Below are 144,179 nucleotides of genomic sequence, written 5' to 3' on the forward strand. Positions count from 1 at the left end.
CAGATAGTTGTGGGCACAGCTCAGCACATCACAGAAACCAGAATCCCCTCCATGAACTCCACTTACACTTCTCATTTCTTCAGTGAAACAACTAACATGATTAAGTACACCATCCACCATGGCCATTCCCACTTCCCTCTTATCCCATCAGGCAGGAGTTACAAAAATCTGAAATCACGTACCACCATGCTCAAGGACAGCCTCTATCTCCCTATTATAAGAATCTGAATCAGGCTTACATGACTTTCGCTGAGCAGGAGAGTGTATAGACAAAAACTCTAGGGTATGATGGTAGAATGAAAGGACATCCCTTTTGAACTGACATGAAGAAGAAGTACATGTGACCATAAATTTATTTCTTCAGGCGGGGATAGTGAATCTGTGGAATTTGTTGCCACACATATCTGTGGAGGTCAAGTCATTGGGCTTATTTAAAGCAGAGATATATGGGTTCTCCGTTGAGAAGGAGGTTAATAGTTACGTGGAGAAAGTGGAAGAATGTGGGAGTGAAAAAAATCAGCCATGATTGAATGTCAGTAAAGATTCAATGGTTCGAAGGACCTAATTCTGCTCCTATTTCTTATTGGTCTTATCTTAGGTATAAAAGGAGTAAGAGAATAGAAGGATAAATACAAGAGATTCTACAGCTGTTGGAAAATTCTTGAGCAATAGGTCAGGCAGGATATTGAAGCCCTCCATTGGTTGAGGTTAACCACGGACTTTGCCTCCCAGCTATCTACATGATACGCAAGCCACTACACAAGCCTTTGCAGTACTATATGGAGAGCAAGTTGTTGCCCACATAGAAGGCTTCCTCTCTCCAAGCAGCTGATGAATCCAAAGGAACGGCAGAGATTGATACAGTTTGGCATCAGCAGCATTACAGGAGTTTCTGGTCAGCATTGAACTCAATACTGACCAGCATTGGTCAGAAAAGAGTATTTTCAAAGCTTGCAAAGGGATCTGGACCAGCTGGAAAAATGGGCTGACAAATGGCAGATGGAGTTTAATGCAGTCAAGTGTGAGGTATTGCACTTTGGAAGGACAAACCAAGGTAGAACATACAAGGTAAATGGTAGGACACTGAGGAGTGCAGTAAAACAGAGGGATCTGAGAATACAGATACAAAATTCCCTAAAAGTGGTATCACAGGTAAAGAGGGTTGTGAAGAGAGTTTTTGTTACATTGGCCTTTATAAATCAAAGTATTGAGTATAAGAGTTGGAATGTTTTTTGGAGGTTGTATAAGGCATTGTTGAGGCCGAATTTGGAGTATTGTGTGCAGTTTTGGTCACCTAATTACTGGAAGGATATTAATAAGGCTGAAAGAGCGCAGAGAAGGTTTACAAGGATGTTGCCGGGACTTGAGAAACTGAGTTACAGAGAAAGGTTGAATAGGTTATGACTTTATTCCCTGGAGCGTAGAAGAATGAGGGGAGATTTGATAGAGGTATATAAGATTATGATGGGTATAGCTAGAGTGAATGCAAGCAGGCTTTTTCCACTAGGGGAGAAAAAAAAACAGAGGACATGGGTTTTGGGTGAAAAGAGAAAAATTTACAGGGAATATTGGGGGAGTTTCTTCACAAAGAGAGTAGTGGGAGTGTGGAATGAGCTGCCAGTTGAAGTGGTAAATGCAGGCTCACTTTTAACATTTAAGAAAAACTTGGACAGATATATGGATGAGAGGGGTATGGAGGGATATGGTCTAGGTGCAGGTCAGTGGGACTAGGCAGAAAAATGGTTCGGCACAGCCAAAAAGGGCCTAAAGGCCTGTTTCTGTGCTGTAATGTTCTATGGTTCTATGTTTCAATGTAGGACTGCCTTAAGTATTCCAGTTCCAGATTTTTTCTCAGGGTTTACTCCCGAAGCGTTCCCCATAAGTGGGTATAGCCACAAAGCTGAGGAGGTTTGAAATCAGAGATTTCCTTCTCCTAGGTGAGATGCCAAACATGGCTGCCAAACCTTTTTGCCTGAAGCAATTGATTTTAAGGTACTGGTAATCTGCCTTTACCCCTTCTACTATCAGTGGAAATAATTAGTAGTGAGACGCACGTAAAGGCCAGAAGCTGCACCTGATTGTCAGAGGCTATTTGAGACACACACCATTGGGAGCATTTAATCGGTAGTGGGAGTTTATGCCCACTACCACCCCTGGCTGTAACAACCTTAAGGAACCAGGCAACATCTATGTAAGGAAGTAAGCAATCGATAATCCAGATATTCCCTTCATCTGAAGAAAATTGTAACAGGGCTGGGATAATAAAGGGGAAGAGGGACATAACCCATGAACCTGGTATGGACTGATAGAGCCAACTTGCCTGTTCCTAAACTGAGAATCTACTTGAAATTTGGAACTATTAACAGAAAATGGCTAGGAATGCCAAAACAGAGGTTACAAATAACCAGACCATCAATCCTTGCCAAAACTAATCAAGCTGCTTCACATACAGGAGGTGAATCACATTTCTGGCACATTTGTTTCATATTCCACTGAGCCAGAACCATCATTCTGGGGATTGAACAATTAGCATTAATTAGGTGCAGATAATCTGCACACATTCCCCCATCCAGTCTTGGCCAGAGTCCTTATTTGAATCATTTCACTTAGCATATTGAAAGGTTGTTTCCCCATCATGTCTTTACTGGCTCTTTGAATGGTGTCCCCATTTAGTCCTTTGTATTGTTCCTATATTTATTGGTCTGATTGGGATTAATATTATTCCAACATTAAATCAGACATTGGATTCCCGAACTAGCTTCTTGCTTCTAATATACTTATAAAACGGATTCTCCTTAATCCAGTCCCAGAGGAGCTTTGTGTTCCTGCATAAACTTGCCTCCAACATTCACCCTCTGCTCCTCCCTCCTGTCTCCATTTTCCAGTTTCTTTTGTCTGCCTTCATCTGTCATCCACCTCTGTCACCTTACTCTGCCCTATTCTCTCACCCACCTACCTGCCTACATCTACCCATTTTCTTTCATCTCCACCAATTACCTCAGGCCCCTGTTACACTCCTCCCCTCTCACCTCTCCATACCAGCCATCTCCCCTCACCACTCTCAGTCCCAATGAAGGGTCTTGACCCAAAACATCGAACGTTCCTTCCCTCACTCAGGTGCTGCTCAACCCATTGAATTCCTCCACCAGATTATGTGTTGCTCCAAGATTCCAAAAGCTACAGTCCCTTGAGTCTCCATAGCTTTACTTAACTATGTTTACCAATGTCATATTATATCCTCGTTCTGTCTTCCCAATTTAAGCATTCTCCTACTTCTCTTGGAACTCACTCAAGACCAGGTGCTTATAGCTACTTCCTTCTCATTCCTGATCAAACCTTCCATTTCCTTTGTAAACCAAGGTTCCATAATCTTACCATCTTTGCTTCTTGCCATTACTAACTCTTAACACACCCAAACACACCCCCACCACTTCTAGGCTGTTTCTGATGTTACTTTTCTCTCTAGTAACTGCTTCCAATTGACATTAACCAGGTTGTGCCTTACACTGTTGAAATCAACCCACTTCCAATTTGAGACTTTAACTCTTGGACCACTCTTATCTTTCTCAATGACTACCTTGCAACTTACTATGTCACTGTTTCCACAGGGTTCCCTTGGGTAAGGTTACATGCAGGACCCCTCTCTAAAAAGACTCTTTTAACACCCCTGTAGAATGTCCTGTATTTTATGAATTCCACCCCATGTAAGCCCCTTATAGAAAGGCAATCCTAAAAGAGATAAGATGAGTTTATTGAATATGGAAATGGAATTGGAATTGGTTTACTATTGTCACACATACCCTGGCACTGAGGAAAGCTTCGTTTTTCAAGCTATCCAAAAAGATTATTTCAAAACATAAATACATTGATGTGGTACCAAAGAACAAAACAATAACAGAACAGAGTTACGGTTAGAGAGAAAGTGCAGTGCAGGTAACAATAAGGTGAGGTCAAGAGTCCATCTTATCATACTAGGGAACCAATCAAAATTCTTAATAGAGCAGAATAGAAGCTGTCCTTGAGCCTGGTGGTACATATTTCCAAGCTTTTGTATCTTCTGCCCAGTGGAAAGGGGGAGAAGAGAGAACGTACAAGATGCAAGGGATCCATGATTATGTTGGCTGCTTTTCCAAGGCAGTGGGAAGTGTAGATAATAGACAAAAGACAATAGATAGTAGGTGCAGGAGTAGGCCATTCGGCCCTTCTAGCCAGCACCGCCATGGAGTCCATGGATAGGAGTCTGATTTTTGTAATGCACTGAGCTGTGTCTACAGTTCTCTGCAATTTCATGCAGACTTTTGCCAATGATTATTGCCACAAGCACAAATAGAGATAGGTACAGATACAATGAAAAACTACATCACAGATATAGTACGTAGGTGCAGGCAACAGACAGAACATAAATCACAACATAAATTATAAATGAAATACTGAGAATATTAGAAGTCCCCACTACTATGCCTGTATTTTTACACTAACTCTGATATGCCTGCATATTTGCTCTTCTAATTCTCACTGATTATTGGGAGACAAAATATATAACCCCATCAAAATAATAATGTTTTTCTTCTTTCTAAGTCCCCATATCACCTCATCGGCTGACGCCTCCATGATATCCTCACCAAATATAGCTGTAAAGCTCTCGCAGTGTTAAACACCCACCATTTCTGAATCCCTCTCTGTTACCCAAGTTTCTTTTTGTAATCTTGTTTGGAACAAGGTGGCTGCTGCATGCCCAATAAGTATTGCACTGACTTAAAGTTGCCTTGCAAAGCTTCATGAGGCTTGAAAGGAACGAAGAAATGGCAGGTCTTTTTGAAGTAAAGCTTCTGTCCTGGGGTAGAGTTAACATCATGTGAGTTGCATAAAATTTAAAAAAGCATAGACAGAGTGAACAGCCAGATTTTTTTCTAGGGTAGCAACAGAGAACCAGAGAACATCCTTCAAGGTGAATGGAAAAAGTTTAGGGGAGATGTCAGAGGAAGTTTCCTGAAATGCATAGCCCAGGGTGGTAGTAGAAGCTGATACATTGCAAACATTTACTAGGCTCTTAGATAGGCACATGAATGTAAGACAAATGGAAGGTTAAAGGTTGCTTAGAAGGGAGAAGTTTAGAGTACATTTCTTTAGGTCAGCACAATATTGTGGGCCATAAGGCCCATACTGTTCTGTACTGTTCTATGAATCAAATACCCTTCCACCTAGACATTCCCTGTTCTCCCCCCTCCCTTTGCACTGAAGGTACAGAAGCAGAAGTCCATACCACCAGCCTCAAGACAGCTTCCGTCTTGCTGTTGGAAGACAATTGTGAGTGCAAGAGTCCACCTTATTGTTGATCTCTCAATCTACTTTGTTATGGACATGCACCTTATTGTCCATCTGCAATGCACTTTCTCTGCAACCGTACCATTTTATTGCGCACTCTGTCCATGTTTTCCCCTGTACTACCTCAATGTACTGTTGTAATGAAATTATCTGTATGGATAGAATCAAGTTAGTTAATTAACATAGAGAAGCAATCTTGTTTCACTCTGTTGGAACTAACATTGGTAATTGGTTTATTTTTGTTATGTGTACTAAGATATAGGAAAAAGCCTTTTGTCTGCATGTCATCCAATCAGATTATTCCATAGACAAATATATCAGAGTAAGTGCAGTGCAGGTAGATAAATAACATGCAAGGGACACAATGAAAGAGATTAACAGATCAAAAACTTATCTTTAGTGTCTAAGAAGTCCATAACTAAGAAGTGTTATAACAGAGGCATGGAGGCAGTCCTTGAGTCTGATAGTACATGTGTTCATGCTTTAGTATCTTTTGTTTGATAGGAGAGGGAGAAGAGAGAATGGTCAGTGTGGGGAGGGACTTACTATTCGATTGATAAATTGACCAATTGGTATAAAGATAAAAATTTGAAACGGACAATGGGGACATGTTAAATTTCTTCAGCCTCCTGAGGAGGTGGAGGCATTGGCCAGCTTTCTTGGCTGTGATGTCTTTGTGGCTGGACCGGGCTCGGCTTTTGCTTCCAGTTCATTCCTGGGAACTTAAGCTCACAACCTTCATGGATTAGGTGGCCTCTTTCTGTGCCATATGGAAATGTGTGTGAGATCTGAAGAAGCTGCTTGAATTGGAGTGGACTGGAAGGACTGCAGATCAGCAGACATTTGGCTTTGGACCTCAGTGCATAATTACAAACGTAGAGGACCAGACCAGGGTGCCCAGAGCATAGATCAACATTTGCAGCTGACGTTTGAGGAGCTGCCTTGTCAATATTTATTTCTCAAACAATAGTCATCTGGTTCATCTTTCATCGCTGTTACAAACTTCTTTCACTGGCAGCAGCTTCAACCCGCTTTTCTACATTTATTCATTGTTTAGGATCAGGGTAGCAATAGGATCAGCCAATAATTATTGCCCCTCTCAGACTGCTCAAAAAACTAAGGGTGAGCCCTTTCCTGAAAGCTGGAAGCATGGAGTGGAAGAATAGCAAATGAAGTATAATCCCGTCAAGTGCAAAGTGATGCCTCTTGGAAAGACTAACAAGGGTAGGATGCAGGCAGAAAATGTTAGGGCCTCGGGGAGTGTTGATGAACAGATGGAACATGGTGTATGTCATAGATTCAGTGCAGAAACAGGCCCTTCACTCCAGCTCATCCATCTTGACTCAGTTATTCCCAATTGCCTGTGTTTGGCCCATATCCCTCTAAACTTGCCCTGTCCACGCACCTCTCCAAATGTATTTAAAACATCGTTATATACCTACCTCTACCACTTCCTCTGGCAGCTCGTTCTATTTGTCCACTATAAGAAAAGATGCTCTTCAGGCCCATTTTAAATGCAAATGATTTCCCATTCACCTTAAATCTCAAGTTTCAGAGTCCCCTGCCCTGGGAAAAATGACTGCATCCATCCAGTTTATCTATGTTCTTTATTTTATAAACCTCCATAAGGTCACCCCCTCAACCTCTTACATTCTACAGTCACAGTCTATCTAGTCTCAAACAAGAGGAAATCTGCAGATGCTGGAAATCCAAGCAATACACACACACAAAATGCTGGAGGAACTCAGCAGGCCAGGCAGGATCTATGGAAAAGAGTACAATCAATGTTTCGGACAAGTCCCTTCTTCAGGACTGGAGAAAAACTGTGAAAATTTAGAGCGAGAAAGTGGGATGAGAGGAGGTTTAAATACAAGATGGTAGGTATTAGGTGAAACCAGGAGGGGGGAGGGGTGAAATAAAGAGCTGGGAAGTCAATTGGTGAAAGAGATAAAGGGCTGGAGAAGGGGGAAACTGATGGGAGAGGACAGAAGGCCGTGGAAGAAAGGGAAGGGGAAGGAGCACCAGAGGGAGGTGATGGGCAGGTCAGGAGATAAGGTGAGAGAGGGAAACAGGATTAGAATGAGTGACTTTGTGGGGTGGGGGAGGCCAATACTGGAAGTTCGAGAAACTGATATTCATGCCATCAGGTTGGAGGCTGCCCAGACAGAATATAAGGCGTTGCTCCTCCAGCCTGAGTGTGGCCTCATCGCAGCAGTAGCGAGGCCGTGGACTGACATGTCAGAGTAGGAATGGGAAGTGGAATTAAAATGGGTGGCCACTGGGAGATCCTGCCTTTTCTGGCAGATTGACCGTAGGTGCTCGGCGAGGCATTCTTCCAAGCGACATCGGGTCTCACTGATAGAGACCACGCCGGGAGCGCTGGACACAGTATATGACCCCAACAGACTCACAGTCTATCTAGTCTCTGCTCATAATGCAAGTGCTCCAGTCCCAACTCATTCCTAGTAAATCTTTTCTGCACACTTTCCAGCTTACTGCTGTCCTTCCCATGCCTGGGTGACCTGAGGTGCACACTATACTCCCAGGATAGTCTCAATTGGACAGTTGTAGAATGATGTCCCAATTCCTGTACTTAGAGCCCAGACTAATAAAAGCAAGCATGCAGAATTCCGTCTTCACCACCTTGCCTGAAGGTAACGGGACAGTGGATAATGTAGAGAGGAAGACGTGCTGTCTATTTGCCTTTGTCAGCCATGGCATAGAATATAAGAACTTTATAAGAACTCATGTTACAACTTTATTAAGTATTGCTTTGCCCATACTTCAAGTATTGGTTGAGTTCTGGTGACCATTCTTCCTTGAATGCAGTTGTGCTCAAGACAATATGGAGGAGATTCGTAAAGATAATGCGTAGATTGGAGCATTACGGTAATAATGAAAAATTGGATAGACTGGGTTTGTTTTGCCTGGAGCAAAAAAGGTTAAGGAATGGCCTGATATAAGCCCTCAAAATTCTGAGGGGGGATAGATACTGCAGGTAGTCAGAAGTTATGTTCTATGCGGTGGTGTCTGAGGCTAAAGGACATGCTGTAGGTTTAAGGTGAAAGATAGGAAGCTTATTTGAAACTGAGGGGGATTATTTCTCACAGAAGGTTATTGAACATGGGAATCTGCCATCTAAAGAGGTGATGGAGGCAGATACTCTCAGAATATTTAAGAAGACAAGCACTTGAATCATCAGGATATTAAAAAACTGCAATCTAGATTAATCTAAATAGATAAAATAGGTGATATGGACATGGTGGCTTAAAGGGCTGTTCCTGACCTATATGACACTAACATCTGCAATCTTTCTGCTTAACGTGCTCCCAGAGTGTTGGTGGAGAGGGGGTTCCAGGATTTGGGCATCTACTTCCTCAGAAGGCTAAAGAAGTGTGACATGCCACATTGGAACCTCACCAATCTTTTATCAATGCACCATAGGAAGTAACATTTTTGGATGTATCACTGCTCAGTATGGCAATTGCTCCACTTGTCACCGTAAGACAGGCAGAGAGTTGTGGACAGAGTTCAACACATCATGGAAACTGTCCTCCCTTCCATGCACCCGGTCAACACCCCTCATTGCCTTGGTAAAGCAGACAACATAATCAAAAACCCCTCCCTCTCTGGACATTCTCCTTGCTCCCACTTCCCATCGGAAATCAAAAACCTGAAAGCAGGTACTACCACGCTCAAAGATGTTTTCTACCCTGTTAGAAGACTATTGAATGGTTCCCTGCTATGATAAGATAGAACCTTGACCTCAAAATCCATCTTGTTTTGCCTTGCACCTTATTGTCCACCTGCACTGCACTTTCTCCATAGATGATACACTTCATTCTGCATTCTGCTGTTGTTTTCCCTTGTACCGTACCACCTCAAGGCACTATTGTAGTGAATTGAATTGCATGAACAGTATGTAAGACAAGTTTTTCACTATACCTCAATAATAATAAACTAATTTATCAGCTTAACATAGGTCCTTCTAGTTTGTAAACTTAGCCCTCTATATTATGACCTAAGTCTTTGTGTTCTACATCCTTTTCAAGTCTCACATGAGGGACTCGGCTTTTGTTGAATCACCTTTCATATATCTCCACGTGAAACTTCGTTAAAGTTTTGCATGTGCAGCTTGTTGAAGAAATATCCATCATTTATGTCAGTTAAGTGGTATTTACCAGCCTGAGAAGAACATCATTATAGGTGCATCATAATTGGCTACTTCACCATTTCTCTTGCTAATGGAATCATTTGCAAGAACTTAACTGCAGCAATTCACTATTTCAGTCGCAGTTTGTCTAAGGCCACAATATCAGGAAAGTTAACTCTTCAACCACTAGGAATGGTTCTATCCAATTATGGAATCATGGATTATTGCAATGAAGGAGGCCATTCGGCCCATATTTCGTGTGCCAGCCCAAGCAACCAACATAAGATCATATGAAATAAGATGAGAAATAAATGCCATGCCCAAGCTGTGGCGCGGCCAGTGTGAACAGTCATAGTATAATCTGTGTTCACAATGTGGTTTCCTCTGCACTGGAAAAACCAACTGCAGGTAGGGTGATTGGTTTGCAGCAAACCTGCATTCAGTCTTAACCTTAACCTTTGCATTGCAACATCAGTTCCCCATTTTACACCCACTCTGACCTATTGGTCTGTGGCCTCCTGTACTAGTCTACTGAACATGGAAGACAATGTCTGTGCTGCACACAATGCCAAATTAAACTAATCAATTCCGCCTGCAAGAGATCCATTTCCCTCCATACCTACCATACTGATGAGTCTATCGAAAAATCTCTTAAATGCCATTATTGTAACTGCTTCCACTATAAAACTGCCTGCAAGGATATTGGTCCTCCTCAAGTTCAGATGTAACCCGTCCTTTTTGTACAAGTCATATCTTCCCCAAAAGAGACCCTAACAATCAAGAAATTTGAAACTCTACCCTCTGCACCAAATCCTCTGCTAAGCATTCATCTGCAAAATCATCCTATTTGTATCCTTAATGACATGTGGCATAGGCAAGATTCCAGAAGGTCCCGCTTTTCAACTTTCTACCTGACTCCCTATATTTTGTCTTCAGGACCTCCAGCCTTTTCACACAGACAGACATACTTTATTGATCCTGAGGGAAACTGGGTTTCATTACAGCTGCATCAACCAAGAATAGTGAAGAAACATAGCAATATAAAACCATAAATAATTAAATAATAATAATTTAATCATGCCCAGTGGAAATAAGTCCAGGACCAGCCTATTGGCTCAGGGTGTCTGTGGTGAACTACAAATACCTGTCTGGACATGCCCCTCTGCTGACTACTCCTGTGGCTCCTCTCACAGACTCCTGTATAAAGGCAATTGGAGGCACTGCTCCTCCCTCAGTCTCCAGGATGTTGAGTGGTGGTCTCTTGCAGCTAATAAAAGCCTATCGTTCGCCTCCCATCTCCGAGAGTTATTGATGGTGCATCAGTGTCTGACACTCCGAGGAAGGAGTTGTAAAGTTTGATGGCCACAGTCAGGAATGACTTCCTATGACGCTTAGTGTTGCATCTCGGTCGAATGAGTCTCTGGCTGAATGTACTCCTGTGCCTAACCAGTACATTATGGAGTGGATGGGAGTCATTGTCCAAGATGCCATGCAACTTGGACAGCATCCTCTTTTCAGACACCACCGTCAGAGAGTCCAGTTCCACTCCCACAACATCACTGGCCTTATGAATGAGTTTGTTGATTCTGTTGGTGTCTGTTACCCTCAGCCTGCTGCCCCAGCACACAACAGCAAACATGATAGCACTGGCCACCACAGCCTCGTAGAACATCCTCAGCATCATCCGGCAGATGTTAAAGGACCTCAGTCTCCTCAGGAAATAGAGACGGCTTTGACCCTTCTTGTAGACAGCCTCAGTGTTCTTTGACCAGTCCAGTTTATTGTCCATTCGTATCCCCAGGTATTTGTAATCCTCCACTATGTCCACACTGATCCCTTGGATGGAAACAGGGGTCACCGGTGCCTTAGCCCTCCTCAGATCCACCACCAGCTCCTTAGTCTTTTTCACATTAAGCTGCAGATGATTCTGCTCGCACCATGTGACAAAGTTTCCCACCGTAGCCCTGTACTCAGCCTCATCTCCTTTGCTGATGCATCCAACTATGGCAGAGCCATCAGAAAACTTCAGAAAACCTATGGCATTGGTACCAATACATACTACAACTTACTCACACATCTCCTTTAACAATCACCCCACCTCACCCTAATGCTATGTCTTCTGGTATTTGACATTTCTACCCTAGGATAAAGACTCTATCTACCCTACTTATACCAATCAGCATTTTATAAACTTCTCTCAGGTGTCCCTTAACCCTCCAATTCTCCAAGGAAACAGGGCTGCTTACTCTCCCTTTTTAGAATGTTGTGGACCTGGTCTGAGAGATCTCTGACCCTGGCACCAAGGAGTCAACATCTCTTTCACAGAATCTCCTGTTTGCTACTCTAACTATGGAATCCCCTATCACTATTGCACCATTCTTTTCCTTTCCCTTCTGAGCCACAGAATCACACTTAATGCCAGAGACCTGCTCACTCTGGCTTCCTGCAGGAGGCCATTCTCCAAAAACACAACAGTATCTGAAGTGCTATGCTTATTATTAAGGGGAGAGGCCACATGGGTACTCTGCACTGGCCACCTATTCGCTTTCCCTCTCCTGACATTCACCCATTTACTTGCCTCTGACAACTTAGGGGTGACTACCTCCCCATAGCTCTTATCTATCTCCTCCTCATTCTCCCATACGAACCGAAGATCATCCAGCTGCAGCTCCAACTGCTTAACATTATGCTGCAGCACAATGCATTTCATGCAGGTGTCGTTATCAGGGAGACTGGAGGTCTCACAGAGTTCCCACATTTCACACGAAAAACCCTGGACCTATTCTCACAGCACTGGCTTTGTACTAATTGATAAAGGAAAGAGATTACTACCTGAAAGTCCATTTCAGGCATTGTGCAATGAACTTGCCTGAAACACATCTCCTTTAACAATCACCCCACCTCACCCTAATGCTATGTCTTCTGGTATTTGACATTTCTACCCTAGGATAAAGACTCTATCTACCCTACTTATACCAATCAGCATTTTATAAACTTCTCTCAGGTGTCCCTTCACCCTCCAATTCTCCAAGGAAACAGGGCAACACCTCCTCAACTGAGGAGAGTTCCTGGCCCATGACCACTCAGTAGAGAAGGAGCAATTAGGAAGGCACTGAGAGCTTCAGATCCACACAGAAACCCTTGAAGGAAGACAGCATCTCATAAACTGACCACCCTCCATCAAGCAACATCTATGTACTTCTTAGTGCCTTGGTAAAGCAACCAAAATAGTCGAAGATTCCACCCATCTTTTCCCCTCTGCCATCAGTCGGAAGATATAAATATCTGAAAGTACATACCGCCAGGCTCAAGCACAGCTTCTACTCCACTGTTATAAGGTTATTGAATTATTCCCTAGTAAGATAAGATTAGTTCTTGACCTACAATCTACCTGGTTATGATCCTGCACTTCACTGCCTACCAGCACTGCATACTGTCTGTAAATTTTCTTTTACTGTTTTACCTTGTTCTACATCAGTGCACTGTGTAATGGTTTGATCTGTGTGAACAATAAGCAATAAGCCTTTTACTGTACCTCAGGACATGTGACAATAATAAACTAATACTGATTCCGATTCCAAATTCAAACTGCTGCCTCATCTAGAGGATGTAGAAAGATTAGAAAGGGTGCAGAGGAGATTTACCAGAATGCTGCCTGGATTAGAAGTAAAGTCTTTATGAGGAAAGGCTGAGCAAGCTAGGGCTTTTCTTTTTGCAGCAAAGGAGGATGAAAAACAACTTGATACAGCTGTATAAGATTATAAGAAGAATAGACTGAGTAGACAGCCAGCACCTTTTTCCCAGAGCAGTAATGGCCAAAACCAGAGGACATGTGTTTCAGGTGAGTGAAGGAAAGTTTTGGGGAGATGTTGGGGTATGTTTTTTTTACACGGAGAGTGGTAAGTGTGTGAAGACACACTACTGGTAGAAGCTAATACGTTAGAGACATTTAAGAGAGTCAGACAGACAGATGGATGGAAGAACAATGGAGGGTTATGCAGGAGAGAAGCATTAGATTGATCATGGAGTAAGTTTAAAAGTTAACACAATATTGTGGGCCGAAAGGCTCCTATTGTGCTTATACTGTTCTATGTTCTATGTACAGTTCCTGCAGCACTCTCCCAACCCAAGGAACTGGAGAGGGAGCCAATCATCCTCCATCTCAAGCATCTGCCTCCAAAGAGATTGTCTGCAGAAAGGGAAGAGAGTTAGGGTGGGCAAAAAGTTTAACAACAGTGTGAAACTAGTAATTACAACTGTTATTTCAGTGGCATACACAAAACTCTGACAATAATTGGGCTGTAGAAAAGCAAGGTGCTGGTAATCAAGGGAATGATGTAAGCAAATTGCTTGATAATGCAGCTTGCTAGTCTAAATGGATTTCTCTGGGGATCAAACTGTCACCTTAACGTCTGGCATTCCGTCAGTAAAGATGAAGCATGCCATTTCATTAACTTAACTGCCTCCATTCACAATGTTAATAACATCCAGCTCACAGTGGCTTGCCACGAAGCTGCGCTTAACAAAGAAAAATATTCAGTAAGGGATTGTGAGCCTTTGGAATTCTCTCTCCCAGGAAGCTGAAAATGGTGGATCTAAAGGGGATTGAGACAATGTGCACAGGGAGTGGGGGTTGAGCTGAATGGTGGAGCAGGCTCACTAAACCATGTAGTCCTTATTGTTCTAAACCCCTTTCATCACAACCTCATGGATATGTCAGAAACATAGGTACTTTGTCAAATTAACTCAAATGCAACAGAAAATGCTGGGAAAGCTCAGCACGTCACAGGGAGCATCTGTCAGAAGAGAAGCTGTTAACACTTTGGACCAGAAAGCTTTCTCAAAATCTGGGTAAGTCTGAGGTGTCCACTTTGGGAGGATAAACGCAACCCCTTTCAATGCATCTATATCCCTATGACTTATGCAGGAGGGGCACCCCTCACGTCCACAGGACCCTGAAAAGTATTGAAGTACATATGAATCTTTCAGTGCAATTTTACAGCTTCCTGAAAGTGTCATCACCAGTGGTAAAGAAAGCATATGGCATGCTTACCTTCATCAGTCAGGACATTGAGTATAAAAGTCAGTAAGTAATCATGACAATCACAGGCACATAGCAAATGAGACACAAAATTCAACAAGAAAATACAAATAAAACATAAATTATACAAAATTATGCAGGAAAGAATGCAATCTGAACAAAAAGAGGTCATTGTCGTGTAAAATGTCATTAGTGTAGCTATCACAAACAAGGGAAGATCTGCAGATGCTGGAAATATGAGCAACTCACACAAAATGCTGGAGGAACTCAGTAGGCCAGGCAGCATCTATGGAAAAGAGTACAGTTGACGTTTCGGGCCAAGACGCTTCGGCAGGACTGCTATACTGAGTTAGTAATTAGGGTTTTGCCAGTCCTTGAACTAAATGATTGAAGGGAGGTAACTTCTTGAACCTAGCGCTATTTGGCTTCAGGCTTCTGTTCATCCTACCCAATGGTGGCTGCAAAAAGATGGCATGGCCCAGAAGGTGGGATTGGGGGAACCCCCTTCCTTAACAAAATCTATGTCAGTCTGTTTTCAAACTGCCGATTAACCTCCAAATTTAATAAATTTGAAGTGTTGTAGTATAAATTTTCACCAACACTTCTACTGATGTCTGGTAGTGTTTCCCAGGTTCAACATTTTGCTCTGCAAAATAAACAAGACCAGTTCCAAGAAGATAGACTCACGGATTTAATTTTAAACTTTGTGTTAATCAAATTTGCACCATTGATGTCTTGCGGCAATGCTGACAACCGTGTATTTAAATAGAAGCAGTGACATCCCAAGTCACGAAAAGGCGTACATGTCTGAATTGGTTCATCAAGACACAGAGTTCAGGAGTCAGAAGTTTTGCTACAGCTTTATAAAACTCTGGTTAGGTCAAATTTGCATTTAATTCTGGTTGCCGCATTATAACAAGAATGTCAAGGCTTAAGGGTGGTGAGATGGAGAAATACCAAAGGGGTTGTAAGGCACTCCTTCCCTCTGCTAGACTACAGGTCATCCTTAGACAAGGTGTCTTTCTCCCAGGATCAAAATGTCAAATGCTAGAAGGCATATATTTAAGGTGAGAGGGGCAAAGTTCAAAGGTGATGTGCAGGGCAAGTTATTTTACACAGAAATTGTAGGTACCTGGAACACACTGACTGAGGTGATGGTGGAGACAGATAGGATAGCAGTGCTTAAGAGGCTCTTAGGCAGGACCATGAATGTGCAGAGAATGGAGAGGTATGGATCCTGTAAAGGAAGAAGGGATTAATGTAATTAGACATTATTAGCTTAATTAGGTCAGCACCATTTCATTGGCTGAAGGACCTGTTCCTGTGCTGTATTATTTTATGTTGTATGTTACTGAGGTGAAAGGTAAAGTCAAAGTTCTGCACTTCTTTACTGGAATGTAAGAGATAAGCTCCTGCTCCCTGCTCCACTATTCTTCAAGGCAAGAGTGGCAGAACTGGTAGAGCCACTGCTTCACAGGTGCAGCGACCTGGCCTCAGCCCTGATCCAGGCTGTCCAGCTTCTTCCCCAGATGTCTGGGTTGCTGGATTCATGGCCCACAGTAGATCGCCCCTAGTGTGTGAGGGACTGGTAGAATCTGACGGCAATGTGGGGAGGCAAGCTTGGTAGCATGGAAGTGAGTGGTGACAGTCAGCACAGATTCGATGAGTTGAAGGATCTATGGCAATGTTCTATATCTTTGATTTTCATGCACACTGCCATCTCCTTTAGTTCCCTCAATGTCCAGAAGAGTCAGAGAATCAGAAAGTTATACAGCATAGAAACAGGCCCATCTGACTAACCCATGAAAACAAACGAGCCCATCTAATCTACTTTCATCTGCTGGTATTTGTCCCATATCCTTCTCCTTTCCTATCCCCGTACCTGTCCAAATAGCTTATAAATATTGTTATTCTGGGGTGTATGGGGTATGCAGGGAGGGGAAGCACCTCTGGTGAAGGGACTCGTCATGTCTGTTCCAGGACAGATCATTCATCTTTGGTCCCCTCCAGACTATCAGTTCTCACCTGTGGCTCCATGTAGCTGTTTGCATGAGACAGTGGCCACATCCCGGTACGCTGCTTCGACCTTTGGGCTAAACCAAGTGAAGGTTGCCAGTGGCCTCATACCCCAGTGAGATTGAGACATGCTTGTCCTAGCATGCAAAGTCAGCTCTGGCAGCCAGAGCAGATGAGATCTACAGTGCGAACCAACTGGTAGGGAGATGATGCTGCAACACTTCATGGAGAGCAAACGGTATGACTGGGCACAGAAGACGTCATGGTCATCCACAGTAACCAAGGAAGACCCCAGTTTGTGACGCTTCTCCGTACCACTGGATCCAGACTTCTAAGGTCAAGAGAACGGAACTGCCCCAGTGCAACACCTTTTTCACTTTAAAAACGATCCTGCACAGCCTTCCTGTCACTTTCAGATAGAATGGACAACCACAATAGTTATTATACCAGCCTCGACTACTCTCTCTAGCAGCTCACTCACATATATCACCACCACCCCCCAACATCCTCACCATCGGTAGTATCTACAGGAGCATTGACTCAAGAAGGCAATATCCATTATCAAAGACCCCACTATCCAGGCCATGGCATCTTCTTGCAGCTACCATTGGTTAGAAGGTACAGAAGCCTGAAGTCCCACACCACTAGGTTCAAGAACAGTTATTGCCATTTAACCATTCGATACTTGAATGAAATGCCAAAATCTTAACCACCACCATAGTTTAGCAACACTATGATCACTTAGGTCATTTTCCATGAAAATGGACTCTTTTTTGTTCTTAATGTGTTTTTTTTAGTAAAATTCATACATAATTCTTTTTCCTTGTGAATGCTGCTTATGTGATGCTATGTGCCTGTAATGCTGCTGCACACGTGCATCCATGCACTTGCACAAACAACAACTCAATGTTGAATTTATACCCACCACTCAAGTCATTTTGAAATCTTTCCCTTTTCACTTTAAACCTAGCCCTGTCGTTTTTGGTTCACTTCTCCTTGGAAAGAGAACTGAGTGCACTCACTCTACCAATGTCCCAAGTGATATTAAACACCCTCAGTCTCTTACCCTCCATGCCTGTCCTTGCCCTATAACTGAGTCCATTGTGTCCTACAAGCTTAGCTTTCTGTTTTCAATTAACTCAGTGACGGAGCTTCTTCGTCCTTCTGTGTGGAGAATTCTGAAGGTTGACATCCAGCGGAGTGAAGAAATCCCTCCTCTGATTTGTCCACTCCTTTATTCCCAAACTGTGCCCCTGACCCCAAATCAGCAGAAACAAACTCTCTGAGTGTAGCCTGCATATTCTGGTTTGTTGAGTACCATCATGAAAAATGTGCTTGCAATTCCAAAAAAATCGGGATTCTTTAAATATTTGTTGAAAACAGAAGCATTTTCTCTAAATTATTGTTGCTCTTTTAACACCATCCACAAAGCGAGATGTTTCTGGTTCCCTGGAGATTACACAGAAGCATTATCTAAATTAAAATATTTTGTTTTTATGACCTACTGCCTGTTTCCATATAATTTATTCCACCCAGTACATTATTCCCAGCTGTCTCCTCTTCATCTCCCTCTCAGGTGGCCACTCTAAATTTTGTAATTTTTTTTCCAAGACTCCGTGCATTGCCAAATGGTGAAAATCCTTTGCATTATCTCATATATTTGTATTTTTCTTTCACAATACAGACAGAGGCCATTTCGCCCATCGAGTCTTTGAGTGATATAGCATGGAAACATACCCTTAAGGCCCATTGAGTCTACACTGACAATCAGCCATCCATTTAGCTACACTAATCCCACATTCCCATCGACCAGCGGAGAGGGGTAAACACTGCGCAGTCCATTTCAGGCTCGTCACTTCCTTCCATCCAGTCCACCTTCAGCCTGCACTGTATCAGGAAGGTTAACAGAATCAGAATCAGATTTATTATTACTGACATGCAGTATGTGCTGAAATTTGTCGTTTTGCAGCAGTAATATGGTGCAAAGCATGAGACGTAATGACTAGGATGCTTGCCGCCCTGGTCATTTCCTTGCATCTTGAGCTTGATACTGGATTCAAGACCTTGAAAACCCAGATGACCAGACTCAAGAACAGTTTCTTTTCCACTGCTGTAAGACTCCTGAAGTAGGGGCAGAGGGGGTGGGGTGGCTCTGTTGGTGAGGAATGAAATTCAGTCCCCTGCGAGGGGTGACATATAATCAGGAGATATAGAGTCAGTATGGATAGAACTGAAAAATTGTAAGGGCAAAAAGACCCCAATAGGAGTTATCTACAGGCCCCCAAATAGTAGCCTGAATATAGGGTGCAAGTTGAATCAAGAGTTAAAGTTGGCATGTCGCAAAGGTAAATGCTATGGTTGTTATGGGGGATTTCAACATGCAGGTAGACTGGGAAAATCAGGTTGGTACTGGACCCCAAGAAAGGGAGTTTGTGGAGTGCCTCCGAGATGGATTCTTAGAACAGCTTGTACTGGAGCCAACCAGGGAGAAGGCAATTCTAGATTTAGTGTTGTGTAATGAACCAGATTTGATAAGGGAACTCGAGGTAAAGGAGCCATTAGGAGGTAGTGACCATAATATGACAAGTTTTAATCTACAATTTGAGAAGGAGAAGGGAAAATCGGAAGTGCCAGTATTACAGTAATACTACAGTATTACTAACAATGGGTCCTGACAAAGGATCTCAGCCCGAAACGTTGACAGTGCTTCTCCCTATAGATGCTGCCTGGCCTGTTGTGTTCCACCAGCATTTTGTGTGTGTTAACATCCTGGTAAATCTCCTCTGCACCCTCTTCATAGCTTCCACATTCTTCCTATAATGAGTTGACCAGAACTGAACACAATACTCTAAGTGCGGTCTCACCAGAGATTTGTAGAGTTGCAACATGACCTCTCTACTCTTGAACTCAACTCCCTTGTTAATGAAGCCTAACATCCCATATGCCTTTTTAACTACCTTATCAACCTGCGCAGCGACTTTGAGGGATATATGGATTTGAACCCCAAGGTCCCTATGTTCATCCACACTCTTAAGTAACTGACCACTATCCGCTGCGGAGTCTTGCGATCCGAGATGGTGCAATTTCCGGACCAGGCAGTGATGCAGCTGCTCAGGATGCTCTCAATACAACCCCTGTAGAATGTGATGAGGATGGAGGGTGGGAGATGGACTTTCCTCAGCCTTCGCAAAAAGTAGAGATGCTGCTGGGCTTTCTTTGCTATGGAGCTGGTGTTGAGGGACCAGGTGAAATTCTCCACCAGGTGAACACCAAGAAATTTGGTGCTCTTAACGATCTCTATGTGGGGCACTGAAATTCCTCCATCCATTACCACCTTTAGGAAGATATTCTCAAGTGTTATAGACAAAAGTAATCACAATATTGTTGCTTAAAACATGAAATAACCCCTGCTTACTCCATGAAAGCATCTTGCCCTTGTCCAAGTTTGGGAATCCGAAGTGCCATTGGTCAGGAGGTTTTTCCCACACAACCAGGTTCAAGAACAGCTACTTCTCTTCAACCATTCTCTTGAACTATCGTGCACAATCATAGTCTAGCAACACCATGACATGGCACCAAAATACATCTTTCTTTTCTAATTGTGTACTCTCTTGTAAAAAAAAGTTTATAATTAATTTTCCTTGTGAATGCAGCCTGTAAGATGCTATGTGCCAGTGATGCTGCTGCAAATAAGTTTTTCATTGTCCCTGTACACGTGTGAACTTGTGCATATCGTGCCTACTGAATATTGGAAGACTTAGGGAGTGGAAATGGTGAGAATGTTCCCAACAGTGGGAGAACTGAGGATCAGAGGCATATTCTCAGAATAAAAGGGTATCCCTTTAGGCCAGATATGATGAGAAAATACTTTAGCCAGAGGGTGAAGAATGTGTAGGATTCATAGCCACAAATGGCTGTGGAGGCCATGTTATTAGTATATTTAAGGTGGAGGTTGATAGGTTTTTGATTAGTAAGGTTGTGAAAGGTTACAGGGAGAGGGCTGGAGAATGGGGTTGAGAGGGATAATAAATCAGCCATGATAGAATGGTGGAGCACAGTTGATGGGCCGAATAGCCTAATTCTTCTCCTATGTCTTATGGCCTTCCAAAGAGTATCAGAATAATACCTATTACAAGTAAAGGTGGAAGATATTGCTTAGTCTTTCGAGATTAGCAAATACAGCACTAAAATACTTACGCACAGTTAATTCTTCTTATATCATAGCCATAAAGCCCACTGCTGCTGGAAGCAAAAGAATTGATTGACTGGAAATATACAGATTTGAATTCTCTAAGGATTATAACTAAAGTATGAATGTATAACATGCAGGAGAGATAGGCAAAGCGATTGCAGGATCCGCCTTTTTGGCTTATGAAATAATTGCTTCTATAAAGTGAAGACAGAAATAAAGATCATATAAACAAAATGCTGGCCAATTAAATGTTTGCCATCATATATAAAATTTGTGGGTATACACATTAACTTTTTAGTCAGTGTCCTAGGCTGCTCAGCTGTGATGACTACCCGGATTTATGGGGAAGAACACACGTTCTGGTCCAATGGGTTTCAACATAATTTACCACTGTTTACAAATTAAGACAACCAATGCAAAATTCTACTCAGGCAGCCAAATAGAGAACGTGATGTAGCTGCTACATTTTGCCACACTATGAGAATATTGGAAACACCAATGCCTCAGGTTCAGCATGCTCATACTTCTAATTTATGCCATTTTAATACTGTTTTATCGTGATTGGTCTTCAGTAAGTTATGGTCAGCACCCTTCTATTCCCATTCACTTTTTAGAATTCATATTGATATAATTATGTGTTGGTTGTCAGTCGTTTCCCGACGATAACGTGAACCTGTGCGGGAGGAGTATAACAGTGAAAAACATTTCGTACTGGGACAGTTCCATTCTCTCGGCCTCAAAAATCTTGGTCTAATGGTATGAAAGATCGTCATGGCTGGAGGCTTCCTCAGCTCCAGTTAATATCCATGACGCCTTCTGTGCCTTGTCATGCCCTTTGCTCTCTACAAAGTGTTGTAGCACCGTCTTCTTGACCGTTGAATCTTGTAGTTAATCTCATCAGCCCAGTCCACCAGAACTGGCTTCACATGCTGGAGTAGGCATATCCCTATCTCACCGGAGTCGGAGACCCCCAGCTACCCTCACCTCAGGTGTATGGGGTGTCCAGGGAGGGGTAGAACCTCTGGTGATGGGCTGGTCATGCTCTGCTCAGGGGCAGCTCGTCCACCTTTAGTCCCCACCTGCCACCCAGTTCTCACCTGTGGCTCCAAGTAACTGTTTGCTTGTGACAGTGGCCACACCCTGGTACACTGCTGCAATACAATGATAAAGGGAACACTTCAGCAGTAACTGTTTACTTGTGACAGTGGCCACACCCTGGTACACTGCTTCAATACAATGATAAAGGGAACACTTCAGCAGCCATGCCTCATCAGAAGTTTGAGGGAATTTTGTATGTCAAAGACTCTGGAAGATTTCTACAGATGTACCATGGAGAGCATTTTGACTGGTTGCATCACTCTCTGGTGATTTCATGCTATAGGAGAGGAAAGTGGACCACAGGAGAAAGGGAAGGAGGAGAGGCACCAGGGGGAGGCGAGAGGCAGGTGAGAAGAGATCAGAGGCCAGAGTGGGGAACAGAAGAAGAGGAGAGGGGGAGGGAAATTTTTTTTTGCTGAAGGAGAAATCAATATTCATCCCATCAGGTTGGGGGACAGATAAGGCTCTTCCACTCTGAGGATGGCCTCATCATGGCACAAGAGGAGGCCTTGGACCAACACGGCAGAACGGCACTAGACATCAAATTAAAATGTTTGACCACTGGAAAGTTCTGCTTTTGGCAGACAGAGAGGAGGTGTTCAATGAAGCAATCCCCCAATGTACGACAGGTCTCACCAATACAGAAGAGCAGCAGACACAATAGAAATCCCCAGGGATTTGCAGGTGGAGTGTTGCCTCACCTGCAAGGACTGTTGGGGGACCTGAATGGAGTTGAGGGGGGAGGTAAGTGGACAGTTGCAGCAGTTCAGCAACTTACTGGGATAAGTGCTGGGAAGGAGATTAGTGAGGAGAGATAAGGGAATCATGGTAAGTTATGGTCAGCACCCTTCTATTCCCATTCACTTTTTAGAATTCATATTGATATAATTATGTATTGGTTGTCTGTCGTTTTCTGATGAAAACGTGAGCCTGTGAAGGAGGTAGGGAGGAAGATGTGTTTGGTGGTAGGATCCCTTTGGAAATGGCAGAAGATGCAGAGAATAATGTGTTGAATGTGAAGGCTCATGGGGTGGTAGGTATGGAAATGAGGAACTCTATCTCTGTTCAGGCAGTGGAAAATGGGGTAAGCACAGATGCCCTGAAAATGAAGGGAAATGCATCAATGGTAGAAAATACAAAAACCTGGACGGACATATAACCAGGCTCAAGGGCAGTTTCTGTCCTGCTTTTATATGAAACAGAATCAGGTATATTATCATCATCTTATATGACAAAAAAAATCTGTTATTCTGCAACAGCAGTGGAGTGCAAAAACATAATATTACTATAAATTACCAAATAAATAAATAAATAGTGCAATAAAAAGGACTAATGAGGCAGTGTTCAAGGACTGTTCAGAAATCTGATGGCAGACGGGGAGAAACTACTTAACTGTAAAGTGTGATCCTTCAGGCTTCTGCTCCTCCTTCCCAATGGTAGTAATGAGAAGAGGGCATGCCCCAGCTGGAGAGGGTCCTTTTTGATGAATGCCACCTTCATTACACACCACCTCTTGAAGATGTCCTCGATGCTGGAGAGGGCAGTGCCCATGACGGAACTGGCTAAGTCTATGGCCTTCTGTGATCCTGTGCATATGAGCTTCCATACCAGGTTGTGATGTAACCAATCAGAATGTTCTCCACTGTACATGTATAGAAATTGGCAAGAGTCTTTGGTAATACTAAATGTCCTTGAATTCCTAATGAAGTAGAGCTGCAGGTGTAGCTTCTTTGTGATTGTATCTATCAGGAAGACCATTGAACAATTGAACTTGTCTTGCACTTATTGTCTAACTACACTGCAACTGGGACCCTTGTTGAGTGTGTGTCCTCAGGCACCAGTATCTCCTGCCACCTTCTTGAAGCACCAAGATGTCTTCAGTGGTGAAGAGGGGTGTGCCCGTGAGAAGGCTCCAACCCTCTGCGATCCTGTGCGTTGGAGTTTCCATATCAGGCAGTGGTGTAACCAGTCAGAATGTTCTCCACCATAAGTGTATAGAAATTGGCAAGAGTCTTGGGTAACATATGAAATTTCCTCGAGTCATAATGAAATAGAGCTACTGGCATGCCATCTTCTTCATTGCATCAATGTGATAGTGTCAATGGCTGGTGTTTTCGGGAATATTTCAGAAGATGCAGGATCTGTTCATCCTGAAGAAGAAGAAGAAGAAGAAGAAGAAGAAGCATTCTAAAGAGGATGGTGCAACAAAGGTATTCACAGATGGCATAAAAGCAAACAAGAGGGCATACGACATTGCAAAAATTAGTGGGAAGTTAAAGGATTGGGAAGATTTTAAAAAACTAACAGAAGTCAAGTAACAACCACTTTATTTGCTTCTATGACAATTCTAGATTAATGTGTGTTTCTTGATGACCTGCATGCTCTCCAACCCATGCTGTTCCCGTGAACCTTCAACTGGTTGTCCAGGCTTCAAACAACCAGAATTTGAGAGATTGGTTTCTCCTTGATTCACAAACTCAGTGAGACACACATAAAGAGGTAGAGGCTCATTTACATCAATGGTAAATTCTTTAGAAGCTAAGACTGCAAGATGACAGACAGAACGTCTATGTTAACGCTACAGTTTTGAAAAGCAGACCTACCACGTGACCCTCCTCATTAAAGGAATCGCTCTAAGAATGCACTCTGTCACCAGGAGAACAGAATCTTCTGTTTACAGATGCACTGCAAACATGACCACATTCAGAATCAGAATCAGGTTTAATATCACTGGAATATGTTGTGAAATTTAGTGTTTTGTGGCAACAATGCAATACATAATAAAAACTATAAATTATAATAAGAAATATATGTAACAGGGTGACCATCGAATGCTATTCATTATCATTAAGAGTGTACTTAGGCATTCATCCGGGTAATACTGTGCCTTTAAGTGGAGATGGTGATGTCATTACGCACACGCGGGATAATGGGGAGGCTATTTTGTTTTCTGCTGCCAAAGCTGTTGGGGTGTTGGAATCAAGTTCCGCCTGAGGTGCTAGGCATGGTGAGGAAAGATGCTTTAGATTTTCATGAGTAAAGAACTCAACACTGGATAGCGTGACTTGCAAAGTTCCTCACCAGCCAAGTAGAATTGCCACTACCGTATTAGTACCGTATTAGTACTGTATTAGTTTTATGCGGTTTTCTTTGTATTTTTATACTGCATACGCAATTGGTCAAGACACGAGTGTGTGGATTGAAGGTTAAGTGGAGATTGCAATAGCAGGACCTGATTGTAAAGTCGTTCATTTTGTTTTAAGTCCCTCTTCTGGCACTTAAACATCTAAAACAGATAAAGGAATTAAAACCCGAAAAAGTAGTTGCTATCCTGAGTGTGTACTTTTCCCTGGGCTACAACATACATATTTAAAAGAAAATTAAATTAATAAGTAATGCAAAAAGAGAGGAAAAATACTGCCATAGTGTTCATGGGTTCAACGTCCATTCGGAAATGTGATGGCGGAGGGGAAGAAGTTGTTCCTGAAATGTTGAGTGTGTGGCTCCTGTACCTCCACCTTGATGGTAGCAATGAGAAGTGGGCATGCTCTGTGTGATGGGGCTCCTTAATGATGGATGCTGCCTTTCAGAGGCATCACCTTTCGAAAGTGTCCTCAATGGTGGGATGGCTAGTGCCCATGATGGAGCTAACAGAGTATAAAACCTTCTGCAACTTATTAGGACCCTGTGCAGTGACCCCTTCATACCAGATGGTGATGCAACCAGTTAGATGTTCTCCATGGTACATTTGTTGAAATTTGTGAGGGCCTTTGGTGACATACTAAGTCTCCTCGAACTTTAATGAAATATAGGCACTGCTGTGTCTTCTTTGTAATTGCATCAATATGTTGGGCCCATGATAGAGATGTTGACATCCAGGAACCTAAAACTGCTCACCCTTTCTACTTCAGATTTCTCAATAAGGACTGGTGTGTTCTCCCTCGACTTCCCCTTCCTGTAGTCCACAATCAGTTCCTTGGTCTTACTGACATTGAATGTGAGGTTGTTGCCATAGGACCATTCAACCAGCTGATCTATCTTGCTCTTGTATGCCTCCTCATCACCATCTGAAATTCTGCCAGCAATAGTTATGTTGTCAGCAAATTTATAGACAACTTTTGAACTGTACCTGGCCAGACTACCATGGGTGTAGAAAGAGTAGAGCTGTGGGCTAAGCATTCAGCCTTGAGCTTCACCTGTGTTGGCTGTGAGTGATGAGGAGATGTTATCTCCAATTTGCACTGATTGTGATCTCCCAGTGAGGAAGTCAAAGATCCCATTAGAGGGAGGTACAGAGGCCCAGATTGTGGAGCTTGATGACTAAAACTGAGGGTATGATTGTGTGGAACACTGAGCGGTAGACAATAAACAGCAGCCTGACATAGGTATCTTAATTGTTGAGGTGATCCAAGGCTGAGTAAGAGCCAGTGAGATTGCATCAGCTGTAGACCTGTTGATGATGCCGGAGGCAATTCAGCCCACTGTGTTCTATGTTATCCCTTTCCGAATTCAGAATCAGAATCAGATTTATTATCACTAATGTACATCATGAAATTTGATGTTATGCAGCAGCAGCACAGTGCATAAAAATTTACTATAAGTTACAATAATTAATATATAAAAATTAATTAAGTAATGCAAAAAGAGAGCAAAATAGTGAGGTAGTGTTCATGGGTTCATGATGGAGGAGAAGAACATGTTCCTTAAACATTTAAAACTTTAAAGCATTTTCTAGTAGAAGTGTTTAAAATTATGAGTGGCATAGATAAAGTGGTTGCTAACAGTCTTTTCCCCAAGATAGGGGAGTCGAAAACTATCGTGCATAGGTTAAGAGTGAGAAAGGAGGGGATTTTAAAAGGACCTGAGGGACAACATTCTCACGCAGAGAGTGGTGAGTATATGGACTAGCTGCCTTAGGAAGTGGTTGAGGAAGGTACAGCTGTATCATTTAAGAAGCACTTGGATAGGCACATGGAGGGGGAGGGCTTGGAGGGATTTTGACCAATTGCAGGAAATTGGGACAGGTTGGGTGGGCTCTGGTTGGGCCATAGGGCCTGTATTGTTTTCTGACTCTGGTTAACAAAGAGCCTCCCAGCCTAATCCTACCTTCCAGCACCTGTTGAGTGGTCCTGCAGATCACTGCACTGCAAGAGATGGTGGCTTCTTAGATAGGGGTGTTTGCAGATCAGGCACCAAGTTCCAGACCCTCCATCCTCCAGATTTTCACCCCTCTCCCCCCAACATTCCACCAATTAAATCTATATCCTCTGGTATTTGACTACTCATTTAAAGGAAATAGGTCCTTCCTATTTATTCTATCTAAGGCGCTTGTTTCTCCCTCCTCCCTACTCTCATTGGGCAACTGAAACAAAAGACTGATAACACTTACCACTAAGCTGAAGGTAATCTTCTACCCTACTGTTGTAAGACTACTAAATGGCGCCCTAGTATAATAAGATAGACTCTTGACTTCACAGTCTATCTCATTATGATCTTGCAGCTTATTGTCTTCTGCATTGCACTTTCTCTGAGGTTGTTACACTTTATTCTGCAAGCTGTTATTATCTTCCCTTGTACTACCTCAATGCACTGTGTAATGATCCGATCTATATGCAAGACAAGCTTTTCACTGTAACACAGTAACAATAATAAACCAGTTCCAATTCCGATTCCATTTACGATATAGTGCACCTCAATTTACAACGGGCAATCAACCTACCAACCTGCACATCTTTGAGATGTGGGAGGAAGCCGAAGTACCTGGAGGAAAGTATACAAATCCACAGGGAACAGAGGTGCAGCTGATCAAACTATTGTCTCATATCTCCAGAAACCCGGGTTCCCTTCCGACCTCAGGTGCTGTCTGTGCGGAGTCTGCATGTTTTCCCTGTGACTGTGTGACTCTGGCTTCCTCCAGTGCCCAAAAGAAGTGCAATTAGGTAGGTTAATTGCCCCCGGGGCATATCTATGGAAAATAGCACCTATGGCAAGCACCGAAAGTGCGCTCCTGTCCAAACATCTGACACACATTTTTAGATAACTTTACCATAATATCAGCTCAAAAATACAAGTCAAGCTTGTTAATCTTTTAATTAACAAATTATGGCACTACATGAAAATTATAACTGCACCTTCCTTGCTTTCACTGATGCAAATTGGTCTATGATATGATCAAAGTCGGTTTTATCAGTTTCTTCTCTTTCTACACTCAGCAGAGCAAGATCACAGTCTGCCTTGACCCATGGAGGCTCTCAACTACGAAAGTATTAGTTTTAATTTGCTGAATGATCTGTCACAGCTGGCGATGGAAACTGCAATAGTTAGTATTATCTGAATAGCAATGCAAAGATTGGGGAAGATGCTTTCATCTCCATACTGAACAATAAATTCAAGCAGCTATTCAGGTCTTAATACTTTCATGTTGACCCGCCTTGATAGCAAGGTCTACAATCCAAAATTTCTTCATATAGCTGCTGTCCATCAACATCAGAGCTGTACAATTCGCCCAAATTTTCGTACTTCTTCTTTAGGTCATTACTGTCGGCACTGTAATACATCGAGAAGGAACCCATACTTGGTGTCAGTGTCATGCAAACGAGTGAACCTTTCATCCATTTCTCTGTAAATACAGTCGAGTGTTCCCTTCATGACTCTTTCCATTTCTTCCTTAGCTGTTAACCCAGTGTCTCTCGAGTTCTCATCAGCCATTCATTTCTTTCATCTCTGACGTCTTTCAACTTCAATATTCCATTCTTGACAGAGGTCGACTCCTTCTTTGAGTAACTCACTGACCAACACGTCTCTTTCATCATAAAAATGATCTCGGAGGGCTTTCAAATCCAGGGCAGCATTGTGGAAGTTCATGCTAGGATCCTGCAGCCTCTTTTGAATACAGTCAATGCGAATGGGTACTTTGTGCCAAAATCCTAGCAAAATCAGAAAATCGTAACTCAACATGCAGTTGTACAGCTGCCTTGCAAAACTTCTTGTTTCACTGATCTCGTTTTCATTGTCTATCATGTCCTGGAGAACTTGAAGTATCTCCTTTACGTACTTGTTGACAGGCTTCACTGCTTCTGTCCTTGCACTCCACCTGGTTTCGGACTCCAACTTAACAACCACAGGCACGGCATTTTTGAGTTTTTCCCAGTACTGTGTTGAACAAGAGAAAGATAGGTAGAGAGCTTTGATGGTTCCAAAAAACATGACCATCATTGTATCCTGCTTGGCTGCATGTACACCCACCAAGTTGAGTGAGTGTTTGTCGCATTCACAAATGCTGCCAGGTTGTTTTTCTCACTTATTCTTTGATGAACACCACTTCTGTGTCCAGCCATCACAGCAGTGTTGTCATAGCACTGTGACTGACAATCTTGTGGCTCAATTTTGTCCTTCTCTAGCTGTTTCAAGATGTCTTCAACCAAGCTCTCAGCATCCTTCTGGCTTATCTGGATAAAACCAAGGAAGGACTTTCTAATACAGACTGTTTTCCTCTCAAAATCAACTTCCACATACCTCACTACTTCTAACATCTGCTCACAGCGTGCCTGATCAGGAGTCGAGTCAAACATGAGACCATAGTACTTGGCTTTACAAATGCTTCTCAGTAAACTCTGGTGAACAGTGGATGCCATCATGTGGATGAATTCATTCTGGACACCCGGTGAAAGCTAAGACGTGGACCCAGGATGACTTTCCAAATGAATGAGGTGTTCTTTTATGACAGGGTCAAAGATGGCCAGTAGTTTCAGTAAGCCAAGGAAATTTCCCACTTTGGAGTCATCGTCTAGCTGAAGTGACTCCCTGTGTCCTCGCAAAGCCAGGTTCTGAATCGCAAGATATTTTATGCAGTGAAGGATTCTCATCAAGATATCATGCCACTTCTGCTTTTCTTTCTCAATCTGTGACTGAAATACTGTGTCAATAACTCCTCTGTTTCCAGCTAAATTTCTTTACATTTCTTTCCACTGTGTGAAGCACTCCCGATGATTCTTGGCATTTTCATGAACACTAGTCCTTTCAAGTGTTTTCCACTGGTTGAATCCACTTTCCTGCTCCATTGAGGATTGATGGTCTGATCGGGAATAGGGAAGACAACAGATACAAAATGCAGACTTTTTAGAAGGGGAATAGACCAGCCATGAGCGAGTCATTTCCTCACCATGACCATTTCCCAATTTCCTCTTGAACCAAGTTTTGTTCATTGAGCGGTTATTTGTTGGTAGGAAAGGCCCCTCACTGTTCTGGAAATACTTTGTTATTTATTATTTATTATTATTTCTGTTCTCAACTCATCAGGCAGAATTGCTTTTCCAGTATCCTTGTCAAACTTCAGAAGTCCAATGTCATGCTGTTCCATCACTTCTGGTCTGACAGTTCAACGCTCTTTGACATCATCCAGTTCACTAGGTTCAGTGTTGTCAGGTTCAATCTCATCAGGTAATAGCTTGTAAATAAACTCAACATCACCACCAGCACCGCTGTCTTCCCCTCCTGTCATGTCCACGTTCTCTGTGGCAGCCTCACTCTTAATCTCATCATACTCGGATTTATCTGACTTGACTTCCTCCTCGGCTTGTGACGTATTTGTACTTGATCCACCTTCAGATTCTAACAAACTTGTAGCAGGTGCAGATGACTCCATAGAACTTGTTGAACTACTTATTCCGGGCTTTACAAAGAAGGGCATGAAGAACTTGCTCAACTTCTTGGCTTCCTCCACCTCCAACTTTCGTCTCTTCTGTCCTTCAGCTCCACTTTCCTCCTCCTTGGTGAAGAAACGTTTCATGGTCTTCTTACACAATGCTCTGAATTAAGGCCATCCTTGTGCTGCTCACCATGATAATCAAAGACAGATCATACATCTGAAGAAAATTCTTTTTTCACTATCCGAGGATGGCTTGTCTAACTTTGATAGAAACTGCTCAGTGGCGCCCCCCCCCTCAACTGGTGCCCAGGGCACATGCCATACCTGCCATACCTTAGATACACCATTGATTTCCCCTAGTGTGTAGGTGAGGGGTAGAACCTGAGAGGGATGATGGGAATGTGAAGAAAATGAAATGGGATCAGTGTGAATGGATTATTGGTGGTCAAAATTCCTGTTACTGTACAATCATGTTCAATTCTAATTAGCCTTTCCTCAGTTTTCTTTATTTTTATGATAGTCGGTGTTTATCCATGTTTTACTCAAAACTAAATCGTTCTAGTCTTAGCAAATTTTATGATATTTCCTGCTTTAAGAAATATTGCTTTAGGAAACCTGAAACTATTTGATAATGAATACTTCTAAACCAGGCCAAAATTCATAAATCTTCCTGTCTGACTTGAGTGAACACTGACCAGCAATTAAAATCTCCCAATTCAGAATCGCATACGTTCCCCTGATATAAATGCAAGTTGGTCACTGGACTGAGAATTTGTCTTTACCTTATGGAACATTCTTCCCCAACAGAGATAACCAGTCAGATTGATTCTACTTTAGATAAGGCAGCAATCATGAGAGACGGATAGGATATTTCATCAATTAAAGCTCTGTCCCAGGAGTCTGCAACAGACAAAAGGGATTTGGCCAAATTAAAAATAAGTAATCAGTCATGTCCTTGACTTTCACTGCTGTGTGCACAAAAGCAAATCCACAGTCTTCAACAGAAATGGCAAACATTTTGTTGTCTGCACGAGATGGAATAGTATTGATAAATCATTTGACTTCAACCCAAAAGGGATCTCAAACTCTATCCCATCACTCAAAATGGCACTGGTGTGTCTGCCCTGTAGATGTTTCCTGCATTGAATATTGCAATGAATTAGGAAATTATGCAAGGTGTTCTAAAACTTTGAAAATTCCGAATACTGTTAAGACACAGAAGGAGGCAATTCTGCCCATCAAATCTATACTGGCTTCTTGACAAACAAGTGAGAATAAACAAATATTTGCTGCAGTTGCTAGAGATCTGAAATAAAAACAGAAATGAAACCACTATAGCATCTTAAATGGTTAAGGAGGTTCAATTTATCAATCAACACTAATAAACTTCTACAGATGTACTCTTGAATATATCGTGATTGGTTGCATTATGGTCTGAAACAGCAACTAAAGTGCATAAGAATGAAAGAAGCAGCAGAGAGTAATGGACTTTTCCCAATACATCATGGAAACATCTGAACCCCCTATTGGTATATGTACCAGAGGCAACATCCATCATCACAGATTCTCACCATCTTCCTGCAGCTACCTTCGGGCAAGGAAGAACAGAAGCCTGAAGGCTGCGACCTCCTGGTTCAAAAACAGCTACTTCCTTTCAACCATTAGGTTCTTGAACCAAATGGCACAACTCTAATCATTACCCAACACAGCAACACAATGAACACTTTGATTACTTTGCACTGGCGTGGACTCTTACATTCTAGTGGTGTTGTTTTTTATAAAAATATCGTGTATGATGTATGTTTAATTTATGTTTCTTGTGAATGCAGCCAATCTGATACAAAGTGCCTGTGACATTACTGTGTTTTTGATTGCACCTGTGCATACAAATACTTGTGCAGATGACTCAACTTTAGAAAATTCTAAAAATGCTCAGCAGGGCAGGATGAAACTGTGGGAAGAGAATCAGAATCAAGGTTTCAGGTTGAAACTCACTCTTCAGAGCTGAGAAGGAGACAAAAGAAGCTTGCTGAGTTATGGGGAAGGAGGAAGAGGGGATGTCTCTGAGATGATAAAATCAGTGTGGCCATGAGGATAACCTGTAGGAAAGGCTACCTGGTCAATGAGTGTACAGGAGAAGTTAGAAGGAAAGAACGTGGACAAAAGAATGCAGAAGCTGTGAAAAGCAGAGCAGGAGGATCTGCCTGGCAGGTCAGGTTGGGAACATTTGCTCCCAAAGAGAAGAAGAGGAAACAACAAGGAAACGGAGTCAACGTCACCAATGGATGTTTGTTACAGGCAGAGAAATATTCGAGTTGCTGGGACCTGGAGCATATGTTAACTACAAAGAGGTGCTTGTGAGTCAGTCCCTATGTGGTTTATAAGAGATGTAGGAGAATACTTATGGAAAAATTGGGAGGGAAAGCAGAGAGCATGAAATGATCTTGGCAAGCATGATTGTGGAGAACATGAACACAGGAGATTGCAAATGTTACAATCTGGGGCAGCAAAATCTGATCAAGCCACTCAGCAAGTCTGTCAGCATCTGTGGGACGGAAGGAATTTTTGATGTTTCAGGTCGAGAACCTGCATTAGGTGATCCTCCAGCAAGATCATGCCCCACAGAAATAGAATTACAGCTTAGCCCCATAGTCATGCTGATTTTATCCTATTGGAGACAAACACTCACTTGCAACTTAATAAGTTTTTTGTTTGTCTCTGGTTACTCACACCTCCTCCATTTGTTTCAAGTGACCTGCTTTCCACTTGTCCCTTTTTCCCCCCTTATCCACAAAGGTTATTTCACACACCCATCTTTCAACCAACTCCCACCCTCACCTTGGCCACTTTACCCAGTTTCCTTTTCCCTCCGCCCACCTGTTCCCATCTGCTCACCGTCCTGCCCTCTCATCTTCGTGGGGTTTTTTTTGGTATTGCCTCTGTGTTCTTTTAAAATGAAACTATCTCCCTGGATTGGATGCAGAACAAAGATTAATAGAACCAATTAATTAATAAAACCAATCTACAGGAGGCGATGCCTCAGGAAGGCAACATCAATGATCAAAGATACCCACCATCCAGTCACTATTACCATCTTGCAGAGGTTACAGAAGCCTGAGGTTCCACACTACCAGGTTCAAAAACAGCTGCTTCCCTTCAACCATTTGGTTCTTACCGAAATGAACAAAACTATGACCACTTTAACCTCTGTTTATTTGTTCTAATTGTGTTCTTATAAAAACTATGTATTTAATCTATGTTTTTCTTGTGAATACTACTTATAAAATGCGACATGTCAATTATATTGCTGTAACTTTTTCACTGCACCTTTGCATACATGTATTTGTGCATATGACAATACTCATCTTTGACCTTAACAATAACCATTTACATACTGTCCTGGTGAAAGGTCTCAGTCCAAAATGTCAACATTTCCCATAGATGCCGCCTGTCCTGCTGAGTTCCACCAACATTTATTGTGTGTTACTCCGGATTTTCAGCTTTTGCAGAATTACTTGCATTTTTGAAATGTAACACTTAGCAAGATTCCATAATTGGATTCTGGAATTAATGAGGTAAATAGACACGAAGCAGTTGAACTTCCAGTACATGCTTGAGTGCCAAACTCTCTCTGTAAATCCAAGTTGAAATCATGATTAATTCAAGCAAGAATATTTTCACAATATTAACACAAGTCACAGCTCTGCTTTGGAGATTCTGTTTCTGGGCACAAAACAAACAGTTTTATTGCTTCTTAAGTAAATACCAATTAATTTATAACTTGCAGGCTTTGGCAGCTTTGGAGAGGTTGCAGAAGAGATTTACCAGGGAGCTTCATGGATTAAAGGGCACTTATCATTAGGAGAGATTGGACAAATTTCAGTTGTTTTCTCTGGAGTGGCACACAGGCTGATGGAAGACCCAACAGAAGTTTATAAAATGAGAGACATAGATAGAATATAGAGTAGATATCTATTTTCAAGGGTTGAAACGTCTGATACCAGAGAGCATACATTTAATATGAGACAGAGGATGTTTAAAAGAGATGTGTGGGGAACGTTTTTCACACACAGAGTTGTGAGTGCCTGGAATGTGTTGCTGGGGTGAGAGGGCAGTGGTCGAGGTAAATACAATAGAGGCAGTACAATGTGGCTATCTAGAAGAAGTTCTTAAATAGGCATATGAATTATATCCTCAATATTGATCAACAAGCTCCTAATCTGGGCCTCTGTACTTCCCTCTGCTATTGGATCCCTAACTTCCTCATTGGGAGACCACAGTCAGTGCAAATTGGAAATAACATCTCTTCCTCACTAACAGTGACGGACCTCAAAGATGAGTGCTTAGCCCACTTCTCTACTCTCTCTGCACCCACAACTGTGTGGCTAGGCATATGTCAAACATCATCTATAAATTTGCCAATGACATAACAATAGTTGGCAAAATCTCAAGTAGTGTTCAGGAGGTGTATTCAATCAGCTGGTTGAGTGGTGTGGAAGCAATAACCTTGCACTCAACGTTGTGGACTTCAGGAAAGGGAAGACAAGGGAAAACACCAGTCATCATCGAGAGATCAGCAGTGGAAAGAATGAGCATTTTCAAGTTCCTAGGTGTCAAGATCTCTGAAGATTGATCCTGGGCCCAACACAATTACAAAGAAGGCACAGGAGCAGCTATATTTCACTAGGAGTTTGATATATCACCAAAAACACTCACAGATTTCTACAGGTGTACTGTGGAAAGCATTCTAACCAGTTGCATCACTGTCTAGGATGGAAAACCAACTATACAGGATCAGGAAAAACTGCAGAAAGTTGCAGAATGAGCTAGATCCATTATGGGGACTAGCCTCTAAAAATCTGAAGATACCTTGAAAGGCAATATCTCAAATAGGTGGCAACCATCATTAAGGACCCCATCAGCCAGGACATTCTGCTCCTACGTCTTATGTTTGATGAACACGACTGCTTCTCATTGCTTCTTCCCCATCACCATTCGATTTCAGAATGGAGCCCATGTACTAGATCTCACTACCTCACTATACATATTTTTCTATCTCTCATGTTGCACTACTGATTTAATTTATTTTTTTATATACAGTAGAGTCCAGTTAATTGGGACACATAATCAGGACCTGTATATTTTCGCCCAATTAAGCAGCTGCCCCAATTAGCCAAAGTTTCATTAAAATAGTTAAAAAGGTGTAAAAAAGACAAACTATCATTTAACCAAGTAACAAATTATGTATTTAAGTGTATTACAGAACAAATCAGAATATTACCAATGCTATTACAGTACTATAAACTGTGTATTAGTTCCTAACAGTTATAATAATTCCTAATAGTAATAGCAGCCAGAACAACAACATTTCACTCATGTCAGCAAGACCAAGGAGCTGATTATTGAATGAAGGAGGAGGAAACCAGAGGTCCATGAGCCAGTCCTCATCAGCGATCAGAGGTGGAATAGGTCCCCTTATATAATAGCTGGAATAGGGTTCCCCTTGTCCTCACCTACCACCCCACAGCCTCTGGGTCCAACGTATAATTCTCTGTAACTCTCGCCACCTCCAACGGGATCCCACTATTAAGCACATCTTTCCCTCCCCCCCTTTCTGCTTTCCATGGGGATCACTCCCCACGTGACTCCCTTGTCCATTCGTCGTCGTCCCCCATCCCTTCCCACCGATCTCCCTCCTGGCACTTATCCTTGTAAGTGGACCAAGTGCTACACCTGCCCTTACACTTCCTCCCTCACCACCATTCAGGGCCCCAGACAGTCCTTCCAGGTGAAGCGACACTTCTCCTGTGAGTCGGCTGGTGTGGTATACTACGTCTGGTGCTCCCAGTGTGGCCTTTTATATATTGGTGAGACCCGACGCAGACTGGGAGACCATTTCACTGAACACCTACACTCTGTCCGCCAGAGAAAGCAGGATCTCCCAGTGGCCACACATTTTAATTCCACGTCCCATTCCCATTCTGATATGTCTATCCATGGCCTCCTCTACTGTCGAGATGAATCCACACTCAGGTTGGAGGAACAATACCTTATATACCGGCTGGGTAGCCTCCAACCTGATGGCATGAACATTGACTTCTCTAACTTCCGTTAATGCCCCTCTTCCCCTTCTTACCCCATCCCTGACATATTTAGCTTTTTCCCCCCTCCTCTTTTTTTCTCTCTCTCTGCCCATCGCTCTGCTTGTTCTCCATCTTCCTCTGGTGCTCCCCTCCCCCTTTCTTTCTCCCTAGGCCTCCTGTCCCATGATCCTTTCCCTTCTCCAGCCCTGTATCCCTTTTGCCAATCACCTTTCCAGCTCTTAGCTCCACCCCACCCCCTCCAGTCTTCTCCTATCATTTCGCATTTCCCCCTCCCCCTCCTACTTTCAAATCTCTTACTATCTTTCCTTTCAGTTAGTCCTGACGAAGGGCCTCGGCCTGAAACGTCAACAGTGCTTCTTCCTATAGATGCTGCCTGGCCTGCTGTGTTCCACCAGCACTTTGTGTGTGTTGCTGGAATAGGTCTGCAACTTCACTTTCCTTGGAATTATTTCAGAAGATCTGTCCAGGATCCAGCACATAAGTGTTGTTACAAAGAAAGCAAGGCACCACCTCTACTTTCTTAGAAGTTTGTGACAGATCAGCAAGTCGTCTAGAACTTTGACAAACTTCTATAGATGTGTGGTGAAGAATATATTGCCTAGATGCATCACGGTCTGGTATGGAAACACCAATGCCCTTGATTGGAAAATCCTACAAAAAGCAGTGGAAACAGCCCAGTCCATCACAGCTAAAGCCCTCCCCACCATGCACACAGAGAGATATTGCAGGAAAGTAGCATCCAACATCAAGGATAACCACCATCCACATCATATTCTCTTCTCACTGCTGCCATCAGAAAGAAGGTACAGAAGCTTCAGGACCCACCTGCTTCAGGAACAATTATTTCTCCTCAACCATCAGACTCTTAAACCAGAGAAGATGACTTCATTCAACTTCATCCACTCTGTCACTGAATTGTTCTCACTGAAGTGGACTTGCTTTCAAGGACTTTGCATTTCATGTTCTCGATATTTATTTTATATATATATATATTTTTCTCTTTTTATATTTGCAATTTGGTCTTTTTTCGCACTTTGGTTGTTGTCCGTACTGTTGAGTAGGGTCTTTCAATGATTCTATTGTGTTTCTTGTATTAACTGATATTACCCCCAAGAAAATGAATGTCAGGGACATAGGTGAACTTTGATATAAATTTCCTTTGAACTTTGAACTAAATAGATATCAATGGAGGAACACAACCAGTGTACACTGCAGTATTTGGAGTGTGGAGGGAGGGGTCACACCCCTGATGAAGGGCTTATAGTGTCCAGTCTGGGCTAGTTCACTCAACTTTGGCCCCCACCGGACACTCAGCTCTCACCTGTGGCTCCAAGTCTCTGCATGCAACAGCTGCCGCATCCCAGTATACCACTTCCACAGGTGAGCTAAACCAGATGCAGGTAGCTGGCAGAACTCATACCCTGTACTAGCAAAATAGGGACATGTTGTACTACCATGTGAAGTCAGCTCCAGTGAACTGGGCGGATAAGATCAACAGTGAGATCCAACTGCCATGAAGGTGATTCTGTAACATTTCATGGAGAGCAAAGAGCATGACAAGGCACAGCAGATATCACAGTTGTCCATGGAATGCCAGGAAGACCCTGGCTTGAGACAACTAATCATGTTGTACCCGGAGGTCCAAGGTCGAGAGAGTGGAATGGCTTTTTCCGTTTTAAAAACTCTCCCGCAGGGGGCTCACTGTCATTGTCAGATAGGACAACCAACCAACATGCTGCCGTGTTCTTTTGACTGACTATAAATGAACAAAATCAGCACAGACACCTAATGCAGATAATAGACAACTTTCATACAATGCCATCAATGAATGCATCCTCCAAATCTTCATTTTCATTGTAACATTCAAGATAAATCAGAATCAGGTTAACATCACAGGCATATGTCGTGAAATCTGTTAACTTTATGGCAGCAGTACATGACATGCATGATAAATAAATATAGAGAAAAAAATTCAATTATATTAAATATATATATATATATATATATATATATATATATATATATATATACGCACTACCTATTTAACTTAACTATTTAATATATATCTCTATTAAATAGTTAAGTTAAAATAAGTAGTGCAAAAAAAAACAAATAAAAAAGTAGTGAGATACTATTCACGAGTTCAATGTCCACTTGGAAAATGGATGGTGGAGGGGAAGAAGCTGTTGCTGAATCACTGAGTGTGTGCCTTCAGGTTTCTGTACCTCCTACCTGATGGTAACAGTGAGAAGAGGGCATGCCCTGGGTGTTGGGGATCCTTAGCGATGGATGCTGCCTTTCTAATGCACTGCTCCTTGAAGACATCTTGGATACTATGGAGGCTAGAACCCATGATAGAGCTGACTAATTTTACAAGTTTCTGCAATATACTGCAGTATATTGTGATATTGTGCAGTAGCCCACCCCACCTCCCCCGTATCCCCCATATGGGTGATGCAGCCAGTCAGAATGCTCTGCACAGTACATTTGTAGAGGTTTTTAAGTGTTTTAGTTGACAAACCAAACCCCCTCAAATTCCTAATGAAATAGAGCCGCTGTCCTGCTTTCTTTATAGCTGCAACGATATATTGCATCCAGGTTAGGTCCTCAGAGATAGTGGCATGCAGGAACTTGAAATTGCTCACTCTTTCCAGTTCAGATACCTCTCTGAAAATTGGTTTGTGTTCCCCCGTCTTACACTTTCTGAAGTTCCACAGTCAGCTCTTTCGTCGTACTGACATTGAGTGCAAGGTTGTTGCTGTGGCACTTCTCAACTAACTGCTATATCTTGCTCCCATATGCCCTCTCGTCACCATCTGAAATTCTGCTAACAATGGTTGTATCATCAGCAAATCTATAGAGGACATTTGAGCTGTGCCTAGCCACGCAGTCATGGGTATAGAAAGAGTAGAGCAGTGGGCTAAACATTCATCCCTATGGTGTGCCAGTGTTGAGTGTCAGTGAGACGGTGATGTTAATTCCAATCTGTAAAGATTGTGATCTTCCCGTTAGGAAGTTGAGGATCCAATTGCATAGACTAAGATTCTGTAGCTTTTCAATCAGGACTGTAGGAATGATGGTATTAAACGCAGAGCTATAGTCAATAAACAGCATCCTGACGTAGATATAGTAATTGTATTGTTCGGGTGATCCAAGTCTGCATGGAAAGCCATTGAGATCATGTCTGTCTGTTGTAGACCTGTTGTGGTGATAAGCAATTGCAATGGGTCCAGGGCCTTCCTGAGACAGGTGTTGATTCTAGCCACGAACAATCTGTCAAAGCACTTCGTCTCCATAGATGTGAGCGCTACTGGTCAGTAGTTCTTAAGGCAGCTCACACTGCTCTTCTTGGGCACTGGTATAATTGTTGCCCTTCTGAAGCAGGTGGGAACTACCGACTGTAGCAATGAGAGATTGAAGATGTCCTTGAGTACCACCATCACACATGGGTTTTCTGAGCCTTACCAGGTACTCCATCAGACCCAGCCACCTTGCAAGGGTTTACCATCTTGAAAAACAGCCTGATGTCAGTATCTGAGACAGAGATCACAGTGTCTCTAGATGCTGCAGGGGTTCTCACAGCTGTGGTTTTATTCCCCTTTTCAAAGCAAACATAAAAGGCATTGAGCTTGTCTGGTAGTGCGACATCACTGTCATTTGTAACATTGCATTTTGCTTTATAGGCCTGCAAACCTTGCCAGATTTAACATGCATTCGATGTTGCCTCAAATCCCTCTCAGAATTGTTTTGAAATAGCCCTCCACAAGTCAAATCTGCTTTTCTTATACAGACCTGGGTTGTCTGACTTAAAAGCCACTGACCTAGCCCTCTTCAGAGTACACACCTCCTGGTTCATTCACAGCTTTTGGTTTTGGTTTGATTCTCAATACCTTCAAATTCTTTATAGTCCCTAACTTGTTGAAGTAATGAAATTGTTTCATTCTCACTTCCGGTCATTTCTGCCATCTCCAAGCCACAATGCTTGAAATTGCAGTGAGCAAAACAATTCTAAGATGTCTTACAGTTTATTCTTCACCAACTATCTGTGACAAAAATCATTGCTTTCTGAACACAAACTCACACAAGTTCACACAACTGATGCTAGTTAGAAACTGTTCAGCAAGTCTCCTCTCCTGGGTCCTAGTGTGAGGGACGATTCGCTGTTTATACCATTTAAGTGCCAGCCCGGTTAGAGGCAAGGGCTGATTTCACTTGCTCTCCGCGATCTTCACTCCTCTCTGCTGCGCACCAGAGCCTTTCACTGTTCCATTATTGGGTCAATTTAAATGCCAGCTTCAGGCAGACTGAAAAGACAGTGTGTTGGTCAGGATGAGAGCCAATTCGGTTCATTCTCCATGCTGGCCATCTCCATGGTGCTGAGGCTGTGTGCCCGCTAATACAACGAGCTGGTAAGCAAAGCTTTGGGCCAACTTCGGGCTGTTCAGCGTTCGGATCTGAGAACTCAATTTTGGTTTAGAATGCTGTTGTTTGCATGGACTTTTTCTCTTGTACATCGAATGTCGGGCTTTTATTCAATTGGGTTCTTTCAGGTTTCTTGCTTTGTGGCTACTTGTGAGCAAGTAAATCTCAAAGTCGTGTAATTTATACATTCTTTGATAATAAATGAATCTTGGATCTTGAAACTTGAAGCTTAACTAAGTGGCATAATGTCTCAAATAAATTAAGGGAATCCCAGCTACTATCTTAATTAGTTTTTGTTCTTTAAGAGTTGTCTTTAATAAGCAACTGCCCTGATTAACCTATAGACCAATTATCTGGAATCCAGAGTTTATATTTCTTATTGTAATTACAGTTGTTTTTTAAATTCTGTGTTGCAATGTACTGCTGCCACAAATCAACATATTTCACAACATATGCCAGTAATACTAAACCTGATTCTGATTCTGATTCGATGAATATGCTGAGAATCGAGGGATGTTGAACATCTGCAGGTAGAAGGGATTCGTTTAATTAGGTGTCATTTGCTTAAGTAGCTCAGCATAGCATTGTGAGCTGGAGGGTCTCTTCAAGTGCTGCACTTTTCTACATCGTATGTTCTTTCATCATCACTAGGGCTAAAACATGAAGTTCCCTATTCAGCAGTAATGTGGGAGCAAATTGGCCAGAAAAAATGCTCAACGATAATAAATTTTGGCCTTGACAGTGCTATTCTATCCCATAGCATGAAAAATTAAAAATATAATTTCAATATCACCTATTTAAACCATAGGCATTATTGTTTTCTGATTTGTTCAATGAAAAGATGAAAACTGATTGCTTCTATTGTGTATTTTATTGGAGCCTGTTATGTGGTTTTTCAACGAGAACTGCACAGGGATATTTAAATTGGACCTCCTCTCATTTCATTGATGTAGAGCTTGGCTCAATATATATCCATACAAGTCATTTCACGCATTGCTGAATCATCACAATGTTGTCAATAGTATTTATTAATGCTTTCCACGTTTCTGAAATGTCCTCATTGGCTAAAGCATAATTGACAAGAGTCAGTTAAGAGCTTACAGTCTAATTAAGAGTCCCCAAGAAATTCATGAACCTTTAGAAAACAGCAAAGTTATTCCAAGTAAAGTTAAAATAGGACTCACATTTTTGTCTGTGGGGTTTGCAGTCGGTATGTTCACTGGCTTTGTTCACTCCCTCATTTGTTTTTTTGAAGTTTGAGAGGTTACCAGATTAGTAACCCAGAGACCCATCAACAGTGTGGAGGCCTGATTTCAAACCCTACCATAGCAATGTAGAAATTAAACCAGTTAATAATCTAATTTCTTTTTCTCTTGAGAATTGTCATTTGTTTACTCATAATGGTCACATTGTGACCACTTCATGAATGTCCTTCCTGGAAGAAAATCTGCTGACCTTACCTAGTCTGACTTATAACAAAGCCAAATAGGGATCTGAAATGACAGGTGGGTAGTGTTTTGGGAGGAGAACACAACAAGACTGCAGAAGGAGATGGAGAGGTTAAGAGAGTGGGCAAGATGTTGGCAGAAGGAATATAATAAGGAATGGTAGAGTTGTTGGCATGGAAACAGGCCCCTCAGTCCAACACAAAGTACACTGCAGATGCTGTGGACAAATCAAGACGTACAAAAAAGCTGGTTGAACTCAGCAGGTCAGGCAGCATCAGTTAAAAGAAGCAGTCAACGTTTCGGGTCCTGACGAAGGGTCTCGACACGAAATGTTGTGTGCTTCTTTCAACGGATGCTGCCTGACCTGCTGAGTTCATCCAGCCTTTTTGTACCCCTCAGTCCAACATGTCTATGCCAAGATGTCAATCTGAGCTAGTCCCACTTGCCTGTGTTGGCCCATATCCCTCTGATCCCATTTATTGCTCTTGTCCCATTTGCCCATGTATGATTGGTTGATATTTATCTAAACCTTTTGTAAACATGTACCTGTCCAAAAGTATTTTAAAGTTTGTATATGTCCCCACCTCTACTACTTCCTCAGGCTGTTCGTTCCATATACCCACAACCCTGTGTGAAAAATTTGCAGCTCAGTACCTGCTTTAAATCTTTCCCCTCTCACCTTAAACTTACACCTTCTAGTTTCATGCCCTGAGATAAAGACCATGATCATCTACCCTAACTATGCCCCTCATGATTATATAAACATTACTCTGTAAGGTCACCCCTCAGCCTCAGATACTCCAGGGAGAAAAGCCCTAGCCTAATGTGGGAAGATGTGTAAGACCTCAAGACGAAGGAGCAGAATTGTGCCTTTCAGCCCAATGAGTCTGTTAAACCACTCAATCATGGCTGACATTTTTTCTCATGCCTTCTCCCCAACCCTTCAACCTTACCAATCAATAACCTATCAATCTCTACCTTAAATGACATGGCTCCACAGCCTCTGAGGCAATGAATTCCACAGATTCACCCCTCTTGAACTGAAGAAATTCCTCTTTATCTCTGTTCTAAAGGGAAGTCCCTATATTCTGAGATTGTACTTTCTGATCCTCGACCCTCCTACTAATGGAAGCACCCTCTCCATGTCCTTTCAGTATCCAAAAGATTTCAATGAGATGCCTTCATCCATTGAATACAGGCCCAGAGACATCAAAAGCTCCTGCATCTTATGGCATATGACTCACATTCACAAAATAGGCTTTCTGATCACTGTTTGTCTCGGGTGTCAGTTGTGATTCATTTACTGGCATCCTGATTCAGGTTGCTGGTATTTGTTACTCAACAGGCTATTCAGTCTGGTAGTAATGGAAGTACAGAGGTCCATCCATTGCCCCAGGGGACTTAAATTAACAATATTGGATTCATGATGCTGCACAGGCATTTCGGCCCACCTCGCCCAGGCCATCCTTTTGCCTATAGTCACTAATCCCAATTGCCCACATTAGGACCATAGCCTTCTGTGCCTTGCCTATTTAAGTATCTGTCAAAATACCTCATAGTGATCTGATCCAACCAGCACCTCTGGCTGTACTTTCAACAACTCTTTGTGTAAAAAACTTTTACAAATTCCTCCATCACCTTACGATTATATTTTGACTATCTACCCTGTCTATGTGCCTCATCATTTTATTTTATTTTATATTGATCTATTTATAGATTCAACATTGTAAAAGACCATTCTGGCATAATGAGCCTGAACCCTAAATACACCCATGTACCAACTAACCTCTGCACCTTTGGAATGTGGGAGGAAACTGGAGCTCCTGAAGAAAGCCCACACGACCACGGAGAGGACGTGCAGCAGAACTGAACCAGGGCCACTGGTGTTAAACTAACCATGCCACCTCTTCATTATATACCTCTATCCAGTATCCCCTCAGCCTCCTCCACTCCAGGAAAAAAGGCCCATCCTATCCAGTCTCTCCCCAGAACCAGTCCTTCAATCAAGGCAATGTAAGTTTCCTCTGCACTTCCTCCTGTAACATACAACACACCAACTCTGAAGTGGCATACTGTTCATACAGAACAATTCGATTTTACAGGGCATTAAGGTAGCATCAGGTTAAACAATAACAATGCAGAATAAAGTGCAGTGCAGGTAGATAATAAGGGGCAAGGTCATAATGAGGTAGATTGTGAGGTCCAGAACCCACCTTATCGTTCTGGGGAAACATTATAACACTGGGTCAAAGCTATCCTTGATTTCCATGCTATGTGTTTACATTCTTTGTTATTTCGCCCCTCCGGAAGAGGGGAGAAGAGAGAATGTCCAGGGTGCGTCAGATCTTTATTGAATGTTGTAAGGGTCTCTACCTTTGCCACCCCTCAGATAGAATGTTCCAGATTCCAGCCACCCATTGGGTAAAAAAAGAATCTTCCTGAAGTCTCCTGGAAACCTTTGACCTCTTACCCTAAATCTCTAATTTCAGACCTCTGCTCTGGGGGAAAGTTTCCTACTATCTACCCTGTCTAAGCCTCTCATGACTTTGCATATGTCTACATGGTCCCTCCTCAGACTCCTCCACTCCAAGTTCCTCCTTCTGCAGATGCTGCCTGACCTGGTGAGACTTTTTTCTTGTTTAAACATATCTTCTCTCCTGTGCTAGGTGTGAGACTGTACCTGAGCCAGACTTTGCAAAGGAACATAGAGCATAAGACATAGAACTGATCCTGTAGCAAACATAAAATTAAACAAATCTCTTCTGCCTGTACAAAATTTATATCCCTTCATCTGCTTGTATACCCATGTATGTGTCCATCTAACAGCCTCCAAAATGCCATTGTGGTATCTGCTTCCACCACCATCCCTAACAGCCCATTCCAGGCACCCTTGAAGATGTCCTGAGTACTTTGTAGGCTAGTACCCAAGGTGGAGCCAACTAAATTTACAACCCTCTGCAGCTTCTTTTGGTCCTGTGCAGTAGCCTCCCCCAAACCAGACAGTGATGCAGCCTGTCAGAATGCTCTCCCCAGTACAACTATAGAAGTTTTTGTCATAAGGGGACAGGAGGTTGGACCGAAGTGCAGGACACAGGCACTGAAGTACTAGGGGCAGGACAGGAACAACTAAATGAGAGACAAGACATGGAGACCATGGTGTGCATGAGGGACATGACATTCAAGGTGATGCTGGGGTTCCCAGAGAGCCTTAGAGTTCAGGCAAGGCAGGATCTTGGAGTTCATTGGATAAGTCACATAACTCCTAGGCAGGGCCCAGACATCACAGGCAGGAACACAGGGGCCTGAGCAGGTCACAGGGCACAACCCATCAGCAGTCAGGGATGGAAAGGGGCAGAGTCCCCCACCAGGTTTTCCCAACAGAGGCAAGGGACAGGAAGGGAACTAGATCCAGGGTGACTGCCAGACTTACTCAAAGAATTCCTCTTCGGTCAGAATAACCCCCAACTCCACTCAGTTTCAGAGCCCCCTATGTACACCACCAGCCAATGGGCATCAGGTGCAGCTCCTTGAGTCCAAACAAGGCACGATGATCCACAGGTGTGACTATTTGGCTCAAGGGTGAAAGGAGGGACGACTACAAGAGCCGGAGTCTGGAGTCCGCGGATCGGATCAAGAACCGGAATGGGGGCTCCAGACCGGACCATAACAGCTTTTGAGTGTTTTTGTTGACATACCAAATTTCTTCAAACTCCTAATGATATATAATCACTGTCTTCCCTTCTTTATAACTGCATCGATTTATTGGGACCAGATTATATCCTCTAAGATCCTGACACCCAGGAAACTGTTCATTCTCTCCAATTTTGATCCCTCTATGAGGATTGGTATGTGTTCCATTGTCTTACCCTTCCTGAAGTCCACAATCAGCTCTTCCGTCTTACTGACGTTGAGTTCCAGGTTGTTGCTGCGACACCACTCCACAAGTTGGCATATCTTGCTCCTGTATGCCCTCTTATATCCATCTGAGTTTCTACCAACAATCGTTGTACCGTCAGCAAATTTATAGACGGTATTTCAGCTATGCCTAGCCACACAGTCATGGGTATAGAGAGAGTAGAGCAGTGGGGTAAGCACACACCCCTGAGGTGCACCAGTGTTGATCATCAGTGAGGAGTAGATATTATCAACAATCCACACATTGTGGTCTTCCAGCTAGGAAGTCGAGGATTCAATTGCAGAGGGAGGTACAGAGGCCCAGGTTCTTTAACTTCTCAATCGGGATTGTGGTAATAATGGTATTAAACACTGAGCTATAGTCAATGACCAGCATCCTGACGTAGATGTTTGTGTTGTCCAGGTGGTCTAAGGCTGTGTGAAGAGCCATTGAGATTACATCTGCCGTTGACCTATTGTGGCGATAGGCAAATTGCAGTGGGTCCAGGTCCTTGCTGAAACAGGAGTTCAGTCTAGTCATGACCTCTCAGAGCATTTCATCACTGCAGATGTGAGTGCTACTGGGCGATAGTCATTTAGGCTGCTCACATTATTCTTCTTAGGCACTAGTATAGTTGTTGCCTTTTTGAAGCAAGTGGGAACTTCCACCCGTAGCAGTGAGAGGTTGGAAATGTCCTTGAATACTCCACTAGTTGGTTGGCACAGGTTTTCAGAACCTTACCAGGTACTTCATCAGGACCTCTGTCTTGCGAGGGTTCACTCTCTTTAAAGACAGCCTAATATTGCCCTCTGAAACAGAGATCACCAGGTCACAGGGTTACCGGATAAATGTCCCCATCACCTTAAAAGCACGTCTCTAGTATTTGACTTTTCTACTCTTGGATAAAGACTGACTATCTACCCTATGTATGTATCTTTTGATTTTATAAACTCCTATCTGGCTTCCCCTCAGCCTCCAGCCCTCCAGAGAAGATAACTCAAGACTGTCCAACGTCTCCTTTTATGTCATTCCCTCTGAACCAGGCAACATCATGTGAACCTCTTCTGTACTCTCTCCAAAGCCTTCACATACTTCCTGTGTTTGACTGGAATTGTACATAAAAATACAAGTGCAGTCTAACCAAAGCTTTATAAAATTGCAACATGTCTTCCTACCTGCTATACTTAGTTCACGTGCCAATAAGGGCAAGCTTGTCTTAAACTTTCTTTACCATCCTGGTAAAATACTGGTTTCACTTGTGCCAGTATTTAAATAGAGGAAATTTCTCCGTATTTAATATCCACTCTCCACCAAGCTAAGAATAAATACATGTTTTTTTTCTTTGACATTGTTATTTCCTTTCAGTAAGTTTCAGTCCCAATTCCCCTTGAAAATGCATTGATGTTAACAACATAGACAGGTACAAATCTCCATTGGGAATTATTAATTTATTGCAATATTAAGGCAGATGATACGCTATTACTTTTATCCTAGTAAGTATTCACAAGCTCACATTTCATCAGTGAACTTGAAGACATTGCAACCAAAAGACTTAAACTGGGGTGCAAAACCTTTATTAAGGCATTCCCTCAGAATTCACAGCAAAGTAATTACCATACTTAATCTATAATCTGTTTACTTCCACAAATGAAAAAGTCACCAACAGCAATATCTATTGAAATTAATTTTAATGTTCCAACAAATAAAATAAATCGTTCATGCTGGAATATTTTTGTTGGTTTCTACATTCTGTGTTTGGACACTGAGCCAAGTATTCACCACAGCATCATAGTAAATTCCTGCAGACAACTCCAAAGAAAGGTTGTGGCTCTGCTACAAGTACTGTAACTAATTTGCACAATATTTACAAGCTCCACAGTGCTAGTCCTAACCTCATCAACATGTTTGGGTGAGATGTTCCTATTAACCAATTTTAGTTCAGCACATCACATCAAAAATGTGCAATAATCAAAATTCACCTCCAACAATATGGCCTGGTGGAGGCGATGGTGAATCATCATATAGAAGGGAGATTGAAAATCTGGCTGAATAGTCCCACAACAAAAATCTCTCACCCAACGTTAGCAAAACCAAACAGCTGATTATTGACTAGAAATGGAGGAAACTGGAGGTCCATGAGGCAGTCTTCATCAGGAATCAAAGACGGAGAGGATCAATGACTTTAACTTCCTCGTCATTATCATTTCAGGGGATCTGTCCTGGGTCCAGCAGGTAAGTACCATTATAAAGAAGGCCCAGCAGCGCCTTTACTTTTGGAATATCATTTAAAAGTCTGATAACTTCTATAGATGCATGGTGGAAAACATACTGATTGGTTGCATCTTGGCCTGGTATGGAGATGCCCTTGAATGGAAAAGCCTACAGAAAGTCATGGATACATCCTGTTCCATCACGGGTAAAGCTCTCTGTTCACTGCTGCCATCAGAAAGGAGGTTCAGGAGCCTCAGGACTCACACAACCAGGTTCAGCAATAGTTATTGCCCTTCCTGTACGAGAATGGATAATCAAAACACTAAACTGATTCTACAATCTATGGACTCACTTTCAAGTATTCTACAACCCATGTTCCCAATATTTATTACTTACTTATTTATTTTATTATTTTGATTTTTTTTGTATTTGCACTATTTGTTGTCTTACACATTGGTTGTTGGTCCCTCTGTGTCTATGTGCAGTTATTGATTGACCCTATTGTGTTTCTTTGTATTTACCGTGAATCTCCACAAGGTAATGAATCGCTGAGTAGCAAATGGTTGCACACATAAAATGCTGGAGGAACTCTGTAGGTCAGGCAGTATCTACGGAAATAAGTAAACAATCAACATTTCAAGCTGAGACCCTTCTTCAGGACCAGAAAGGAAGGGAGAAGATGCCAAAATAAGAAGAAGGGATCCATTAAAGTAATACAAGCTTTAAGATGAATAGGTGAGACCAGGTGGGTGGGGGAGGGATGATGAAGTAAGAAGCTGGGAGGTGATTGGTAGAAAAGGTAAAGGGCTGGAGAAGAAAGAATATGATAGGAGAGAAGAGTGGATCATGGGAGAAAGGGAAGGAGGAGGGGCACCAGGGGAGGTGATAGGCAGATGAGAAGAGAAGAGGTATGAGGGGGCTAGAGAAGGGAACTGAAGTAGAGGGGGAAAATTACAAGAAGTTGGAGAAATCGATGCTTATGCTAGCAAGTTGGAGGCTACCCAGACTGAATATGAGTTGTTGCTCCTCAAGCCTGAGAGTGGGTTCATTGTGGCACAAGAGGAGGCATGGACTGACATGTTGCAATGCTAATGATCACTGGGAAATCCTGCTTTTTACACATGGAGCGAAGCTGTTTAACCAAGCGGTCCCTCCACTCTACATTGGATCTCACCGCTGCAGTGGTGGCCACATCAGGAGCACCAGATACGGTAGACAACCCCAACAGATTCAGGTGAAGTGTTGCCTTATCTAGAAGAACTATTTGGGGTCCTGAATGAAGGTGAGGGAGGAGGTGAATGGACAGGTGCAGCACTTCTTCCACTTGCAGCTATAAGTGACAGGAGAGAGATTAGTGAGGAGAGGTGAATTATCAAGAGAATCATGGGGGGAACAATCCCTGTGGAAAGTGGAGAGTAGGGGTGGGAAGTAAAGATGTGATTGGTGGTAGATCTCATTGAAGATGGCAGAAGTTAAGGAGAATAATGTGCTGAAAGCAGAGGCTCATCAAGTGGTAGGTGAGGACAAGAGGAACTTGATCACTGTTAAGGCAGTGAGATCTCCAGGTAATGGAGATGCAAGTGAGAGCAGCGTCAATGACTCCCTCGCAAGTCATTCTCTCTTCTCCCCCTTCCCACCAGGCACAAGATATAAAAGATAGAGAACACATATCACTGAGATCACAGACAACTTCAGTCCTGCTGGTATTAGATTCTTGAATGGACCTCTCATACACAAATGGTGAAGTCTTGATCTCTCAATCAACTTAATTGTGGCCCTTGAACTTTAATCTCTAGCTGCACTACACTTTCTCTATGACTGCAACACTATACTATATTCTGTATTCTGCTTTTCTTTTGCTACCTCAATGTGCTTACATATGGAATGATCTATTTGGATGGCACGCAAACAGAACCTTTGCATTGTATCTCAATACATGTGACAATAATAAACCAATTCCAATGTATTTCCAACAAGACCAAACTTCTTCATAGCCCAGAGGTCTGAGTGTTGGCATTGGAAACACAAGACACTGGAATATGAAACAAGAAAAAGATGCTGGAAGAACTCAATGTGTCCAGCAACATCTGTGGAGGCAAATGGACAGTTGATAGCATAAGTCAAGATGGATGAAAGTTAGAGGGGAGATGATCAGTATCAAGAGGAGAGGGAAAGGAGTGAAGCAAGAGCTGTCAGGTGATGGATACATCCCAGGTCAGAAGGGTAATAGACTACTTCCATAAATTTCCTACTGCCAACAGCCTCCAGATTGGTGAGGTAGATTGAGATATCAAGAGAGCATCTTTGACATATGAGAATTCCAGTCAAGTTTGACAGCAGTGGGATAGAAGCTGTCCTTGAGCCTGGTAGGAGAAGCTTTCAGGATTTTATATCTTCTGGATGATATTGCTTGCAAGGAGCTTTTAGATACGGCGAATAGGGCTGTAGGAATCATTTGTTTTTTCCCCTCATACTTGGAGAAAACAATAGAGTCCCTTCACTGAACTGGAAGCCCATCGAATGTCCACTCATAGAATGGACCTACATAACACAGGAGTGCTTCTTGATAAATGGAACCTGTACCAGGGCTTTTAAAAAGAAACCCATCCATTTCCCAGCTCCTTCTAGTACTGAAGTCCACAAAGCTTCACCTAGACCAAACACCACAGACCTTCCTTAACTTCTGGGTTCTGTTCCAGAGATCAGCTTGTCATACCTGAATTTTTCATGAGTTGGAAATGAACAACAGTGTGTGGAAAGGGGTTACAGAAGCAATGGTAATCAGAGAGCTAGCTGGCACGGGATGAGCAGCTGCCAACCTGCCTCACTAACTCCATGAGTGAGTCTGCTCAATGTTTCCAACTCTACTCAGTTCCACCCAGATCCTGATTATTGTGGCTCATTTATATATACACGGGATGTCCATAACTCAGGCGTCCTTAACCAGTGGATGGCCAATAGAAGGACTTTTCTTCATCTTATCCAAGGTACTTGTATGATCAAACTTTCAGCCATTAGATTCACTGTGTAAGTGTGAGGTATTGTACTTATCAAATGTAAGGGTAAAGTACACAGCTCACCTCACAGTATAAGGGTCAGGAAGTCATGGTACAGCGGTGTAGAGCTTTGCTTGGCTGCACTTGCAGTATTACGTGTCGGTGTGGCCATCCCATTAGAGGAAGTATGTGGAAACTTTAGAGAAGATTCAGAAAAGGTTTACCAGGAAGCTTCTTGAATTAGAGGGCATGTGCTATAAGGAGAAATTGGATTATTTTCTCTGGAGTGTAGGAGGCGTATAGAAGTTTATAAAAGTATGGGGGTGGCTGTTGATTTGCTTATCCAATATATCCTGGTGGGCCGGACTGCCTTATTCCCCAGGTAGAAGTGTCACACACCACAGGACATCCTTGAAGGTAGAGGGAGACTGGGGGGGTGGGGGGGAAGGCTTTTTACACTGGGAGTAGTGGCTGCCTGGAATTGATTGCCAAGGATAGTAGTGGAAAGAGGCAATTTGAGGGAGCTTCAGAGGCTTTTAGCTAGACACAGTAGCAGAGTGGTTGGCACAGTACTTTACAGTACCAGAGACCCAGGTTCAATTCCTGCTGCTCCCTGGAGGAGTTTACACATTCTCTCCGTGACCACCTGGTTTCCCTCCAGGTGCTACAGTTTCCTCACACGGTCCTCACAGTTGGTAGGTCAATTGGTCATTGTAGGCTGTCCAGTGATTAGGCTAGAGTTAAATCAGGGGTTGCTGGGCAGCACGGCTCGAAGTGCCAGAGAGCCTCTTCTGTGTGGTGCCTCATTAGATAAATCAATATGAAGGGAATGGAGTGATATGGATTGTGGGACACAAGAGGGGACATTCAGTATAACTTGGCTTCAAGATGGGCCGAGTGCTGTACTATTCTGTTCTCACTCAGGGAGGTTACTGAGGGGAGATTTATTGGAGCTCTTTAATAAGATGGACAGAATATTCAAGAAGAAACTACTTCCATTGGCAGAAAGGACAGTAATCAGGATTCGCAAATTTAAATTATGGAGAAATGTTTAATCCACAGATTGTTAAAGGGTCCAGAATTTGTTGCTTGTCGAGGTGACGAAGGCAAAAACCTTACGTACAAAATAAAGATTGACAACCTCAAGTCCACAGAACAAACCAGGGTAGGACCTACACAGCCAGGTCTAATTTGGACAATTGTGTGCAGTTCTGATCACCTCCCTCAAGAAAGATATCAAAAACATTGAAAGAGCGCAGAGAAAGTTTACAAGGAAATTGCCAGAACCTGAGGACCTGAATTATAGAGAAAGGTTGAATAGATTAAGACTTTATTCCCTAGAGCATTAAAGAATGAGGGGCAATTTGATAGAGGTATACAAAATTATGAGGGGTATAGAAAGACTAAGTACAGGCAAGCGTTCTCCACTGGGATTGGGTGAGAGAAGAACTGGAGATCATGGGCTAAAGGTGAAAGGTGAAATGTTTAAGGGGAACATGAGGGGGAACTTCACTCAGAGGGTGGTGAGAGTGTAGAACAAGCTACCAGTAGAAGAGGTGGATGCAGGTTCAATTTCAACATTTAAGAGAAATTTGGATGGGCGGGGCATGGGAGGCTATGGTCCAGGTACAGGTCGATAGCTCGAGCCAGATTAATAGTTCGGCACTGACTAGCCAAGTCGATGGGCTGGTTTCTGTGCAGCAGTATTCTATAACTCTATGATTCTACAGATCAAAAACTGGGATGTGGGATTAACCACTACAGTCTTTGTGCCTTTTGCTGTTTTGGGCTTGTCATTGTATTTATTGTTATACTCATTATTACCACATGTGCTATTTACTCTGTGACTTTCATACGAGCAAGGAATTTCTTTGCATACTGGCATATATAACAATAGAAACTAAACTAGTTTAATAAATTAATCTCATCTGACTAAATCTGTTTTTTGATAGAAGCTATTTGACCATCTTTGAAAGAACACACTTAATAGTCCCACACAAGCAGTCCTGATCAAAAAGTCTTACTCTAAAATGTTGACTGTTTATTCCTCTCCATAGATGCTGCCTGATGTGCAGAGTTTTTCCAGCATTTTGTGTGTGTTTTTCAAGATTTTTAGACTGCAGAATTTCTAGTGTTTACACTAAATAATCTCACTTCATTGCTCTCTCATTGAAATCCTGTAAACTTTTTTCCCTTTGAAATATCCATCCTGTTTCCTTTTGAAAGCTCTTACCAAATCAGCTTGCACTAGTCTTCTGCATTCCACATCACAACCAGCTGTGTGTATTCTTTGTCCTTTGTACTCTTTGTGTGGGTGGAGAGAGGAATTGTGACCTGCTTTAGGTCAGGAGTACAGCTTAACAGTTTTTCAAGGCGAGTGACCCTGTTAAAAGAAACTTGCACCATCAGCTCATTAAAACGGTCTCTCCACAGAAACTAAGTTTGAAATAAAAGCAGCGGTAAATATTTGCACAAATATGATTGGTTTATGAAAAGTATCTGCAGTCTTGATGTGAAAGCTGGCAGAGAGCTGATAACAAACAGTAAGCCCAACCTTCATATTCAAATAACAGCAGGATGTTACACTTGAGTAAGAAAATTTCTATTTAATGGAAGAAAATCTAAAAATGTGATTTCAGTTCAACTTTGCAAGTGCACAGTGCAGATTATAGATTTAATAAGCTAAACACAAGAGATTCTCATATGCTGGAAATCTTAGTAACATACACAAAATGCTTAAGGTACTCCACCGTGGTCAGGGTCAACACCACCATGGACGGATCCAAGACTGACCGTGAAAGGCAGGGAGTTGGGCATGAGGTTAGCAACCCTATCCCATAAAATCCCAGAGCTACGGAAACACCCACAGAAGCTCCAAAGACCTCATCCCTGGGAGAAGGAGGATATTTGAAAATGGGCTACACCTGGGGACAGCTTGAAAGACTGGTCCAGGACAGAGGACTCCAGCGAGCTGCTGTCAGTGCCCTATGCCCCAGTAGGGGTGGTGGGCTGAGAAGAACAAGACTCAGCATCTATGGAGGGGAATAAACAGTTGACTATTTGGGCCAAGTCCTGGTGAAAGATTATAAAATATGCTTTTGATGGTAAGCAACCAGAGGAGTGAAATCTGGGAAATCATAGAACACAAGCACTGAAATGCACTGCACGACTGTACATGATCTGTATCACTCCATTCTCTGTCTATTCATGAGTCCGTCTAAATGACTACAATTTTGCCTTGCATCTGCTTACACCTCTGGCAATAGTTTGCTGACACCCATGACTCCTTGTGTAAAAAAGTTTACTTTGCAAATTGCCTCCAGTTCAAAGTTTGAAGTAAATTTATTATCAAAGTATGTATGTGTCATTATATACTACCCTGAGATTCATTTTCTTGCGGGCATTTAGAGTAAATACAAAGAAACACAACAAGGACAGGCAAACAATCAATGTGCAAATGGCAAAGATTGTGCAAATACAATGAGAAAAAGAAGTAAGAAATATCAAGAATGTGAGTTGTAAAGTCCTGGAAAGTGAGCCCCTAGGCTGGAGAATCAGTTCAGTGTTGGGGGTGAGTGAAGCTGAGTGAAGTTATCCCTTCAGTTCAAGAGTCTGATGACTGAGGACTAATAACTGAATCAGGTGGCGTGAGTCCTGACGGCAGCAATGAGAAGGCATGCCCAGCATGGTGGGGTTTCCTGATGATGAAAGCTGTTTTCCTGCAACAGCACTTCTTGTAGATGTGTCTAATGGTCGGGAATGCTTTAGACATGATGGATTGGGTCCCAAGTATTACATGTTGTAGGCTTTTTCATTCAATGTTTCCATACCAGGCGTGACACAACCAGTCAATATACTCTCCACCACCATGTATCTAGAGAAGTTTGTCAAAGTTTTAGATAACAAGACAAATCTTCACAAACTTATAAGAAAGTAGGGGTTCTGCCATATCTTCTTTGTAATGGGTAACACTATAACAGCACAGGCAATTGGGTGCAATTCCTGCTGCTGTCTGTAAGGAATTTGAACGTTCTCCCTATGATCATGTTGGTTTCCTCCTGCACTCCAAAGCCATACCGGTTAGGAGGCTAATTGATCACATGGGTGTAATTAGTCTGCACAGGCTTGTTGAGCCAGAAATGCCTGTTACTGCGCTGTATCACTAAATAAATAAATAAACTGACAACGGTGCACGTTCTCGGTAGCTGCTGTATAATCAGCATTCTGATTTTCTCTTTACTCCCTATGTGTGCTTATGTATGGAATGATTTAATTGAACAAACAACAAATTTCACAACGTACCCTGGAGACGTTAAACCTGATCCTGAATGGCATGCAACAAAAAAATTTTCAGAAAAAACTTTCTGACACACCGCTCCCTAAAGATGTCCTGGATACTTTGTAGGCTTGTGCCCAAGATGGAGCTGACAAGATTTACAACCCTCTACAGCTTTTTTCAGTCCAGTACTATAGCCTCCCCATACCAGACAGTGATGCAGCCTGTGATGCTCTCCATGGTACAACTACAAAAGTTTTTGAGTGCATTTGTTGACATGCCAAATCTCCTCAAACTCCTAGTAAAGTATAGCTAAAGTATAGCTAGTATTGCCTTCTTTATAACTGTATCAATATGCAGAGACACCTAGGAACTTAAAACTGTTCACTCTCTCCACTTCTGACCCCTCCATGAGGATTGGTATGTGTTCCTCCCTCTTACTGATGTTGAGTGCCACGTTGCTGCTGCAGCACCACTCCACTAGTTGGTATATCTCACTCTTGTACGCCCTCTTGTCACCACCTGAGATTCTACTAACAATGGTTCTATCATCAGCAAATTTATAGATGGTATTTGAACTATGCCTAGCCACACAGTCATGTGTATATAAAGAGTAGGACAGTGGGCTAAGCACACGCTGCTGAGGTGCGCCAGTGTTGATCGTCAGCAAAGAGGGTACATTATCACCAATCTGCACAGACTGTGGTCTTCCGGTTAGGAAGTCAAAGATCCAATTGCAGAGGGAGGTACAGAGGCCCAGGTTCTGCAACTTCTCAATCAGGATTGTGGGAATGATGGTATAAAATGTTGAGCTATAGTCAATGAACAGCATCCTGACATAAATGTTTGTATCGGCCAGGTGGTCTAAAGCCGTTTGGAGAGCCATTGAGACTGCATCTGCATTGACCTATTGTGGCGATAGGCAAATTGCAATGAGTCCAGGTCCTTGATGAGGCAGGAGTTCAGTCTAGTTGTGACCAACCTCTCAAAGCATTTCATCACTGTTGATGTGACTGCTACCGGGCAATAGTCATTAAGGCAGCTCACATCATTCTTATTAGGCACTGGTATAATTGTTACCTTTTTGAAGCAAGTGGGAACTTCCACCTATTGCAGTGAGAGGTTGGAAATGTCCTTGAATACTCCGGCCAGTTGGTTGGCACAGGTTTTCAGAGCTTTTCCAGGTACTCCATCAGGACCTTCTGCCTTGTGAGGGTTCACGCTCTTTAAAGACAGCCCAACATCAGCCTCTGAGACAGAGATCACAGGGTCACCAGGTGCAGCAGGGATTTTCACAGCTGTAGTTGTGTTCTCCCTTTCAAAGTGTGCATAGAAGGCATTGAGTTTATTTGGTAGTGAAGCATCGCTGCCGTTCATGCTATTGAGTTTTGCTTTGTAGGAAGTAATGTCTTGCAGACCCTGCTAGAGCACCTGTCTGGATACAAAATGGTTTGCTAAGGCATCAGCTCTGCATGTGGCTGCAAGAAACTGCAGAGTTGTGGACACAGATCAGTACATCATTGAAACCAGCCTCTTCTCCATGCTCCCTGTCCATATCAAGGTCTCTGAATCTCAGGGTTGTATATGGTGACATACATGTATTTTGATAATAAATTTGCTTTGAACTTTGAACTTTGTCTATGCTTCTCACTGACTCAGTGAAGCAGCCAGTGTGATCAAAAATCCACTCAGGCTGGATGTTCTCTCTTCTCACTTCCCTCATCAGACAAAAGATAAAAAAGCCTGGAGACAGGTACCATCAGGCTCAGCGACAGACTCTTTAACAAATCTTTGAATGATAAAATGGACTCTTAGCCTCACAAGCTAACTCATTATGATCCTGTGTTTTATTGTTTACCTCCACTGCACTTTTTCAGCAGCTTTTACACTCGATTCTGCATCATTTTTGCTATTCTAGCTCAATGCACTATGCAATACACACAAAATGCTGAAGGAACTCAGCAGATCAGACAGCATCTATGGAAAAGAGTAAACAGTCAACGTTTCTCGGCCTGAAGTGTCAGCTGTTTACTCTTTTCCACAAATGCTGCCTGACCTGTTGATTTTGTCCAGCATTTCGTGTGTGTTGCTTTGGATTTCCAGCATTTGTAGATTGTCTTGTGTTTGTGGCACTGTGTAATGAGTTGATCTCTATAAGTATTATGCAAGACAGGATTTTCTGTGTATCTTGGTACATGTGACAATAATAAACCAAAACCAAATATTGGCTAGGACAGAGGCATGACTCATCTTTGTTTTAGTATCACTGGATTGCATAAACCCACATTAGCTCACAGATATGGAAACGTTCCATGACCATTGTAACATTTGAGAAAGGTTGATGCCCAAGCTGTTGCCCTGCTAGGGGTGAAAAATAAGTACAGCTCACTGACATTGCATACCCTGGTCTCCGTTCAATCAGAAACCACCTCCCACAGATGTTCTTTGCCTCTTCTTCTTGGAAATAAAGAAATTCTTAGGCTCTTCTTTCTAGTTCATTCATACTGACCAATTTGCCTTTCTGAGCTCAGCCCATTTGCCCATGTTCCTCAAAACCTTACCTGCCAGATACCTGTCAAAGTGTTTTTTTAAATGTTGTAATTGTACTGGCCTCAACCATTTCCTCTGGTAGCTCATTCCACATAATCGTGTTCCTCTGGTTTAAGAATTTGCCCCTCACGTCTACCAAAAGTCAAAGTAGAGTTTAATGCCGAGGACACAAAGTACATGTATGCACAGGTGCAATGAAAATCTTCCTTGCAACAGCATCATGGGCACATAGCATCATATAAGCAGTATTCACAAGAAATGCATAAATTATGCACAATTTCAGCAAGAAAGGATACAATTAGAGTAAGAGAAAAATGAAGTCCATCATGGTGAAAGTGACAAAAGGAATGCCATACTGAAATAGTGATTAGGGTTGTTCCGCTGGTTCAAGAAACAAGTTATTGATGGGAAGTAGCTGCTCTTGAAACTGGTTGTATGGGGCGTCAGGCTTCTGTACTTCCTGCCCAATCACAGCTGTAAGAAGATGGTGGTATGACCCAGATGTAGGGATCTTTGATAATAGATGTTGCCTTCCTGAAGCAGCTCCTCCTGTAGGTACCACAAACAGTGGGAAGGGATGTGCACAATATGTATTGGGCAGAGTCCGTTACTCTATGACCCTCATTCTGGATTCAACTAGGAAAACACTGCTACTGTCAACCTTATCTATGCCTCTCATAATTCGAAATATTTCTTTCAATCACCCCTCATTCTCCTATGTTCCAAGAAATTAAAGTCCTAGCCTGCCCAATTTCTGTCTATAACTCAGCCCCTCTGGACTTGGTCACATCCTCTTAAATCTTTACTGTACTCTTTTCAATTTAACCACATCTTTCCTATAACAAGGTAACCAAAACTGTAGACAGTACTCCAAGTGCAGCTTTACTAATGACATACACAACTGCAACATTATGTCCCAATTCCTATCCTCACTGTCCTGATTGATGAAAACCAATATGCTAAATGCATTTTTCACCACCACCTTCAGAAAACTACACTTGTGCTTCCAATACACTGTTCCATTACACTTCCTAGTGCATTACAATTCATTGTGTAAGTCATAGACTAGATTGATTTTCAAAATGTATCACCTCACATGTATAGGTTCCCACTCATCCTGTAGATCAGCTCCATACCTATTGGGAATGTGTTGGAGATGAGGTGCAGTATTATGGCCAGAAAGAGTGAAGAGGGGGCTAGTTCAAAAACATATCAACTGCTATCTTTTTCACCTTGAATCTACAAACCTGCATCTTTCCCATCCTCTGCCTTCCACTTCTCTTCATCCATCATGCACTACCTGCAAGCTACCCTCCAATTCACAGACAATCCTGACTTGGAAGTATAGCACTGTTCCTTCACCATCACTGGGTCTCCCTCCGGAACAGCTCTGTGGATACTCCCACATCTCAAGGACTGCAGCAGTTCAAGAAGCAACTCACTACCAACTTCTCAAGGACATCTAGGGGAGAGCAATAAAATGCTGACTCAGGCTGGGAAGCCCACAGCCTTTGAATAAATAAAGTCACAAGAAATGACACATTTCTCGTCTCTCAACCAGGATCTCTGTTAAAGATGGTGGCACAACGCAGCTTGCAGCAGTCACTCCGGAGCTGATATGTTATTTGTTAAGCAGGGGTGCCGTGCGCAATCCTAATCTGATGAAAAATGGATGTGGGAGCACAGAGGAACACCTGGAAATCTCCAGGAAGGCCCCCTTCATTGCTGCTGCTGCTGTGAGGTCCGGGTCTCTGCTGAGAAGAACAGGCCCCCAGTCCTCGGGGTCGCGTTGCCAGTGGCTGTTGGCGGGGGCGTCTTAATACGCTCGGCAGAGGATGGTGCTCAGAGAAGCTGTGCCGGAGGGGATGGTCGGAGGCTCGGAGGTTCAACAGATCCGGAGTCCGCTGCAGTCAGGTCACTCTTGGTGTGCGCTGCGTCTGCGAGGCTGGGCTCGACGGAGTTTTCATTGTGTGCTGTGTCTGCGAGGCTGGGCTCAACGGAGTTTTCATTGTGTGCTGTGTCTGCGAGGCTGGGCTCAACGGAGTTTTCATTGTGTGCTGCGTCTGCGAGGCTGGGTTCGACGAAGTTTTCATTGTGTGCTGTGTCTGCGAGGCTGGGCTCGACGGAGTTTTCATTGTGTGCTGTGTCTGCGAGGCTGGGCTCGACGGTGCTTTCATTGTGTGCTGTGTCTGCGAGGCTGGGCTCGACGGAGTTTTCATTGTGTGCTGTGTCTGCGAGGCTGGGCTCGACGGAGTTTTCATTGTGTGCTGCGTCTGCGAGGCTGGGTTCGACGAAGTTTTCATTGTGTGCTGTGTCTGCGAGGCTGGGCTCGACGGTGCTTTCATTGTGTGCTGCGTCTGCGAGGCTGGGTTCGACGAAGTTTTCATTGTGTGCTGTGTCTGCGAGGCTGGGCTCGACGGAGCTTTCGGTGTGTGCTGTGTCTGCGAGGCTGGGCTCGACGGAGCTTTCGGTGTGTACTGCATCTGCGAGGCTGGGCTCGACGGTGCTTTCATTGTGTGCTGTGACTGCGAGGCTGGGTTCGACAGAGTTTTCATTGTGTGCTGTGTCTGTGAGGCTGGGCTCGACCAAGTTTTCATTGTGTGCTGCATCTGCGAGGCTGGGTTCGACGGAGCTTTCACTGTGTGTGCTGTGTCTGCGAGGCTGGGCTCGACGGTGCTTTCATTGTGTGCTGCGTCTGCGAGGCTGGGCTCGACGGTGCTTTCATTGTGTGCTGCGTCTGCGAGGCTGGGCTCGACGGTGCTTTCATTGTGTGCTGCGTCTGCGAGGCTGGGCTCAACTGAGCTTTCGGTGTGTGCTGCGTCTGTGAGGCTCGGCTCGACGGAGTTTTCATTGTGTGCTGCGTCTGCGAGGCTGAGTCGGGTGGCACAGCGGAAGTCCTGAGCAGGGGTACTCCCTTCTGCCATCGGCGTGGGATGACGAGTCTATCGGGACCCTGAGGACCTGTGGAAACTGTGTGGTGGTTCCTTTTGAACTTATAGTCTTTTAGCATCTTTGGACTATTTTTACTGTGCCCATGGTCTGTTTTTTATCAAATTATGGTATTGTTTGCACTGTTGTAACTATATGTTGTAATTATGTGGTTTTGTGCAGGTCTTGTAGCTTTAGTTTTTGGTTTTGTTTTGTCTGGTGGATGTGGAGCTCCTTTCCGGGGAACGCACTAAGACGGTAGCGCGATATTAATACGCAGCAGCTTCTCCAGACTCTGGATTGGGGATTGCCAAACGTTATGTGGATTTCCTGGTGTAGTCTATTTTGTCATGTGTTTTGTTGATATCATTCTGGAGGAACGTTGTCTCATTTTTTAACTGCATTGCATTTGTGGTTTTTAAATGAGAATAAACTGAATCTGAATCTGAATCATTAGCACGGAGATGAAGCGGAATTGCTTTTCCCAGAGACTAGTGAATAGAACCATAGAACATTACAGCACAGAAACAGGCCTTTTGGCCCTTCTTGGCTGTGCCGAACCATTTTTCTGCCTAGTCCCACTGACCTGCACCTGGCCCATATCACTCCATACAACTCTCATCCACGTACCTGTCCAAGTTATTCTTAAATGTTAAAAATGAGCCCACATTTACCACTTCATCTGGCAGCTCATTCCACACTCCCACCACTCTCTGTGTGAAGAAGCCCCCCCCCCCAATGTTCCCTTTAAACTCTTCCCCCTTCACCCTTAACCCATGTCCTCTGGTTTATTTTCTCTTCTAACCTCAGTGGAAAAAGCCTGCTTGCATCCACTCTATCTACACCCATCCTAATTTTTTATACCTCTATCAAATCTCCCCTCATTCTTCTACGCTCCAGGGAATAAAGTCCTAACCTATTCAACCTTTCTCTGTAACTCAGTTTCTCAAGTCCCAGCAACATCCTTGTAAACCTTCTCTGCACTCTTTCAACCTTATTAAAATCCTTCTTATAATTCGGTGACCAAAACTGCACACAATACTCCAAATTCAGCCTCATCAATGCCTTATACAACCTCACCATAACATTCCAACTCTTATACTCAATACTTTGATTTAAAAAGGCCAATGTGCCCAAAGCTCTCTTTACTACCCTATCTACCTGTGATGCCGCTTTTAGGGAATTTTGTATCTGTATTCCTAGATTCCTCTGTTCTACTGCACTCCTCAGTGCCCTACCAAATTACCTTGTAAGTTCTACCTTGGTTTTCCTTCCAAAGTGCAATACCTCACCCTTGTCTGTATTAAACTCCATCTGCCATTTTTCAGCCCATTTTTCCAGCTGGTCCAAATCCCTCTGCTAGCTTTGAAAACCTTCCTCACTGTCCACTACACCTCCAATCTTTACATTATCAGCAAATTTGCTGATCCAATTGGCCACATTATCATCCAGATCATTTATATAGATGACAAATAACAATGGACCCAGCACTGATCCCTGTGGCACACCACTAGTCACAGACGTCCATTCGGAGAAGCAATCCTCCACTACCACTCTCTGACTTCTCCCATTGAGCCAATGCCTAATCCAATTTACTACCTCTCCATGTATACCTAGTGACTGAATCTTCCTAACTAACCTCCCATGTGGGACCTTGTCAAAGGCCTTACTGAAGTCCATATAGACAACATCCACTGCCTTCCCTTCATCCACTTTCCTAGTGACCTTCTCAAAAAACTCTAATAGATTGGTTAAACATGTATCTGTGAAGCAGAGTATGTGTATTTCAAACACTGTTAGATTGATGATTGTATAGCAGTGGAATTAAGAGTTGTGGAGAAAATGCACGTCGATGGAGCTGAGTCCACAGCTAGATCAGCCAACTACGATCTGTTTGAGTGGTGGAGCAGGCTCGATGGCCAGATGGCCTTTTCCTGCTCCTAGTTCCAATTTTTTTTAAATCAGCGTATTTGAATTAGATCACTTTCAAATCACACATACATTCTCCTTTCTGTTCTCTTTCTCTTTTCATACTTTTTTCTCTTTGTTACTCTTTTCCTTTCAAGTTTCTCTTTTTAATTTTTCTTTCAATCTCTCCTCTTTCCCCTTATTCTTTTCATTCTTCCTTCCTTCCTTTCATTCCTTCCCTTTGTCTCCTTCATTCTATTTCGCATTCATCCTCCTTCACACCTCCCCCCTCTCAGTACAGACAAGTAGCCGTGCTCATACACAGCTCCAGCTTTCGACTGACTGAATTCCCAGGGAACATACATCAGAGATGACCTTGTATGGACTGTCAGATGCCCTCATACCTGATAACAGAACCCACAAAGAATTCAGCTGTGTACTCTACAGAGATGCATGAGAAAACCAAACTATATTTACACAAAGTTTCTAGACGATAACACACAGGAATGTCAAGGTTAGCAATCCATTGTAATGTGTTGGCAATAGTCAGCTAACAATGCATTGAGAAAACACCATTCAATTCGAAAAGTGGACGAAATTTATTTCCGTTGACATAGCATGATTCAATAAAACACATTCACTTTAATCTCTTCTTTGGTCTAATCTTGAGTAAACCTAGGTGGGAAGTCCTGCTGACTGTGCCTTGGATAACAAAGGACTGATTGAAACTTCAGGGGACTTTATTCGTTCAGGCACTGTGCCTTGTGAGAATGTTTGAAGCAGCATTTCGCACCCCATCACTGGGATTGTAACTGCAAGAGCGAAGGAGGAATTCCAACAAAGAAAAAAAATTGCTCAGGCAATCCAGAGAACCTTGCTGGTTTGAGTACAAAAGAAAAAGCAGAGAACAGAATGTTGGAGGAGGGATCAAAAGACCTTGAGATTCCACTTGTGTACTTACTCTCTCTAAACTGCAGATGGCTATGTATCTATACACCGCCAATTTATCCATGTCTGTATCTGTCTCAGTCTCTAAATCTTCCTGATACAGATATTCTAAGCTATTGAAGCATACAAAAGAACTGGGAACTCTGTTTCCCCGGAGATCGTTAGCTCAGAGCTAGGTTTGCAGCTTTGATCTTTCAACACTTATACACTTTAACAGTGCTGGAGAGGTGTCATAGAGTCACACAGTTATACAGCGCAGGAACAGGCCCTTTGGTCCAACTCATCTACCCCAGCCAAGCTGACCATCTAAGCTGGTCCTACTTCCCAGAATTCTCCGAATCATAAAACTATGGGCATAAGAGTAGAATTAGGCTTTTAGGCCCATCGAGTCTCTTCCACCATTCTGTCATGGCTGATTTATTTTCTCTCTCAGCCCCATTCTCCTGCCTTCTACCTGCAACTGTCAACACTCTTACTAATCAAAAGCCTATCAGCCTCCCCAATGACTTAACCATCTGTATCAATGAATTCCATAGACTCACCACTCTCTAGCTAAAGAAGTTTCTCCTTATCCAGAATCATGTTTATTATCACTGATATATATGATGTGAAATTTGTTTTGCGGTAGCAGAACAGTGCGAGATGTAAAATTACTGTAAGTGACAAAATAAATACACAGAGCAAAAGACTATAGACTTTCTTTAACAGTCTTAGAGAACTTTATATTCTGTGCTTTTCACCCAATCCTTCTCATTTGCAGGAGACAGGGATTTGGGGGTAGACATGCCTGTTCCATTTTTGTTCTTTTTCGTAAAGGGGAGGAGTGATTTGAGGATTGATTATCATGCTGCTGTTCTTTTCTTTCTTGGTCTTGTGGCTATCTGGAGTAGAAAAATTTCAGAGTTGTATACTTAAATAGTAAACATGGAGAAGAGGAATAGTATAGTAGTCTTCAAAGGATCATGGACAATTCAGAAATCTGGTGGTGGAGGGGAAGAAACGCTTCATACAAAGCTTCTTCATGCTCCTATACCTCCTCCCTGATGGAAGTAACGAGAAGAGGGCATGTCCTGGATGGTGAGGGTCTTTGATGATGGATGCTGCCTAATTAAAGCAGCACCACCTGCCCCTTTACAAATCATGTTCTCAAAATATTCTTCTTTTACTTGCACATTTGTCTTGTTTTGAACTTTGGCTGATAAGCAGTCTTTGATTCGGTATAGTTTTGGTTGTAAATTCTAATGGGTTTCCATATTTTCCTGTAACTGTCTGCAAGAAAATGAATCTCAAGGTAATATATGGTAACAAATATGTACTTTGATAATAATTTTTACTTTGACTTTGTATGAGTGGGTCATGGAATGGCAAATGGATCTTAATTTGGATAAGTGCGAGTATTTGCATCTTGGAAAGTCAAATTCAGGTAGGACTTACAATCTGAGTAATGGAGCCCTGGGCAGTGTTGTAGAAAAGAGGGATCTTGAAGGAAAAGTACACGGTTCACTGAAAATGGTGTCACAGGTAGGCAGGGTATTTGTCACATTGGCAATCTTAAGTCAGTGAGTTGAGTATAAACGTTGGGAGATCATAGTACACATTCCATGGCACATTTGTATTATTGCATTCAGTTTAGGTTGCCCTGCCATAGGAAAGATGTTATTAAACCGGGAAAAGTGCAGAAATGATTTACAAGCATGCTGTCAGTACCTGAGGGACTGCTATAGGAAAATGCTGGACAGATAGACTCGTAGTCCTTAGGGGACTGAGAGATTCATAAAATCATGAGGTGCATAGATGGGATGAATTCATTTAGTCTTTTACTCAGGGCTGGGGAAACAAGAACCAGAGGGCACAGTTTTAAGGTGAAGGGGAAAGATTTAATAGGAACTTGAGGGGCAATGTTTTTACTTAAAGGGTGGTATCTATGTGGAAGGAGCTGAGCTGCCAGATGAAGTGGTTCAGGCAGGTACATTAACAACTTTCAAAAGAAAGTTGGACAGGTAGAGACATTGGAAAGGTTTGGAAGATTATCAGCTAAATGCTGGCAAATAAGACCATAAAACCTTAAGTCATAGGAGCAGAATTAATCCATTTCACCCATCAAATATGGTCCACCATTCCATCATGGCTGATTTATAATCCCTCTCAACCACATTCTCCTGCCTTCTCCACATAACCTCTGTCACCCTGGCTGATCCAGAAACTAGCAAATTACATCTTAAGTGTACTCAATGATTTGTCCACCAGCCTTTATGGCGATAAATTCTACAGTTTCTGGCGAAAGAAATTCCTCCTCATCTCCATTCTTAATGGACACCCCTCTATCCTAAATTCTCCCATTATTGGAAACACCTTCTCCACATCCACTCTCTCAAGGCCTTTCAATAGTTGATAGGTTTCAATGAGATCTCCAGTCATTCTCCTAAGCTCCAGTGGTACAGGTACTGAAACATCAAACATTCCTCATACATTAACAGTTAAATTCCTGGAATCGTTTTTGTGAACCTCTTTTGAATCCCTCTAATGATGGCACATCTTTTGTTAGGTATGGGGCCCAAAACTGCTCACAATACTCGTGTTGTCTGACCAATGCCTTATAAAGGCTTACCATTACATCCTTGCTCTTATATTCTAGTCCACTCGAAATGAATGCTCATATTGCATTTGCCTTCAGTACCACCAGCTTAACTTGAGTAACTGGTGCAGGGGGCAGATCCTCAGATTTCTGGATCATTGGGATTTCTGCTGGGGCAGGTATGACCTGCACAATATGGATGGGTTACACCTGAACACAAGGGAGACCAACATCCTTGTGGGCAGGTTTGGGGAGGGATTAAACAAACCTGGCAGCAGTATGAGATTGGGCTGAGGAAGGGGTAGTTGGTATATAACTGGATGCAGTGTGCACTGAGACAGTCAGGAAGGACAGGGAGGGAGGCAAAAGAGGTGGGGCATAGCACTGTTGATCAGGGATAGTACCATAGCTCCAGAAAAGGAGGAAGTCATGGAGGGGTTGTCTACGGAGCCTCTGTGGGCGGAAGTTAGGAACAGGAAGAGGTCAATAACCCTACTGGGTGTTTTTTATACATCACCCAATAGTAACAGGGACATAGAGGAGCAGATAGGGAGACAGATTCTGCAAAGGTGTAATAATAACAGGGTTGTTGTGGTGGGAGATTTTAATTTCCCAAATATTGATTGGCATCTCCCTAGAATAAGGGGTTTAGATGGGGTAGAGTTTGTTAGGTGTTCTGGAAGGTTTCTTGATGCAGTATGTCGATAAGCCTACAAGAGGAGAGGCTGTACTTGATCTGGTATTGGGAAATGAAACTGGTCAGGTGTCAGGTCTCTCAGTGAAAGAGCATTTTGGATATAGTGAACAAGATTCTATCTCTATTACCATAGCATTGGAGAGGGATAGGAACATACAAGTTAGGAAAGCATTTAATTGGAGTAAGGGGAAATATGAGGCTATCAGGCAGGAACTTAGAAATATAAATTGGGAACAGATGTTCTCAGGAAAATGTATGGAAGAAATGTGGCAAATGTTCAGGGGATACTTGCGTGGAGTTCTGCATATGTACGTTCCAATGAGACAGGGAAAGGATGGTAGGGTACAGGAAACATGGCATACAAAGGCTGTTGTAAATCTAGTCAAGAAGGAAAAAAGAGCTTATGAAAGGTTCAAAAAATTAGGAAATGATAGAGATCTAGATGATTATAAGGCTAGCAGGAAGGAGCTTAAGAATGAAATCAAGAGAGCCAGAAGGGGCCATGAGAAGGCCTTGGCAGGCAGGATTAAGGAAAACCCCAAGGTATTCTACAAGTATGTGAAGAGCAAGAGGATAAGACGTGAAAGAATAGGACCAATCAAGTGTGACAGTGGAAAAGTGTGTATGGAACCGGAGGAGATACTTAATGAGTACTTCGCTTCAGTATTCACTATGGAAAAGATTTTGGCGATTGTAGAGATGACTGAGAAGGTTGAGCATGTAGGTATTAAGAAAGAGGATATGCTGGAGCTTTTGGAAAACATCAAGTTGAATAAGTCACCAGGATCAGACGGTATGTACACCAGGCTACTGTGAGAAGCGAGGGAGGGGATTGCTGAGCCTCTGTCGATGATCTAGAAAATTATAAGGCTAACAGGACAACATCCACTGACTCTCCTTTGTCTATCCTCCCTGTTATTTCATCAAAGAATTCCTTCAGAATTGTCAGACTGACTTTGGCCTACTATATCATATGCCTCCACGTATCTCAATACCTCAGCATTCATAATGGACTCCAACATCTTCCCAGCCAGTGAAGTGAGGTTAACTGGCCTATAATTTCCTATCTTCTGCCCCACTCCTTCCCTTCTTAAAGAGTGGGACGACATTTGCAATTTTCCAGTCCTCTGGAACCATTACAGAATCCAATGATCCTTGATAGATTACTATTAATGCCTCCACAAACTTTTTAGCTACCTCTTTAAAAGCTTTGGGGTGTAGTCTCTCTGGTCTAGGTGATTTCTTTACTTTCAAACCTTTCAGCTTCCCAACCACCTTCTCCCTAGCAATAGCAATTGCACGCACTTCTGCCCTCTGTTAATCCAGCATTCTTCTAGTGTATTCCACAGTGAAGACTGACACAAAATTCTTAAGTTCATCTGAAATTTCTTTGTCCCCCCTTTCTACCACTCCAGCATAATTTTTCAGTAGTCCAATATTCTCTCTCGTCTCTCTTTTACTCTTCATATATTTGAACAATCTTTTAGTATCCTCTTTGATATTATTGGCCAGCTTACCTTCATATTTCTTCTTTTCTCTCCTTATAGCTTTTTTGTTGTCTTCTATTAGATATTAAAAGCTTTTCAATCCACTAACCACACTAATTTTTGCTCTATTATATGCCATCTCTTTCATTTATGCTGTCTTTAATTTCCCTTGTCAGCTACAGTTGCTTCATCCTCCTGTTAAATAGCTTCTTTGTCTTTGGGATGCATCTATTCTGCTTATTCCAAATGCCCTGAGAAACTCCAGCCATTGCTCTTCTACCATCATCCGTAATAGTGTCCCTTTCTAATCAGCTTTGGCCAGCTCGTCTCTCATGTCTCTCTAATTTCTTTTACTCCACTGTAATACTGATCCATCTGACTTTATCTTCTCCCTCTAAAACTGCAAGGTGAATTCTATCATATTTTGATCACTGTCTCCCTCGGGCTTCTTTACCTTAAGTTCCTTCATCAAATCTGGTTCATTTCACAACATCCAATCGAAAATAGCCTTACCCCTCAACAACACGCTGCTCTGAAAAGCCATCTCTAACGCATCCTTGGAATCCTGCAACAACCTGATTTTCCCAATCTATCTGCATATTGAAATCCCCCATGATTATTACAACATTGCTCTTATTGCATGCCTTTTCTAACTCCCTTTGTAATTTATATCTCACATCTGGGCTACTATTTGGAGGCCTCTATATAACTCATATAACTCCCATACTAGTTCTATAACTAGTATATAACTCCCATGATGGTCTTTTTACCCTTTCAGTTTAACTCCACCCACAAGGTTTCTTCATCTTTCGATGCTATGTCACCTCTTTCTAAGGATTTGACTTTATTTTTTTAACAACAGAGCCACCCCACCCTTCTGCCTTTTGCCTGTCCTTCTAATACACTGTGTATCCTTCAATGTTAAGCTCCAACTGTGATCTTAATTCAACCACAACTCAGTGATGCCCATGTCATACCTATATTCAAATATACCAAATATATATACATATACCAAATGCCCCATCCTGAGCCCTTTCACTCCAGTTCTGCCCCCCCCCCCCCACAGTAGTTTGGATGGGCCATTCTACTCAGTGATGGAGGAATGTAGAATCTCCCAAATGAGGCACTCGGCTGTAAAATCAAGTTTATTGCCATGTGCACAAGTATGATAAGGTACAGGTACAATGAGCATCTGGCTTGCGTTTGCATCATAGACACGTAGATTCGAGAATACACAGAATATAAAATAAATGTTGTAAGTCTACACTGCCATTTCTGCAGCATTCCATTGTTTTGAGCTCATTGCTGAATTTATTATTAGCTTATGTAATGTTACTCTGAGATCTTCATGCATGCAAGGATTTTCATTGCACCTCACTGTACGTAGATGATAATAAACTGATCTGATCTGTAGAATCTGGTAGGTATTAATGGAAGCATGTAGAGAATTAAACCAGTATTAGTGTAAGTGGGTGCTTGATGGTGGGCACATACAGAATATGGTTTTCCATTCTACCTAAGTGTACAGCTTTCACAGTCCTTGCTTCTCTCGACCAAGCCTGGAAGTGAAACTTCTCATTCCTGGAAGTGTTTGAAAACCTTTCCTGCACCTTCGAGTCAAAATCAAAGTTATTATCATTTGCACAAGTACACAGCTGCAATGAAAAGTTTCCCTGCATCAATCTCACGGGCACAGAGTATCATTTCAGAAGCATTCTCATGAAAAATATAACTTCAACGTACATTATATTGACAATAAAAACACAATTAGAACAAATTAACAAATTCTATTGTAGTGCAAATTGGTGATAGTGTTGCTATACTAAGGTCACGATTAGGGTTCAGATGAATAGTTCAGGAACTAAATGGTTGAAGAGAAATAGCTGTTCTTGAACCTGGTGGTGTGGGGCTTCTGATTTCTATGCCTCCTGCCCAATGAGGGTTGCAAGACTATGACATGGCCCAGACGGTGGGTATTCCTTGGCAGTTAGTGTTGCCTTCTTGAGGCAGCACCTTGTCTAGATACTTCCAGAGGTGAGGAGAGATGTGCCTGGGCTGTATGACCTTCACATCCCGAGCAACACATGCTTCAATAGTTGACAGACCAATAAAGATTAATAGGTTTGTTGCTTTCGAGCATGCTTGGAATAAGGTCACAATCCTTGAAGTAAAGCCAGAAGTCAAACTTAAGATGATATCAGCACAATATTGCAGAGCAAAGTTAGTTCATTCACAGCTCGAAACTGGAGGACATTCCATCAAAAACACAAGTTGCTACCCTGCACAGCAAAACTGTAGATAATATTCAAGCAGATAATTATAAAACCCAAGCATATAAAAACAAATTTAATAGCCTAGTTGTATCAAGGTATAAAGAACCATATAAATCACTTGACCTTCTCAGACAACATATCTAAATGTTGGACACAGAAGAGCCAACAGCTCTGTAAAATAGCACATTTTACCATTTGCACTGGATTTATATCATCAATAACAAGGAATAATAATTTGCAATCTGGGTCTGCAGCTTGCATGGCAGTTTATGCTTCCAGCTCCTGTCTATATATCACTTCTAAATACCACATTAGGGGATGTACTGCAGCATCACTTCTTGCTCCATATGAACTATTATTCCTGTTTTCACTGATTTGCGCTTAGAGAGAAGAAAGCTAAGATAGATTATTTGGGGATGTGTGAGCAGAGGCAATGTACTGTATGTTCTATTTTTTCAGTACTTGGGTGTAACTGGTAAACCCAGCATTTATTGTCCTTTTCTAAATGGCCTTTTAGCCACATCTGAACCTCTGCATTCTGTTTGAGACCCCCACAGTGTGCTCTCGTAGAGAGTTCCAGGAACTAGACCTAGCCCCGGTGAAAGAATTCAAAGATTCAAAGTACATTTATTATCAAAGAATGTATAAATTGTACAACCTTGAGAGCTTTTTGCTTACAAGCAGCTGCAAAACAAGGAGACCAAAATAACCCAACTTAAAAAAAAGACCAACCCCCACCCCTCTCTGCATACCGAGAAAGTAAGATAAAAACACAAATCATGCAGAAAAATAGAAGCTAGCATCAACAGCGGCATTCCGAACCAAAAGGCGTCCTCAGATCCAAATTCTCAGAGCAGCTCAGAGAAGGCCCAAAAGTCTCGGTATTCAATTCTTCATATTAGCAGGTCAAAGTTCGCAGCACAAAGGACAGCAGCCAGGGGCAGTCTCACAGCCTTAACACTGCAGAGAGAGGAGTCTGTAGACTATCTGGGTCAGCGTTTAAATTGACCAAACAGTGGATCAAACCTCACATTAGGGCCCGGTCTCCTCCACGGTGAACCTCTCCTGGCCTAGAACATGCTGCCCAGTGATTTGCTTTGGGCCTAGATCTCACTGCCAAAGAAGCAGTTCTCAACTTCTCCAAATTGGTTCAGCACCCAGAGAAATCCAACCTTGCCTGACTCTGAACACCCTGCCTTTCCGGTTTTTCTAGGCCAGCATTTAAATTGTCCAAACAATTTAAATTGTCATGCCTCGTATTAGGATCCGGGCTCCGCCACAGTGAATCGCTCCAGACCTAGAACGCACCGCCCAGCAATTAGCTTTGGACCTAGATTTTACTGCTGAAGAAGCAGTTCTCAACCTCTCCAAACTGGCTCGCCACTTACAGTGAACCACCCCACTCTCGCACCTAGGTTAGTTGGATGGGCTTCAGAACTCCTCTGCCTCATCTTCTCCTCTCCCAATCATTCACTCCAACTGGCATGGCTCCACCTCAAATTGCATGGATTTTGCAGTGAACCAGTAGGGCACGTCTCTCAGATTTGCTCTGCCTTCACCCACCTCGTCATTGTTTGCAGTGATAGTTTACCACTGCAAACTTCAATAAAAATGTTATTAGTAATGTTTTTAATTGAATTCCTTTGCTTTCGAACTACCAGTAAGCTGTTACATGTATTTGGTAGCACCATTGTAAACTGGTTTAGGTGACTGAATGCAAAGATATTTCCAAGTCAGCTAAGAAGGATTTTTGATAAATGATGAATCCCTGAAATTAACACAGAACATAGAACGATACAGAATAGGACAGACCATTTGACCCACAATTATGTCGTGATTTTGATGTAATTTATAACCATCATATTCTTGTGTATCACCCATCTCCCTGTACAGTATACCTTTTATATTCATATATCTAAAAGACTCTTAAACTCCATCAAACTGCCTGTTTCCACAACATCCCCTGGTTATCCATTCCAAGTGCCTACTCTCTCATCATAAAATAAACATTGCCCCATATATCGCTTTTAAACATTTTCTGCGCCGCCCCTCCACCCGTAAATGCATGTTTTCTGGTGTTTGATATTTCTAGCCTAGAAGAATGATTCTGATGTCCACCATATCTATGCCTCTCATAACTTAAAAACACTCCATCTGATCTCATCTCAGTCTCTGGCACTCCAGCAAAAACAACAAACTTCTCCAACCAGCTCATACTCTCTAATCAAGGCAGCATCCTGGTAAGTGTATCCACTCCAGTCTCCACATCCTTCCCATAATGGGGTGAGAAGAACTGCACAGAATACCCCAAGTGCAGTTTGTCTTAAATTTTATATAATTCTTAACTTTGAGGATTGTGGCAACTGGATCACAGTCAAAGTCAAAGTTGAGTTTGTAGTCATAAGCACAAGTACTTGTATGCACAGGTGCAAAGAAAAACATACTTACAGCAGCATCACAAGCACATAGCAGCAGATAAGCAGCATTCACAAGAAATATATAAACTAGACATAAGTTTTACAATTAGAACAAAAAAAAGGTTCATTTGAGTACAAAGGGATCGAAGTGGTCACAGTGTTGCTAAACTGTAGAGATTAGGGTTTTGCCAGTTGCTTCAAGAACCAAATGAGTGAAGGGACGAAGCTGTTACTGAACCTGGGAACTCGGGCTCCTTTACCTCCAGATGGTACCTGCAAGAAGATGGAATGGTTCAGATTGTGGAAATCTTTGATGGTGGATGCTGTTACCTTGAGGCAGCACCTCCTATAGATACTACTGATAGTGAGGAAGGATGTGCCCGTGATCTATTGGATAGAGTCTCCGCAGCTCCTTAGATTCCAGAACTTACAGATTCCTGTACCACACCATGTTGGAGAGTATATTGACTGGCTGCATCACAGCCTGGTATGGAAACATCAATGCCCTTGAATGGAAAGTCCTACAAGAAGTAGTGAATACAGCACAGTCTATCAAAGGTAAATCCCTCCACACCTCTGAGCATCTCTACATGAAATACTGTCACAGGAAAACAAGCATCCATGCCCCACAGGACATGCTCTCTTCACACTGCTGCCATCAGGTCGAAGGTACAGGAGCTCACACTATCAGATTTAGAGAGAGTTACTACCCCTCAACCATGAGGCTCTTGAACTGAAGGGATAACTTCACACAACTTCATGCCCCATCATTGAAATGTTTCCACAATCAGTGGAGTCACTTTCAAGGACTCTTTATCTCATGTTCTGGATATTTAATTCTTATTTATTTATTTATATTATTGTGTCTTCTTTCTGCACTTGCCCAGCTTGTTGACTTCAGCATTCTGGTTGAACATCCTAGTTGAGCAGACTTCCATTGATTCTGTTATAGTTATTATTCTATAGATTTGTTGAGTATATCCACAAGAAAATGAATTTCAGGGTTGTATATTTGATAATAAAATTTAGTTCGAACTTTGGACTTTGGTGCAACCAGTCTGGACACTAACAACAGTATATATGTGGAAGTTTGTCGGAGTGATCAGTAACAAGGCAAACCTCCATAATGTCCTAAGGAAGTAAAAACAAGGAATGGTTTAATTAAACTATTCATCCCATTCCTTTTCCTTACAGTGTAAACCCGCTTTCCCTATCCTGATTTCACTGCAGCCCTGCAACAGAATCTCAGGAGATGCATTGTGCCAGTGATAAGTAACTTGACTCTGCTTCCGATTCTGATTCTCCCCTTTCTTTCAGATTAGTTTGCCAATTATATACAAGTGTTGTAATTTCCAGCACTTTTGGGATATGGAAGGATAGAGAAGGAAGCTACATAGTCATATGCAAAACCCCAGGTATGGTCAATGCCTGAGGTCAGGATCGAACCTGGGCCACTGGAGCTGTGAGACAGCAGCTCTACCCATGGAAGTGGAAAGGTGGGTTAGTAACTTTGCAGGTGACATGAAGGTTGGGGGTGTTATGGGTCGTGTGGAAAGCTGTCATAAGATACAATGGATACAAATGATAGGATGCAGAGCTGGGCTGAGAAGAGTCAGCACATTTTCCAACACACATCCATAGAAGTTTGCCAAGGCTTCTAATGACATGCCGAACCTCCACAGGCTCCTGCGGAAGTAGAGTCGTTGCTGTACTTTTCTTCAGAATTAATACTTATATGATGGGTTCAGGACAGGTCTTCTGAGATAGTGCCACCCAGGAATTTAAAGTTACCGACCCTCTCCACCTCTAATCCTCCGATGATTACTGGCTCATGGACCTCTGGCTTCCCTCTTCTGAAGTCTACAATCAGTTCCTTGGCCTTATTGACTTTGTGAGAGGTTGTTGTTATGACACCACTCAGCCAAGTTTTCAATCTCCCTCCTGTACGCTGATCACCCCCTTTGATACAGCCCATAACAGTGGTGTCATCAGCAAACTTGTATATGGTGTTGGATCTGTACTCAGCCATACAGTCATAAATGTAAAGTGAGTAGATCAGGGGGTTAAGCACACACCTGTGTGGTGCTCCTATGCTGATGGAAATTGTGGAAGAGATATTTTGCCAATCCGGATTGACTGGGCTCCACAGGAAAGGAAATTCAGGATCCAATTGCACAAGGGGTTCTTGCAGCCCAGGTCTTGGAGTTTACTGATTAGTTTTGAGTGGATGATGGTATTAAATGCTGAGCTATAATCAATGAAAAGCATCCCATTGTGTGTATCTTTTCTGTCCAGATGTTCCAGGGCTCCACCACCTAACACAGGAAACCATCACCAGGCACACCTTCCCCTCCCCTCCCCTCTCTACTTTCTGTAAGGATATGCCCTCTGTGACTCCCTTGTCCACTCATCTCACCCACAACCCCACTACCTTCCCTCCCCAGGCACTCATTCCAGTGTAGCATTGTGGAGAGAGAAGCAGAATTACTCTTCGGGTTGACAACTTTTCAACAAAACTGAAAATATTTAAAGATGAGAATTTTGAAATACAGAGACTGAGTGGTGGGGGGGAGGTTGGACGGAAGCAAAGGTATGTGACACAGTGGAAGCTGAGAGAAAGTATGTGGTAAAAGACATGAGAAGGAAGATTACAGGGTGTGGACCAGTAAGGGCAGTTCCAGAACAGTTATGGTCATGCTATTAGTCAGAGTGCCCTCACAGGCCCCTCCCAAGACCTTACCACCCAGGACATTCCCTCTCCTCCCACAATCAGGCCAAAGATACAAAACACACACCAGCAGGCTTAGGGACAGCTTCTACCCCTACCATTAAATAGTTCCCAAGTAAGTTATGTTGGACTCAACCTCACATTGTTACCGTCAGGAAGGAGAAGGAGGTACAGAAGCCTGAGGGATACACTCAGCAATTCAGCAAAGCAGCTTCTTTCCCTTTGCATTGGACATTGAATCCATGAACACTACCTCACTTTTTATTTCTGCTTTTGCACTACTATTCTTAATTTAACTACTTAACATACATATATATATATTAACTGTAATTCATTTTCTTCTGTATTTATCATGTATTGCGTTGCACTACTGAAATCACTAAGTTAACAAATTTCACAACATGTGCTGGAGATATTAAACCTGATTCTAATTCTGACATTCTAACTCGCTATAATCTTGCTCTTTATTGTCTGTCTGGACTGAACTTACTCTGAAATTGCAACACTTTATTCTGCATTGGTATTGTTTCCCCTGTTCTACCTCAATGCACCATATAATCTATGTAATGTTAAGTAATGATGAGTCTGAGTACAGAGAGGAAATTAAGAACCTGGTGGCATGGTGCGAGGACAATAACCTATCCCTCAACATCAGCAAGGTGAAGGAATTGGTTGTTGACTTCAAAAGGAGTTGTGGACCGCACGACCCCATCTACATCGGTGGTGCGCAGGTGGAACAGCTCAAAAGCTTTAAGTTCCTCAGGATAAATATCTCAAATGACCTGACTTGGTCTAACCAAGCAGAGTCCACTGCCAAGAAGGCCCACCAGTGCCTTTACTTCCTAAGAAAGCTGAAGAATTTTGGCCTGTCCCCTAAAACCCTCACTAATTTTTATAGCTGTACTGTAGAAAGCATTCTTCTAGGGTGCATCACAACCTGGTATGGAAGTTGTCCTGTCCAAGACCGAAAGAACCTGCAGAAGATCGTGAACATAGCCCAGCAGATCACACACACCAATCTTCCATCCTTGGACTCACTTTACACCGCACGCTGTCAGAGCAGTTCTACCAGGATAATCAAGGACACGACCCACCACCCAACACACTTTTTGTCCTTCTTCCCTCTGGGAGAAGGTTCAGGAGCTTGAAGATTCATACGGCCAGATTTGGGAACAGCTTCTTTCCAACTGTGATAAGACTGCTGAATGGATCCTGACCCGGATCGGGGCCGTACCTTCCAAATATCCAGACCTGACCTGCACTACCTTACTTTCCCTTTTCTATTTTCTAATTATGATTTATAATTTAAATTTTTATTATATTTACTTTGAATTGTACTTCAGGGAGCACGAAGCACAGAATTAAATATCGCTGTGATGATTGTACGCTCTAGTATCAATTGTTTGGTGACAATAAAAAAGTAAAGTATGAACAGTTTGCAAGACAGGCTTTACACTGGATCAATGTGACAATTATAAACCAATACATCAATGTCATTGACTATAAGAATAACAAGGTCATGTTGCAACTATATCAAACTTTGGTTTCTGTGGAATTTACATGCTCTCCCTGTGACTGAGTGGGTTTCCTCTCTTAAGACAGTCAATTGTTCCTTGTGTGTACAAGAGTTGCAACTATATAAAACATTAGCTTGTGTGGAACTTGCATGCACTCGCTGAGATAGTGGGGGCTTCCTCTCTTAAGACGTGGGAAGACGGTAGTTTGCCCCTTGCATTTATTGTGCGGGAGTGGTGTAATTTAAAGGAGTTGATGAGAATGTGGGGGAGAATAAAATGAGATTTACGAAAATGAGCGCTTGGTGATCAGTGCCTTTTTCTGTATTGTATAGTCTTCAGAGTTTGCTTTTCTTTAAACTAGCTTCATTTGACTAAATACTTTAATTGTTTAAATGTGTTAGAATTATAGAGTCGGAGAGAGATACAGCACAGAAAGGCCCTTCGGGCTACCAAGACCATGCCAACCAGCAACCACCCATTTATACCAATCCTCCTTTACTCCCATCAGCTCTGTCCAATCCTACCTTCCTCCAACACACCAGGGGCAACTTAGAGTGGCCAATTAATCCACCAAAACGCACATATTTGGGGTGTGGCAGAAAGCCTCGCAGCTAGGAGAAGCCTTCACAGGCACAGGGGGAACACACAAACTCTGCACAGACAGATTCCAGGTTCAGAATTGAACCCAGATTTCAGGTGCTCTGAAGCAGTGGCTCTACCCACTATGTTCTTAAGTGCTTTAGATGTATCGGGGTTTGCTTGTTTTTAATAAATTAACATACTTTAATGTTTAATTATTTGAGATTATAATCTTTAATTCTTTCTAAACATGTAAGAGATTTTCAGAAATAATTGGGGCCAAGATTGGAGGCATAGTGGACAGTGAAGGAGATTTTCAAAACTTGCAGTAGGATGTGGACCATCTAGAAAATTGAGCCAAAAAATGGCAGATGGAATAGGACGTAGACAAGTGTGAGTTGCTGCACTTTGGGAGGACAAACAAGGAGAGGATCAATAGGACAGGGGGATCTGGGAATACAGATCTGTAATTCTTTGAAAGTGGTGACACAGGTAGACAAGTTTGTAAAGAACAATTTGGGCAGATCAGCTTTCATAAATCAATTGAGTACAAGAATTGGGATATCATGTTGAAGTTGTATAAGATGATGGTGACTCCCAGTTCAAAGTATTTTGTGAAGTTCTGGTTACTTATCTACAGGAAAGATATCAATAAGTTTGAAAGAGTACAGAGAAAATTTACAAGGTTGTTGCCAGTACTTGACCTGAGTTGTAGGGAAAGGTTAAATAGGTTAGGACTTTATTCCCCAGAGTGTGGGAGAATGAGGGGGGAGTTAGTAGAGGTATACAAAATTATGAGGGGCTTTGATAGGGTTAATGCAAGCAAGCTTTATGCATAGAGGTTGGGTGAGACTAGAACTAGTCATAGGTTAAGGGTGAAAGGTGAAATGTAAGGGGAATCTGGGGGATCATCTTCTCTCAGAGGGTGGTAAGGGTGTACATGTTCTCTCAGAGGGTGTTCACGGGTTTGATTTCTTCACTTAAGAGAAACTTGGATAAGTAGCTGGATGGGTGGGGTATGAAGGGCTATGGTTCAGATGCATGTTAATGGGACTATGCAGAATAATAGTTCGGCTCAGACTAGATGAGCTGCTTCTGGAGGGCCTGTTTCTGTGGTGTGGTGCTCTCTCTATGTAAGTTCAACAGATTTGAAAGCTAGCCAAGTTATTTGGCTGCCAATGATCTGTGTTATCAGCTGCCTCAACCCCCATTTCCATGCACACCTCATGCCATTATGATACTAATCAGGACACAGTAGTTTGGTTATTTGGACCCAATCTTCCACATTACTCCTGCCATCACCATCTACAAACTGCACTGTGACTAATTCTCAGAGCTTCTCTGACAGCTTCTCATAACACGCAGGCCACTTCCGCCAAGAAAGACAAGGGCAGCAAGTACAGGGCAGCATCAGCATCTGCAGGATCCCTTCCAAGTCACCTGTCGTTTGGATTCAGAAATGCAGCACCATTTATTCATCACCAATGGTCCAGGCCCTCGGATTCCTTTCAGCATCACCATGGGAACATCTTCACCAGAAGCACTGCAGTGGTTCAAAAGCTGGCATAATAGCACGTTTACAAGGACAGTCATGGCTAGTCTTGCCTGTGATGTTCATTCCCCTTGAGAGATCATAAATAAACTCAGCATTTGTGTCATCTTCCATTTATATTTTCAGAGTTCCAGCATCTGCAGCATTTTGCTTTCTGTCCTTGGAGTCGTGCTTGCTAATGTAAAATAATTCCCCTTCAGAGAGGATTACACTATCTTATGCCGTTTTGATAATAAATGTAATTTTGTTTTGATTTCTTCTGGGAAAGTGATAAAATAAGTTGGAAATAAACCTGTGATCACTCCACTGCACAGATTCATTGTCCATTTTAATTATACAGCAATTAGTTTGCTCACTGCTACCCTTGTATTGCCTTGCCAGTAATCTAAATGATTTGTAGTATCTCATTCTGTAGGAAGCTGTGAATGAGATGGAAATGTGACGAGATCTCTGAGAATTCTCAGAAACACACTCTTGGCTCCTTCTGTATCAGACTCTGTGATCCTATGGTTGTCAGTATCTGTATCCAGCGGAAAAAGCTAGCCTGGTCAGTTGGCCAGAAAAATGACAAGTGAAGTTGGTAAATTAGTAAATTAGTTTACTACTTTCACAAGTACTGAGGCATAATGAAGTATTTTATTTTGCATGCCATCCATACAGATCACCACCACATTTGTACATTGAGGTAGTACAATGAAAAAGCAATTACAGTAAGAGTGCAGAATAAAGTGTTACAGTTACAGGGTAAGTGCAGTGCAGGTAGACAACAATGTACAAGGTCATAATGAGGTAAATTGTGAGCTCAAGAATTCATCTCATCATATTAGGGGAGCATTCAATAGTCTTATACCAGTGAAACAGACATTGTCCTTCAGCTTGTGGTGATACCTGATTTTGTACCTTCTGTCCGATGGTGGGGGGTGGGAGAAGAGAGAATGCTCAGAGTGGGTTGGGGCCTTCGCTATGTTGGCTGCTTTACTGAGGCAGCAAGAGGTGTAAGTAGGGTTGGATTCAATGGTATGCTGACCAGTGTCCACAGCTCTCTGCAGTTTCCTGTGGTCACATGCAGGCCCTGATGTGTCCTGATGAAGGGTCTTGGCCTGCAACGTTAACTCTATACGTTTTTTTCCTAGCTGCCGCCAGGCCTGCTGAGATCCCCCAGTGTTTCGTGTGTGTTGCTTGGATTTCCAGCATCTGCAGATTTTCTCTTGTTTGTGAAGAACTCAGCAGGTCCGGCAGCTTCTGTTGAGGGAAATGGACAGTTCACGCTTCAGGTCTCAACATAGGGCTGGAGGAACACTTTGCTGAGTTCCTCCAGCAGCTTGTATTTTGCTACAGATTCTGGCAACTGCCGCCTCTTGTGTTCTCACTTTATGGCTCCACTCCAAAGTCTCTTTGCAGTATGTACATTTTGAAAAGGTTCCCTCATTCCACCATACCCCATCTCTTTGACAGGAGTTCTGCAACTCCCTCTCTTACTGCTCCCTTCTCTTCAATGACATTCTCACCCACATTGAGGGTCCTCAACCCAAAGCATCAGCTGTCCATTTCCCTCCATAGATGCTGCCTGACCTGATGAGCTCCCCATCAGCTTGGTTGCTCTGTTTTTTTCATTCGTCTTGTACATTGGGATCATCTGTGATCCTTGCATTGTGGCCAAATAGATGTTGGCTCATTCACACTTTACCTCAGGGCACTGAGAAGAAAATCTGGGCTGAATCTCTCAGTATAGAATTCATTTAATCATTTTCAGGTTTCACTATCAGGAAGAGCACTTACTGCCCATCCCTGACTGCCCTCGAACTGAATAGCTTGCTGGGTCATTCTGATGTCAAACACACAGGGTGGTCTGGAGAAGATATGTGGTTTTCACCCTTGAAGGAAACTGAGTGAACCTAAGAATAAACAAGAGTCCAATGGTTTTCTGGTCATCTCTGCTGACAACCAGTCGTTATTGTAATTGCAGATAGTAAGCTGAATTTAAATTCCACTGAACCCCCCATGGGGCCGACCTCAAGGTTCCCAGTCTGGCCAATTAACCACTACAGCACCATGCTGTACGGAGCTGAGTGCAATGGTGTCACTGCTGAGCAGGTACCCGCAGGTTAATTCCCTTCTTGGGAGTTAACTTGGAGAAGGGAAACGGTTTTAAGCTTTCTTTGTCATCGTAATTATCTCAGCTAGCTGGTCAGTTAGTCACTTAACTCTTTGCCAATTGTGAGATCTTGCTCTGCATGATTTGAAGGCCATGTTTCTCTCCACATCTAGAACCCTTAATGCTTCAGAAGTACCTCTGAGGCCTTAGGACCTACACTAACCCATGGAGTGTTTGGACATTAAAGACACCTATGTCAGTATTGTGTATTGACTGCAGTTCTGCCTTCAATAAAGAATAAAGATCAACTTTATTCATCGCTTGTACATTGGAACAACAAAGCATAGAGTAAATTCTTCATTTCCATCAGTGATCAACAGAGTCCAAATAGGTGCTGGGGGGCGCAGGAAACTTGCAAGTGTCACCATGATTTTGGCACCAATGTTGCATGCCCTCAGCTGACTAACCCTGACCTGTACATGTTTTAGAATGTGGATGGAAACCGGAGCAGCGAATGGAAACCCATGCAGTCACCCGGAGAACATACAACTTCCTTACAGGCAGTGACCTGCTATGCTGCAATGCCCCCCATATTATTATCATAAGCATCTCCAGACCCTGGGAGTCAATGCAACTGGGCCTTCTTGACCAATGGACCATAGTCAGTAACAATAGGCAGCCACACCTTTGCTAAGATTATTCTAAACATTGGTGTTCCACAAGGTTGTTTCCTCAGGCCCCTACTTCACTCAATACTGTGTTGCCAGATTCTCTTCTAACTTCATCGATAAATTTGCAGATGATAGCTGGAAGGAGGTAGAAAGCTTAGTGCCATGACAACAATCCTGCCCTCAATGTCAACAGAACAAAAGAGCAGGTCAGTGATGACAGAAAGGTGGGCAGTGCACATGCTCCTGTCTACGTCAATGCTGTTGAGGTTGACAGGTTTGAGCACTTCAAGTTCCTAGGAATGAACATCACCAGTAGCCTGTTATAGCCAAAACATGATGATGTCACGACCAACAGCCCTACCTCCGCAAGAGCTAATGAAACTTGGCCTTTCCCATCGATCGTTGTCAGTTTTTATATCAATGCACTGCAGAAAGCATTATATCTGGACACAAAGCAGCTTGGTGTGGCAATTGTTTTTCATGCGACCACGGGGAAACTGCAGAAAGTTACACACACAGCTCAGCACATCGCTGGAGCCAGCCTCCCTCCGTGGAGTCTGTCCACACTCTCACTGCCTCAGTAGAGCAGTCATCATAATCAAAGACCCCACCCATCCTGAGCACCTTCCCTTCATCAGGCAGGAGATATAAAAGCCTGAAAACACATACCATCAGGCTCAAGGACAGCTTCTACCCCATTGTTAGCAGATTCTTGAATGGATTTCTTGTACAATAACTTGTACACTTGACCTCATAATCTACATCATTATGACCTTGCACTTCACCTGCACTGCACCTTTTTGGTAGCTCTTACACTTCACTCTGCATTGTTATTGTTTTACTTCATTCTATCTAAATGCACTGTTTAATGATCTAATCTGATCTGTATAAACAGTGTATAAGAACAAGCTTTATCTTGGCACATGTGACAGTAATAAACCTATATCAATATTTCAACTGGGCGAATCAAGGATTCTTGCTGTACCATAGTGTATCCATTGAAAGATCATAACCAGAACCAGAATCAGAATCAGGTTTATTATCACTGGCATGTGACGTGAAATTTGTTAATTTAGCAGCAGCAGTTCAATGCAATACATAATCTAGCAGAGAAAAATAACAGTAATAATAAATAAATAAATATAATAATAATAAATAAACAAGTAAATCAATTACAGTATACATATATTGAATAGATTTCTAAAAAACATGCAAAAAACTGAAATACTGTATATTAAAAAAAGTGAGGGAGTGTCCAAGGATACAATGTCCATTTAGGAATCAGATGGCAGAGGGGAAGAAGCTGTTCCTGAATCACTGAGTGTGTGCCTTCAGGCTTCTGTACCTCCTACCTGATGGTAACAGTGAGGAAAGGGCATGCCCTGGGTGCTGGAGGTCCTTAATAATGGATGCTGCCTTCCTGAGACACCACTCCTTGGGGATGTCCTGAGTACTTTGTAGGCTTGTACCCAAGATGGAGCTGACTAGATTTACAACCCTCTACAGTTTCTTTCGGTCCTGTGCAGTAGCCCCCTCCATACCAGAGAGTGATGCAGCCTCTCAGAATGCTCTTCACAGTACAACTATAGAAGATTTTGAGTGTATTTGTTGACATGCTAAATCACTTCAAATTTTTAATGAAGTATAGCCGCTGCCTTGCCTTTTTTATAACTACATCGATATGTTGGGACTAGGTAGATCCTCAGAGATCTTGACACCCAGAAACTTGAAGCTGCTCACTCTCTCCACTTCTGATCCCTCTATGAGGCTTGGTATGTGTTCCTTCATCTTACCTTTCCTGAAGTCCATAATCAGCTCTTTCGTCTTACTGACGTTGAGAGCCAGGTTGTTACTGTGGCACCACTCCACTAGTTGGCATATCTCATTTCTATACGCCCTCTCTTCACCACCTGAGATTCTACCAACAATGGTTGTATCATCAGCAAATTTATAGATGGTATTTGAGCTATGCCTAGCCACACAGATATGGGTATAGAGAGAGTAGAGCAGTGGGCTAAGCACACACTCAGGAGGTGTACCAGTGATGATAATCAGTGAGGAGGATGCGTTATCACTAATACACATAGATTGTGGTCTTCCAGTTAGGAAGTCGAGGATCCAATTGCAGAGGGAGGCCCAGGTTCTGCAAATTCTCAATGAGGATTGTGGGAATGATGATATTAAATGCTGAGCTATAGTTAGAAACATAGAAAATAGGTGCAGGAGTAGGCCATTCGGCCCTTTGAGCCTGCACCACCATTCAGTATGATCATGGCTGATCATCCAACTCAGAACCCTGTACCTGCTTTCTCTCCATACCCCCGGTCCCTTTAGCTACAAGGGCTATATCTAACTTCCTCTTAAATATAGCCAGTGAACCCGTCTCAACTGTTTCCTGTGGCAGAGAGTTCCACAGATTCACCACTCTCTGTGTGAAGAAGTTTTTCCTCATCCCGGTCCTAAAAGGCTTCCCCTTTATCCTTAAACTGTGACCCCTTGTTCTAGACTTCCCCAACATTGGAAACAATCTTCCTGCATCTAGTCTGTCCAATCCCTTTAGAATTTTATACGTTTCAATAAGATCCCCCCTCAATCTTCTAAATTCCAGTGAGTATAAGCCTAGTCGATCCAGCCTTTCTTCATATGAAAGTCCTGTCATCCCAGGAATCAATCTGGTGAACCTTCTCTGCACTCCCTCTATGGCAAGAATGTCTTTCCTCAGATTAGGGGACCAAAGCTGCACACAATGTTCTAGATGCAGTCTCACTAAGGCCTTGTACAACTGTAGTAGAACCTCCCTGCTCCTGTACTCAAATCCTTTTGCTATGAATGCCAGCATACCATTTGCTTTTTCCACCTCCCGCTGTACCTGCATGCCCACCTTCAATGACTGGTGTACAATGACACCCAGGTCTCATTGCATCTCCCCTTTTCCTAATCAGCCAATGTTCAGATAATAATCTGTTTTCCTGTTCTTGCAACCAAAGTGGATAACCTCACATTTATCCACATTAAATTGCATCTGCCATGAATTTGCCCACTCACCTAACCTATCCAAGTCACCCTGCATCCTCTTAGCATCCTCCTCACAGATAACACCGCCGCCCAGCTTGGAGATGCTGCATTTAATTCCCTCGTCTAAATCATTAATATATATTGTAAACAACTGGGGTCCCAGCACTGAGCCTTGCGGTACCCCACTAGTCACTGCCTGCCATTCTGAAAAGGTCCCATTTACTCCCACTCTTTGCTTCCTGTCTACCAACTAATTCTCTATCCACATCAATGCCATACCCCCAATACCATGTGCTTTAAGTTTGCATACTAATCTCCTGTGTGGGACCTTGTCAAAAGCCTTTTGAAAATCTAAATATACCACATCCACTGGCTCTCCCCATTCCACTCTACTAGTTACATCTTCAAAAAATTCTACAAGATTCGTCAGACATGATTTGCCTTTCACAAATCCATGCTGACTTTGTCCGATGATTTCACCTCTTTCCAAATGTACTGTTATCACATCTTTGATAACCGACTTTAGAATTTTCCCCACCACCGATGTCAGACTAACCGGTCTATAATTCCCCGGTTTCCCTCTCCCTCCTTTTTTAAAAAGTGGGGTTACATTAGCCATCCTCCAATCCTCAGGAACTAATCCAGAATCTAAGGAGTTTTGAAAAATTATCACTAGTGCATCCACTATTTCTTGGGCTACTTCCTTAAGGACTCTGGGATGCAGACCATCTGGCCTGGGGATTTATCTGCCTTTAATCCCTTCAATTTACCTAACACCACTTCTCTACTAACATGTATTTCCCTCAGTTCCTCCATCTCACTAGACCCTCGGTCCCTTACTATTTCCAGAAGATTATTTATGTCCTCCTTAGTGAAGACAGAACCAAAGTAGTTATTCAATTGGTCTGCCATGTCTTCGTTCCCTATGATCAATTCACCTGTTTCTGACTGTAAAGGACCTACATTTGTCTTTGTCTTGACCTATTTGACCAACCTTTTTCTTTTCACGTATCTATAAAAGCTTTTACAATCAATTTTTATGTTCCCTGCCAGCTTTCTCGCATAGTCTTTTTTCCCTTTCCTAATTAAGCCCTTTGTCCTCCTCTGCTGGTCTCTGAATTTCTCCCAGTCCTCAGGTGTGCCGCTTTTTTTTTGCTAATATATATGTTTCTTCTTTGGACTTGATACTATCCCTAATTTCCCTTGTCAGCCACGGGTGCACTACCTTCCCTGGTTTATTCTTTTGCCAAACTGGGATGAACAATTGTTGTAGTTCATCCAGGCGATTTGCCAGTCTATCTTAGCTAATTCACGTCTCATACCTTCAAAGTTACCCTTCTTTAAGTTCAGAACCTTCGTTTCTGAATTAACTGTGTCACTCTCCATCTTAATGAAGAATTCCACCATATTATGGTCACTCTTACCCAAGGGGCCTCGCAACAAAGGGCGAACTAACCCTTCCTCATTGCTCAATACCCAGTCTAGAACAGACTGCTCTCTAGTTGGTTCCTCGACATGTTGGTTCAGAAAACCATCCCGCATACATTCCAAGAAATCCTCTTCCTCATCACCCTTACCAATTTGGTTCACCCAATCTATATGTAGATTGAAGTCACCCATTATAACTACTGTTCCTTTATTGCACACATTTCTAATTTCCTGTTTAATGCCATCCCCAACCTCACTACTACTGTTTGGTGGCCTGTACACAACTCCCACCAGCATCTTCTGCCCCTTAGTGTTATGCAGCTCTACCCATATCGATTCCACATCCTCCAGGCTAATGTCCTTCCTTTCTATTGTGTTAATCTCCTCTCTAACCAGCAATGCTACCCCACCTCCTTGTCTTTCCTGTCTATCCCTCCTGAATATTAAATATCCCTGGATGTTGAGCTCCCATCCTTGGTCACCCTGGAGCCATGTCTCTGTGATCCCAACTATATCATATTCATTAATAACTATCTGCACATTCAATTCATCTACCTTGTTATGAATGCGAATGCTCCTCACATTGACACACAAAGCCTTCAGGCTTGTTTTTACAACATGCTTAGCCCTTATACAATTATGTTGAAAAGTGGCTCTTTTTGCTTTTTGCCCTGGATTTGCCTGATGATGTCAGGACGCTGTTGATGAACAGCATCCTGACATAGGTGTTTGTGTTGCCCAGGTGGTCTAAAGCCATGTGAAGAGCCATTGAGATTGCATCTGCCATTGACCTATTGTGGCAATAGGCAAATTGCAATGGGTGCAGGTCCTTGCTGAGGCAGAAGTTCAGTCTAGTCATGACCAACCTCTCAAAGCAGTTCATCACTGTTGATGTCAGTGCTGCTTGGCAATAATCAGCAGGGATCTTCACAGCTGTAGTTGTGTTCTCCCTTTCAAAGCGGGCATAGAAGGCAAACACAAGAAAATCTGCAGATGCTGGGAATTCAAGCAACACACACAAAATGCTGGTGGAATGTAGCAGGCCAGGCAGCATCTATAGGGAGAAGCACTGTCGATGTTTCGGGCCAAGACCCTTCGTCAGGACTTGGCCCGAAACATCGACAGTGCTTCTCCCTATAGATGCTGCCTGGCCTGCTGCGTTCCACCAGCATTTTGTGTGTGGGTCATAGAAGGCATTGAGTTCATCTGGTGTGAAGCATCGCTGCCATTCATGCTATTGGGTTTCTCTTTGTAGAAAGTAATGTCTTGCAGAAGCTGCCAGCATTGCCATGCATCCAATGTCACCTCCAACCTCGTTCCAAATTGTCTCTTCACCCTTGAAACAGCCCTCTGCAAATCACACCTGGTTTTCTGATACAGGCCTGGGTCGCCAGACTTGAATGGCACAGATCTAGCCTTCAGCAGACCACGTACCTCCTGGTACATCCACGGCTTTTGGTTTGGGAATGTACAGCAAGTCTTCGTAGGCCCACACTCATCCACACAGGTTTTAATGAAGTTGGTAACAACTACAGCATACTCATCCAGGTTCGCAGACAAATCCCTGAATACAGTCTAATCTACCGATTCAGAGTATTCCTGTTGATGTTCCTGTGCTTCCCTTGTCCATACCTTTTTGGTCCTCACTACTGGTGCTGCAGTCTTCAGTCTCCGCTTACACAGGGAGTAGAAGTACAGCCAGGTGATCAGACTTTCCAATGTGAGGGCGTGGAATAGCATGATAGGCATTCTTGATGGTAGTGTAACAATGGTCCAGTGTGTTGTTTCCTCTGGTATTGCAAACGATCTGTTGATGGTAGTTGCTTAGTGATTTTTTCAGACTGGCCTGGTTAAAGTCTCCCAAAACAATGGTGAACCTGTTAGGGTGAACCACCTGGTTCCTCTGCAAGTTAAGAACCATGAGAGATTGGAAATATACCACTGGTCCTTTATTATCACTGGATATAAATCCTAGAACACCCTCCCCAACAGCCCTGTGGACGCCTTCACCAGAAGGACTGCAGTGGTCACCCCCGCAAATTTCCTCAAAGGCCATTGCAGTTAAGGAAATAAATACTTGCTTTGTCAACATCATCCACATGCAGAAAATGAATTAGAATTGAAAACTCATAATGGACAACTTGCATGGGTAAATAAAACTCCAACACACTCACAAAGCTCAGCATTACCCAGAGCAAAGTTTCTATTCAAAACCAGGGGAGTTCATTTTAAAGGCATAAGAGATCAAAATCAGTCAGTTTTATCATCACTGACATCTGTCATGATTTTTTTTGCTACTGCCGGAGGAACTCAGTGGGTTAAGCAACATCTTTAGGGGTAAGAACCATGAGTGTTTCAGATCAAGACATGATCAGTCAGAACTCTGAGTACGGAAGTTAGGATGTTATGCTGCAGTGGTACAGATGTTGGTGTGGTTGTACTTGGAATATTGTGTAAGTTTTGGTCATCCTGTTATGGGAAAGCTATTATTAAGCTGGAAAGAGTGCAGAGGAGATTTGCAAGGCTGATGTCAGGACTCAAGGAACTAAGTTATAGAGTGAAGGAATGCAGGCCTGGATTTTATTCAGTGCTATGTAGCAAACTGAAGGGTGATTTTATGCAAAATCATGAACACCATAGATAGGATCAATGAGCACAGTCCTTTTGCCCAGGGTTGTGGTTTCAGGGGAGAGGAGAGAAGTTAATCTGAGCAGCAATTTTCATCTAAAGGGTGTTCATATATGGAATGAACTGCCAGAGGCAGGTACATTGGAAGCATTTAAACAACCCTTGGACAGATACAGGATGAGAAAAGTTTTAAGGGCTATGAGTCAAATGTCAGTTTAGATATGCATCTTGGTTGGTATGAACCAATTGGGACAAAGAGTCTAATTCTCTGCTGTTTAACTCTGTGACCTTGCATCAGGGGTTGATTCTATTACCCAACACTACTTCTCCATTAACCACCAAATTATCTGCTCATTATCACGTTGCCTTTGCTTTTGCCAAGGATGAATTTCCGGAAGTCCCAGGTCAGCCTTCTGTTGGTTTTTAAATGCTTCCCAAATCTCTACCTTCCCACCATTTTTTGCAAAGTCATATTCCCTCTCCCTGCTTTTATGCTGTCTTTGAATCCCTTTGTCAGTCACAGTTGCCTCATACTCCCTTTAGAATACATTTTCTTCTTTGAATGTATCTTATCTGGAAACACCAGACATTGTTGTTCAGCTGTCATCCTTGCTAGTGTCCCCTTCTAAAAAACTTTAGCCAGCTCCTTTCTCAAGCCTCTGTAATTCCCTTTACTCCACTATAATTTTGATTTGTCTGATTTTAACTTTTCTTTCTCAAACTTTCTGTTTTATTATGATCACTCATATTCATAAAGAAACAAAGGGTTCCTTTACCTTAAGCTCCTTAATGAAATGTGGATCATGACAAAACAGCAAATCCAGAATTGCCATTCCCCTTGTGGGCTCAGCCACAAACTGCTCTAGAAAGCCATGTCATAGGTATCCACAAGTTCCCTCTCTTGGCACAAACCTGTTTTTCCTAATCTAATGGCACATTTCTCTTTTTACATCCCTTTCTACCTCTTGTAATTTGTAGCCCACATTTTGGCCTGTATATGATTCCCGTCAGAGTCTTTTTAATCTTGTGGTTTCTTAATTCTACCAACAAGAATGCTTCATCTTCCAATCCTATGTCACCTCTCTCTGAGGATTTGATTTCATGTTTTATCAACAGAGCCTCCCCACTTTTGAAACAATGTGTATCCTTGGACGGTAAGCTCCCAGCTATGAACTTCTTACAGCCACGACTCAGATGTCCAGAACATCATACCTGCCAATCTCTAGCTACGCTATGAGATCATCTACCTTATTCCATATACTGCATACATTCAAATATAACACCTTCAGTCCTGTATTTATTGCCCTTTTTTGATTTTGACTTCCTATTACGCTTTAACTCATCTCACTACACACTGCATATAGTTTTATACCAACTCAATATGGCAGATATTAACTTAAACAAGAACCAAGATTCAGTTAACAACACACACACACACAAAATGCTGGTGGAACACAGCAGACCAGGCAGCAACTATAGGGAGAAGCACTGTCGACGTTTTGGGCCGAGACCCTTTGTCAGGACTAATCGAAAGGAAAGATAGTAAGAGATTTGAAAGTAGTGGGAGGGGGGGAAATGCAAATTGATAGGAGAAGACCGGAGGGGGTGGGATGAAGCTAAGAGCAGGAAAGGTGATTGGCGAAAGTGATACAGAGCTGGAGAAGGGAAAGGATCATGGGACGGGAGGCCTAGGGAGAAAGAAAGGGGGGTGGGGACACCAGAGGGAGATGGAGAACAAGCAAACAACTAAATATGTCAGGGATGGGGTAAGAAGGGGAGGAGGGGCATTAACGGAAGTTAGAGAAGTCAATGTTCATGCCATCAGGTTGGAGGCTACCCAGCCGGTATATAAGGTGTTGTTCCTCCAACCTGAGTTTGGATTCATTTTGACAGTAGAGGAGGCCATGGATAGACATATCAGAATCAAGATACCAAGATCATACCAAGATTCAGTTCTTATATTAAACATAAGTTCAGGAAGCTTCCTGCTTAAAATGTTGTAGATAGACATTAATGAATATTAGATAGTGTAGATGTAGGTAAAGATAAGAACATTATAGGTTAATAACTGGGAAAGGGATCCAAAGTTTTGTTTCCCCAATTAATCAGATCCTCCTTAAAGTCTGGCCTCCCTGGAACAGATTATTGTCCAGATTATGTTAGGTTATATTCTGGAGGTAGAGAATAGAGCAAATATTAATTCAAACAAAAACCAGTCAACAGTTCTTATTGTAAATATAAATAAGTCAGGAATCTTGCAATTAGTCTTCAGTTTTTATTGTAAATTGCAAGCAATAAAATTAAGGTAAAATTGCACAGAGTAAAAGATACGGTTAGCAAAATGATGACCGTGAGATGTATATACAGGAGTCAAATGTTATGACAATGTTTCTTGGAAAAATGAAGAAGGTGCAGGACATGTGTATTCCAAAACTGAAGAAATGCTCAAATGGTAAAACAGCACAACCATGACTGACAAGGGAAGTCAAAGCCAAAGAAAGGGCACACAACAAAGCAAAAATTAGTGGGAAGATAGAGTCTGAGGAAGTATTTAAAACCTACAGAGAGCAACTAAAAAAATCATTAGAAGGGAGAAGATGAAATATAAAATCAAGCCAGCAAATAATATCAAAGTGGATATTAAAATTTTTTTCAAGTATGGTAAAAGTAAAAGAAAAATGGGAGTGAATATAGGACCATTGGAAAATGAGGCAGGGAAAATAATAACGGGGGACACAGAGATGGCCGTTGAAGTAAATGGGTATTTTGTGTCAGTCTTCGCTGTGGAAGACACTCGCAGTGTGCCTGATGTTGTAGTGTGTGTAGGAAGAGAACGGTGAGTGCAGTTACTGTTACAAGAGAGAAAGTGTTCAAAAATCTGAAAGGCCTAAAGGTACATAAGTCACCCATACCAGAGGAATTGCACCTTAGGGTTCTGAAAGAAATAGCATTAGAGATTGTGGTGGCATTAAAAATGATCTTTCAAAAATCATTGGATTCTGACATGGTTCCAGAGGACTGGAAAATTGCAAACGTTACTCCACTCTTTAAAAAAGGAGGAAGACAGCAGAAAGGAAATTATAGACTAGTTAGCCTGACCTCAGTAGTTGGGAAGATGTTAGAGTCAATTGTTAAGGATGAGGTGATGATGAAGCACTTGGTGACACAGGATAAGATGGTACAAAGTCAGCCTGGTTTCCTTCAGGGAAAATCCTGCCTGACAAACCTGTTGGAATTCTTTGAGGAGATTACAAGTAGGATAGATAAAGGGGATGCAGTGGATGTTGTATATTTGGACTTTAGAAGGCCTTTGACAAGGTGCCACACATGAAGCTGCTTACCAACTTAAGAGCCCATGGTATTATAGGAAAGTTACTAACATGGTTAGAGCATTGGCTGATTGCTAAGAGGCAGCAAGTGGGAATAAAAGGATCCTTTTCTGTTTGGCTGCCAGTGACTAGTGATGTTCTGCAGGGGTAGGCGTTGGGACCACTTCTTTTTATGCTGTAAATAAATGATTTAGATGATGGAGTAGGTGGCCTTTTTGCTAAGTTTGCAAATGATACGAAGATTGGTGGAGGGGCAGGTGATGTTGAGGAAACAGATAAGCTGCAGAAGGACTTACACAGATTAGGAGAATGGGCAAGAGAGTGGCAAATGAAATACGTTGTAGGAAAATGCATGGTCATGCACTTTGGTAGTAGAAATAGATGTGCGGACTATTTTCTAAACAGGGAGAAAATCCAGGAATCTGAGATGCAGAGGGACTTGGGAGTCCTTGTGCAAAACACTCTAAAAGGTTTTGTCTAAAAGGTTGAGTCAGTGGTGAGGAAGGTCAATGCCATGTTAGCATTAATTTCAAGAGGTCCAGAATACAAAAGCAAGGATGTGATGTTGAGGCTTTATAAGGCACTGGTGAGGCCTCACCTTGAGTATTGTGAACAGTTTTGGGCCCCTCATCTTAGAAGAGATGGGCTGGCAACAGACAGCATCCAGAGGAGGTTCACAAGGATGATTCCAGGAATGAAATGATTATCATACGAGGAACATTTGATGACTCTGGGTCTGTACTCACTGGAACTTAGAATGATGAGAGGGGATCTCATTGAAACCTTTGAATGTTGAAAGGCCTAGACAGAATAAATGTGGAAAGGATGTTTCCCGTGGTGGGAGAGTCTAGGACAAGAAGGCACAGCCTCAGGATAGAGGGAGTGCCCTTTCAAAACAGAGATGCAGAGAAATTTCTTTAACTAAAGAATGGTGAATTTGTGGAATTTGTTGCCACATGAAGCCATGGAGGCCAAGTCATTGGGTGTATTTAAGGGAGAGATTGATAAATTCTTGATTGGACATGACATCAAAGGTTACGGTGAGAAGGCTGGGAACCGGGGTTGAAAAAAAAGGATCAGCCATGATTGAAAGGTGGAGCAGACTTGATGGGCCAGATGGCCTAATTCTGCTCCTTTGTCTTATGGTTTAATGTTGTTGTATTCATTGGCCTGTACCAAAATAGCCAGCATGAACTCTTTATTTGTACCATTGTGACTGAGGCAAGCTAGCAGACCAGATGGATGTTGTCACTTAGCGTATCAAACATGGTTACAGGTATAGGCAATCAATAGTTTTTGTGTACTTATGATACTTGCGTACTCCGAGATAGCTCTGACAACATTAATTTTGGGTGTCTGGAATTTCTATCCCCAGAAACTTTTTTATCACAAAGGTGTTTGAACATTCAGAGAGGTCTGTCACTGTGGATATGTAATTCAAAGAAAGAACTGGCAACCCAAAATATTGAAGGAAGTAATGTCATTGTAACTATTGAAATTGTTTTGTATCAGTTATTGCTACTTCTGATCTTAACTATATAAAATTGTGATGTACCTTTGGAGTTGTGAGCCTCCCCCCAAGGGATGTCTCTGCTTGTTGTGGCAAATACAGACTTCTATATCACCAGCTTTAATCAGAGTATTGTGGGCAGTTTTGGGCTTTTTATCTAAAAGATGAGCAAACGTTGAATAGGCTCCGGAGAAGGTTCAGAAGAACCATACTGGGAATGAAAGAGTTAACATACAAGGAGCTTTTGGATGGCTCTGAGGCTGTATTCGCTCATGTTTAGAGCAAATGGGGGAGGGGGAATCTCATTGAAATTCTATTGAATATTGAAAGGTCTAGATAGAGTAGATGTTACCTATGATCAGGGAGTCCAGGGTCAGAGGCACAGTCTCAGAATAGTGAGGCATCCCTTTAGAACACAGACAATCTCTTTAGCCAGAGGGCAGTGAATCTGTGGAATTCATTGCCACAAATGGCAGTGGAGGCCAAGTCATTGGGTATATTTAAAGCGGAGGTTGAAGTTTTCATGATTAGTAAGGGTGTCAAAAATTATGGGTAGAAAGCGGGCAAATGAAGTTGAGAGAAATAAAAAATCAGTCATGATGGAATGGGAGAGCAGACTCAATGGGCCGAATGACCTAATTCTTCTTAAGGTCTTATACATGGGATTAATAAATAAATCTAAATCTATTTCACACATTACAAAACAGAATCCAATCTAACACTTAAGGCTCATCGGAGCATCATAGGGCAATGAAAGGGGCAATCTTTCCTTTAGTTGCTCTGCCAATGCACTCATACCCCTGCACTCAGCATTTCTTTTGGCAATGGCCATGAACTCAGCTACAGTCACTCACCCTGACATATCACCACAAATTAAACACAAACATGAACAAAGCAACCCTCGTACAGATTCCTTAGCACATCACAAGCCATCAGGGAATATGAATCTGTCATTTATTAAAGCTTTGCTTGTCAGTTTTACTGCAACCAGTTGTTTATATTTAACCAGTTTCAGCCATTGATTCACACTGGTAAGTGACCAGATCGTTCCAAATCCAACATAAAGCCTTGAAGGCGATTGATATGTCACTGTCATGTTGATATAACATCTCTAGAATGATAAGATGGACTCTTGACCTCACAATCTACTTGTTATGATCTTGCACCTTATTGTTTACATGCACTACACTTTTTCTGTAGATGTTACACTTCATTCTGTATTTCCATTGTTTTATCTTGTTCTACCTCAGAGCTCTGTGCAATGATTTGATCTGTATGCACAGTAAGCAAGACAAGGTTTTCACTCTATCTCGGTACACATGACAATTACAATTCCACTTGAAGAGATGGAGGATAATAAGGTTATTTTCTGCAGTAAACACTGGCGAGGCTCAACAGGGACATACTGCATTCCCTAAGCCTTCTGAGGGTGTAGAGTTGTTGGTGCTTTCTTGGCCATTGCATCTATGTGGTTGAACCAGTGGGGAGGATCAAGCTGCTGGAAGAACTCAGAGGGCCAAGCAGCATCTGTAGAGGCAAAAGCATGGTCAAAGTTTCGGGTTGAGACCCTTCATGAGGATGACCAGTCGTGTCTTGACTCAGAACATTGACACCTCTTTGCTTCCGCAGATGTTGCCTGACCATCTGTGGAGGTTTGAACGTACAAGGGGCAGAGTAGAGTAATGATGGCGCTAAACAGTGACTCCTTTGCTTGCAAACAGCTCTATTTCCATCTTTAATATCTTTATTTTTCCCTTTCAGGGTTCTTTCGAAGACCTTGACTTGGAGTTACATGCTGACCTTGGTTCTTTGTGGGAATGGAACCCGCTCTCAGGGTTTCACAACCAGCCATTGTTTGGCACGGAAGCCTAGGGTCAAGGGGCTCTGGTGCGGGAGGGGGATTGCTGCTTGCTGCCACTTACGCGCGGGAGGGAGGGAAGCTGGAGGTGACTTTGGGGTTCTAACATTTAACTGCTGTTCATTCTTTGAGGCACTCCTCTGTTTTTGTGGATGGTGCGAAGAAAAAGTATTTCAGGATGTATATTAAATTGGACCTTTGAACCTTTGAACCTACAAGACTGAAAGGAGATTTAACAGAGGTATACAAAAATGATGAGAGGTATAGATAGAGTAAATGTAAGCAGGCTTTTTCCACTGAAGTTGGGTGGGACTACGACCAGAGGTCATGGGTTAAGGGTGAAAGGCGAGAAATTTAAGCCGAACATGAGAGGAAGCTTCATTTACTCCGATGGTCATGAGAGTGTGGGATGAGCTGCCAGCACAAGTGGCCTATGCAAGCTTGATTTCAACACTTAACACACATGGATGGGTACATGGATAGTAGGGATATGGTCCCAGTGCAGGTCAATGGGAGTAGGCATTTTAAAAGGTTTTAACAAGGACTAGGTGGGGCCTGTTTCTGTGCTGTACTTCTCTATGATTCAATGGCCAGTTCCGTTCCTCTGGCACAAGAAATACTGTAATACTGGAAATCGGAGCAACTTGCAGAAAATATGGGAGGAACTTAGCAGATCAGACAGCATTTATGGAGGTAAACAAACAATCGCCATTTCAGCTAGACCTCTCGCCAGGATTGGAAGCAAAAGTGGCAGATACCAGAATAAGCAGGTGTGGAGCAGGGCAAAGGAGTACAAGCAGGCAGGTGATAGGTGAGACCAGGTGAGGGGAAAGCTGGATGCATGGGTAAGAGAGGTGGCAGAGGTAAAGACTGAAGAAGAAGGAATCTTGTTGGAGAGGAGAGAGGACCATGGAATAAAGGGAAGGAGGTGGGGAACCAGAGAAAGGTGACAGGCAGGTCATGAGGCTGGGGAAGAGGAAGAGACAGAGTGAGAGAGCCAACAAAATGGGTGAAAACAAAAAAGGGGTCAATGGAAACAGGGGAGAGGTTAGCAGAAGTTAGAGAAATCAATGTTCAGGCCATCAGGTTGGAGACTTCTCAGAGACGGAATATGAGATTCTGCTCCTCCAGCCTGCACTGCTCTTTGTCTGTAACTGTGACCGTATAAGAAACACAGGCAGGACTCGCAGTGGTGTTTCCTGTAAGTTCCATTCAAAAGCCTTTTATGTAGGACAGGAAATGGCATATTTGCAGGTCCTGACAGGCTGTGTCATTGGCCAAATCTGTGAATTTATTTTTACCTCGATGTGGTTATTACTGTCAGTGTATTCACGGGAAGTGCTGGAAATATCATTTGGAGTTAAGAGGTTCACAATGGTTCCGTGTGCAAACTTATGCAAGTTGCAGAGTTCAGCTCATGCCCAGTATTCATCCCAAAGTTTGTGTCAATAAAACAGCAATTCCTTGCATTTATGTAGCACCTTCAACATGGCAAGCATCCAGGAAGAATCAGAACAATATTACCAAACAGATGTTGATATTGGATCACCTTTCAGGGTTTGGAAGAAGGCTGTTAGTTTCATTAGATTTACATTTATTCCTAGTGCAGTAATCCCATCTGTTCCATTCCCCCGTCTCCTAATTCCCCTTCATCCATGCAACTTACTCCTTCTCTCTTCACATGGTCCTCAGTTCTCATTTAACTATTTACCCACACTAAAGGATCATTTACAGCAGCTTTGTCTTTGAGAGAAAACCGGAGCACCTAGCACTCTTGACCTCACTATATATTTCATTATGACTTTATTGTCTGCCTGCACTGCTCTTCCTCTGTAGCTTTTACACTTTATTCTGCATTTTTTTTAAATCTTATTCTAGCCCAAATGCACTGTGTAATGATTTGGTTTGTATGCAAGCTTCTTACTATACCTTTATACAAGAGACAATAATAAACGAATACCAGTAACAAAAGGAGAAGCAATATCACAATGCAGATGTGTGGTATGTGTTCTTAAGCCTGGGTGGGGTGATGGGGCAAGGAAAGAATGACCTCATGGCTACATCATGGCCTGGTATGGAAACATCAGTGCACAGCAGCGGATGAGTCTACAGAAAATGGTGGATACAGTCCAGTCCATCGCAAACTAAACCCTCCTCACCACTGAGCACATTTTCATGGAGTGCTGCCACATGAAAGCAGCATCCATCATCCAAGCCATGCCTCCTTCTCTCTACTACCATTGTGCAGGAGGTACAAAAGCCTTCGATACCCAAACCAAACGCCATGGAAGAACCAGCAAATTCGTAGTGTGCTGAGAGCTACATCAGTTGCATTCAAGACCGGTGATCCAGAACTATACAAGAAGTCCAGGTACAACCTACAAAAGGCTATTTTAAAGGCAAAGAAATAATTCCAATCAAAGTTCTAAGAAAGGGGCTTCCCTTCCTCCACCATCAACGCTGCCTTCATCTGCACCTCTTCCGTTCTGCGTGTCTGCTCTTACCCCATCCTCCCACCATCCCACCAGGGATAGGATTCCTCCGGTCCTCACCTACCACCTCACCAGCCTCTGCATCCAGCGCATAATTCTTCGTAACTTCTGCCATCTCCAATGGGATCCCACCACCAAGCACATCATTCCCTGCCCCCGCCCCCCACTTTCTGCTTTCTGCAGGGGTTGTTCCCTACGTGACTCCCTTGTCCATTTGTCCCTCCCTACTGATCTCCCTCCTGGCACTTGTCCTACTTGTCCTTGCAAGCGGAACAAGTGCTACACCTGTCCCTACACCTGCTCAATCAATACCTCAAACAGTCCTTCCAGGTGAGGCAACTCTTCACCTATGAGTCTGTTGAAGTCATCTACTAAATCAGGTACTGCTGTATATCAGTGAGACCCAACGTAGATTGGGAGACCATTTCAACGAGTACATACACTCCATCCAATAGAAAAAGCACCATCTCCCAGTGGCCACCCATTTTAATTCCAATTCCGACGTGTGAGTCCATGACCTCCTCTACTGCCATGATGATGTCACACTCAGGTTGGAGGAGCAACACCTTACATTCTTTCTGAGTAGCCTTCAACCTAATGGCATGAATATCAATTTCTTAGACTTCCTTTAATGCCCCTCACACCCACCTTCTTTACCTTTCCCCCTTCCCATTTCCCTCACTCACCTTATCTCATTAGCTCCTCACCACCTTCCTTGGGTGCTCCTGCCCGTTTTCTTTCTCCTGTCCTCTCCTATCAGATTCCCCTTCTCTAGCCCTGTATCTCTTTCAGTAATCAACTTCTCGGCTCTTTACTTCACCCCTCCCCACCCCACCTCCAGTTTCATCTAGTGCTTCTTCTTTCTCTCCCTCACCTTCTTACTCTGACTGTTCATCTTTATTTTCCCCAGTTCAGCTGAAGGGTCACACCCTGAAACATCGACTCTTTACTCTTTTCCACAGATGCTGCCTGGCCAGCTGAGTTCCTCCAGCATTTTGTGTGTGTTGCTCAGATTTCCAACGTCTGTAGACTTTCTCTTACTTGTGACTGAAGTTGGAGACTGAATCAGATGCACATTAGCTCTGGCAGGTTTTGCAGGCTATCACTTCCTACAAGGCAAAACCTAACATCATGAATGGCTGTTCATTCCTAGATGAACTCAACACTTTTTATGCACACTTTGAAAGAGAGATAAAACTACACCCGTCTGCAGCACCTGGTGACCCTGTGATCTCTGCCTTGGAGGTCAACATCAGAACGTCTTTCAAGAGGGTGATCATTCACAAGGCATCAGACCCTGATGGTGTTCCTGGTAGGGCACTGAAAACCTGTATCAACCAACTGGTGGGAAGGTTCAAAGACATCTTCAATCACTCACTGCTGCAGTCAGAGGTTCAAAACTGCTTCTAAAATGCAACAATTATACCAGTGCCCAAAAAGAGCAGGGTGAACTGTCTTAACAACTATCACAAAGCTGCACTCTCATCTACCGTGATGAAGTACTTTGAGCTGTTGGTATTGGCCAGATCAAATCTTGCCTAAGGAAGAACCTGGATCCATTGCATTTAGCCTATTGCAGCAATAGATCTGCAGCAGATGAAACCTCACTGCCTCTCCATTCAGTCTTGGATCACCTGGACAACAACAATACCTCGTCAGGCTGCTGTTTGTTGATTGCAGCTCAGCGTTCAACACCATCATACCCTCAGTTCTAAACAACAGACTCCGAAACCTGAGGTTCCGTACCTCCCTCTGCAACTGGGTCCTTGTCTTCCTCACTGGGAGACCACAGTCTGTGCAGATCAGAAGTAACATCTCCTCCTCACTGACAATCAGCACTAGTGTACCTCACAGATCCATGCTTAGCCCACTTCTCTACTCTCTCTACACTGACAACTCAGTAGCTAGGCACAGCTCAAAAGCCACCTATAAATTTGCAGATAACACAACTATTGTTGAAAGATTTCAGATGGTGATGAGGAGGCATCCAGGAGCAAGAACAACAATCTTGCACTCAACGTCAGTAAGGTCAAGGAATTTATTGTGGATTTCAGGAAGGGGAAGTCGGGGGAACACACACTGGATCTCATCGAGAGATCAGCAGTGGAAAGGGTGAACAGTTTCAAGTTCCTGGGTGTCAACATCTCTAAAGATCTACCCAGGGCCCAACATTTTGATACAATTGCATAGAAGGCATGACAGGGGTTCCATTTCATTAGGAGTTTGAGGAGGCTTGGAATGTCACAGATTTCTACAGATGTACCACGAGAGCATTCTAACTGGTTACATCACTGGATTCTGATTCTCACATCACTAGGTTCAGGAACAGTTATTACCCAACACTAACAGGCTTCCAAACCTGTGTACATAACTTCTCTGAAATCACCACTTCTCCGAAATTATTTTACAACCTACAGGCTCTCTTTCGAGGACTCTTTACAACTCATGTAAAGCAGGCCCCCTATCTTAGAAAGGATGTGCTGATGTTGGAGAGAGTTCAGAGAAGATTCACGAGGATGATTCCTGGAATGCAGGGACTAACATATGAGCAGCGTTTATTGGCTCTTGGATTGTATTCATTAGAGTATAGAAGAATGAGAGGGGATCTCATAGAAACATTTCAAATGTTGAAAGGGTTGGACAGAGTAGATGTGGAAAGGCTGTTTCCCTTGGTGGGTGAGTCCAGGAGAAGAGGTCACAGTCTTAGAATTAGAGGGTACCCATTTAAAACAGTGATGAAGAGAAATTTTTTTAGCCAGAGGGTCATGGATTTATGGAATTTGTTGTCACATACAGTTGTGGAGACCCAATCATTGAGGGGTTTTAAGGAAGAGATTGACAGGTGTCTAATCAGTTAGGGTATCAAGGGATATCAGAAAAAAGCCAGAAATTGGAACTAGACAGGAGAATAGTTTAGCTCATGGAGAAGTGGTGTAGCAGACTTGATGGGCCAAATGGCCTACTTCTGCTCCTTTGTCTTGTGTGTGTGTGTGTGTGTGTATGTATGTTCTCAATTTTTTTTGTACAATTTGTCTTCTTTTGCACATTGATTGTTTGTCAGTCCATGTTTATGTATAGCTTTTCATAAATGCTATTTTCCCTGTAAATGCCTGCAAGAAAATGAATCTCAAAATTGGACATGTTAATAACAATTGATAATAAATTAATTTTGAATTTTAAACTTTGAACCTATGTTGCCACCTTCGCAGATATTTGCACCGGGGACCCCAGTTCTTCAGTTCTTCCAAGGGAACAGCATGCCATGGATTAGTGAGGAAATTTTTGGGATAACAAATTCAAAGCTGAAAATCCATTTTATGTGGGAGGACAACTGCCAGACAGGCTTAATTAGCAGAAGAGTCCTTGCTATAAATCTTTAGCAATCTTATTGGAGGAATCTGCTGTGATTTAAACTCTGCAGAAGTTAAGCTCATGATGACATTGCAGCTTCTTAATAGGAGATTCCACACTGTGAGAACTACTGCAAAGAGCCTGTTGAAAAAGGTCTGATTAACAATAGTGACTGCACACTTTATCTCAGTTACATTTCCACCTAATCTTGTTCCAAGAACTCTGATTATTGTCAGTTATTTGCTCACAGGATGTGGATGTTCCCGACAGTTCGTATTCATTACTCATGTATAATCACCCTTGCAGTGAGCAGTCATTTCAGAGGGCTAGTGAAAACTTACCGGAGAAATAAAATGCAGCAGATGCTGGAAATATGAAATAAAGACAGGAGTGAAATTCCACAGATGTTGGAAACCCGGTTTAAGATGGAACTAATGAACTTCAGCGATTTCTGGCAGATGGCGAACAAAACAACCAAATACTTTTTCTGACAAATGATCATCACAAGTAATTTTCTGCAACTTCCCTTTGGACCTGAATGCAATTCAACATAACAGAACCAGGCCTGCAGCTGAGAGCAAAGAGGACCCTAGGTTCAATGGCATGCTGAAGGCCGAATCGGAGCAGCAAGGTTCAGGCGCCAGAGTGTACCGATCCAATAGAACTCGATGTCTGGAAGGTGCCTTGCCGAATAGGAAAGGTCAGTTAGAGGACGAATTGAGGTGGTGGTCAGCTTCTTTCCCTTTGTTATAGGAGTATTGAATGGTTACCAGAACCATAAGATAGACACTTAACTTCACAATCTACTTCAGCAAGGTTTAGCACCTTACTGTCTACCTGAATTATACTTCCTCTGCAACTCCAACAGTATGTTCTACATTCTGTTTTTTGCTTTACTGCCTCAATCTACTTACAAGTGATCTGTCTGGATAGCATGCTAAACTAGGTTCTGCACTGCATCTTGATACATGAGACAATAGTAAACCAATAATAAGACCACTTTGTTCCTTTGCTCCCCTCTTATCTACATGCCTTGAAAAGTCATGATCTTCTCCAACACTATCAAATCTCTCAGCCTTGCTTAAGATCATAAAGTTATACTGCAGGGAAAGCGGTCCTTCAGCCCAACTGGTCTATACCAACTATGTGCCCAGCAAGTTAATCCCATTTACCCATGTTTGATCCATAGCCCTCTAAACCCCTCCTATCCATTCAGTTATCTAGATTACCTTTAAATGTTGCTGTTGTGCCTGCCTTGATCATTATTTCTGTCAACTCATTCCAAATACACATCGCATTTTGTGTGAAGGAGAATTCCCTGATATCCATTTTAAATCTCTCACCTCCCATCTTAAATCTAAACCCCCTTGATTTTAGCACCCCCTTCCTGGAATAAACACTAGATGTTTTCACCGTGTCTAGGCTCCTCGTAATCTTATATATCTCTATTATATAACCATTCAATCACCTACACTCCAGGGAATAAAGTCCTAGTCTATGCGAACTCTCCTTGTAACTTAAGTCCAAGCAACATCCTGGTAAATCTTTTCTTCATTCTTTCTAGTTTAATAAAGTCTTTTCTACAAGAGGGTGACAAAAACTGTACAGTTCCTGTTCCAATAGATTTCACACTGCAATTCAATTGCTTCATGTATAAAAATAACTCAAGACACAATTGAAATTCTGGACCATTAAGACAAAAAAAATGTCCATAGGGTACACAAGACAATGAATGGAGCCATGAAATGTGGTTACACTTTAATCATTAGATTTAGAAGAGACATGAAAATAATTGAAAGGAACAAGGTTTCCTACCACTGCATTCTCAATCAGCTTGCTGTTATTAATGCTAATATGCTTTAGGACTAATATTGTTATCTCTGAAGATATGAATTCTAACATATGATCCCTTCAATCAGCCAGGTCAATTAAACAGTGTAAATCCAGTTGTAGGGATGACGATTGGATCCTGTAGCGAACCTTGATATGTGCAAGTAGGCTCAATTTGCAATGTTTATCACAGCAGACAGGAGCCAGATCGCCGTAATTGTTTTCTGACAATTCAACTTTTTGTTGGCACAGTAAGCTAAAGTTAAAAATGTAATCCGCTCCCATGTTACAAGTCACAAGAGTCGGCATCTTCCAATAATTGTGTTATAGTTCTTGGAAACTGCTCAGTTAAATGCAATGATGTGTGCAAAATTAGGAGAGAAACAGGCAGTTGACATTTTCCCCATAGATCAGTTGATAAAGGTGTCAATAACAAACTCTCACCTATGTTTTCAAATAGAGATGTAGATTCATAGTGTTGAAACAGGTCCCTCAGCCCAACTCATCCGTCCAGACCACCAAGGTACTTTTGCCATGTTTGGCCATATCCATTCATTCACTCCATCCCACCCATTCACCTCAGTAACCAGGATCATCATTCACCCAGTCTTGTCTTCAGCTCCTCCTCACGTGTCCTTGACTCCCTCCTTATAGACCATCTCGCTCACCCCACCTCCTACTCCAATAACCCCTCCAGCCAAAAGTACAATCTAGGCAGTGAATCAGAATCATGTTTATTATCACTGACATCTGGTGTAAAATTTGTTGTTTTGTGGCAGCAAGACAAAAAATTACAAAAGTTCAAAGTGAAATTTATCATCAGAGTACATACATATCACCACATACAACCCTGAGGTTCTTTTTCCTATAGGCATACTTAGCAAATCTATCAAAAAGTAACAAACAGGATCAATGAACAATGAACTGTGCAAATGCAAATATAAATAAATCTCTATAAATAACAAGAGCATGAAATAACAAGATAAAGAGTCATTAAAGTGAGACGTCAGTTGTGGGAACACCAGAAATAGAATGAGTGTAGCTATCTCCTTTTGTTCAAAATCCTGATGGTTGAGAAGTAATAGCTGTTCTTGAACCTTGAGGCTTGGGTCCTGGGGCATGTACTTTCTACCTGATGGCAGCTGTGAGAAAAAGGCATGGCCCGGTGGTGAGGATCTTTAATGATGGATCCTGTGCCTTGGAGCCTACACACCAAACTGTGGTGGATCCAATCAAAAGGCTGCCTGTTCTTGGATGAAAACCGTTAACTTTTTTTTTATTTAGAGATGCAGCATGGAACTGGCCCTTCCAGCCCAACAAGCCACACTGCCCAGCGACTCACTTATTTAACCTCGACTAATCACAGGACAATTTACGATGACCAATTAACCTACTACCCAGTACATCCATGGAATGTGGGAGAAAACCACGCACCCCAAAGAAACCCACATGTTCATGGGGTGGAACCCTTAGAGATGGCATCAGAACTGAACCCAAGACTTCCCAAGCTGTAATAGCGTTGCACTAACCACTGTGCTACCATGGTGCCCCAAGTTCAAATGACATATTGACATTTGTCTCCGAGGTTTTTGTCTTTGGAGCTATGAAGCAGCAGCTTTACCATCTGTGCCACCATACTGCCCATTGATTTCAACAGCTGGAGCTGCTACATCATGGTTTCAGTGACCCGAGTTCATTCCTAACCCCAGGTGCTGTCTGTGTGGAGTTTTCATGTTCTCCCATGTCCATGGGCATTTCCCCCAGGTGCTTTAAATAGTTTGAATGACCCAGCCACCACTGATCTCTGATAGAGAATTTGAGGTTCATCACTGCCAATGAGAAGAAATTTCTCTGCACCTTGGCTTTCCAAGATCACCCCTTGTACATCACCCGACACTTCCCAAGCTGCCAACCAACTAGCACCTTGTGCCCCTGCCTTGGGCGCACCTTATCCTTCTCAGTCACCACCAAACTGGATTGAGGGCTATTTACATCAATCCTGAGAAAATGCCTCAGAAAAAGATAGGCCCAATTAAAACAAACTTGCTTGTCCGTCTTTCCCAGTTCTAATGAAGTGCCTTGAACTTGAAGGCTTAAATCTACTCATCTCTCCACAGATGCTACCTTACCTGCTGAATGTTGCTGGTATTTTTCATTTCATATTTCCATTGACTGCGCTGCTCTGAATTGTGAAGGAGATTGATCAGACTGATGAAGGTGGCCAGTTTCCTTTCCTCAAGCATTCATTTTTTACAACAATCCGGTTTTTCATTTACATCATTCCTGGGATTGATTTTACCTTTAAACTCCATGTCTAATTTAAATTCCCCAGAGGACATTTCTGCAACGAAAGTCCAGGTCTCAGGATAGCAGTCTAGTTATTTAATCAGAACACACCAATCTGTTTCAGAGGGTCAGTAATAAAATCTAGAACAAAACCAAACCACAATACTCAGCCCAGCCCTTTCCTCATGCAGCCTTTGACCCAAAACGTTGACAATTTCTTTCTTCCCATTAATGCTGCTTGACCCACTAATGTCTTCCAGCAGATTGTTTGTTAAGCCTCAATACTGACCATCAAGTCCTTTCCCACCTCAGACGTTCTCTCTTCTCCACCCTCCCATCAAGCAGAAGATACAAAGGACTGAAAGCATGTACCACTAGGCACAAGACAGCTTCTATCCCACAGTTATAAGACTTTTGAATGAATCCATAAAACTGTTAAAATAAAAACTAATTTATCTGTTTACCAGCTTACCAACATGAGTGCACCTCAGGGCTCCTGTTCTACTTTCCTTCACCCATGACTGGGTACTTTAGTACAACTCCAATACCATCTACAGATTCTCTGATGACACCACTACAGTTGGCCAAGTCACAAGTGGTGATGATTCAATGGATAGGTATAAGACAGAACATCTGGTTGAGTGATGCCACAACAACCTCAGGATCAACAGCAAGAAAACCAAGGAAATATTGTTGACTTCAGAAAGGGGGAGTTGGGAGACCACATGCCTGTTCTCATTGGTAAGTCATTGGCTTCAATTCCATGTTTTTAACCTCTCAGATGACCAGTGCAGTGCCCAGGATGTAGATGCAATCACGAAGAATGCATGCTAGCACCTCTACTTCCTTAGAAGCTTAATGAGATCCAGCATGTCACCAATTACTCTAACCATCTTCTACCGATACACCATTGGAAGTCTCTGATTCCATCATGGGTTGGTACAGCAACGGGAACACAAGAGGCTGCAGAGAATAGTGGGCACAGCCAACCCTGCCACTGCCTCAAAAAGGTGGCATCTGTCAATCCATATCATCTGGGCCATGTCCTTTTCTCACTGCTACCATCAGGAAGGGCATAACAAAGCCTGACAACCCACACTAGTTCAGGGGTAATTAGGGGCGGACAATAAATGTGGCATGGCCAATGATGCCTGCCACCTATGACATGCCCCCTTCTCATTGTTACCATTGGGAAGTAGGTACTGAAGGCATACACTCAGTGATTCAGGAACAGCTTCTTTCCCCCTGCCATTTGATTTCTGAATGGACATTGAACCCACGAACACTATCTCACTACTTTTGTATTTCTGTTTTGCACTACTTATTTTCATTTAACTATTTCATATACATACATATATACTTACTGTAATTCAGTTTTTCTTCTACACTTATCATGTATTGCATTGCACTGCTGTCGCAAAGCCATATGCCAGTGATATTAAACCTGATTCTGATGCTGATGGCCACATTTTGAGAACAGAAAATAAAACAGGGATGTACAGTGTCTATGAAGAGTCTTCACCTCCCCCTTAGAAGTTTTCATGTTTTACAATATTGAATCATAATGGATTTCTTTTGGGTTTTTTTTACACTGATCAACAGAAAAAGACTCTTTTGCATCAAAATGAAAACAAATCTCTACAAAGTGATCTAAATTAAATACAAATATAAAACACAAAATAACTTATTGCATGAATATTCACTCCCTTTAAGCTAGTAGATGCACCTTTGGCAGCAATTACAGTCTTGAGTCTGCGTGAATAAGTTTCTATCATTTTCATACATCTGAATACTACAATTTTTCCCCTTTACTAAACTGCTCAAGCTCTGTCAGATTGCATGGGGATCATGAGTGAACAGCCCTTTTCAAGTCCAGCCACAAATTCTCAATTGGCTTGAGGTCTGGACTCTGACTTGGCCACTCCAGGGCATTAACTTTGTTGTTTTTAAGCCATTCCTGTATAGCTTTGGCTTTATGCTTGGGGTCATTGTCTTGTTGGAAAACAAATCTTCTCCCAAGCCACAGTTCTCCTGCAGACTGCATCAGGTTTTCCTCCAGGATTTCCCTGCATCTTGTTGCATTCATTTTACCCTCTACCTTCACAAGCCTTCCAGGGCCTGGTGCAGTGAAGCATCCCCACAACGTGATGCAGCCACCACCATACTTCACAGAAGGGGCGGTGTGTTTTTAATGATGTGCAGTGTTTGGTTTACACCAAACATAGCACTTAGTCTGATGGCCAAAAAGCTCTATTTTGGTTTCATCAGATCAGAGAGCCTTCTTCCAGCTGACCCCAGAGTCCCCACATGCTTTCTGACAAATTCTAGCTGAGACTTCATGTGAGTTTTTCAACAGTGGCTTTCTCTTTGCCACTCTCCCATAAAGCTGTGACTGGTGAAGCACCCGGGCAACAGTTGTCATAGACACAGTCTCTCCTATCTCAGCCACTGAAGTTTGTAACTCCTCCAGAGTTATCGTAGGTCTCCTCACTAGTCCAGTGGTAGCACACCACTCAGTTTTCGAGGACAGCCTACTCTTGGCAGATTTACAGCTGTGACATATTCTTTTCATTTCTTGATGACTGACTTAACCATATTCCAAGGAATATTCAGTGACTTGGAAATTTTCTTATATCCATCTTGAGTTTCTGCGGAGTAGCTTAGTGTGTTCTTTAGTCTTCACGGTGTAGTTTTCACAGTTGGACCTTCCAAATACAGGTGTGTTTTACTACAATTGAATCACCTTGACTGCACACAGGTGATCTCCATTTAAGTGATTATGTGATTTCTAAACCAATTGGCTGCACCAGTGATGATTTGGTGTGACATGTTAATAGGGGTGAATACTTAAGCAATCAACTATTTTGTATTTGTATTTTATACTTCCATCACTTTGAAGAGATCTGTTTTCACTATGAAAGAGTCTTTTTTCTGTTGATCAGTGTCAAAAAAGCCAAATTAAATCCATTGTGATTCCAAGTTGTAAAGCAATAAAACACAAACCCTTTCCTGCAGCAACCCCAGCAGTGAAGCACATCTACCTGGCTTTGAAGTATAAAGTCATGGAGCAATACCCCACAGAAACAGGTTCTTCACTGTACCGAGTCCACGCTGACCGTGAATCACCTTGCATCTTGTTTAGCATGAACCAGTTGAACCAAAGGGCTTGTTTCTGGAAAGTATGCTATCAATGACTCTCTGACTCTAACCCCTCATTTACACTAATCCTACATTAGTCCCATTATTAATTTTATTCCAGAATCTAAACCCACCTACACATCAGGGACCATGTATAGTGAGCTAATTGACTGACAAAGCTGCATGTCTTTGGGATGTAGGGATGTATGAGGAACACCAACAATTGCACCCTTCCCCTTACTTCTCCAAACTATTCTCTCCAAATTGCCAATGAACTGTTACTTACCAGTGACCTACCCTATAGGGTAAGGGCAGGAAGGGGCACAAACCAAGTGCCTGTGTGTTCTGGTTGAATGGAGACAAAAGACAAAGTGTTGGAATCTGGAGCAACAAGTAATCTTGCAGAGGAACTCAGAGAAGCAGGTAGCATCTGTGGAGGGAAATGGACAGTTGATATTTCTGATCCTGATGAAGGAACTCAACCCAAAATATTGACTATCAATTTCCCTCCAAAAAGGACCAACCACTGAGTTCCTCCAGCATCTCAAGTTTTTATTCAATAGGGTCATAGAACCATTGAGTCATACAGCACAGACAGGCCCTTGCCAACCAAGGTTCCCAACTAAACAGGTCCCATTTCCTCCTGTTTGGTCCAAATGCCTCTAAACCAGGAGTTGCAGACCTTTTTTAATGCGATTTACCAATACCATTAAGCAAGGGGTCCATGGACCTCAGGTTGGGAACCCCTGCTCTAAACTTTCCTTGTCCATGTACCTATCCAAACAACCCTTCCTCTGACTGTTCATTTCCATATACTAACCACCCTCTGTGTTAAAAGTTGCCCTTCAGGTTAAATCACTACCCTCTCACCTTAAAACTCTGCCCTCTAGTTTTTGATTTCCCAACCCTGGGAAAAAGACTGTGAATTGATAGAATTGTGGCTTTGAGTTTTATGAATACCTGGCGACGCTCTGAAAGGAAGTTCCTCTGTGGCTTTCTAATATATTCCCGTACATAGTGGCTGTAAGTACAGATTTCCTGTCGAGCATATCAGCTGGTCTAACAGCATTCCCCTGGGCAATTCACGCACTCAGATTGAACTCAGTGAATTCTCTGGAGTGACTCTTGAACTCATAACCTTCCAGCCCTGTGAAGCACTTACAACCTGTGGTGAAGCCTATGAGATTTGAAATGTTTAAAAGCAAGCAGGTGTAATGCCTTTGCAGGTGGAACAGTGATGCAGCTGGTGGAATGATAGTCTCTCATCTCTAGTGACCTGGCTGATGATGTGTCAGAGGATGGGAAGGAGGCAGAGAGCCTAGTGACACGGTGTCATGACAACAAACTTTCCTTGAATGTCATCTTCCTTGGCTGTTGCATTGTCTCTTCTGGGATGAAAGAATGAAGTAGTTAAGATAAAATGAAAAACTACAGGTGCTAGAAAGCTAAAATGGAAACGCTTAAAAAATTCTGAAAGTCAGGCAGTACCTTTTCCCAGAGCAGCAATAGCCAATGCTGAAGGATATTTATGTAAGGTGTGTGGAGGAAAGTTTATGTGAGATGTCAGTGGTAAGATTTTCTTTTCAGAGATTGCTGGGTGCCTGGAATGCAGTGTCAGGGGGTGGTTGTTGAGGCTGATACATCAGGGACACTTAGGCACACAGATGAAAGAAAAATTGGGGTTTATTGGCTGTGTATGAGGGAAGGGGTAGATTGATGATTCATACTGACATAGCATCATGGCCTATTCTATGTTCTATCTTTGTGAAGAGTCACAGAGTCAGTTTCAGGAGGAAGAGCCTCCTTCAGAACTAAGAAGGAGACAAATGTATTTTGTAGTTGCAGAGACACTGGGGGAGGGAGATTTCTCTGATATGAGAAAACTGAGGTGAGCAAAAGGCCATTCTGTAAACCAGGTTATCTCATCAGTGAGCAGTTAAAGTAAGAACATAGGCAAAACATGTAGAAGGCACACGAGATGGCTGGCACTAAACACAAAGTGCTGCAGGAGGCCAGTCAGTCAAGTAGGACTGGTACAGGGTCTCAACCCAAAATGTTGACAATTCCTTTCTTCATCACAGCTGCTGCTTGACCGACTGAGTTACTCCACCAACTTGTGGGTGACAGAGGGTCTACATCCTGAAACATTGACTGAGTTTCTCTTCCCGCAGATGGTTTCTGACCTGCTGAATTTTTAAAGCATTTTCATTTCAGGTTTCCAGTATTTGCACTTTCCAGTATTTCATCCTATCAGAGACAACCGCGTACACTCCATGGCCAAGAAAGCTCTACTTCCTCAGGAGGCTAAAGAAACTTGCATGTCCCCCTTGACCCTCACCAATTTTTATTGATGTACATATCCTATGCACATGAATCATGGCTTGATATGGCAACTGTTCTGCCTGTAACCACAGGAAATTGCAGAGAATTATCGACACAACTCGGTGCATCACAGAAACCAATCTCTGCTCCCTGGACTCTGTCGGCACTTTTTCAATAAAGCAGCCAGAATAATCAAAAACACCTCCCACCCTGGACATTCTCCATTCTTTCACCCCCCTTCTCCACCCCCCGCCATCAGGTAAAAGGTACAAAAACCCAAAAGCACTTACACGAAGCCCAAGGACCATTTCTGTTCTGTTGTTGTAAGATACTGAACAATCCTGGGATGATAAGTTGGTGTGATAGATATTCACTGTCTTCGGGCCAGGGCGCCCTTATTTGCCAAGCTCGAACTTGCTAATCACAGTAGCTGCCACTAGTAAAGATCACAGTCATGTTTTTGAATAAGTTAAATTCAATATTTTTTGTTTAGCTTCTGGTCATAAACAGAACCCAGTCTTCAGTTCTCAAATAGCAAGCAGCAATTAGTTTGAAGTTAAAAGAACAGCTTTGCAGATAGGTTAGATTAATATTATCACTTTGCACACGAACTGGTGATCTATTTATTAACAAGTCAGAAAGTTTATGTATCATGGAGTCAGCTTCACAGCATTAATAGTGGACACCTGGGAACTCTGTCTCCAGAAGCTTTTAGACTGTCTGTGTTAAAAGATCTCTGGAAAAATATCACATTTGTCTGAAGTCACCCAAGTGGCAAAGAAATGGTATAAATGAAGGAAGCAGTTCAAGCTTATTTGCAATGATCAGTAACACCAAAGAGAATGTATGAAACACAAGGTGATCATACCTCTGCCTTGAATTTCAGTGATGGATGACTATTTTGTATGCAGCTCATCTGTATGTCTTTTTAACTTATAGGAATTGCAAATGTGTTTTGGAAATCCTTTGTGTTTTAGAAATTGTTTGCAATTTGGAAATCTTTTATAAGACAGAAGTCCTCTGAGTTTTAAACATGTTTTAAGAATGTTGCTTGAATTTAAATGTTTATCACTGAAGATAATGAACTATAGTATGGTTAATCTACTTTGTTAGTGGAACACAAGGAAATCTGCAGATGCTGGAAATTCAAGCAACACACACAAAATGCTGGTGGAATGCCCCAGGTCTGGCAGCATCTATAGGGAAAATAATTTCTCCTTGGTAGAGAGGGGAACCCACTACTAAACTGAATTGGCAGCTAAACTCAATGGGGAGGATAAACAAAGAAGTGAAATAGACTTTGAAGATTAGGTAGTTACGGTATAGCCTCCCTTTAATGAGTATGCTCATAGTTACTTATATCCAATAGGGCTTAAGGTCTTCACCTGAGTTTAGAACTTTATGGTCAGCAAACCCAATGCCATCACAATGGACTCTTGTCTTCACAATCTACTTTTTTGTTTGCCTGCACTGCACTTTCTTTGGATTTATTCTGCAGCCTATTATTGTTTTTACCTTGTTCTGATACTACCTTAGTGCACTTTGTAATTAAATAATCAGCATAGACAGTACGTAAGGCAAGTTTTTCACAGTACCTCAACAACTAGAGGAGCCCGAATACCCACATGCCGTGATTCAGATACACTTTCTTCCTTTCTAGCATCAGATGTCTGAATAGTCCATGAAGCTGTGAACAAAACCTCACTAGTGCTTTATATTTGCACTATTTAGTCTTCTAATTTATAGTAACCTTATATCTTTATTCTGTATTGCTGCTGCAAAAACAACCAATTTCATTCCGTATAAGTCGGTGGCAATAAATGTGACCTGACTCTGATCTCTGCTAGTTAAACTAACTCGGTTCTCTCTTACTTTGTCCTGAAGGTCACAGACATGAAGTGCTAACTCTTTCTCCTTCTATAGGTGCTGCGTAACTCACTCAGTTTCTTCCAGCATTTTCAATTTAATTTTTCTTTTGTTAAACAGTACAGCAACGTCCTTGTGCATGAAGCACAAAGACTCCATCTGGACTGATAGTTCTCATTCTTAGGGTTGTTGAACCAGTTTAAAGTTAATGCATTCATCCTGTTGTGAAAATATCAGGCAGCAAGGGATTTTACACAAATGTTAAAAAGTTTACAATATTGATATTCTACAAGACATGATCAGAGGCAGTTAACAGGAAAGACGAAAGATCAATTGCCCTTATGCAAAGCACTTCCCTTCTGACACCTGCACGTAACACATTGGCTACGACTACTCTCATCAATTTCTTCCCAGAAGTAGTAGCCAGTTATAAAGGTTTCATAAATGCAAGGAGATAAAAGTGTGAGCTGTTCAAATCAAACTATTTCCCATGAAAAGAAGGCATTTAATTTATGGTACACTTTTCACAACCCAACAAGCACAACTCAGACAAAGGGCTCCAGAAAGAGTAGTTACTCCCACCTAACAGAAAACACAGCAGCCAATAAAAAACGTGCACAGTAAAATCCCAAATGACAGCCATTACAAAGAGCATTTTATCTTGATAACGAAGAAGTAACTGGACAGAAGAGCGAACACCTGTTCAGTTAAGTTAGCTCTTAACTGCATTAAACAATGGAGAAAAGTCTCCACCTTAAATGTATTAAATATGAACTTGGGTTCTGCATATAAAAACATAAGAAGCAGAAGAAAGAATGGACCATTCGGACCCTCATTTCCATTCTGGCATTGACCTCTGACCATGGCTTCAATACAATTGGATCCTGGATTTCCTCACTTGTAGATCCCAGTCAGTTCGGATAGGTAATTACATCTCCTCATGATACCCATCAGCACTGGTGCACACAAGGCTGTGTGCTTCGCCTCCTGCTCTGCTTGCTTTACACTTATGACTGTGTAGCTAACCATTGCTTCAAAGCCATTTTCAATTTTGCTGATGACACCAATGTCATGGGCTGAATGAAAAGTGTGATGAATCAGCATATAGGAGAGAGATTGAAAATCTGGATAGGTATCATAACAACCTCTCACTCAATATCATCAAGACCAAGGAACTGATTGTAGACTTCAGAAGAGGGAAACCAGAGGTCCAAGAGCCAGTCCTCATCAGAGGATCAGAGAGGGTTAGCAACCTTATGTTCCTAGGTGTTACTGATAGCACAGGACAGTTAACATCTTAGTCCAAGTGTATTTTCAATTCAATTCTACTTCAGCGGACCTGTCTTAGGTCCAGCACATAAGTTCAATCGCAAAGAAAGCACAGCACTGCCTCTACTTCCTTAGGAGTTTGCAGAGATTCGGCATGACATCTAAAACTTTGACAAACTTCTACAGATGTGTAGTGGAGAGTATATTGACTGGCTGCATCACAGCCTAATATGGAAACACCAATGCCCATGAATGGAAAATCTGACAAAAAATAATGGATTTAGCCCAGTACATCATGGGTAAAGTCCTCCCAACCACAGAGCACATTCACATGAAGTGCTGTCATTGGAGGGCAGTGTCCATCATCAGGAATCCCCGCCACCCAGGTCATGTTCTCTTCTCGCTGCTGTCACCAGGTGGAAGGTACAAGAGTCTCAAGACTCGCACTAGCAGTTTTTACTACCCCTCAACTGACAGGGTCTTGAACAAATGGGAATAACTTCACTCAATTTCACTTGCCCCATCATTGGAATGGTCCCACATCCAATGGACTCACTTTCAAGGACTCCATCTCATGTTCTCATTATTTATTGCTTTTTATTTGCTCAGTTTCTTGTCTTCTACACTGCTCTTTCAACGATCCTGTTATAGTTACTATTCTATACATTTATTGAGTATGCCCATAAGAAAATGTATCTCAGGGTTGTATACAGTAACATATATGTACTTTGATAATAACATTTACTTTGAACTTTGATCAATAAGATTGCAACTAATCTTTCACTTCAGCACCAGCTTCCTTCACTAATTCCATAAGCCCTGATTCTCTCAGAATCTTAAAATCCAGGAACAAGTTCTCTTTCACAGAGAATTTCAAAGATTCATTATACTCAGAGGGAAGAAATTTCTTCTCTCTGTCCTGATTAGACAGTGACATCAGGTTTTTAACACCACAGTTAAGAGAAACATCATCCCTGCATCTCCCATCAATGTCCATTGAAATGTTATGTTTCAATAAACCCATCTTCACTCTTCTAAACTCTATAGAGTTCATGTTCAACCTACATTAGCTCTCCTCACTAGACAAATCCAATAAGTCAGAATTCAATCAAGTGGGCCTTCTTTATACTCCCACTTTTATAGATATATCCCAACTTAAGTAGAGAGAGCAGACAATATTCTTGGTGAACAGGGCTCCATGTATATAATCTAGTACTCAAATCCTCTTGTAATCCCTTTCGTTTTCTGGTACATTTCATGTATTCTTTGGTAAATTTGCAGATTGTTTTATTATTGTCATATGTATCAAGGTGCAGTTAAAAAAAATCTTTTTTTGCATACCGTTATTAGGGATCATTTCATTACAACAGTTCTTTGAGGTGGTACAAGGGAAATACAATAACAGAATTCAGAATAAAGTGTTACAATTCCAGAGAAGGTGCAAGTAGACATTAATATACAAAATCACAACAAGGTAGATTGTTAAGTCAAGAAACTATTTTATCTTACAAGGGAATCATTCAATAAACTTATAACAGTGAGACGGAAGCTGCCCTTGAGCCTCTTGGTACATGCTTCCAAGCTTTTGTATTTTTGTTCCAATGGGAGAGAGGAGATGCCCAGCATGGATGGGGACTTGGGCTATGTTGGCTGCTGCTTTACCAGGCAGTGAGTAGTGTAGACCATGGGGAAGAGGCTCTTTTCTGTGATGTGCTGAGCTGTATCTGTAACTCTCTGAAGTCTCAGGCAGAGCAGCCCCCATACAAAGCCATGATGCTTCCAATGGTGCATCTATAATAATTGGCAAGGATCGATGGGGGCATCTTTAATTTCTTGAGCCTTCCAAGGAGGTACAGGTGTTGGTGAACTTTCTTTGCCATGTCATCTATGTGGTTGGACCAGGACAGGATATTGGTGATGTTTACTCCTAACAACTTGAGCATCTCACCCACTCACCCACAGCATTGTTGATGTAAACAGGAGCACGTGCACCACCCTTCCCCTTCTACTCCTTCCCAAAGTCAGTGACAAGCTCTGACCAGATACGACAAGTAATATAGAAATTGCCTCCATCAGAGTGTAGCACAATCAGCTCCAAGCTCATTCCTTCTTGGAAATACACCACCATTACTGGGTCTAAGTCCCTGGAACTTCTTCCCCAGCAGTAGTGGGAGAACTAGCAGAAGGTGTGAGACCATCTTCACCAAAAGGACTGCAGAGGTCAACAAGGTAGCTTCTCAAGAGGCAATTATCATTAGACAGAGTTAAGAGGAGAGTTATGAGCACTAAGCAGGAAAGCGGAACAGATGCTAAAATCAGATTATTAAAGGGCAGGGCAGGATGAGGGGCCAAGTGGCTGATCCTGATCCTGATTGGTTGAGAGGCATAGGTTAGATTCACCATTTTGGTGTATATCAAAGACTCTTAAAATTTCTACCAATGTATGGTGAGAGGGTGCTGACTGACACCCTGGTTTGGAGACTCAATGCGCTGGATCTCAAAAGCCTGCAGAGGCTTGTAGCCTCAGCCAGCTCCATCACAGATGCAATCCTCCACTTCACAAATGACATCTTCAAGAGATGAATGCCTCAAAAAGCAACATCTATCATTAAAGACCCTCACAATCCAGGACATGCCCTTTAGTTGTTAGTACCATTTGGCAAGAGGTACAGAAGCCCGAAGACCCACATTCAAGGAATCACGTTTAACTCCTCTGCCATCAGATTTCAGAATGGTCCATGAACCATGATTCCTTTTTTTCACTCGATTTATAATAATTTTATGTCTTTGCACTGTTGCTGTAGAACAACAAATTTCATAATAAGAGTCTAATTCTGGCTTTGCTGTGGACTTTGTATTTTTTCCTTCTAATTGTGTTCTGTCTTGTAAGAGTTGCATATAGTTTATGTTTATTTTTTGTTGTGGTTGCTATTGATTTGATGCTATGTGCTTATGAGGTTACTGCACCACATTTTTCATTGCACAAGTGCACTTGTGTATATGACAATAAACTTGACATTGACCTTGACTTTGGTAGAGGTGTTGAGTTTGGAAGGTGCTGTCTGAGGTGTCCTGATGGGTTGCTGCAGAGTATCCTATAGAAAAGTTCCCAAACTTTTGACGCCATGGACCCCTACCATTAACTGAGGGGTCTGTGGACCCCAGGTTGGGAACCCCGGCAAACTGCTGTCATTCCAGCTGCTCGTTACTCTAGCTCACTTTTGCACTGTTAAACTTTGCAATGGCTACATCCTTCAAGTAATACATGTAAAACCCATTCCGACATTAGTTTTATAGATCATCCAGCTGCATTTTGTACATGCTTCATTTAAAGGAATGAAAGAAAATAGCACTCACCAGCAGTCGAATAATAATTCAATTAAGCACACAGCTACTATTTTTTCCCTGGAGCTCTTTCATGCTATTGTAGAAATCGTTCATTCTGCACTGACTATATTCGGTGATATCTTTTCTTGGATTGTACAGGTCACATTGGCTGGGAGCACTATTTTAGTTCATTATCCCATTAACCTTTGCACTGGGGAAGAGCCAAAAGCTTTCTGAAAGGGCGTTCCATCAGTTTCACAGGATCCTCTCATTAAAGTTATTGAATCTAAATGAACCTTCTGTGTGGCCTTGATTGCATGTTCTACTTGCTAGTGTGGTATGTTGAGCACTTTGCTATTACATAGTGAGAGGCATTTTTAGGGAAGGCATAATTAGAATGGCAATATAACACAGTGTTCTCAAAGAGATTGACAGGGTGGATGTGAGATGCTGATACCCCTGTTTGGGAATTCTTGAATTGGATCACAGTTTGAAAGAAAGGGGATGGACAAGAGATGAAAGGAATTCTTCACCCGAAGGTCGGTAAACTCTCAAAATCTCCTCCCAAGAAGTCTATGGAGGATCAGTAATCTATTCCTGTCAATTTCAATGACACTGAGGTAGAGTTGGTTGAGAGCTTCAAGATCCTTAATGTAAATATCACTGACAATTTGTCCTGGTCCAGCCACTTGGACTCTCTGGAAAAGAAAGCTTGCCAAATCTTCTACTTTCTTAAAAGGCTAAGGAAATTCAGTTCACAATGACTCTCATCAATTTTCATAGATGCACAATGGAAAGCGTCCGATCTGGGCATATCACAGGCAAAATACCACTGGAGAAAAACGCCAACAGCTTACAAAACGTCTTCTGAACTACTGTCACTGCAATCTGCAGCCTGTAATTTTCCTTCAAGTTACATAAAACCATCCTTACAAACCAGCAATTTCACAACCTTCTTGGAATACTTAACTCTCAGAAATGCAGGTACGGCACCTTTAGGTGGACAGAAGTGCACGACTATGGCCAGAAGAGAACGATGAGGGGAGAACTCTAAGCCAATGGGGTATGAAACTCCCTCTACCCAGTGTCTTGTCTGCAAACATACGGTCACTGGAAAACAAGATTGAGGACATAAGGGCCAGATTGCTCTACCAGAGGGAAATGAGGCTGTGACTTGGCTCACTCCGGATAAACTGGATACGTCAGTAAGAAAGCTTCTCTATCAACCGGATGAACTGGATTGCTGATTAGGAGAAAGCAAATGGTGGGGGTCCATGTTTCATGATCAACTCTTTGTAGTCCTCGGACACAGCGGTCTTTTTGCATTCTTGTTCCCTTGACCTGAACCATTTAATGATTAAGTGCCTATCCATTCTATTAATCTACCTTGTCATTGCCCTTGTACCTTATTTGTCCAGATGTACTTCACCTCTTGGTTACTGTAACACAGTATTCTGGTACTACCTCATTGTATTTATGTATGGAGTGATCTACCTGGATAGCACACCAACAGTAGTTTTTCCATTGTTTCTCACTATATGTGACAATAATAAACTAATTACCAATTACCCCCACCCTCCAACCCTTCAACACCCTACTTCCCCTCCCCTCCACCACCCATTCCATTTGCCCATCACTCACACACTCCTCACATTGGGTCCCCTCCCCCCCTCACTGTTCCCATCTGCCTTTCCCAGTTCCCTTATCTGGTTCCACCTTCCAACCCTATCAAATCCCATCATCTGGAGTCCTTTATCACCCCTACCAATCACTTCCCAGCTTCAGTCACTAGATCCACTCTTTCACCCCCACATGACTCCACAGGCCCATTAACACACCCTCACCTTGATCCACCTAACTCACACCACCGTTCCCCCTCCTCTTTATACTGACTATCTCCCCATTACGCTTGCAATCCAGACGGAGGGCCTCAACTTGAAGCAGCAACTGTCCATTTCCCTCCATAGATGTTGCTTGACCCACTGAGTTACTCCAGCGTTTTGCATGTTGATCCAGATTCCAGCACTTGCAATCTCTTGTGTCTCCATTTCACCCACAATCTGCCAGCTCAGTTCAGAAAGCAGCCCACTAAAGCCACAGTTTATTCTCTTCCTGAATGCTGATGCTGGCAACGTATATATTGATCTTGGAGTCAAATTAAAGCAGCTGGTGAGCAGTCTGATCACAATGCATCTTCGTCTGAAAATCGGGCAATTAGACTGCAACTGTTCAAGCGCCACAGGGAGAGTGATTCAAATCAGATTTATTTATCTCATCTACATCAAAGTGTACAGTGAAATGCATCATTTACCATAACAACCAGCGCACCCAAGGATGTGCTGAGGGCAGCCCACAAGTATTGTCGCATACTTTGGCACCAACATAGCATGAACACAATGTCCAGCAGAGCAAGAATAATAAAACAAAAAAGTAAAACAAGCCTTTTCCCAATCTCCCATCCATCCAGGTACCCACTCACACACACAGGCAGGACGGGCCACCTTCAGGTTCCAGACTCTCAGACAACAAAGCTCCAGCCTCTGGACAGAGGCTTTGACCTCCAAATGGGGGCTTTGATCTTCGGGCTTTTCCCTCCAGATGCACCAAGGTGGAGGACAGAAGAAGCAGATCATTAAACAATCACCCATCTTCACATTAAATCCCAGAGTTAGAGGATCCCACTCTTGACTCTTCATCCTAGATGCACAGAGCTTTATTGGAAACCTATCTCCATCCATGCCAATGGACCAGCTAAGGAGGAGACAAACTAAGGGTAGCACAGTTACTTCCTGGAGACTGCAGATCACCCTAATTCACCCCAATCACTATTCCTCTATTTAACAACCCATGGAGTGGGGACACCAGAGGCTGCCGATGCTGGAATCTGGAACAACACACAGAGCACAGCCCTGTCCATCACACACGGTACCGGCCTCCCCTGCACTGATTCTGTCTGCACCTCCCACTGTCTCGGGAAAGCAGCCAACCTTGTCGACCTGATGAAGGGTTTTGACCCAAAACTTCGACACTTCCTTCCTCCCACTCTTACAAGCGTCTGGCACGTAGTGTATTGCACCAGATTCTAGCATCTACAGTCTCTTGTGTCTCCAGTACCCTCACTGAAAGCTCTCCGAATACACTACATATTCCCTTTGCAAAGGATTCCAATTAGAATACTGTGAATAGGCTTAAGCATGAAATCCTACTCTATCATAAAAGGTGTGACAGGCAACTCTAAATAAAGGAAAAGGAAATAATTAAAAACATTCTTAAAGGCAAAATAAAACTCCCAAACCCCTCAGCAACATTTGGAAAGAAATTCTAACTGGGCATCTAGTACTTGGCTTTGCAGTTCATTCTGTTTAAATGTACCAGTTGATTATGTAACTTGCCTATCTAAATTCAATGTAAGCAGTGTGAAATGCTGCTATTGTAGATAGAGCCTTGCACAGTTAATTATTATTCACATCAACTCCTTCTCATGTTTAGTAGGCTTATTGATGGAGGTTTTGAAGCTGCTTTAGTCTATTGTAAGCAACACGTGGATATCTTTGTTACTCTTTAATTGGCAGCTTAACTGATGAATAAGAATTGAAAATCTGTTATAATAAAATCAGAAAATGCTGGAAATACTCAGCAGGTCAGGTTGCATCTGAGGGGAGAGCAACAGGCCAAAGACCCTTCATTCGATCTGAGGAAGTACAATATATTGGCAGAGAGCTAATGCTGTATTAACAATATGCTGTTACTCAGCAGTAAAGAATCAATTATCTTCTCATCCCATTTAAGACGGAGGATGAATCAGGCTTGTTATCATTGATATATGTTGCAAAATCTGGTGTTCTGCAGCATCAGTACAGAGCAATTTATAAAATTACGATAAGTTACAAAACTAAATAAATAATGCAAAAAGTAACAAAGAGGTAAGATGTAAAAATGTATTGATTAATAATTAATAATGATGCATTTTAATAATTATTACTAATAAATGGTGCATGGGCCATTCGGAATTGTGATGGCAGAGGGGATGAAGCTGTTTCTAAATCATTGAGTATAGGTGTATGGGTGTTCGATCTTTGTACCTCCTCCTTGATGGGAGTAACAAGAATGCATGTCCTGGATGACGATGGTCCTTAAAGAAGATGCTGCCTTCCTGAGGCATTGCCTTTTGATGATGCCCTTGATGGTGAGGGAGTTGTGCATGTGATGGAACTGGCTGAGTCAACAACCCCCACTGCAGCCTTCTGCAGTCCTGTGCATTGAAGCCTCCATGCTAAGCTGTTAGAATGTTCTCCACTGTGCATCTGTAGACTTCGTAAAAGTCTTTGGCGACATATCAAATCTCTTCAAATCATAACAAAGTAGAACCACTGGCATGCCTTCTTTGTGTTGGACCCAGGATAGATTCTGTGAGGTGTTGTTATCAGGAACTTAAAGCTTCTAAGGCTTTAAGACGAAAGAGCTGATTATGGACTTCAGGAAGGGTAAGATGAAGGAACACATACCAATCATCATAGAGGGATCAGAGCAGCTTCAAGTTCCTGGTTGTCAAGATCTCTGAGGATCTAACCTGGTCCCAACATACTGATGTAGTTATTAAAAAGGCAAGACACCAACTATACTTTATTAGGAGTTTGAAGCGATTTGGCATGTTAACAAATATGTTCAAAAACTTCTATAGTTGTACTGTGGAGAGCATTCTGACAGGCTGCATCACTGTCTGGTATGGAGGGGCTACTGCACAGGACTGAAAGAAGCTGCAGAAGGTTATAAATCTGGTCAGCTCCATCTTGGGCACTAGCCTACAAAGTACCCAGGACATCTTTAGGGAGTGGTGTCTCAGACAGGCAGCGTCCATTAACAAAGACCTCCAGCACCCAGGGCATGCCCTTTTCTCGCTGTTACCATCAGGTAGGAGATACAGAAGCCTGAAGGCACACATGCAGCAATTCAGGAACAGCTTCTTCCCCTCTGCCATCCGATTCCAAAATGGACATTGAATCTTTGGACACAACCTCACTTTTTCAATATACAGTATTTCTGTTTTTGCACATGTTTAATAATCTATTCAATATATATAATTGATTTACTTGTTTATTTATTATTATGTTTTATTTTATTTGTTATTATTTTTTCCTCTCTCTGCTAGATTACATATTGCATTGAACTGCTTTGCTAAGTTAACAAATTTCACGTCACATGCCGGTGATAATAAACCTGATTCTAATTCTGATAAACTCATGGTCATAGGGTTATGTAACACAGACAGTGATTTTGGCCCAACTCATCCTTGCTGACCAATGTCCCTTTCTGAAGTTGCCTTCATTTGGTCCATATCCTTCTAAACCTTTCCTGTCCTTGCACCTGTCCAAACCTCATTTAAATGTTGTACCTGTACCTTTAAATTCCTGGGTGTGACTGTCTCAGAGGACCTGTCATAGACCTATCATATAAATCTGATTGCAAAGAAAGCAAGACAGTGCATCTACTTCCTCAGGAGTCTGCGGAGATTCGGCATGTCATCAAAACCTTGGCAAACATCCATAGATGTGTGGTGGAAAGTGTGGTGACTGGCTGCATAATGGCCTGGTATGGGAACACCAATGCTTTTGAGCAGAACATCCTCCAAAGGTAGTGGATTCAACCCAGTATATCATGGATAAAGCCCTCCCAGCCACTGAGTACATCTTCATGAAATGTTGCCATAGAAAAGCAACATCATCCATCATCAAAGATCCTCACCACACAGGCCATGCTCTTTCCTTGCTGCTGCCATCAGGTAGAAGGTAGAAGTGCCTCAGGATTTGCACCACCAGGTTCAAGAACAGTTCCTGCCCCTCAGTCATCAGGTTCTTGAACAAAAGGGTATAACTACGCTCATTCTATTTCTGGTGGTCTCACTTTAATGACTCTATCTTGTTATTTTGTACTCTCATGATTTATTGCTATTTATTTATATTTCCTCTTGCACAATTTGTTGTTCATTGATCCTGTTTACAATTACTGTTCTATAGATTTGCTAAGTGTGCCTGTAGGAAAAAGGATCTCAGGGTTGTATGTGGTAACATGTATGTACTCTGATAATAAATTTTATTTTGAACTTCAAACTCTACCACCTCCTCTGACAGATCATTCATAATATCCATCATCCTCTGTGTGAAAAGCTTACCTTTCAGATCCTCTTTAAACCCTTCCCTTCTCACCTTAAACCTATGCACTCTTATTTTAGACATCCCTACCCTGGGAAAAAAGACTGTGACAATTAATCTTATCTAAACACACCATCATTTCATCAACACACCCCAAGTCATTACCTCAGCAAGCAATACTATTGTAGTCCACTCTTCACTACAGTAGGTTTCACTCTTTTCTGTTCTAACTGCATTCTTTCTTGTAAAACTTGCGTAGATAATTTGTGTTTCACTTACATTTTCCTTGTGAATGTTCTGTCTCTAATACCATGTGCCTGTGAAGCTGCTGCAAGTATATCTTTCATTGCAACTGTGCATATGACAATAACTTTGACTTTGATTTTAACCCATTTTAAACCTTTGCCCTCTAGTTTTGTATTCCCGCACTTTTGGTGAAAGACTGTGACTATTCACCTTATTTCTGCTCCACAAGATTTTATATTTGGGGCACAACGTTAGCGCAGCAGTCAGTGCCAAGCTATTACATCTTGGGGTGTTCTTATACATTTGCCCTTTCAATGCATGGGTTTCCTTCAGGTGCTCCAGTTTCCTCTCACAGTCCAAAAATATGCTGGTTAGTAGGATAATTGATTATTGTAAATTGTCGTGTGGTTAAGGTAGGGTTAAATAGGTAAGTTGCTGGGCAGCCCTGCTCAGTGGGCCAGAAGGGCATGTTCTATGCTGTATCGCTAAATAAATAACTAAATATATCTCCATGTGGTCACCCCTCAGCCTCCTTCGCTTCAATCCCAGTCCAGACTCTCCCCATAACTCAAAGGGCTGAAGACTGAGATTGACGGGATTGCACTGAGAGCCAACAATAACTTAATGGGCTGAATGTGCTCCATCTATGCTGTAAGGAAATACAATTGACTTTGGCCTTGCCAAAAACACCAGCATTCCAAAAAGAGAATGAATAGGTGAATTAATGATCTCTCCTGTGTTAGTGTTCACCACTCCCTGTATAAAAGACCTACCTCCAACGTCATCCCTATACTTTCCTCTAACTATCTTAAAATTATGCTCTCGTATTAGCTATTTCCACCCTGGAAAGACCCAATCTATGCTTCTTATCATCTTAACACCTCCATCAGGTTACCTTTCAACCTCCTTTGCTCAAAGGGAAAAGCTCAAGCTCACTTAACCCATCCTCATAGGGCATACTCTCTAATCCTGGTAAATCTCCTCTGCACCCTCTCTAAAACTACCACATCCTTCCTATAATGAGGCAAGCAGAACTGAACACAGTACTCCAAGTGTGGTTTGACCTGTATGGAAGGCATGCGGAAGATTTTCACTGCATCTAGGTACAGGTGACGATAATAAACAAGTTCCATTTCCGTGCTTGAGATGTGGTGACATGGTGATTCAGCTGTGTTCACAGATCTCTGCAATTTCTTGCAGTCTTGGACAGACCTGTTGTCATACCAAGCTGTGATGCGTGTGGAACAAAAATATTTTAAAAATTAATTCCTTGTTCTTCTCTGATTCAGCAGCAAGAAGTATCCGCAAACAAAGGAGGCACGGTACACATGTTAAAGGTTATAACAAATTGCTGTAATAGAATGGTGTAAAAAATAAAATTAATCACTAAGTCAGGTTACACAATATACTGCCAGAGGGAATGGCAGATGTGTGACAGCTTTTGCAATCTCTCTTTTTTTCTCCCTCTCTCCCTTGATGTCTTTGTCTCTGTCTCAAACTCTTAGCACTAGTTGTAACCCAGCCTAAGAGAAGTTTCCCAGTTGCGCAAAGAATTATCCTTTTCATATCCTTCAAGACTATTTACCCTAATATTTACATAAGAAATAGGAGCAGGAGTAGGCTATCTGGCCAGACGAAGCTGCTCCGCCATTCAATAAGATCATGGCTGATCTGCCCATGGACTCATCTTCACCTAATTGCCTTTTCCCCCATAACCTTTAATTCCCCTACTATGCAAAAATCTATCCTACCTTGTCTTAAATAAGGTTGGAAAGATTTTCCCATGGGACAGTGCCCAGTGGGGAAAATGGCGAGTCATTTTCCCCTTCCCAGACAAACATGTTTTTCAGCATTGTAGACTAGTACAACAGTTAGTTCCATCATGGGAACTAGCCTCCATCATATCCAAGACATCTTCAAGGAGCGATGTCTTTGGAAGGCGGTGTCCATCATTAAGAATCCCCACCACAGAGAACATGCCCTCTTCACACTGCTACCATCAGGAAGGAGGTTAACGCCACATACTCAGTGATTCAGGAACAGCTTCTTCCCCTCTGCCATCTGACTTCTAAATGAACGTTGAACCCATGAAAACCACCTCACTACTTTTTTTATTTCTTTTTTTTACACAACTTATTTTAACTTAACTATTATACATATTTAGCATAACTCTATATTTACTTATCATGTATTTCATTGTGCTGCTGCCGCGAAGTTAACAGATTTCATGACATGTGCCTGTGATATTAAATCTGATTCTGATTCTTAAAACATAGCTGTAGACCTGTTCCCTTGTACGTTCTCAAAACATTCTCACATTATAGTCTGACAGTATTTTGTCTTACAAGCTTCTATTTTGTGTTTTGCATTGTGTTACCAAGGAAGAATCAAAATTAACTCTTTCTTTACAGGATGGTACATCTTTAAAAATTGATGAGGGTTACTAGGAACATGTCGATTTCCTTAGCTTTCAGAGGAAGTAGAGGAACAGGTGTGCTTTTTTAACTATGATGTGGCTGGGACAGGACAAGTTGTTGTGATATTTACACATAAGAACCTGAAGCTCTCAACATTCTGCATCTCAGCACCATCGGAACAGGCAAAGTGCTCGTACTCTTCCCTATTTCCTGAAACCAAATACCAACTCTTTGTTTTGCTTACATGAAAATTTTGCTAGAGAATGCAATACTAAATATCGAGCAAGAATATACAACAATATGCAGCTTTCTTTCCTGAACTGCTAAACAATGAGTCAGACAAACAGAGCACAAACTAATGTAAATGTACCCTATCCTGACTGGAGCCAAACACACAGAGACAAATGCCATTAGTGGTGGGTCAGAGCCTGGGGTCCAATTACAGACATCAGTTCAATTCTGCCCTCCTGATCCTTGCTTTTATTTAAAATATAAAATAAACAAGCTCTGAATTCACTTAGCTTTAGGCAATGTCCAACAGCTCTGTTTTATTAAAACCGTAGATCAAAATAATCACATTAAGCATTACCATTTCAATCTGAAGTATCCATAGCAACGCAGTCAGGCCCTGATAAAGGGTCTCAGCCCGCAACATCGACAACTTATTCCTCTCCATAGATACTGCCTGACCTGCTGAGCTCCTCCAGCATTCTGCGTGCATAGCTTTGATTTCCAGCATATGCAGAATCACTTATGTTCGAGTACCCATACAAGTAGACTCTGTGCCGACCCTTAGTGTGTCTTTGCAGCAGTTGCGTTTGTCCTTTGTTTTTTGTGCAGTATATTTTCACCCTTGTGGTTTTCATCCATTTTTATGTATTCATTTTCAGGATCTTAACATCAATGACAAGCCCAGCACTTATTCATTTGTTATCTGTCATATGGGCAATCACGGGCTTTCCATGACCATGATTGCTCTTTGCAAATTTTTCTGCTGAAGTGGTTTGCCATTGCCTTCTTCTGGTCAGTGTCATTACAAGATGGATAACACAAGCCTTTATCAATACTCTTCAGAGCTTATCAGTCTGGTATCAGAGGTCTCATAACTTGTGACATGCACCAGCTGTTCATTTGACCAACCACTGTCTGCTCCCAAGGCTTCACTTGACCCTGATCAGAGGGGGGGGGGGGGGGGCTAAAGAGGTGCTACACCTTGCCCTAGGGTAACCTGCAGGCTAGTGGAGGGAAGAGCTTCTCACACCTCCTTTGGTAGAGATGTATTTCCACCCCACCATCTATTTATTACCAATCCCTAACTGCCCTCGGGAAGGCGATGTATTTATAGAACAGTACTGCAGGGAATCAGGCCCTTCTGCCCAACTAGTCAACACTGGCCACAGTGCTGACCCAACTAGCCCCAATTTCCTTCACTTGGCCCATATCCCTCTAACGCCACCTCTCCATGTACCTATTCAAGGGCTTCTTAAGTGATATTATTGCACCTGCCTCAACCACTTCCTCTGACAGCTCCTTCCATATTCTCACCTCCACCATCTGAATGGAAGTGTCGCAACTCAAGTCCATCCCAAATCTTCCCCCCCCCCCAAACTCATGCTCCTTAGTTTTGGTCTACCCTACCCTGGGAAAAAGACCCTGGGATCCACCTTATCAAAATCAGATTTATTATCACTAACATACGTCATGTAATGTGTCATTTTATGGAAGCAATACAGCCTTTTGAAAATGTCCCCTGAGGTGGGGAGGGCTGTGCCTGTGATGGAGATGCCTGAGTTTAAAACCCCTGTGCATTGCAGCCTCCATACCATGATGCAACCAGTCACACTGCACACCTGTGGATATTTGGTAGAGTCCTTGGTGACTCTATGTCTTATAATTGTAAACATTTCCATAAGGTCACCTTTCATTCCCCTCCTTTCCAAGGAATAAGGGACCACTGCAACATCCTTGGACCACTGCTGAAGGTGCTCCACAGATCTCCTGGGAGGGAGTTCCAGGATGGAGCTGGTGGCAGTGAAGGGCCGGTGATATATTTCCAAGTCAGGAGGGTGTGAGATTTGGAGAGGAATCTGCAGCTGCTGATGTTACTATATGCCCTTTTCCTTGGTACTCGAGGTGGTGGGTTTTTGGCAGGTGCCTTGGGAGTAGCCTGGGTGAATGTAAACAGTGACACTGTGCTGTCCAGTGGTGGAAAAAATAAACGTTTAAATGATGGAAGGGGTGTGAACCAAGCAGGCTGTTTTGCCTTTGGGCTCCATTTCTTCTCCCCTACACCCCTCCATGATATCTTCTTCTAGTACCCTTCATATCTTTGATTGTAATTGTTCCAGAATGGTCGCCATATCTTTAGCTTCCTCCCCACTTCTCCCTCTTTTAAGAGACCTTCCCTTGAAGCTATTTCTCAACCAACCTATTGAGCACCTGCATTATGTAGCGTGTTCTTTTGAGAATGCCTTGTGAAGCACCAAAAAGTTTTTAGCTATATTAAAACCAACTGGAGCTGATTGTCATGTGCACATGTGTGGTAATGAAAACTTTGCTTACAGCAACTTCACAGCACATAGGTACAGAGTACACACCAAAAAAAGTCAAACTCAATATACTTGAGCATAGAACAAGCTTATTGTCACATCTGTAAGTAGATGTATGCACGGGTACATTGAAAACTTAGTTGATGCATCACAGACATAGCATCAGAGAAACAGCATTCACAAGAAAAATATAAACTGAGTGTAAATTATACACAATTTCTACAAGAAAGAACATAACGAACAAAAAAGTCCACTTTAGTGCAAAGTGATCAAAGTGGTCATATATACTGTAAATGATACAAGATAGTGAAGAGGGGGAGAAAAGAAGGCTGGAACAAGGGAGTTCATAACAGGAGATACAGTCAGTAACAAGTGCAAGGTAGTGCAACACATACAAAATGCTGGAGGAACTCATGAAGTCAGGTAGCAGCTATGGACTAGATTACAGTCGATGTTTTGGGCCAAAACCCTTTGGCAGTGAAAGTGGTGATTCATGGTGTCCCATTGCTGAGGTAAGGTTAGGATTGAGCAGATCAAGAAGCTGATGAAGGAAAGTAGCTGTTCCTGAATTTGATAGAGTGTGACTTCTGGCTTCTGTACAAAGTGCCACTAAACGCTGGTTATCCCATTGCTGGTTGTGGGAGCTTACTGTGCACAGGTAGGCTCCTGCCTTTCCTACATTTCAACTTAGGCTTCATCTTAAAAACACATTATTGGGATGCCCAGACATTGTGAAGGTTGCTTTGTAAATGCATGGCTTTATGTAAATGTGAGATGCTATATTTCCTGGGGATATAATTTGCAAAATTTTATGTCATAAATCTGAACAAATTTGTCAAAGCACTCCTATTGATTTCAGGATGAGAAATATAAGTTCTTCCACAAACTCTAGTGGTTCAACAGACCATTCACTGCCTCATTAATGCAGAATTCTAAATTGTGCCATCAATTCACTCTACCCATAGGCACTTGGTTGCCTGGAGCTCTGTGCAACTGAATTATCATATAAACCATTATAAATGTATTAAAACAGACATTTACATTTTTATTGATATCCTTCTGTTGTCGCTGGTTGCACTATATTAATGGCTTGCAACAAACCAAGAAACCTTAAGGTTCTTTACTGACACTGGGAATTGCAGATGTCATTTCCTCTTTGAGACTTCTCTCATTCCACTGTTTCATAGAACAGAAAACATCGTACAGTTCAGCACAGGAATAGGCCTTTCAGTCCATGATGTTGAGCCAAATTATTTAAATTAGGAATCAAATGTCCAACTAAACTAATCCCTTCAGGCTGTTCCCTTCAGTCCTTGCACATTCATGTACCTATCTAAGAGCTTTTAGAGTGCCTGTCATATCTGCTTCCATTACCACCCCAGCGGCCCATTTGAGGTACCCAACACTCCCTGTGTAAGAGACTTGCTTGCATATCTCCTTTGAACTTACCTTTTCACCTTAAATGCATGCTGTCTGGTATTGGATATTTCAACTCTGGCGTCTACCCTACCACTCCGAAACTTGTAACTGCCTACCAGGTCTCCTCTCAGCCTCCACCATTCCAGAGACAACAACCCAGGTTTGTCCAACCTCTTCTTACGGCACATGTTCTCTAATCAAGGAAGCTTCCTGAAAAACTTCTGCACCCTCTCCAAAGCATTCACAACCATCCTGCAAAGGGGCAACCAAAACTGAATGCTGTACTGTACTGAAATTGATAAAGCTGTGACTTAACTTCTGAACTGAAATTATTTCCTTGACTAATTAAGGTAAGCGTGCCATAACAGTTCAAGTTCAAGTTTATTGTCATCTGAACATACATGCATACAAGCAATCAAAACAATGTGCCTCCACGATGCAAAAATCACACAGCAGGTAAACCAAAATATTATCACAATAAGTTAACAAAATATAATTCAAAATGTATGTGAAGTGCGTAACACTTCACCGAGTGACGAGTCACTAGACCTTCTTTACCATCCTATCATCCTGTGTCGCCAGTGTCAATAACCTGTGTCATTGTCTCTTGAAGAATCAAAGGGTGCTATGGGATAGAAAGAGGCCATTTGGCCCATTGAGTCCAAGCTATCACTCTGTCATAGCTATTTCTTCTGTTGCCTTCCTCTAGACTATCTCTGTATGACTCTTGTTGTGTTCGATTGTCTAAATGTGGGGTGGTACAGCAACAGAATCTACAACATCCAGAGACCCCGGTTTAATCACGATCCCGGGCATGGTCTGTGGTGTCTGCACATTCTCCCTGTGACTGTATATTAGGGAACTGGCCGTGGAGAGAGATAGCAGCTTTAAATTCCTGGGCATAACCTGTTCAAGGCCCTGCACACAGATGAAATCTCAAGGAAGGTTCACTAGTGTCTAAAATTTCTTAGGAGGTTAAGGTGATTTAGCTTATCAGCAAACATTCTAACAGACTTCTACAGATGTACTGTATCCTGACTGGTCACATCATGGTCTGGTGCAGCAACTCCAATGCACAGGAACACAAGAAGCCGCAGTGAGTATTGGACTCAGCTCAATACATCATGAGCATATCCCTCACCACCATCAGTAGTACCTATAGGAGGAGCTGCATCGGAATCTGAATCAGGTTCATTATCACTGACATATGTTATGAAATTTGTTATTTCGTGACACGTAAAAATTACTATAAGTGACAAAATAAATAGTGTATCAAGAATACCCAGCATCCAGACCATGCCATCTTCTCATAGATACCTTTGGGTAGGAGGTACAGAAGCATGAAGTCCCACATCACCAGGTTCAAAACCTGCTACTTCCCTTCAACCAAAACAACACTAATCACAGCCTCAGTATAGCAACACAATGACCACTTTGATGACATTATACTAACGTGGACTTTGTTTTTATTATTCTAATTGTGTTCTTGCTTGTAAATTATGTGTATAATTTATGTTTTTTTCCTGTGAATGCTGCTTGAGTGATCCTATTTATGTAAGTATATATTTATTGATTTAGTATTACAGCATGGAGTCGTCCCTTCTGGACCTTCTGCCCCAACAACCCTGACAATCCGGTTAACCCTAACCTAACCAGGGAATCATTTACAATGATCAATTAACCTACCCGATACATCTTTGGACTCTGAGGGAAACTGGAGAAGCCGGCAAAAACTTATGCTTTCCATAGAGAGGACATACAGAGACTGCTTATAGATGGTGCTGGAATTAAACTTCAAACTCTGTCGCCCCGAGCTATAATAGTGTTGCACTAACTGCTATGCTACAGTTGTGCTATTTGCCCCTGACGCTGCTAGAGGTAAGTTTTTCATTGCATCTATGTACTTGTGAGTATGACAATAAACTTGACTTGGACTTTGACTTCCTCTGTCTATCTTTCTGCATGATTTCAGTAAATCTTAATCATCCCAACCCTAAAAAAAAGTGTAACAACCTACTTTTCAGGCTTATCACCTTCTCAAGGAGGAGTCCTGTATATCCATGCTTGCTTGTGTGGGGAGGTTTTTCCTGCTGTCACTGGTGAGTGAGCTGTTAATGATCATCTCCTTGTACTGGATTCCTGCTCACCCAAACCAACCCCCATACTCACCAGTAGGGTCAAAGAGCCTTAAAACTTAGAAATAGGCCATTCAGCCCAACATGTCCTCACTGAGCAATGGTCGCTATCCTTACTGCTCCCATCTTCCTACTCTTGGTGCATAGCCTTCAATACCATTAATTTCCTAGATTTATAGACTGGATACAGCTCAGAAAGAGGCATTTCAGCCTTTCAAGTTTGTAGGTGTTCAAGGTGAGAGCAATCCAGCTGTTCCCTCCCTTTCTTAATGATCATATCTACTGGATTGCTTCCACCACTGACCGTAGCAGTGTGGTCCAGACATTGCCCACTTGCTGCAGAGAAAAGATTGTTGCCCATGTTGCTTTTGGGTTACCTTTGCTATCTATTTCAGTGTCTGCTTCTTCTTGTTCCCCCTTTGCAATGGGGACAGTCATTCCCGTCTATTGCAGGAACTCAATGGATAGATCAGTATCTGTGGGGATGAGGGGATATGAATAGTTGACATTTCAGATCACGAACATGGATTAGGATGAAAAGTGAAGAGAGGAGATGACCAGTATAATGGGGAGACTAGAAGGGGTGAGACTAATGTTTTTGGTGGACAGAGAGCTTGAAAGATTAACAGCAGGTACTCCTCTCCTCCACTTCCTGGTTTGATCTGCCTTTCACCTGTCACCCCTCTTTGATCCACTAATCACCTACCATCCCCTTCATCTCCCCTTATTCCTGACCAACTCCCCTTTCTGCTCTCACTCCTGATAGTGCTTCCATCTGCAGCATCGACGTTCAATTTCCCTCCATAGATACTGCTCGACCCCCTAAGTTCCTCCTGCAGATTGCTTGTTGCCCCATTTCCCACCTGAGGTCTCTTGTGTCTCCCCTCTATCCACTATAGCATTCAAGATTTTGAAACCTTTTATTGGATCTCCTTGTAACCTCCTCTGTTCCAGAGGGAATAACCACCGTTTCTCCAACCTCTTATAACCAAGGGCCTCATCCATGGAATTATTGCAGTAAATCGCTTCCACACTCTCTCACAAATATTTATGCCTTTCTGAGAGTGAGGAGCTCGCATCTGCTCATGGTATTCCAGCCGTGGTCGAAACAGAGCTTCATAACATTTCACCAATCTTTCCTGCAATTACATTCTAGATTATTAGAAATTAAGTCCAAGATGCCTTGTTCTTTTTTACGATCTGTTCCAATGTTTTAGAGAAGAATAAGAGGGAGGTAAATGAGGTAGTAAAAGAGACGGGAGAGTTGCACTACTAAGAGGGGCAATATCACAGTTGCACTCAGAGGGGACATAATGGAAAGCTCATCCACTAATGGAGAGCTCGTCAACTGAGTCTATATAGGTAGAACTCAAAAATAGGAAGGATGCCATTACTCCTATGGGATGTACTACAGACCCCCAAGAGCCACCAGGACATTGAGGAACAGATGTGCAAGCAGATTAAGGATATGTATAAAAGCAATTAAATTGTTGTCATGGGGGACTTCAACTTCCCTAATATAAACTGGGACCTTCAGAGTGCAAGAAGATTAGATAGGACAGAGTTTGTTAGGTGCAACCAGGAGGGTTTCGTAAATCAATATGTAGATAGTCCAACAAGAGGAAGAGCTGTACTGGACCAGGTGTTAAATAATGAGCCCGGCCAGATGCCAGACCTTTCAGTGGACAAACAATTAGGGAACAAGGATCACAATTCCTTAAGTTTGAAGATAGCTACAGATAAGAATCAGAACCAGACATACCTTATTGATCCCGAGGGAAAGTGGGTTTCGTTACAGCCGCACCAACCAGGAATAGTGAAAAAAAATATAGCAATGTAAAACCATAAATAATTAAATAATAATAAGTTAATCATGCCCAGTGAAAATAAGTCCAGGACCAGCCTATTGGCTCAGGGTGTCTGACACTCCGAGAGAGGGGTTGTAAAGTTTGATGGCCACAGGCAGGAATGACTTCCTATGACGCTCAGTGTTACATCTCGGTGGAATGAGTCTCTGGCTGAATGTACTCCTGTGCCTAACCAGTACATTATGGAGTGGATGGGAGACATTGTCCAAGATGGCATGCAATTTGGACAGCATCCTCTTTTCAAACACCACCGTCAGTATGGATTTTGCAGGAGAGTATCAAATTGGAGCAGGGCAAATTATGAGAGCATTAGGCAGAATTGGGGATGGCAGTTTTTTGGCAAGTCCACATCTGACAACATGCAACATAGGTGACAACAGGGCTTCACTTCCAGATGAGCGCAATGTCTTCTACGCTCGCTTTGAACATCTGGGCAGCAAAGGTGCATACATCAGGATGCTTTTTATTGACCGAAGCTTGGAATTCAATACCATCATCCCTTCAAAGCTAATCAATAAGCTTCAAGACTTTGGCCTCAATGCCTCCTGTGCAACTGTATCCTCTATCTCCTCACTTGCAGACCCAGTCAGTTTGGATTAGCAACAACATCTCCTCCACAATCTCCATCAGCACAGGTGCACCAGAAGGCTGTGTGCTTACCCCCCCCCAACCCCCCCCCCCAACTTGCTTTACACTTTTGACTGTGTGGCTAAGCAAGGTTCCAATACCATGTTCAAGTTCGTAGACCAAATCAAAAGTGGTGTCAAATCAGTGTATAGGAAATATATTGAAAATCCAGCTGAGTAGAACCACAACAACAACATCTAACTCAATATCAGCGAGACGAAGGAGCTGATGATTGAATTCAGGAGAAGAAAGCCAGAGGCCCATGGGCCAGTCCTCATCAGGGGATCAGAGGTGGAGAGGGCCAACAGCTTTACATTTCTCAGCATTTTCATTTTGGAGGACCTGACCTGGGCCCAGCATGTAAGTACAGTTACGAAGAAAGCGTGGCAGTGCATCTATTTCTTTACGAGTCTGTGAAGATTCAACATGACATATAAAACTCTAACTAACTTTGATAGCTATATAGTAGAGAGCATATAGATTGGCTGAATCATAGCCTGGCATGGAAACCTCAAAAATATTGAACCATACATCCTACAAAAAGTAATTGATGCAGCCCAGTCCATCATGATTAGAGCCCTCCCCACTATTGAGCACATCTGCACATAGTGTTGTCACATGAAAGCAGCATGCATCATCACCCCCAGCACCCAGGTCATGCTCTCTGCTACCATCAGTAAGAAGGTACAGAAGCCTCAGGACTCACACCATCAGTTTCAGGAACAGTTACCAGCAACAAGCAGACCGTTGCATTCAACATCACCTGCCCCATCAATGACACGTTCTCACAAACTATGGACTCACTTTCAAGGATTCCTCATCTCATGTTCTTGATATTTATTGTTATTTTATTTTTTATTATTTCTATCTTTTTGTATCTGCACAGTTTGTTGTCTTTTGCACACTGGTTAAACTACCAATCTATTTGGGTTATTATTCTATTAGAATTTATTGAGTATGCCCACAAGAAAATTAATCTTAGAGTCCCATTTGGTGATATATACTGTATGCTCCTTGATCATAAAAGTACTTTGAACTTTGAATGATGGCTAAAGACCAACTGCACAGAATACAGGACAGGTATATTCCATAAGGAAAGACAAAAATCGCAAGGTAAGAGAAACTTGGCTGTCATAGGAAGTGATTAATTTAGTTAAGAAGAAAAAGGAGAAGGATATAAAGCTTAGGAAAAGTTCATAAAACATGTTAGGCTGCGTCTGAAATATTGCATGCAGTTCGGGTTGTCCCATTATAAGAAGAAAGTCAAGGATTTGGAGCCTGGACTAGAGGCCATGTGCTATAACAAGAAGTTGGACAAAGTAGATGGTTTTTGTAGTGTGGTTAATATTTCAGTAATATTTGAGTAATATTGCAAATATTATGTTTGATTAAGCATTCTTTGTTGACATAATTTTTCTGGGTTATGTGTAAGAAGTGCATGAATGGTATATATCATTATGCCACCACATCATATGTGAGTATTGAACTAAGAAAAAGGGGGAAAAAAGTAAACAAAGATTCCAGCTCCTGTGCTTTTCTTTTGATTATTTTCTGGACTTACAAAACAAAACAGTGGCAATAAAGAAACTTCAATACAAACCGGAGATGACTACCAATCTGTTGAAGTGCAGCATGTTTTTCTTCAAAAGGGGAGAGAAGGGGAGGCCAGTTTAAAAAAGGCAGAAATGGATTAAATTGACAAGCAATGAGTACAGCTGCAGTATGAGGTGAATAAATTTTTTAAAAGTAGAAATGGCTGGCTACATCAGAAACATGAATGCATTCAATTGTACAGCAGATAACTGGATGATATATACAGAAAAAAAATAGAGCAGTATTTTGAAGTTAATGAAATAGCCACTGAAAAACGTGTACCGGTTTTGCTGAGTGCAATGGGTGGAAAAGAATACAGTTTGCTTAGAAGTTTAACTGCTCCAATCAAACTAGTCAAAATTAGTTTTGCTGATATCACAAACATAATGCAGAATCATTTAGAATTGAAACCATTGTTAATTGCCAAACACGTTAGATTTCATAAGCAGAATCAAAAGGGAGTCTATTTCAGTTTATGTGGCTGAACTGATGAATTTGTCTGAGCTTTGTCAGTTCAGTGATGGGCTCAATAGTGCATTGAGAGATTGTTTAACTTATGGAATCTTACAAGAAAACATTCAAAAATGGCTCCTAAATGAAACACAACTCACATTTAAAAAGGCAGTTGAATTTGCCATGACAATGGAAGCAGCAGCTGGAGATGCAATTGATTTGCAGTCAGGAACAAAAATGAGAGTAAACAAATTTGCAAAGCTAAACAGAAACCTATCTGGCCAAATAACTTGTGTTACCATTGTGGCAGAAGCTTACAAACACCTCACCAATATACGTTTAACAGTGAAACTTACAAAACATGTAACAAAGTAGGACACATACATAGAGCATGTCAAGCAGACAAAAATTAATGAACTGCACTGGGAAGAGAAAAAGATAAAAATTCAAATTGCAGTTTCAAAAAGAACTCTAATGTGCATGCTGTTGATGAAAAATCTGATAACGTCGACAGTGTCAGAGCAATGAGTGGCCTTGAGATTTACAATGTGAAAACTAACAAGAGATAAGCAATGTGGCTTACACTAAATTCAGCAGGAAATTAATTAAAATAGAATTGGACACTGACTTGGCTGTTTCAGTTATTCCAAAAAATGAGTTTGAATGGCATTTTAAAGAAACTGAAGCGAAGCCTGCAGATATCTAAGAATTCCTGTGGTAATGACGTTTGTAACAACCAACAAGCCATACTGGGCTCATACATAGTAAAAACAGGAGGGCCAGAATTGTGGGCCATGAGTGGCTGTGACAACTACAACTTGATTGGTGATCCTTCCACAATTTGCATTCCACATTCCCTGCAACAGAGAAAACTAAAAGTGAATTAAGAAAGGTTCTGGATAATGGCACCGCTGTGTTCAAAAATGGCATTGGAAAACTCAAACATAACAAGGGTAAAATAGTATTAAATGAAAATACTACACCAAGTTTTTATAAAGCCCATCCATTTCCTTATACCCACCTTGATAAAGTAGCCAGTGAGCTAGATTACATGGAGAGTGACAGAATTCATTCCAAGGTTGAGTGTAGTCTTTGAACAACATTAGTGGTCTCAGTAGGCAAGTAAAATGGTTTTGTCAGGATCTATGGTGATTTTGAAGTCACCATCAACTCAGTACTGTAAGGAGATCAATATCATCTGCTCAGTATAGGGAATATCCTTACAAATTTTTCTGGAAGAAAACACTTCAGCAAAGTGGACTTAGCTGAGGCCTTCCTACAAATGGAGGTAGGAGAAGAGTCCACAATGTTTCTCACTGCAAACACTCACAAAGGGCTGTATTGCTATAATAAGCTTAGTTTTGGAGCAGCATTTGCACCTGCACTTTGGCAGAAAGCCATGGACCAGGTGCCGCAAGACTGCCAGGCACTCAGCATGACGTCGTTGTTACTGGTGGGGTTGACAAGGAACATCTCTAAAATCTCAGGACAGTGTTGAAAGGATCAGGAGATTATGAGCTCAGTGCACAATGCAACAAGTGCAAAGTCTTTAAATCAAGCATCACTTACCATTGATACACAAGCGTGCTGACAAAATTTAAGTGGCGGAGGATGCCTCAAGGCCAAGGATGTGGAGCAGATGTGGTCCTTTTTAGGAGTAGTCAATTACTATCACAGAGTCCTGCCAAACCTGACTACTGTGCTCCACCCCTTGAACGTATTACTACAGATTGCGAAGCAATGGCTACGGACAAAGCAGTGTGAATGGCTTTCCAAAAGGCAAAGAAAATGGGAATGTCAGACGCTGTGTTCACACTTTGTGATCCACGTCATGTAGTAAAGCCTGCCTGTGACACCTCAGCTTATGGTATAGGTCAGGGGTCAGCAACCTTTACCACTGAAAGAGCCACTTGGACCCGTTTCCCACAGAAAAGAAAACACTGGGAGCCGCAAAACCCGCTTGACATTTAAAATGAAATAACACTGCATGCAACGTTTTGTTTTGCCTTTATGCTATGTATAAACAAACTATAATGTGTTGCATTTATGAAATTGATGAACTCCTGCAGAGAAAATGAAATTACATTTCTGCATGCAACAAAAACATTTTGAACTCCGAAAAAAAGACGTTGGGTTGAAGGTTACTTTTAAGTAAAATACTCAACGTCTATTTGAGTCCTTCTTGTATTTATGAAAAACGCCAAACTTAAATTTGCCGCCAGCAGCAAACCAAAAATAACGTCAGCCAGCTGTCAACCTGAAAAATAAAAGGACTATTTCACTGAACAATGAAAACATATGAATATACGTAAAATAATAGGCAATTAAAATATTTATCATACTTGTTCAGGTTGACTCACACCTGACAATGCAGTCGTATTTAGTAGGGATGGATCGATGCTTAGGGGAGTGACCGGGAAGGATAATGTGTTTTTTTCCTCTCTGAACTCACAGAAGCGTTTCCCAAACGATGTTTGCATTGCGATGATTGCAGAATGTAAATACTCCGAATTTATCATGTCGTGACCTTGTTTGAACTCTCTCAAATTGGGGAAGTGAGACAATGTGCCTTTCTGTAAATCTCTGGCAAGCAATGTCAACTTGCGCTCGAATGCCAAAACATTCTCCAACATGTGCAGGGCTGTACGTCCTTACCCCGTTGAAGAGCTGTGTTCAGCGTGTTCAGGTGCGCTGTCATGTCTACCATGAAGTGTAGCTTTTCCAGCCACTCTGGCTGTTCCAGCTCAGGAAAGTTGAGCCCTTTGCTGCCCAGGAAAGTTTTCACTTTTTCCAGACACGCGACAAAGCGTTTCAGCACCTCCCCCCTGGACAACCATCAGACTTTGTTGTGCAGCAGGAGATCAGAATATGCGCTTTCCAGATCGTCCAGTAACAAACGGAATTGACGGTGATTTAAACATTTTGCCATTATTTTATTGACAATCTGAATGACAACATCCATTACTTCTGTGCATTCCGGAGGAAATGTTTGAGCGCACAGTGCCTCTTGGTGCAAGATGCAGTGAAAAGTCAGCAGCTTTCTGTCCAGCGACTTCTGCAGTAAAGCCACAATTCCCTTGTGCGTTCCCGTCATATTCGGTGCCCCCATCAGTAGCTACTGACACCAGATGGGTGGTCTTTATTCCTTTGGCTCTTAAACAATTCAAGACAGCCTCACAGATGTCCTCCCCCCGTGTTTGGTCTTTTAGAGGTATCAACTCAATCAGTTCTTCCTGTGGCCCGGCAGAGTTTACATACCGGCAGAACAACGCTATTTGTTCAATATCACCTTTGTCTTTAGACTCGTCACAGGCAATCGAGTAGGCCACAGCTGAATTGATGTCTTTAATTTGCTGTCTTGTGATGTCTTCTGCCATTTTTATGGTTCTGTCTTTGACAGTCTTTGCAGAGAGGGGCATATCCCTGATTTTCTGCACAATTTCACTCTTGTTTTTAAAGTCCGTGAATAGATGTTCTGAAATCTTAATGAAAGATTCTTTTATATATTCACCATCTGTAAACTGCTTCCCGTGCCTGACTATTTCCTGAGCGGCAATATAACTGGCGTATGTCGTTGATTTTCCAGACTTCATCCATTTCTGGAAATGATTTTTGCTCAGATCAACCTTCCGCATCAGTTCCGAAACGGCTTTTTTTCTCTCATCTCCATCCGGATATTTTTGAGCAAAGGCTGCGTGTTTATTCTGGAAATGCCTTGCGACATTTGACTTTTTGTTGTTTGCTAGTTTCTCATTGCATATTAAGCATACCGGTAAACCAGTCTCGTCAACAGTGAAAGCAAATGAATCTGTCCACGTATCATTAAACGTTCTGTTTTCTTCAGTCACTTTTCTTTTTTTAGAATTCTCCATAGTTGGCTTACCTTGGATCGAAAAATTAAAGAAATCGCGCACTGGCGGGTGTCAGGTATTGGCAGTGGTGACGTATATTAATAGCGATAAAAACACGTTGTAGCGGTGTGCTCACGCAGTCAGTAAACTGCAGTCGAATAACTTTATTCGAACTAAACAGCCTTGCTTTTAAGCCTCCCTCAACCCAGCCCCCATGGACGCAGATGCTGCAAAAGACGCGTACTCACAAACCCCCGTAGGCTATCTCCCTTAGCCGGAATGCTGGCTAATTGTGAGGAAATGTGTCGCCACACTTAGATTGTACAAGATCACCATAATCTTCAAATTTAGAATTACATTTCAAAAGCTAACAAACTAACATAAAATACATTTTAATTAAATACTGACCAATTATTTCCCAAAGCCACAGGGAGCCGCAGCACAGAGGTGAAAGAGCCACAAATGGCTCGGGAGCCGCAGGTTGCCGACCCCCGGTATAGGTGCAGTCATGTCACATGGTATGAGTGATGGAAGTGAGCACCCCATACGCTTTCCATCACATTTCCTTATTACTGCAGAGAAAAGTTACATACAGATTGACAGAGAGGCCTTAAGTCTGGACTTGAGTGTAAAATGTTTCAACCAGTCCTTGTATGGGAGGGAGGTTACCCTCATTACTGATCATCAATCACTAGTGTCCATTGCAATCAACAGATGGGTGTTCCACTAGCAGCCGCAGCACAAATGCAGAGACGGGCTGTTTCTTGAAGGGCACAGTTAGAAGACTGAATTCAAGAAAACAAACAGTCATGGAAATAACACTGGATTGTTCCATTTACTCTTGGATAAGGGAATACCTAAAAATTTACTATATCAAATTCCCTTCAACATATTCTCCCTCATGATAAGTCTCTCTATTATGTCAGAGATGATACAGAGGTGACCAGAAAAGACCCTGCACAATCTCAGGTCTACATGGCCACCCAAAATGGCTAAATTGTGCATCAGAAGCTTCAGCTCCCTATTTTTGCCAACACTAGGATGAACTTGTCCTTGATGGCATTGCCTTATGTGGTGATTGAGAGTTATTGTACCATCCAAGCTGAGAGATAAAGTGCTGGAGGAGCTATATGACGGCCTTCTAGGTGTGGTCAAAGTGAGGTGAGAAAAAGTGAGCACTTGGAAAGGTTAAGGACGAAACAAGACTACTCTCCTACACGGTCTCTGATGTCTTCTGGAGGTGACATATAGATCAGTTGAGGACTGCTGAGTCAATTTTTAGAGAAGAAATATTTCCAGAGCTGTCAGAATCACTTCCTGCAGTCCCAGAGTCAACTCCTACAACCACCATGGAGAAGGCCCCAGAACCTGGGATTGTTTCACAGCCACAAGGTTCACCTGCCAAACAGGTACGATGAGTTAAGATACATTTTAGCTTGAGTTGGAGTTGGTAGGTAAGCAGGGAGGAGTGAATTATATTTAATATTTAGCAAAATATGAGTAATGTTGTAAATATATTGTTTGAGCATTCTTTGTTTGTTTACATAATCCATTACGGGCTATCTGTAAGAAGTAGGGTAATAGCATACATCATTACGCCATCACACCATACCAGCACCTCACAAAAGAAAAGGTAAGAAAAAGTTAAGTAGACAAGAATTCTGGCTCTTGCTTCCCTTTTGATTAATTTCTGGCATTCCAAAATGTAAGTTTTCTCAGGAGTGGCGGAGGCTAAGGGGAGAATACAGGTTATTGGAGACATAGATAGAGTTGACAGACAATATCTTTTCCCAAAGGTTGAAATGTCTAAAATCAGAGAGCGTGCCTTTAAGGTAATTTCAAAGAGAGGAGCAAGTGGTGAATGCATGGAATATGCTGTCTGGGGTGGTGGTGGGGGCAAACGTATTAGAAACTTTTAAGAGTCATTTAGATAGATGCATGAATGTGAGGAATATGGAAGGTATAGACACTGTGCAGTCAGAAGGGATTAGTTTAACTAGCCAGTTGATTACTAACTTAATTGTTTTGGCACAACATTTTTAGCCAAAGGGCCTGTTCCTTGTTAGAGTGAATTTTGTGTTTAGCACGTTTACATTAGCAAATGACTTCTCAGCCACCAGTCTTCAAATCTGAATGTAAATTGTAGATTTAATTTAAATGAACAATAAGTTCCTGAAAGCCATGAATCATAGATCAGACAATGTTGATTAAAATTCATTTAGATGTCTGGTGTGGGCGCGAATCAGGTGTGAAGTTTGTGTGCAGTTTCAGAGAAAGCATTGTAAGTATGGCAACACACACAAAATGCTGGTGGAACGCAGCAGGCCAGGCAGCATCTATAGGGAGAAGTACAGTCGACGTTTCGGGCCGAGACCCTTCGTCAGGACTCGTCAGGATTGCTTGAATTTCCAGCATCTGCAGATTTCCTAAACACGATTGTAAATATGGAACTGTTCTTTGATGTTTAGCACATA

At 42.3% G+C, this 144,179-nt stretch overlaps 1 long non-coding RNA gene across 1 annotated transcript; it reads right to left on the reverse strand.

The window, feature by feature from the left end:
• Positions 1-23,633: 23,633 nt before the first annotated feature.
• On the reverse strand, positions 23,634-112,363 carry LOC132380074 (uncharacterized). Its single transcript, XR_009507636.1, has 3 exons — positions 112,227-112,363; positions 109,901-110,044; positions 23,634-23,975 (listed from the first exon to the last, which is right to left on the reverse strand). It is a non-coding gene; the product is annotated as an uncharacterized LOC132380074 (long non-coding RNA).
• Between the last annotated feature and the right edge of the window lie 31,816 nt (positions 112,364-144,179).

Source organism: Hypanus sabinus, chromosome 1 (genome assembly GCF_030144855.1).
Source record: "Hypanus sabinus isolate sHypSab1 chromosome 1, sHypSab1.hap1, whole genome shotgun sequence".
NCBI classification, from domain to species: Eukaryota; Metazoa; Chordata; class Chondrichthyes; order Myliobatiformes; family Dasyatidae; genus Hypanus; species Hypanus sabinus.